Consider the following 144,179-nt stretch of genomic DNA (forward strand, 5'->3'; position numbering starts at 1 on the left):
ATCCAGGCCTTTGACACATGGTCTCTGGGCTGAATTTAACTTCTTATTCTTACTTTTGGTTTTGCCAAAATAGGCCCAATACTGAGAGACTAAAATACAAAATCCATAACATAAAAGAAAAGACGATCCATATATAATGGATCAATTGAAAAGGGGAAGGGTCGTTGGTACTTGTATTCCGATTTTGTGTTGGTCTTTAATTTTTACCCCTCGAGGACAAATAGCTTTTTTTGTGGACATACATTTATATTTTTGCATCAAAATATCCCACTCGGCATAAGTTCAATTTCTAGGGGTAAAATTTAAAGAGCAATCATTTGAAGGACAAATCGTGCAATTACTCAAAAGGGAACAATTAAACGAATGAAAAGGCCATATTATATGTTGCGTTAAATAGTGGGAAAATAAGGCTATTTCTGCAAGTGATGTCTATAATGTTGGGTTAATCAAACATGAATAAGCCCACTTCATTCCTAAAATGATTTGGGCCTTTTATTTGGGTTCAAAATTGGCCCAAGATTGGCCCAATTAGTTATTCAACATGATTTGTATTGGACTTTTAATCATGGGCACACATTTTATTTTGTATAAACCCGAAAGGAAAAACTACCTAACTACACATACATCACTACCATATATACTATATTTACCTCTAGTTTAAAACAATTACATATACTACCACTTTTAATATTTATACCACATATTTTAAAAGATTTAATTAGATACACAAATTCCTTAAATATGATATTGGATAATTATCTTAAATTTAATCTCCTTAATTAATGGTCCACATTAACAACCCAAATTTTTTATCACATAAATCACACCTGCCGTTCCCCACCCCACATCCACTAACCCTCATTCTTCCTCCATCTTCTCCCTTTTTCTTCCTTCATCCTCTCAATACATATTTACATGTTCAAATCAACATTATACATATATGTTTGTTTCTATTATTTTATTATTCTCATGTATCTTGGTTTTGTATCTGAGTTAAAGTTCATAATGTTCTGACATTCAATTTTAAAAAGTTCTATAAATTAGGTTTTATATTTTTTTATTTTGTTGTTTCTCAAATACTTTAATGGTTGGTCATTCTCAAAATCAGATGATTCTTGTTAAAGGTACTACACATTAACAATATTATACTAAATCAAACAACTTCTATTTGTCATTTTCACTCATGAGTTTTTCATTGTAGGGACTGACTCTTCATCCGTTAACATTCAAGCCGAGAATAGATCTAAGTATAGGAACGACTCAATCAAGAGGGAAGAGTTATGCCAAGCTTTACTTAACATAATAAATACACTATTAGATATGCAACAATGTTGGATACACATCAGATGTACATGTATCTAGTTAAGAGTTGATGTATCTAAGTTAAACTTATATGTATTTGTGAGAAAAAAAATCAGATGCTAAAAAAAAGGAAGAATTTTGAAATTTTTTACTTTTTTTTTTTGGATTAGTGATAAGGCAGATACTCTAACATCGTGAGTAGTTCCTAAATTCAATTGTTTCAATTACATTCCATATTTAGATACACATAATTTATGTATATGCTTACAACTTACTATGTATTCGAGATACACGTTTTTGAATATAATGTATGAAATTGATACTTGATACATCAAATTAACACTAGATACATATGAAAGATACATGAAATTAAAATTAGATCATATAAATAGATACATAAAATTAATAATAGACACATATAGCAAATACACAAAATTAATACTAGATACTTCTATTATACGTATGAATGTACTTGTATGATACTCATGTATCTAAGTGTTTAGTTTATAGGATACATGATACATCAAATTAATGAATTTATTATTTTAAGAGTAATAAAATGAAATTAATCAAATTACATGACCAAGATATACATGTTTTTGTTTTTTATTAATAATAATGTTAATGAATTTATTATTTCAAAGAATAATAAATGAAATTAATTAAACATAAATACACTCCTTGATTTGCCCTATATTAAGAGATTTGATTAATTTAATTTCCAGAATTAATTGCCCATATATTCTAAAAATCATCAATTACTCCTCTAATTAAGGAAATCAGTTACAATCAATTAATTTTAAAAAATAAAATACGTATCTCAATTTTAAAATTCGGCAGATACATGTATCTCACAAATTCAAACCCATGTATCCTAAGTATGAAATATGGTAGAGGAAGTAATATTTGAAACTATTGGGAATCTTAGTAATTAGGACCTAAACTAGTGGGATTTATGTAGTTTGCCCAAGTCAAAAATAGTAAAACTTTCACGAGGTACCTTATTTGAACATCGCTATTTAACTTGCATCTACTCGTTAAAAATTCTTACAAATTCAGGCATATATACACAAATTTCTGTCATATGAAAACTTCAAAATATTACATATTTAAAGTTATTTCGAATTGGATATGAAACCTTACAAATATGACTTAAATGGTGGTCTCGAAATTGAATATCTATACACTTCGTCCACAAAAAATCATTTGGAGCTAAGAGTCAAATGGCTTATTTCTTCTTTGTTAAGATTTTCTTGAATATGTTAATTTTTTTTATTGCTATAGAAGATTCAGTTGATTAAGAAAATTAAAAAGTGCATTTGATTTTTTCTTTTGACCATCGGGCAAATCGTAGTTATTATTTTTTGGATGCATTCTAGATAAATTTATTTTTGTATAATAACTCACAAATCATACATGAAAAGTATAGTACACTAAGCAAGTTTAATACGATGAGCTCGATTGAGAAGACGTTGATAAGGAAATCAATCTCTGACCACTCTTATGCATTATATATGGTACCACCTATTGTACCAATTCAATTATCGCACTGTAAAAATAAGCTAAACTTTAATTTGCTAAAAAGAAAAAAGACACCAGATTGATACCATGTTCAAATTCAACCCTATAATTAGACAATTTGATCCTATTACAATCCTCAAATAGTGACAGTATTAATATAAAATTTGACAGATAAATTAAAATATTTATTTTGAAACAATCAGATTTCTTCCTTAACACAAGAAACTTCCAAGTCTAAATATATTACTTACTATATATTTTTAATATTTCTGAAATGTCATGTCTAATAATATTTTAAAATTATCTTATCTTATAATATAATAGTCAATCTAAATCAATTGATAGCTGAATTTTAACGAGAATATATTGGACTCAATCTACCTAGTCTACTACGTGTTAACATCACATAGTTGAATTTGCACCCCAAACAAAAAAAAAAGTCATTATTAATTTTCTTCAGACCAACGTACCTATAGATTACGAGCTTGAGTCATGAAAACAATCACGAATGTTTGCATTAGGGTTATGATAGTCTATATCACAAATTCACAATCCTTGTGGTGCAGTCCTTCCATAAATTCTGCTAACGCGGGATGTTGTGTACACCGAATTACCCTATGTATAAAAGAAGGTTCAATTTGAAATTTCTTTGGGATTAACGTACAATTAAGTTATTTCAGTGTGATATATACATCACATATTCGAGCCATGAAAATAATCACTAATATTTGTATTAGAATTGACTATCTATCACAGTCCTTGAGGTGCGGCTATTCCCTAAATCCTGCTAACATAAAATATTGTGTGCACCGAGCTACATGGTACTTGTAAAAGAAGGTTCACTTTGAAGGTTCTCTTATTTTGATTTTTGTAGTTGGGAAATAAATAAAATAGGTTTTGAACTAGACTAATATGAAACCCTATGAATTTTCAAACTTGGAAAATGTGAAATTATTTTATGAAAAGTAAGATTTTGACAATAATGTTACCCATAGTTTTCAATTTCTTAATTAACGGTTAAGAAACATACAATATAATACTTTTTTTGTTTTTGATTTTTTTGTGATATATATGTATATAATATTATATTTGTGGAAAAAAATTAAATGTGGAATTATCTAGAATGAAAAACATGGATCTCCTCGTTGAGGGGGCTAGGAATTTTTATCGATCGTATTAAACCTAATTATGATAATTTCTCTAATATTTGCAAATAATATATAGTATGAATAAATATTTTAGAAATTACTTTTGAATGTCAAATTCATTAATAGCGATAATTTTTTTTACAGTATCTATATACAATCATAACAATAATATAATATAGCAGTGAGATCCGAGGAGGCCGGAGGCTGTCGGCAAACCTTACTCTCTTTGTTAGATGGAGAGAATATTGTTTTCGATGGAACAATGTATATAACTTAAATTCTCTGATATACTTTTTTTTTTACATGATTATGAGGTAATAATTATTTTCTTTTCCATTTTTTTTAATCATATAGATATAGTATATTATTATACTCAAACCATATTAACTTTTTTCTGACTTTTTTTTGCTTGCATGCATTTTCTACATTTGCTTATTCATGTTTCTTGTAACCTCCCTTTTTTCTCTTAGTAATTAATTCTTATGGATTTTATTCAAATATAAACAACCAGTTGTCGTCATATATAAAGGTCATATATATCCATTAGCTTGCACAAGAATTTGACTAATAAAAATTTCAAAATATTAGTATGTTTTAGTAATTAATAGTCAAAATTTTGGATAGCATTTATCTATGCCAAAGTCAATATATAGTAACTCAGATTTTTCCTTGGATTTTAAAACTTAGATTTAATACGTATGTATATTATTCTTGAAACAATACTGTATATTTAATTTATAATACTTTTGTATTTGCATAATACATCGATAAACTACTTGAATTGGCCTTAATCAACAATTAAACACTCTAACTTTGAAAATGTACATTTAGACACCTCATCAACTCTTCTCCGCTGTGTCTCTTGGATACCTGACGCTGACGTGATGCATAAATTTTAGAGGTGTCTGAATCGTTTTTTTTGTAAGTTGGAGTGTTCAATTAATACAACGGAAATAAGTTTTTTTTTGGAAACAAGTTAAGATGTGCATCCTCAAAATTGTTGAATTAATTAAGTGCTTATTTGTTCATTGGGTGGAATTAATTAAAAATTATAGTCTTTTTTTTTTTGTCAAATTTGTGACCATGCATTAGGACTTTGGGGGCATTTATTCATTTTGATTAATTTCTCTCTATTTTTCCATATTAAATTCTCACAAGCATGAATTTTTTTATATAAAAAAAAACACAGTGATGATACTTTCCAACGAAATATTAATCTTAATCTTTTAAATATTACATGCATGGATAGCCAAATCCATGCACGTATAATATATAATAAAAGTACCTCTTGCATGGTGAAGTTTCAACATTCAACTTATACGTAACTTATAAAAAATAATATGAAATAAATTTATTAACGTAAAGTCAACACTTTATTCAAATTCATAGAGATTGGTAAACTATTTTTTAATAATCATGACTTATTCAAAATCATAAGTAATAAACTTAACCAAACCACGAAATTGTCTGGCTGTAATTGGAGTCAAATGTCTATATATGAATGTTTTTTTTTTATCTTAATTAATTAATAGAGAAAGTGATTGGGTTATTAATTTAATGAATTTATTTTGATTTAATTAGTGCATGCATGAGTTTTTTCCAACAAATACATGTTGACAAATTAGTCGATATTCCAAAGTATATTAGATAGATAGATATATGGGCTGATCATAAATTATTAAGTTCAGGTGAATATGTAATCAACATAATAGATTCATCCCTACTTTGAGTTGATCTTGTGAAACCTTATCATCAAGAGATGTGAGATGAATGAATGGGTTTCTTCTACTTCGAATCAAATATCTAGCGTTTTTAATAAGAATTTTTTCTCTTAAATTTAAAACGAAACATGTAAATCTGAATTAGTCAGTCTAGCAAATGTATTTTGAATACATGTAGATGATGACACCTTGTTAAATATTTACGAGTCATTGACTTTCATCAAATTGACCAATTATATGAGTAGATGCATGTTAAGTAAATATATTTAATTATTATGGTATGATGTCTCTTATCCGAAAAAAACGACAACTTATTTTTTAACTAGATTTTGCCCCAAATCATGCTAATTATCATGATGAATGATAAATGGAGTGAAAAACACACATATCACTTGACTATAATTAATTAATAAGCAAACTTATATTATTAAAGAATATGTATATTATACATTCATTGATTTGATATATGAAATAGGCCCGTATAATATATGTATATATATATTTTCCATCTCGTATCATTACGAAAATAATGAAATGTCACGATTACTTTTATATTGATCATGCAAATGTAAAAAAAAAGATCATCTTAATATATAAAAAAACTAGTAACACATTTTACTAATATACACATATAATATACATACAATATACATCTAACCTCTCTACAGAAGAGAAGGGAAAAGGTTATCTGCCCATAATGATAATGACTAATTAGTGGCGACAAAACAAAAAAAAAAATCATTCGGTCTTTAATATTCATATTGGAGATCAAGTAAATTCAAATTCAAGCCAAAAATTTCACTCTAAAATCTAAAATGCTTCTTAATAAAGATGATTCCGTACCCGTAGGTGCATGTGAAAAGAATGTTTATTAACTTCTTCAAATAAGAAATCATATATGCCCCACACAAACCAAAAACCAATATGCATATTTAGGTTTTATTCGATGACTTTGAAAACTTTTGTTAAATCTTAGCTGTAATACAATATTCCTTAAAAAGAATCAAATATTTACACATTAGGTTTTCAAGATTGTACTCTTAAATAAAAAAAAATTAAACTAAGGAAAAACAAAATAATAAGACAAATTATAATGAATATATATTCTCAAGTCTCTGAACAAACCTTACAAATCTGTCCTATTTATTATATTGTTAGTGAAGTGACATAGTGAGAACCTTCTTGCATGATAATAATATATGGTTGACCCAAAAATATATTTTGACCAATTATTTTTAAAAGCGTGTGATATGATTTATTCTTAAATTTCGGCTAGATTTTGATAAAATAAAATAAAAATTTAATGAACTAAAAAATTTTGAATTTTTTTTCCTAGTAATAACTTTAATTAATTCGATTATTAACAATGTGCATTATGTTGTTTTTGAGTTTGTTTGCAAAGCGAATGAGGTTATAGTATAAGTCTCTAGAGGCTTGAGTTCGAGTCGATTGAATCGAGAGTGGTACAAAGATGGTTGACGAAAAAGTAAAAAATACTAAGATTGTTTTATTTTTATAGAATTAATTAAAACTAGTATAATTACATATGATGTAGATTTTCACTATTGGTTTGTTTTTTTGTGGTTGATAATATGATATGATAATTGATGTGATTTGGGGTACGAGGTTCAATGTATTTAATCTAATTTTGATATGATCAATTTGGACTAATTAATCTCACTTTTATTTTCTCCAAGAGTACTTTAGACTCTAGTCACTAATTCCGCATATGGTTGTTGATTAATTCAATTATCCATTTGATTTTTCTCTTGTTTGTCTAATGGAAATTAAACAAAAATGATGGTTTTTATGGCACATAGAATACTAATAATACTCAACACTAATATAGTTAGTCCAAGTCTTACTAATATGGATAGTGGTAAAATGGTTCACGATCACTTAATTTATTCTTAATCGGATATTTTGAATTTGAGTTACTAAGAAAGCAGAAAAAATCATGCTGAGCGAGATGCATCGAAATAGGTCAATAATTTAGTCAAATTTCAATACATTTATATCGAACGCCAGACAAAAAAAAAAAAACAGTCCAAGTCTTTGTTTCAACCAACTTGTTGGTGTAGCAGAAGAGCTAGCAGGAACATGCTGCGTACCTAATTAATTACTAACATATAGTACAATATTAAAATCATCTTCACATATATTCCATGATTAGTTTTGTCCAATAGGTAATTAATCATTAGGATTTCCTTTTGATACCAAATCAATATTTTCAAAGTACAAATGGTACATAAAATATAATAGCTTATTTTATTAATTATTAGGAGGCAATTAGCTAGGCAAATAATATTACATTGTTTCGTTGTATCCAACAACACTCTTCAAGTTGCTCTACCATCCTTTGTCTTTTCTTTTCTTTGAAATAATTAAGTTAATAAAAGTATATTCTCTTTAATAAAAGACCATTATGCAACATATATGTTGTATAAGAGTTGGCAGAAGTTCTCGAACTTAAATATCATGATTATCCATTATTATATATAAGAAAGAATTTCTACACACTTCATTTCCCATGAAAGCAATCAGACCTGCAAATGAGGAGATGTGTTATAATATAATCAAATAAATAAATAGAGTGTGTTTTCTTTTATCACTATCTACTACTATCTAGTCCTATTATATATGGACTATAAGATGAGTTATCTAAAAAAAAAAAAAGGTTATCTAGGCCAAGCTAGTTGCAAATATGTCATCATATCCAAGCCCATAACACATATTATTTGTTCTGACGCAATAGAACTATCTCTTGGACTATATATATTATTATTGAGCCCAAAAGCAGTATAAAAATAAGTAATGCCTTATAGAACTCTTCACTTTTCCCTCTCATTTCGATTGAGGATTTGCCTAATCAAGGTGTCATGTACAGACTTTCTTCAAAATTTTGTTAACCTAGAAATGTGCTAGTAATCTTAGACCCGCCATAACCAATCTACCCGCCCTCCGTCATTGGCATCACTAAATCTCTCTTTATTAATTTCATTACATTGACTAAGGTTCAATCTAAATTAATTTGTAGCTACATGTAAATGACATGTCTTTTGCTAAGTTTTTTTTCTTTTTTTTTGAAAAAAAAAGGTTAAAGTGCTATCAACATTACTGTTTATTAACAAAATATAAAAATTAAATATTTTATTTTTTGGTCAAAGAAATTTTGTCTATAATACAACAAGTAGTCAAGAAAACAAATGTGAAATCTTATAAGTAAACGTTTTATATACGTTTACTCAACGGTTCAATTTTTTTCTTTTTCCTATTCGAGTCAGCTAATTAAGTCATATATTTGCTGAGGTATGAGGGAACAACCATTTTTGTCACTACTACTTTGAAATATGTAAATTTAATAAAAGTACAAAAACAGTGTAAAAATACTTTGTGACACCCGTAACGGAAGGCAAGTCTCTGAAAAATGGGTGCACATTACACTTTAGGTGAACTTGAAGATATTGGAATGAGAGAGAAGAATTAATGATTTTAGAATTAACTGTTGAGGCACCTTTCGAGTTAAAACCGAAGAAGCAATTTATATATGTGTCTAAACGTAAAGCGGACAATACCTTAACAATTGGATCAAGGACCGTAGTTTTAATACTTTTATATGGTGAAGTTAAGTTACATGAGTTTTCTAAAGGGATAAGGACATAAAGATAAAGTAACATATTGTTTTTACTATAACATGTTAAGTTACAATATACTGATTTAAACGTATTATGGTTAAAATTTGGGAATCTACCATAACTTGCGTTTAATTTACTTAATTAGTTTAAAACACACACATTATATATTGTCATGCCCACGAAGGAGGCGGATCGAAGATCAAAAGGACTATAGACTTTTTGGCTGATAAGTTTCTAAAAAAGAATGCACATGTTACATCTGATAAGGTAAATCCCGCACATCAAAATGAGAGGAAAATGAAGAGTTTTATAAGTCATAATACAAGTGTTCATAACATGATACACACATTTTAGCTTGATAATGGCGTCGCTCAAAGAATAAATCTGCGAGGTTTGTTAGGCCAAAGCAAATACTACATGTCATGTACTTAAATCGTGACATATACAAGATACGAGCCAAAGAGTTGGAATACAAGGTGGATTTTATATTTCATGGAGTTAGTTAAAGTCTTATTATAAAATGTTTTGTATTATTAGCAAGTATATGACAAGTAGTAGTATTAATTAGGACTTGATTGTTAATTAGGGGTCATTAATAATCAAATTATCATTGTCGTTAATTAACCTCCATCCCACTTATTAAGGACCAAGAGGCCAACAAAGCTTAAACCCAAGTTTCATTTCTATCGCTGGACCAAGAGCCTACTTTAATATCAATTTTTAAATAATATTTCTTATTAATTGAATAAATTTTTCAATATAAATACAAAATCAACATAAAAGTTATTGAGTTCTCCGAAACCTGAACCCAATTACTAATATCCTTCCTTGATTCAAATATATAGGAGATAATATAAATTAGTTTATTGGAACTTCGTGTGCTCAAATAAGATAATAGGTTAGTTTAAATTATTTGTCATGATGGAAAATATATTTCATTTTCTCTACGTGAAAGTGACTCGTAAATATAAAGTATAAATGTAGATCCTAATTCTATGCTATTAAAAATAATAATCTTAGTATACATACCATGATAATTTTGCACGTCTATATAATAAATTTCATGGTAGTTGATATGCCAATTAGATGCTCAACCACTATTTTCCTTCTTATTTATAAACATAATAACTAAACTTCATTTTTTAATTGGTAAGATCTTAAAATCTACTTGGCATGTACATATTGCACAATAATTTATTTAATCCCCATATTAAATAAACATTTTCTTTAATACATGCATTCATTTTTTAAAAAGACCACAACAAGCTATGGAAAATACTAAACTTCATTTTTTAATTGGTCCCATCCGATGTACGAATACTCTTGATAGAAGCTCAATTAATCTAAATTTGTATTGTATAAACTATAAGGTACCTATTACGGTAGTACCTACCATAACTTATATCATGTTCAGGGCTCGAACTCGAAACATCTGGTTAACAATGAAGAGGGAGCTTGTGTATATATACTTTTGATGTCTTACACATAAATAGTTGGTCAGATTTACAATTTACTTTTTTTCTATAATAGATACAGAGTATACATATATTATATATCGATATGTGAATATTTTTAGTTTAAGCGATTGAATGAGTATATATTAAGGTTAATTCGTCTCTCTTTTTTTCCTATTTTTTTTTGTTAGATAAGTTGCTTATCAATTATTTTTTTCTCAAGAATTCTTGTACAAAAGAACAATAAATTTGTAGAAAAAAAAAGAATGAAGAAAGAAAGAACATAGGGATTGTTATATGGAAAAAGAGATATTGGGATTCAGATTTCAAACTTTTTTCAGATATATTCAAGAAATCTCACCACCAAATTAATTAGGTACTTTTGCACATATAAACTTATAATATAACATATATACTCACTTGGCGTGGAGCAAGAAGTTAATGTACAAATTCGACTGAACTCAGTAACTTCAGTTCAAATTTTGTATTTATATTTTAAAAAATGACTAAATATTATAAACTAAATTTAAAACCCAATCACTAATACCTGATATCAATATCCTAAAACTTAAAATTGATTAAATTCAAATCTTGACTTTGCCTTTGTATATATTCATATTTACTGTGAAAATGTGAATAGAAATTTTGAAATTTAATTGAAATCAAGAATCTTACTACCAACAAGTTGGGTAAATTTGCACGTACATTATTATTATTATTAACGCAGGTCAAGTCTTCTAGTAGACTTTACTATATTTTGCAATTGTTTTGTATATTACAATAATCTTGACCACCAGCTGGCAGATGAAATTTTCTTTGGTTTTAATCTAAGGATAAGATTTTTATTTTTTTATTTTTTTGCTTAATACATAAGATTGTGGGTCCATTTTGGAGTACTAAAAACGTAGACTATTGTTGTGTGTCAAATAATAATTTAATTAGTTCCTTAAATATCTCTTGAATTTATTCCTAAGGAAAGATCTATGTTGTTATATTTGAATTTAACTTTAAGAAAACAATTTCTCTCAATCTCATGCACAACCCAAATGTGAAATTTTAGTTCTCTTTATCATTTTTATTTTTTGCATTTACTCAAGAAAGGATAATAGTGAAAATTGAACTCATACTTAATATAAAAAAAATACTTAATTATCAGACATGATTAAAGTGTTACTAAAAGCACAACATTAAACAAGACACCCTTGCGCCAAAATATTCATGAATAAAATCACTAGTTAGGGTCGGTTTTATTAGAGGTTCATGTGACTTCAATAGTTTTTGTTTAAACGTATATATATGTAAAAAGAAATCAACTAAATATATTTATACGTATTTGATTATGAACTTAATTATTATTTTATTAAAATTTAAGGTCTCTACAGAAATCCATAAACATCAAATTTTCAAATTTATCTCTAAACCTGAATATAACGCGAGTATATTAATTGAGTTTTTAGAACGATTCTAGCATGAACACAAAATAAATTTCTATATACCATCAGATTAAATTCACTTACAACAACCATTAGTTCTCCATAATAAGTGATCTTGTAACATGGAAAATGGTGTAATTACATGTCGTAGTCAATTAACTTACACTATTAATATATATATAAGGAAAAATTACCATTCAATATTTTTGAGTGATTTAATTTATAAAATATAAACACACATATATTTATACATATACTATATATATTTATTATAACCATTTTTATATTATATATATATACTTTAATTATTTTTATATCTATTTTATAAATTAATTGATCGAACGATATCAACAAAGAGCTCAACCCAAGTCAAAGTTATCTAAAAATATACATTGATAAGTAAATTTAAAAGGGTCAACATTCAAACAAGTATACATAAAATATATCATATCCAAATAAATGTAAATTTTGTTGAATTAGCCCCTTTATCTCAAATGTGTATTCAAGAAAATTATACTTTATACTAAAATATCCAATTTATTTTTTTCTATGTTTGCTGAGGTGTGACAGAACTTAAGTGTTTTCTCCATACTTTTATTTTATGCTTCAAATTCAAGCAAAGAAAATAAGAGGGGTGTGTTGAGGTGGCGCTTTTTCAATGTGACAAATAACACGCACTTACACGCGCTGCATGACTGAATTACACGTGTGGGCGTAAATTTTTCAGAAAATAAATTTAGAAAAAAAAAGTGTGAGTGGGTGTTTGAACAAAAAATTGAAAAAAATATTGTATTTGTTTTAATTAAGTTGAAAATGATATTTGAATATTGAAGTCGTGTTTAGACATGAAGGTATATCATTGGAATTATTTTTTGATATTTTTATGAATATTCAGAGTGAAAGTAATCTTTTGGAGTTTCTCGAATTCTAGAAATTTTGGAATCCAAAAATCTTGAATCCATCTCTAATCGGTGTTATTTTCTTTTTTTATTCCTTTCTAGAATTTTATTTTTTATTTTTTTTTGCTTGTTTAATCACTTAAACACAATTTTCAAAATTTAAATCTTGAATTCATCTTTAATCAAATCTATTTTTACCCTTTTCTCAAAATTTTATCTTTTTGCTTCCTTAATAACTCGAATCACAACCTTAGATTTTTTTTTTTTAATTATCCATTCAATGTCTGATATTCATATTAAAATCAGACTTAATTTAAATTCATGTTGAAAAGTCTCATATTAAGAGATAAAATAATCTCAAATATAAACGAATCTATATGTCTATGAGTACTCCAATTCAAGACCTCTGATTGGAAAAGCAAAATACTTACCGATCCATCATTTGTACTAATATGTCTTAAACCCATTAAAGGGTTATGATGGATTTTTTTTTTATAATAATAATTGATTAATAAGCCGTGTTTTTTTTCTCTAGAGGTGTTAATGTGTGGTACCCCACTAGGTTAGTGGGGGTGGGGGATGTTTGGTTATCATTTTATATATAAGTAGGTGGCCTTTGTTGTTGTTCTATAGAGTTTGGGCCAACTCTTTATCTCTCTCTAAAAAACAAAATAATCCCAAAATCTCTTTCTTATATTTTGCTTCATCAAACAACAAAAACCTCAAAATTTTCTTGAACTTAGTTGTTATTTTCTTGAAAATTTTATTATCATGGGGAGACAACCTTGTTGTGACAAAGTTGGATTAAAGAAAGGTCCATGGACAGCTGAGGAAGACAAGAAACTCATTAACTTCATTCTCAATAATGGACAATGTTGTTGGAGAGCTGTCCCTAAATTAGCAGGTCTCTCTCATTTTTCATCTTTTATGATTCGTCAGATATAACCTGACGAATATTCAGACTAGACGTAGCAAGTTCTCTTCAGAACTTGTTGCGTCTACCTCATCAAATGATATGAGAAAATAGACACATGTTAATGAAATATGAAAATATTTTTCTTTCGTATCGAACACACTCTTCATCCAACTTTTGTCATTGAGAATAGGGAAAAGTGTATGACAATGGTGGTTAGTGCAAAGTTGGAAAATGAGAAAAGGGTGGTTCAATGATTGTTTATTTACTAGTATTTCTTGATTATAGTATATAGTAATATTAATATATATATTTTTCATTATGCAGGGCTATTGAGGTGTGGAAAGAGTTGTAGATTAAGATGGACAAATTATTTAAGACCAGATTTGAAGAGAGGACTTTTATCAGAATATGAAGAAAAAATGGTTATTGATCTTCATGCTCAACTTGGAAATAGGTAAATCATAATTACTTATTTTTGAAGTAAAAAAAAAAACATGTCAATTGTTTCTCATACTTTTCACTTTTTGACATTTGAATATTTCACAAAAAAAACATGAGTTGAAAGTGTAGTACTTATTAAATAAGTGCTATGTCCATTTGGAGCTCTTTGTGTGGATCATAAAGTTCTTTAAAACTTCAAGAAAAATAAATAAATAAATAAATTTCAAGTGGTAGACAAAAAACTTTAACTCAATTTCAGGCACCGATTCTTCATAGTGTACTTTTCAATGTGTCATTGTTGTCCATCAATAAATTTTCAATTTTCTTTACCAATTTATGACTCTTTTTACCTAAGTGGGAAAATGGGCCCCCCTACCAACATGACCAAAATTTACTCTCTTTGATCAATGGAGGGTAAATATGTCATTTTAAATGATCGATCTCACAATATATTCTGAGTTACTGATCAAATAAAGTTATTATTTGTAGGTGGTCAAAAATCGCCTCTCATTTACCTGGAAGAACAGATAATGAAATCAAGAACCATTGGAATACACACATCAAGAAGAAGTTGAAGAAAATGGGGATTGATCCAATCACTCACAAGCCACTCTCCACTATTACTATTGACCAAACAAACACATTAGAACAAGGAAATCGACCAATTGAAGAAGAAAAAAATCAAGACATATTATTGGCACAAATGGATATTGAAAGTAGTCCAATTGATCAATCAACTATTACAGAGATCAAATCAGAAGACGACGATAACAACATCAACAACAATAATAATAATAATAACACCATGGGGACGAATTGCGCGAATAATTTTGACTCAACCATAGTGGAAGTCAACAATAATGGCTTTTGTATTGATGAAGTTCCATTGATTGAACCTCATGAGATTTTAGTCCAAGAATCAACTCCATCGACATCATCATCTTCATTTACATCATCATCATCATCCAACATTCTTGAAGATTTAAAGTTTTTATCAAGCTTTGATGAATGGCCATTAATGGAAAATAATAATAACAATATGGGATTTGGATGGGAAATTAATAATGATTTTAGCAGCACATTGGATTTTTTGCTTGAGGATGATCATAGTGACATGATGAATAATGTTACATTTGATGAATCATGGAATTTTGAGCAACTCTTGTGAGATAGTACATAAATTTATTTGATACGCAAAGTTTAATTTAAAGTTTCTTTTTTTATTATTGGTAAGTACGTGTCACTTTTTGTTAATAGTAGTTTTAGTTGATAAAAAGGTGAAAAAAGGTATATGGGGAGAAAAATACAAAAATTCCCACACCAAATATTTGTTTCTACTTTTTATTGTAAAAAGCTCTTTTGTTCTAATGTACAAATCAGAATAAATTGCTGAATGAAAAGTTTTATATATTCTGATCATACAAGTTTCATTTTTATTTTTCTAACTTTACTTTAGTTTGCTAATTTGTTATTATTCCAACTTTATTATTGAACAAGATTCATGAAATAGTCAGAATGGAACTCACATTTGTTATTCTTTGGAAGAATCAATCAAACCTGAGAAACCTCATTTAGAAAATCACATGTTCAACCAACTCGGCAATCCTTATGAATTCTGTAAGGAACTATATTAATAAAACTTCAATTAGTTCGATTTTTGTTTTCAATATTTTATTTGTTAAATTCATCCAAAGAGCATCAATAAACAAAATGATACTTTAGATTTTGACATTTTCTTACATATGGCATAGATAAATTAATAAAGAAGAAATCAAATGATCAATTAACTTATATACTGTGTAACTATTAAAATATTCTCATTTTTCTAGAGTCAAGAGAAAAAGAATATATCAGTGTCAGATGTTCACGAGACAATAAAAATAAGCTTAAATATTATCTAGATCATGTACATTTTCAAAATTAAACATTTAAAATATTTATCTATATATTATGCCTTTAATAATTAATGAAAGGTCCTTCATATATTTTAGTGGAGATGCAGTGAGCACTTTGATACATAATGCTAGTACCTTTTTAACTATAATAATAATAATATCAGACAGTTAGTTAATTTACGATCATCTCAACTATCATACTTTTGTTGAAATACCTTCCAGCTAGCTACAAGCCTAAATCGATTTATAAATTACGTAAATGCTTTAATTCCTATATATCGCGCAAGGTGTCTATTTTTTTTTTTTGTAATTATATATTATTCTCATTATATTAGTACTAATTATATATTAAAAAAAGGGTGAAACGTGTGCTTATAACACTGATATTTACATGTTATTAGGTATTTTAACTAAAAAATAATGGATTAATTAATATCACATGTATAGTAAATACTTTTTTCCATGTGTAATATTTTATTGGAGCAGTTCTCATGTAACAATATAGTTTTGGTGTAGTGCATGGATTTATGAAATAATAAAGTAGATAATTAGTGTGTAATATTATTTAAATCTTTATTTTGATTAATAAATAAATAAATGTCAATCAACTGTGGAGGATTTTTCTTGTTTTTCTACTAAATACATATGACTAATTATAAATATAAAACTAGTTCAATAGTTTATAGTCAAAATTTGTACTTTGTCAATTGTCAATTGTCAAAGCAGTCTATTTCCTTTTTTTTTTTTTTTACGTAATTACCTAAGGTTGAATTGACTAGCTTACCACCATATAAAGATAATCTTAGATTATATGACAAATTAATTCTTTATTATTTTGAAACAAGTATGTCATCCCACTTGACATCATTAGTGACATTAAAATTATTTGAAAATAAATTTGTTAATTCCTTTTACATGTTTTACAATTTTATCGTAACGTTTATGGTGGAGGGTGGATCGATGAGGACGAGTCACATGGAAAGATTTTGAATAAGGGATGCATATAATATATTTATTAGATGAATCTACTTCAGAATAAAAGAAAAACATGAATTTTTTTATAAGATGTAATACATGTTCACATACGCTTGAGCGTTTGTTGATTGCGTAAACCTATTCAAAGCAACACATTACCTATCCTTGGATGGATTAAAAATATTATACCTAATAAATCATTTTTCTTAATGTCAAATGATAGTTTAAAGAATTGTTGCATGGGTTAATTATTTATAATGAGATAAAAGTCAAATTACTTTAACTTTTATCACTTAATTTATACAATTAAATCACAAGTTGGAGGTAGAGATGACAAACTCCCCAACCAAAACCTAAAAGACGAAAAATTAAATTAATTAATAAATAACCATGAAGATACCAAATCTCCTACTATTAGAGTATTAGTCAATGATTAGTGTGGAATTAGAGGGGTATGCTAATAAATCATTTAGTGCATCACAAAGAATAAGTAATTTTTTTTATAATTGTGGTGTCCGGATCAGTTTGCACTCCCATCAACACAACTATCGAGTCATTCTTTGTCCACCAAGATTCAAACAAATGAAAAAAAATCACCTGATATTAATTGTTGACGTATACAAATACAGTTTATTCATTCGAGAGTATGAGATATACCTTTAAAAATATATATTATTTATAAGAAAAAAATTAAGACAAAAATTAGAGTGCATCATTATTATCAAAGATGAAGTATGCAGCTACGTACTACGTACTTCACATGTGATGCAATGTATAGTTAATTAGTTGGAATAGTAGCATTAATTAGTTTTGAACTATTTTGAATTTTTTGCAATTTTTCTAGATACATACAAAATCAACAACATACCCGTTTTACCAAAATAAATAAATAACATTTTCAATGTCATTTTATGTGGAGTTTGGAATGATATAGTATACACTGATCTTATTTTTGCCTTATAGAGATAGATAAACTATTTAAAAAAAACCATAAATTCAAGTAACCCATATCAAAACCAGTAGAAAAATAGAAAAAGAAAAATACAAAATCAAAGATGAATACATTACATAACCTTCAGAAAAAAGGAACAATAACAATTTTCAAATAATGTGATAATCGAAGCACAAAAAATAAAAAATAGTTATAACATGAATGGAAAAAGACAAAAATTATACTTTAATTTTAAGTTAGGCAAAAGGTCACATTTGCTTGTGTAATACTCTATATTCGAATAAATGAAGCAATTTTACACTCCATTAAACTTGGATTAGTAAAAACTAAAAAGTCTTCGTTTAATTATTATTTTTTCCCCTATTAAAGCTTTAACTTGTTGGTAATATAATATATTTAATTATAAACCATAGTAAAAGGTTATCGCGTTGATTTTGACCATATTTCTCGAATAACTTGGATGAATGCAAGAGTCACCACCTATTTATAGATACAGTCTTTCTTGTTAATAATAAGGGCAAATTAAATACGAAACTATCTCCTAATGATAAAGGTAAATACCAAATGATTATTAGAATTGCTTAATTATTTTGATTAATCAAGCAATTAGATAACCTAATCCATAACGTCCAACCAAGAATTAATTAAAGATGCTGGAATATTACAGCAAGAAAAGTACTAATTCAAAGATGCTGTTGAAAATATTGTTCCAAATATATATTTGATTTTATTTTTGATTAATTTTAGTCGTTATTTACCTAGAAGTTTGTTAAAATTGATTAAACTCCAATCATATATGACTATTCGTCAATTTTGAAGAAATTTGCCAGAAAAAAAAATATTTATCTAGAAGGGAATGTTGAAAATTTGTATATGCATATTGTACATTATTTTAATGCCTTATTGAGGACCACAAAGTAACACCCTACGTCTCAAAATATTTATCACGTTTAACTTTTTGAGAATCAAATTATATGAACTTTAATCAAAATATTAAGATATTTTTTTTATCATATTAATACTTGTGGTAATTTTTATATAGTTCTCAAATATCTAAGTTTTAATTTTAAATTATTAAATTAATCTAATATTATTTAATTCTAAAAATTAGTCGAATTAACTCTTGAAAAACGAAATGGGACAATTGTTTTGGAAAGAAGGGAGTAATACTTTATATAATATTTCTCATTCAACAATAAAAAAATATAAACTTAAAGGACGACAAATAAACTTTTATTTATATTTTATTTACACGAGATGCATGCATTATAACCTTTCATCTTTAACTCAAAAAGATTTGTATTTTTTTTTCAAACTATAAAAAAGAAACTATCTATTTGGATACCTAAGATTCCTTGTTTTAGGTGGAGAATCTCAATTTCTTCTAAATAATTCTAGCAATTGCTTTCCCAAGTCTTTTACAAAATTACAAAAAAAAAAAAGGCTCTTCAAATTCGTTAAAATTGTTTTTAAATAACTTTAATTAGCAAATACTAAAAAAAATATCGAGAAAATATATAATAGAACTAAAATAAAAGGGGGGGGGGGGGAGGGGGGGATGAAATGCGGGAAATAAATAACAACAACATACACAATGAAATTCTTTAAATGAGGTTTGGACCGGAGAGGTTGTGTGCACGTAGACTTACTTCTATGTTTCTGAGATAGAGGGACGGTTTCCAAAAGATCCTCAGTAAGATGTGAGAAAGAAAACTAAAAGAACAAAAACAAGGACAAATATGTAAAAATGTTAATAAATATTTTTACCCTAATCATTAATTATAGTGTTGAAACTTAAAAACATTGAATTATGAAATATTATCGCATACATATTTAATACTAATTGTGGCATTATCATATCATTGCTCCAAAAATATTATTTAAATTTTAAGTCAAGCTGTTATTCAAAGGTAACGGTTTAACTGCTCTCTAACTTAATTTAATTATTAGTACAATATTCTGATTTTGATCTTGTCATATATATCTAATTATTCTTTAAAAGTTGTATAATGATTGATAAATATGTGAATCTATGAAGAGATGCAAGCATCACTTCAAATAATTGAAGGTCTAATGTGTTAAGTCAAATATTATTAGAAATAAAATGAAGATTTAGCAATAATAGATAGACCGAAAGTGTTATTTAATTACTATAGCTAATATATATTCATAATTAGTTTTTTTTTTTTTTTTGCTTAAAATTGATAAAAAGTTTTAAAGGAAAAAAATTCCACTTGAGATATATGGGATCCACATGAATAAACGCATGCTTATAATTAAGTCACTTGGCTACCAAACCAAAAAAAATTCTTGGTTTTGGTATGAATAAATTAAACAATTTGAATGATCAAACAATTCATTTTGTTTGTCATGTCTTCTTTATTTTCACAGTTTCTTTCGTAAATTATTTTTAAATGTTTTTCTTGAGTTGAGGATTATGTCGAAAATAGTATCTTTACCACTACAATAAAAGAATAAGATCTGATTATATCTTATTCTTTTCAAATCATTGGATATGTTATTGTTATCGTTGTATGTTCAAATAAAGAAAGGGAAAAAAGAAAAAAAAATATCCACTATTTTTTTGTTTATGTATATAATCATTTTAGATTACTAATATAATTGACCTAGTGGAAATGAATTCTAGCAATTAAACCTAACTTCTTGGTTATTCTATGATGGAGAAATTAATTGATTTAATCAATTGTAAAATCATTTAATGAGTCACCTGTCCTATAAGATTATATTAAAATGGGAAAATTAGAAGTCAAAATAATTCAAATCTTGGGTTAAAACTCCCCCAAAATAGAGTAATTTAAAAAAAAAATGTATGTATGCATTTCTAAATTTAAATACTTGTAATTATCTTTTGGATGTGTTCAATTTGACATAAAAATTACCATAATGGTGGGATTTCTTGTATGTGATCACACTCAAAAAGATAAATAACTACTCGTAATAATTAAATTAAACAACTTATCATAGTCATATATGCATGCATCGTAGAAGTTTTTTGATATTCGACTCAATCATACGAGGTTACAATTTACTTAACGTACATGAGTATTTAGAGTAAACATGATTAGTAACGTTATACACTTTGATTACTCACAAGTCGCAATCTTAGGGCCTAGGAGAAGTTCAGTACTACCTAATCGTTCACAGTACAAGTTGGACTGTGTCTGAACACTAGACTTTTTTAGGATAGATTTATTGACTTTTGGTAAATTATAAAGAAAATTATTATAAGGCTAAGTAAATTATCACTTTATTGCATTTGTGACATGTACTACTAGAAAGCATGAAATTAGCTACACACTTTATCGGAAATCCCCAGTTAATGTGTTGTTAAATAGCTCCTAGTTAATTGAATTTTTATATAATCCGTCTCTAATTCGTAGCTAAATAAGATTAGCATGAAATTTTTGTCGTTTAGCTATAAAAATTTTATTGTTATATAGGCGGGTTAACGAGCGTGAGTCAAAAAAAAAGATTGACAAATTTTTAGGTTGATGTTTGCTTTCGAAAAATGATGGATGTTATATCATTGGAGAAATTCAGAACATGATGAGAGTGGAAAGTGAAGAGCTTTATTAGATATACAAAAGTTCACATTTTTTTAGGTTCAATGATGTGAACTTTTTTTTAGGTTCAATGATGATGTAGGCGGGGGACAATCGTAAGGCATATTAGGCCAAAAGTAGATAGTACATGATATTGGTTTGGGTTGTGACAAATATAGTATTAGAGTCGGACATTTCCTCAAATCTCAATAAGGTGATGGGGCAAACCTTAACGGGGACTCTAAGTCCTTATAAGGTAGGATGTATGTGCTTATGACGACGGACGACGAACCGATGAGGGTAGATTGAAGAGAAGGATTGAAAGGCTTCTAGGCTGACAATTTCTTTAAAAAAGGGTGTATGTTAAACTTTAGGTAAAATCAACATCGGAATGTAACAGAAAAGTAAAAGTTTTAATACAAGTTCATATATATAGTATGTACGTACGTACGTACATGCGCTTTTGAGCTTAATAATAACGTAACCCAAAAAACAAATTTGTGGTCAACGAGATTGTAATTGTGACGTTTATTTCCTAATTATAACTTCATATTTTTTGACTTGTTTATTTTTTTAACATTATTTTTCATTTTAAACTTCCTCACCGTTCAAAATTATAAATATCTATGTATTTGCATGTGCGTTTTTCTAAACGTCATGGCTTATATTTAATTCTCTAAAGTTCTATAGTCAGTAGCTAATAGAAATTCTTGACCAAGATATAATGTGAACAAAGATAAAGAAATATCTTAATTCTCTTCATTTTTTCTTTCTCATGCAAGAAGACTAGCTTCAAAATTGCATTTTTCAAATTCATTTTGTCATATATTGATAAGAGATTAAGAGTAAAGCATTTCATGTAAGTAGTAACAGCTCAGTCCATTAGTGATATTATCTGTTCTGAATCTAGATTCACATGATTTTAAAACATTAATGGGTTCTAAGACTTACTTCTTTATATACCTAGCAATCTCGTTGAATTTTTTTTTAGTTTCCCATTCGGTGTCTAGATCCCGTATTGGAGCCCCTGACTAAATTTGGATTGCGCACTACAGGGTCAATTCGAGGGTGGCGCTCCCAACATGATTTTCTCCATACCCAAGGCTCAAATCCGAGACTCTAGTTAATGGTGGAGCAGTTCCATCACTGCACCACAATCCATATTGATTCCTCGTTGAGATTTTCCATATGTTATACCTCAAATTTTTGAACTAGTAACCTAAAGTATATTTTAGAGAGACTTTTTCCGATAAATTAAACAAGAAGTTTTCCTTAATCAAGGGAATTCAAAAATTAATTTATTCACACATGAGATTTTGTTGTCCATTATTTTTTTACGAATGGAATTCAATTGAATACTTATCTATAGAATCACACAACTCTGCCATATTCATGGAGGGACGTCATAGCTACTACCTATTGGGATTGAATATTATTCGTTGAAAAATCATAGTATACATATAAACATACAAATAAAAAATATTTTCTTATATATATTTGTACATTATTATAATTACTAGCTCTGCCCCCGTCCACGTGAACTTTTAAGTTGGTCAAATAACCAAAAATAGAGAAGCATAAAAGAAAGGATATAATGGATTTTGCATCAAAATAAATGTAAACAAGACATACAACTAAGTCCAAAAATATGACTATGAATATACGCGGTAACGACAGTTTATTTTTTTGACAAATAAATCATTAATGTCACACCAAAAAAAAATATAAAAAAAAAACTTGAAGACTCAAATAAAAGTTACTATACGTTGGTCCTCACATATATATAATACAATTTCAAGTCCAAATAACGCGGTATTCAAAATCAAACTTTACATGAATCATCAATGACTTTATCTACAAGTAAATCGTCATATGTGGAGCCAGAATTTTCATTAGCAGGTTCAATATAAATGTGATGGAGTTTCATAGCGGAGATGGATGATTGCATTGGATTCTTAATTAATATGATTTGGGCAATTCTCTCACCTTGATCTAGTATTTTTGGGTTGAGTTAGGTGTAAACATGGTAACGAATAAAGTATTTTGCAGCAAATTATTTTATAGTAATAATGTAATTATCGTTATATTAAATTAGCAATAATGTAATATGAGTATTTATAAGTTTATAACCAACAATTTATATAATTAATGTTGCTAAAGGCTTTAGCAATTAACTAATCTTGATGCAATAATATTTATTCAATTGCTGTTAAATATTTTTGTGGCAGTATTAAAAGAAAATCTATTTCCACTAAATGTATCTTTTGTTACAATATATTATCCATTTAATTATACAACATATATGTAATTACACACATGAAGGGGTTCAGATGAACTCTTTTCGCCTTTCTGATTCTGCCTTGGAGTTATAGTTATTTTTAATTCTATCGCTTGTTAATTGATTTCTAATTAATTTTCAGTACAATCAAGGACCAAACACTGAGAGCGGACCTAAAATTAAAACGATTTTTAGTTCAAGTTTAAAATTCTACTATAATACATTGGGAAAAGCGCTAAAAATATTCTTGGACGTATTGACTTAAAGATACTCTTATCGCTAATCAACTAACTCAAAAATGTCCTCTAAGTAGTCAAATAATTTTAAAATATCTTTCCTATTAACATTTACTCCAAATTAAATGGAAAAAGTCAATTTTCCCTTTAAATTAACGGTTACTCCAAAATAAGATAAAAGAAAAAATAGCTTACTATAAAGAAGAAAATATTTCTTAGTATCAAATGTGAATGAAGAATACTTATAAAGCCGCATATATTGGAATATATTGCATTCACATGGTCTGCTAGGGAATATATATTATTGCATTTGTCAACTAGAGCCTTCATAAAATAATTAGTTTATTTTAGTTATAGTACAAAAATAAAAAATAAAAAGGAAACGCAAGCACTTAGCCACACATTTTCTTTTCTACGCACAAAGAAGCTAGCTATTAATAAAAAAAAAATGATTAGAGATTTTGAGCTCGAGTTTGCTTTATGTTGTTTTATTTTTTGTAATGTTTGTGTATTTTGTAGAAACAATTGCAAATTACGATATATCATTAATTGATTCAATTTAGATCAGAATATTATTGTTTTGCTCAATGGGTCCTGAATACATTATGTATACATTTTTTATTTTATTTTTTACATAAACACAGGTTTTGAAGCCAAAACTACTATAAGTACTTCTTATGTCGAATCTATAACTTTAATATTAAATCCACCCCCACGTAGGCCAAGACATGTAATAAAAGTGAAGAAGATTTTATTCATCTTATCACAATCCTCGAAGACTGTTGTAGACATGTTGTCTCCTTTTATAACATTCCACTTAACTATACCCACCAAAAAGAAAAGGCAAAGGAGAAGACAAATTGGATTTGAAAAAATAAAAAGAAGAGAAGAAAAGCAAACGCGTTTCTTAGTGCTAAAAAAAGTTGGAAAAGGCCAAATACTTTTCCTTAAATAAAACAGATAAATACATACATAACAATAACAATAATAATATATTTATTTTACAACTGTGATGAGGTTTGAAGAGGGTGGTACGTATGCAACTTTACCCTTATCTTACTATTATCTTGTGAAAGCAGATAATTTGTTTTTGATATTATATACCATATATATATATATACACACTCGGTTCAAGTATAAAGATTAAAGCATATAAAAAAAAGAAGTATGTAAAGCAAATACAGTAGCGAATAAGTCATGCTGAAAACACTAAAGAAAAGAACAATAGCAACGATAAAATAATACGATAACTGAAGCAAATGAAATATCAGTTAATATATACAAAAATAAAAGAACAAGATAGTAGGAGAGTAATCTTGAAATGGAATAAAGTTAACGCTCATCCTACTAACCTTCTACCCCAACCCTCGACCTCCATATCTTCATATCTATAGTCACGTCTGTTAAATTAATTAATTAATTAATAAAAAGTCAAAATAAGGACTTGACTACCAATCATCACTCAGCATATATTTCTGTCAGTTATACTTTACCTACTCAATTACTGGCTCTTCAACTCTGACTTGGTAGTTATGGGCCCTACCTTAATGGGCCCACCTTCACTTTCTAATTTTGTAGTGGGCCCAGGCCCGTTTAGAGATTTGTCGCGCGTGGGCTTTTGTAGCGAGTGAAGCTACCAAACCCCATTAAGTGATTCTGTATAGTGGGCCCATTCTTTTAGATTTTTGTAAAGTTACTTTGGGCCTGTCTTTAATTTTTTGAAAACTTCAATTGGGATCATCATGACATCTTTGTGAACTTAGCCCAAGAAGTTCCGCAATAAAACGACAATAATATATTAAGTGTAATTTCACAAATGAAATTTGAAAAGAATGCTATTTACGAAGTCTTATCACTACCTTTGATAAGGCAGACATACAATAGACTCTCGAAGGAAGAAATTCCGCAATAAAAATCTATTTTTTATAGGATATTTTAGATTTAGACAAAAACGATTGAAATAATTTCAGTTATATGAAACTTCAGAAGCAACGAGGTACGCTTGCCAATCTTTAACTTCTAACACTTGTTTTGGAGTGATTAGAACTATAAATATTTTCAGAATGATTTTCTTGAACATGTAATGTGATTGAGGATTATTGATGAAAACATTGATTAACTATTGAAATCTAAAATAGTTTGTAATAATGATAGGCAAGAAAATGATGTCCTCTCAACTCCCAAATAGAAAAATAATAGTAGTACCAATTAAAATTAAGAAATTTTAACATTTTATGACATCATTGTGATGTCAATATTCTTGCACATGATGTCACTAGATGAATGGTCCCACTCAAGTAACTAAAACACTTTCGTGTCAAAGAGATATTGACTTGACATTGACAAATTTATTGTTCTTATTTCATGAAATTAGCACATGCCTTGTTTTCTTAGGTTGCATCAGTTTGCGTGTGGGTCGATTAATTTTATGTTATATTTGATTGTAACTTATCTCCTATTAGCATAGATATACATGGTTTTTGATTGTCTGTATTTTTTATTAGCAATAACTTTATTTGAAATGTGAACATATCACTCGATATTTTTTCTTCACAATTAATATATGCATGAGTTATGATAAAAAAATTTGTGTATTACTTCATCCAGAATAAAAGATAGAATAACAAATACCACATAACTAATAATTATATTACTAATATTTACATTATTTTAACCAGCATCTACGTCCAAATGATCCGTTAGTTTTAATGGATAATATATTTTAGGTTATCAAACACATAAAATTATTTTTGGAAATATGGAAATTATTCCGTAGATAAGGTTGCCATCATGATTAAACAATATTTGAGCTTACTTAATTAGTTGGATCATTAATCCCAATGGTTTAGTTGGCAAGAATAGAAAATTATAGAAATTATTAAACTACTTATTTTTAGCATTACCAAAAGTTTTTGATAAGTTTTTCATTAGGATGACAATGTCGATTATATATATATATAATATCATTGTTCACAAAGAAAAAGAAAAAAAACAAGACAATGTCGATTATATATTAAGCGAAAATAATTAATAAATCAAAACCATTCATTAATTTAAAGAATTTTGGCAGTTACACGATCTTTATTTGTTTTATTTATCTTACTATTTTATGGGTCGTTATTTTTCTCTTTATCCTGCTCCGATTATACTAGGGATAAGATTTGCGTAAATCTTACACTCTTCATACTTCACTTCTGAGATTAAACTTTCAGAAAATTGCTATTTTTTTAATGAAATTTAACATGTAAGATTGACTTATTATTTTTAAAACGAAAATTGATTTTTTTTTTTTTATGTATAGTTTATAATTACGTCACACTGAGCAAAGAACTAATCATTCTCTGTCAAAAAAATAGTAATCAATAAATTGAATTAGGTATTAATGAAGATAAGAAAGGATAAGGAAAAATGCACTTTTAAAGATTTCATGCATGCAATATCATTTGCAACATAAATATTTTTTCAATTATTTTATGCAGATAAAAAGGGTCTCTTTTTTTTTTTTACAATTATTTTAGCTAGGGTTTTAAAAAGGCTACAAATTAAATAATTTAAATATGTTTAAAAAGGAGCTAACTTGTCTCTTGGCTATCATTTCCTTTACCAATGCTACACAATCTTATGTCTATTAAAAAAGTTATTTTAAGAAAATTATGAAAAAAGAAAAGAATAGTGGAAGAGTGATATGGCTAGTGAGAAAACCAAAAGATATCATTATTTATATGAAAAATAATAAAATGAAAAAGACATGAGTTGGAAGTGTTTGGCAAATATACTATTCTCACAATTTTGGAAATGATAATGATGACAGATAGATCTATGATTCAAGAAGAATTTGGAAATTTTGGTTCTCCTTTGTTATTGATTTAGAATGTAGACGTTGTAAGTTTTGCCTAATAAAGCATTAAGTTCTATCGAATTTGTAGATCTGTTGTTATGCATCGTGCCAAAAAAAAAAAAAGTATGGAATATCATAATGTGTTGGGTGTGTGAATAAAGTCTCACGTTAACAACTGAATGGGAAAAAAAAGCTACTACTATATAAGACATATCATACCATATAATTAAATTATGTATCTTTGAGTTATTTATCCCAACAATTAATATCAAAATCAATGAGTTGATAAGACGAGTATGAATACTCGATTAATATAAATGGCACACATTCAATACTCAGATAAACCCTTGAGATGTGGACCTTAGCAGTTCGATGGAGAGCGAACAAAGTCTGACATTGATAACTAAATGTAGCAACATACATATAAAGTATAGTAATACGCCAAATGATGTAATAAGACCATGATATCTTTATTTTGTTTTAACCTAAAAGAACATTCAAAATACTTTAATTTGTGCAACTTTCCTATATTTCTTTTCTACATACATTTTATATAGCTACAAATTACATAACAACATTAATAATTATTTAAAAAATTATTTAACTTCTCAATAAAATATATATATATATATATATATATATTTTATTTTATTTTTTATTTTTTTTTATTTTTTATTTTTTATTTTTTATTTTTTTTTAAATTCAAAGGAATATAATTAGGCAAAAGGGCTAGACCCTTATGGGGCGGTTTGCCAAATTTTTAGGACCTGCCGCCCCACGCTCATTGGTTCATTTTAGTGGATATTGGGACCCAATTATGTTTCCTTTTAACATGATCTTTTTATTATTATTTTTATTATTAATATAAAAAAGCTAAATAGATAATATAAAATATATGACTGAAAATTGAAAGTAAAATACAATAATTGATTATGAACACTTAAATCTACACTTGAGTATCTACATGCAAGAGTAAAATATATTATATACTTCCTTTAGCGTATAAAAAGAGATGACAAAGTCAAAGAGCTAAAAATTATACATGTTGAACATTGATTTTTCTAGTCTTTTCAGGATAGTTCGGAATTTCTTCGTCCTCAATCATAGATCTAGAGTTTGAGATTTTGAAAATTAAAAAAAAAACTTATTGGGAGTGTTACTGTTATCTATGAAAGGTGATTGTTATGGAGAGACGTGACTGGATTAATTAAATTCAAGAATAATAGCACTAATATTTGTTATTTCTTTCAAATGAGTCAATCATCTCATGACAACATGCCAACATCCTAAAATAGCACTATCACCTTGATTTACTAAGAAAAAATTCAAAGGGTTTGTTGAGTCTAATTATGAGTTGTTTCCTTGGAATGAGCTAAGCAAACACGTAACAAAATTTGGACAATGTATACAACTTTACTGGGGTAGTTCTATGTGAATTGTTTTTAGGTTCATTTACTTGGCAGTGGTACAATGATCTGTGCGCGGTAGGATGATTAAGATTGCTTCGTCATTGATTAGAGGTCCTGAATTTGAGCTTTTGAAACTGCAAAAAAAAAAAAAAGAAATCAGATTTGAAGCGTCAATTTCATAAATAAGTCGTGCAATACATGAATTTGGATTTCGTACCTCAATACGAATAACAGACATCAAGTAAATTAAACGGATTATAAAAGAGTGTTTAATATATTTAGCCGCACACGAAAAATATACACACATTTATTTATTATTAATTATTTTAATGATAGATTATACAGTGTAAAAATTCCCTAATAAAATGTACTAGATGGTTACCCTTAGTATAATTCTTTTTTATTAAGTCTCCTATTACATGTGAGGTGAGTTTTATTCATTTAAAGAAAAGAAAAATGTGAGGAAAATGATGATGTAATGCTAACATAGAAACAAGGTGTGAGTAAACAATTTTAAGTTTTATTTCTTCACTTTGGTTGATACATGTAAGTTGTAATGAACCAATATGCTCTAGCATATGATTCTTTCTCTGATGGTCCCACAAAAGCAAGGTAGTGTTGATGTAGCGGTAAAAGTACTTATAATCGTATGATCAAAAGATCACGAATTTAAATCATGAAATTAATATTTTTACAAAAATAGATATATAATAGACTTACGATAGTCCAACCCTTCCTTAGACTATTATATATAGATTATGCGACTCTGTGCACCGAGCTGTTCGTTTTCTAATGCCTTCAGCTGCTCACTTCATAGACTTACATAATGGGGCACTTTCATGACAATATGAGTTGTTATAGTGTATCAATTCTGAAAGATAAGATTATCTATAAACGATTCAATATTGTTCGATCTTTTTTTAAAATCTCATATTTATATATAACAACAACAAAAATTATGAAACTCAATACTATATGTCACTAAATAGCTTATAATTAACTCTCTCTCTCTCCCTATATATATATATATATATATATAATTGATGATTTGTGGATCGAGCTGTCTTTTTCGCTCCATTTCTTGATTTTTTTTTTTCTCTCTTTAGGCACGCACACTCTTTTGGTCCACTTTCTGATCAATCACATCCATATTTACACGGTTTAAAGATTGGTCTAAAAGACTTTTGATTTTTTTATTTTTTTAAATTATAAGCCATTTAAAGGGACCCCAAAAAGAGTGGAACATATATATTGGTCTCAACATTCTTGAGTATATTTGTAAGAATGCTAGTTTGCCAACACATCATCACCAATAAATAAGAGGAAACAAACTATTAGAACCCCACCAAAAAAAAACTATAGCTAGTGTATCCAAATATCTACTATTATATATTATAGTCTATTTATCATCTTTATAATTATGTAATTTTATAATTTCTTGTAATAGCATGATGATAATGATGATGTGAGATGATGCTTTCTTCTTATTGATTGATGTGTGGGTCGTGAGTCATAGTGAGTGAGTAAGAGATTTAGTAAACTATTCATATATCACTAGATTTTTCAATTTAACTTCTGATAATATACCTTTCTGTTATACCATCAGATTAAGATTATACTTGGAATAACGGCTATCATTGTCTATTGTAATTTTAATTTGGTAACATAAAAGTCTAATAAATAACTTTTTATAACATATTAAGTACATTTTCTATATATTATAATCTTTTTATAAATATTATTTATATATATAAAGTTTATTTGTTAATATTTTATGTGAAGTCTTATCCTATGATACCACACTACATGTTTCTACATTGTTCTTTCTCATTTGATGCCAAAAGTGTACAAACCACTATGGGATTTGGGGACCTCATAAGTGAAATGTGGATTGGAAACACATTCAATATTCATGATTTTCATTGTGTATTCTATATATCATAAGCTACAATGCAACTGTCATTGTAACTATCTTGTTAGCTTTCAACCAAAAGCTAACAAGATTTTTAGTTACATATTTATTATTTAGTTAAATAATGAATATGTCATTTCTATATATATTTTTCTATTACTATATATAATAAGTGGGAATATCTACTACTTAGCACATGACAAGTGTTACATATGTTTAGATAGTGTTGTACATTCTTCTTTTATGGTTGTACCTTTAAAATTTATATTACTGGACAATTTAACACCATTAATCACAATAATTAATAAGTTAAAATATTTTTTTTAAAAATATGAAAATTTGGATGACTCTCCAAATTTTATTTGTGTCACATAAATTGAGACAGCAAAAATAACATATATTGGGTCCATTTTAATTTATTTGTCTTTTTTTTTGTGTTTTTTATATTTAAAAATTGTGTATAAATACTATAAATCATGATAATTGACAACATAAAATATGTTTTGAAAAAAATACAAAAAATTCCACTGATTCTTCACATGAATCTATCGTAAAAATATTATAAATCATGATAATTGACAACATAAAATATTTCAAAAATAAATACATATAAAAAAATTCGATTGATTCTTGAAATTAATCTATCGTTACAAATTATGTATAAAATATAATAAATCGTGATAATTGACAACTTAAAATATTTATTAAAAAAACACAAAAAAAAAATTGACTGATTCTTAAAATTAATCTATCAATGTCACATAAAATGAGACAAAAGTAGTAATATGTATTATTTAATGTGAAATTATTGAAAACTACGTAAAATGTATTGTAAATCTTAACAATTAACAACATTTGATTGACTGTTGAAATTTTATCTATGCTACATACATTGAGACAAACGGAGTAATATATATTAAGTATTTAAAATTACGTACAACCTTATTTCTTTCTGTATGCTTCGAATTATCGTGGCCATTTTTTAGGCTGATACAAGTTTTGTACATTTTCTATTTAATTTTTTTTAATATTATAAATCGCAATAATTAATAATTTAAAATATTTAAAAAAATATATTAAAAATTGAGTTGGTTTTGGGAATTTTATTTATACTATATAAAATGGGACAAAGGAAGCAACACATATCATTTACAAATGACTTAAAAAGCATTAAAAATTACAATAATTACCAAATTAAAATATTTAAAAGCTATACAATAAAATAGCTTCACTCTCAGAATTCTATCAGGCTCACATATATTGAGACAGAAAAAATAACACATATCATTTTAAAATTATCAAAAAAGTATTATAAATAATAATAATTAACAACTTAAAATATCTAAAAGACATTTTAAAAGGGTTAATTTTGTAATTTTATCCATATCACATAAATTAGGACAAAGTGACCAGTAATGTAGGTTATTTGAAAATTACATAAAAATATTATAAATCACAATAATTAATAACTTAAAATATATTTTTAAAAAATATGAAAATTTGGATGACTCTCCAAATTTTATTTGTGTCACATAAATTGAGACAACAAAAATAACATATATTGGGTCCATTTTAATTTATTTGTCTTATTTTTTTTTTGTGTTTTTTATTTTTAAAAATTGCCTAAAAATACTATAAATCATGATAATTGACAACATAAAATATGTTTTGAAAAAAATACAAAAAATTCCACTGATTCTTGAAGTGAATCTATCATAAAAATACTATAAATCATGATAATTGACAACATAAAATATTTCAAAAATATTGTATGTGGGTAGTCTTATTATGCCTTAAATAATGTCAAAGAAAGTACAGGTTTGTGATAAAAAAACTTATTCCTTTATCCACGCAAATAATCGCTTCAAAAACTCCGTTATTAGCCCCAAAACATACCATTTATATTATTAGGCCCGTGCATAGCACGGACACCATTATCTAGTTATATTATAAATGGTATCATTGATTGGTAACAATTAGACACATACACCTTCCATTTTTCATTATTAGTCTTTATGACCATAAATTTTGATTGGATAAATGGTTTACTTGTCTCAATCAATTTTTAACACATTGCTTTTGGGGTTTTGTTGCACTTTTTGTGGAGTTTGGTAGGATTATAACCTTGGATTTGTTATGATGTAGATTTAAGTGGCCATTCTCACATTATCTTCCTTCACATATTGTACAATTTAAGCTGGCCAAAGAAAGAAGAAGGCATATGTTAATTTTATCTATTTATTTATTTATTAAGGACTACTTATTTTTAAATAAAAGTACAAATATGGATAAAAAAAGGTGGATTCAAGATTTAAAATTTATGAATTTTTAAGATGATCTCGATCTAATAGTATATAATTATAATTAGATTTACAATAGTTTATTGGGATAAGGGTCTGAAAAATACCCCAACTTTGGTCGGATTTGTTGTTGCGATACTAAATTTTCATAAGGACCTATTGCCTCCCTAGACTATTTAATACCGTATTTTTTACCCCCTGAACTGTTTAATAGTGTATTTTAAAGGCATATATGTGCCCACGTGGACTCATTACTATTTATAATTTTGCATTATTTTATATGTCCACGTGGGCAAATATATATGTTTAAAATATTGTATTAAATAGTCTAAGGAGGTAATAGGTCCTCATGAAAGTTTAGTATCGCAACAACAAATTCGATCAAAGTTGGGGTATTTTTCAGACCATTATCCCTAGTTTATTTATAAACTTGATGAATATTTTTAATACATGTACAAAATGATAAAAGTTATTAGATTCACGTGTATATGTAACTTATATATAAACTAACTTCACCCTTGATTTAATGGAATAAATGATCGAGATCTCTCCCCTCTAACGTATCCATCATATTTTCGAATTAGTTACATCAACTATGCTTAAAAATAAAACCTTCAAGCATTAAGGGTGTGATTTAATGGTCGATAAAATGAGTTGAGAATCATAATATTTCATGTTTAAATTCTAGCAGATGCAAAATTAAACCAATAGGTGATTTTTTTCCATCTATTTTAACCTTGTTGAAAAGAGTTACATGATACTAATCGTGTTGGTGAAAATTAACAGATATCTTATATAATTAATTGAGGTCTGCACAGATTGAATCGGACAGCAAAATTATATATTTTTTAAAAAAAACAGGTGTCATTATCATTGAAGGAGTAAATGTAAGAAATACACTTTTTTCAATATCAAGTCCATTAGTTCCAACAACCAAAAAGGGAGTTTATTTTGTTAGTTACTTTTAGGTGGTGCACCTAGGATTGATCTCATTGAACACCATTTTGACAAAAACATAGTCTTTTACATCATCTTTTGATCCAAAAAATTCAAAAAGTAGATTCAAGAAAGTTCTCATCAATATGACTTGTCCCCCATATTTTTAATTTTTTTAATACTAAAAAGAACTTTTTGTTTAATTTCTTTGTCTATTGTATATGAGGAATAATAGAAAAGAATAAAGGAAACTATGTAAGACATGCATGTGACCTATGCATATCGCAATTTTTATTACATTAAACATTTTTTTTTTATTTTCAAGAACTCTATCGCGCTAAAAAAATAATTTATTTTGCCTCACTCGACATTTGATACCTACTTGGGACCTGATTAATTTGGGTTTACATCGTAAGATTTCATGTTAGGGGTAAAGTGCTATATTCACTCGGGGCAAATCTAGAAGCTGATATACGATTGTGATTGAATCTAGTAGCTTTAGTTTACATTTTATATTTGTATGAAGAAATTTCCTAGGCTCTATCTCTAATATTCATAGGACTTGAATCTAAGATTTTTCGTTAAGGACTAGGACAAATTACTTATCACTCAACCCAATTTTTATGGTAAAATATTAAACTCATCATCTTTACGAAAGTTTGAAAAAAGATACAAATGACACCAATGCAGCATAGTTCAAATAGTTAAATTGACCAAGCAAACTATTTTTAAGAAAAAAACGTAAATAGTGATTAAATTTACACGGAAAAAAATTAGAGTTTGTGAAAAATAGGATCGTGTTTGAATTTCTAACGTGTGAAACTTCATGACAATATCGTGAAAAGATGAAAATGTTGGTCTCCACATTAAGCATGGGATATTTTAATCCAAATTTTATTTCCGTACTAAAAAATAATTATTTTTAACGACTTCTCAATATGTGGCTATTTTTGCAATGAGTATAAGCTCCAAAATGGCTATTCCTCTAAACTTTGTAGCTAAGCCCAATTCAGACTTTGGGCTGAAGGCAGAAGTTGTGCCTGACGGGGCTGCCTAAGTTGAGGACTTTTAAGAAATAGTTGTGTTATGATTGAATGTTATTTCTCAATTAACACTTATGAATGATGAGGTTATATGTGAAAGGTTATTCTCATATATACACACTCATGAATGATTAATGAATGAAGTTTCTATGATTATATTAATGATGAAGTATTGATGGAAAAACTATTCTCAATTGTACTCTAAGGAATGATAATGACATGTTGTGAAAGGACTTTCTCACAACATGGGATTCTTAGTTGAAAGGCTATTCTCTTCTTTGAATCTATGAGCTATCTAATGAATGAATGTTGGGTTTGAGATGGATGCTCATTCGGGAATTAAGGCGGGGTATCTAGTAACAATCTCTTATTCCATAATGATGACTAAAGTAATGACTGTTAAGTACTCTGCGGGGAATAATGCTAAGCATCGAGTGGATATGAATTGAGATATATGCTCATCCGGGAGTTGAGGTGGGGTATCTAGTAAAAATCTCTTGAGATGGATGCACAATCGTAAGTTCAGGTGAGGTATCTAGTAGCAATCTCCCTATGTCTAAAAGGATACCCTTTACTTTTTATTTTATTTTATTTAAAATATGTCTAAAAGGATACCCTTTATTTTTTATTTTATTTTATTTAAAAAAATATGTCTTTTAAAAAGGAAAAAAGAATTAAGTTGAATTATTTATTGACGATGTGTTAAATATAAAGTTGGTCAAATATACTATGACTTCATCATCATTCTATATAAAATATGATCAAGTGAGGATTCATATCAATCGATCTCAACTTATTTGGAACGAAAATGTAACTATTATTATTATTCAGAATAATTTAATCAAGTAAATCTGTTTTTATGCACTATAAAACAAGGTTTAGTATATGCAAAAAGCTACTGGTAAAAAATTAATGTCACAATACCAAATTCAACACATTCATGAAATGCCCAAAACTATTTGATAACAACAATGTTATATCAAGTGAACTTTTATAAGTGGGGTCTAAAATGTAAGATGTACATGGATTTTACTCTTATCTTTATGAGTGTAGAAAGACTATTTTCAATAGACCATCAGGTCAAAAGTATTACACACAAAACATCAAATGGTACTCTAAAGTTTGAAAAGGATAAGGTTTCGCAAAAAATTTCATCCGCAAGTCATATCACAAAAATATGCATGAGCTAACACATTGGAAAAACTGAGAAAATCGTCCAATTCCTGCAAAATGGTCTCCTAAATGCCCAAAACTGACTCTAAAAATGGTGAGACGGTACATACTGCTCCCTCAACTCCCTATGGAGAGTTCCGTAAATATTTTGCAAAGAAATCGTCAAAAAGTCATATCACCAAAATATTTATAGGCTAACGCACATGAAAAAAATGAGAAAATTGTATAATTCCTATAAATTAGACCATAAATGCCCCAAAATGGACTATGAAAATGGGTGAGACTATACGTAGTACTTCCCCACCTCCCCACGAAAGGTTCTATAAATGTTTCGCAAAAAAATCGTCCGAAAGCCGTATCACGAAATATATTCATGGGCTAACGCACATGAAAAAACTATGAAAATCGTCTAATTCCTATAACTTGGCCCTTAAATGACCAAAATAGACTTTGAAAATGGTGAAATTGTATGTAATGCTCCCCCAAATCCCTACGAAGGGTCCATAAAGGTTCACAAAGAAATCATCCAGAAGCCATATCACCAAAATATTCATGGCTAACACACATGTAAAATTGAGAAAATCGTCTAAATCCTGTAAATTGTTCCCTAAAAGCCCAAAAATGACTCTAAAAATGGTAAGACAGTACGTACTGCTCCCCCAACTTCCTACGGAGGGTTTCGTAAATATGTATCAAATAAATCATCCAGTAGTCATATCATCAAAATATTCATGAGCTAACGCACAAGAGAAAATAAGAAAATCACATAATTCCTATAAATTAGCCTATAAATGCCCCAAAATGAACTATGAAAATGCTGAGACTATACGTAGTTCTCCCCCAATTCCTCACGGAGGGTTTTGTAAATGTTTCACAAAGAAATCGTACGTAAGTCGTATCAATAAAATATTTCTGGGCTAAAACACACGAAAAACTAAGAAAATCGTTTAATTCTTGCAATTGGCCTCTAAATGCCCAAAATATACTTTGAAAATGGTGAGACTGTACATAATGTTCCCCTAACTCCCAACGGAGGGTTCTGTAAATGAGTCATAAGGAAATCATCCATAAGTCATATTACCGAAATAATCATAGGCTAACACACACAAAAAAAATCGTGAAAATCATCTAATTCCTGTAAATTATCCCCTAAATGCCCAAAACTGACTCTAAAAATGGTGAGACAGTACGTACTGTTCCCCCAATTCCTTACAGATAGTTCCGTAAATATTTTGCAAATAAATCGTCCGGAAGTCATATCACCAAAATATTCATCGGTTAAGACACGAAAAAAAATGAGAAAATCGCATAATTCCTATAAATTAGACCATAAATGCCCCAAAATGGACTATGGAAATGATGAGACTATACGTAGTGCTCCCCCTAATTCCCACAGAGGGTTCTGTTAAGGTTTCACAAAGAAATCGTCCAGAAGCTGTATCACCAAAATATTCATGGACTAACACATAGGAGAAACTAAGAAAATAGCCTAATTTTTGTAAATTGACTCCTAAATGTCCAAAATAGACTTTGAAAATAGTGAAACCGTACGTAATGCTCCCCCAATTCCCTACGGAAGGTTCCATAGAGATTTCACAAAGAAATCATCTGGAAGCCATATTACTAATATATTCATGGGCTAACACACATGAAAAACTGAAAAAATCACCTAATTCCTGTAAGTTGACCCCTAAATGTCCAAAACTAACTCTAAAAATGTGAGACAATACATACTAGTCCCCCAACTTCCTATGGAGAGTTTCGTTCATATTTCGCAAAAAACCGTCTAGAAGTCATATCACCAAAATATTCATGGACTAACGCACACGAAAAAAAATATGAGAATCGCATAATTCCTATAAATTAGCCCAACAATGCCTCAAAATGGACTATGAAAATGATGAGACTATACATAGTGCTCCCCCAACTCCCCACGGAGGGTTCTGTAAAGGTTTCACAAAGAAATCATTTGAAAGTCGTATCACCAAAATATTCATGGGCTAACACACACGAAAAAACTAAGAAAATCGCACAATTCATGTAAATTGACCCCTGAAAACCCAAAATAGACTTTGAAAATGATGAGACTTTACGTAATGCTCCCCCAACTCCCTTCGGAGGGTTCCGTAAAGGTTTCACAAAAAAATCGTCTGGAAGCTATATCACCAAAATATTCATGGGTTAACACACACGAAAAACTAAGAAAATCACCTAATTCATGTAAATTGTCCCCTAAATGCCCAAAATTGACTCCAAAAATGGTGAAACATTACGTAATGCTCCCCAACTCCCTACTAAGGGTTCCGTAAATATTTCGTAAATAAACATCTGAAAGTCATATCACCAAAATATTCATGGACTAATGCACACCATTTATTTTTTTTGAGAAAATCGCATAATTCTTATAAATTAGCACATAAATGCCCAAAATGGATTATGAAAATAGTGAGACTATACGTAGTGCTCCTCAACTTCCCACGGAAGGTTCTATAATGGTTTAAAAAGAAATAGTTTGAAAGTCGTATCACCAAAATATTTATGGGCTAACACACATGTAAAACTAAGAAAATCACCTAAATCCTGTAAATTAACCCTAAATGGCCAAAATAGACTTTGAAAATGGTGAGACTGTACGTAATGTCCCCCAACTCGCTACGGAAGATTCCGTAAAGGTTTCAACAAGTAAAAGTCACACACTATAATAGGTAAAAGTTAGTGTGAAAACTCCTTACATTGGACGGTGCATAACTGTATATAAATTAAACCTCTTTCTAGTAGTAGTTTAGACATTATGAAAAAAAAAAAAAAAAGTTTCAACACTATGAAAGCATTTCAGCAAGTTTTTGGGAAAACATATCCTATATATTGGGTTAGCACAGCCATGAGCCAATATCAACGACATTACTTAGTATAATTCCACAAGTTGGGCCTGGAGAGGGTGATACATAGCTTTACTCCTACTTTATGAAGGTAAATCCTATAGACCCTAGACTCGAGAAATACTAACATACTCAGCATAATCCTACAAGCGGGGTCGAGAAGAGTGATGTGTATGCAACCTTACCTCTACCTTGGGTGAAGAAAAAGAGGTTATTTTTTATAGACCCTCAACTTGAGAAAAGAAATGGCTTCGCCCAGACTCAAAACGGGGACCTTGAAATAGTTTATCAATTTCAAAACCAAAGCAGTTTCAACAACATACCTCACGTAATTCCACAAAGTGAGGTCTAGAGAGGGTAAAGTGTAAGAAAACCTTACCCCTACCTTAGGGTAAAGAGATTATTTTTCCCGATAGACCCAACTCAAGGAAAGAACATTCCAAAACAATATAGAAAAAGAAATCATGGCAAAATATTATGGACAACCTAACAAATCATCCTAAATAGGAGTCATATAACAAGATAAAACAATAACTGAAGTAAAAAAAAACCCCAAATAATAACCACATGCAGTTTCATTAAAGGGTGATGCAATTGCCTCCTTTTTATAACACAAACTAAGTTTAGACAGCCAGCTAGTCAAAGTATGTACAAAAAAGCATTTTAGGCTAGTTTACAAAGGATGGACATTTACAAGATTTTTGACTAGTAAAGCTAGGTTTTACTCTAGTTCTAACTTGATTTCAGGGCCATTCTGAGCAACATTGTGGTCCACAGAGTTTTCAACTATCGAACCACCACTGTATCCAGCCACAAGCAACTTCTCAATTTTCGACTTCCACTCCGAGCCATCTTTCTCCGTTATCCTGTCATGAATAACTCTATCACAATACTTGAGCATCGTTCCCAGACCGGTGTTACGTATCCAACCATATGACATTAGTACCCTAGCTTCTCCTTCACTAAGATCTTTTCCTACCTGCGTGCATACAATGGAAGCATGAAAAAGTTTTCAAAGAGATAAGATTTGACATTGTAAGCAGAAAACAGGTAGGTAAAGTAAATGAATAATTTCGGACGTCGAGAGACCATTTGAGGACATTTCCACTTGCATTGTGAACATTTTTTTAATAGACTACACTCGTATAAATGTATATAATGACTTCCACAATGATTAAGACATGCATCAACTGAGATTTGAACATTACGAAAGGATCATAAGACAGGCCAGATCATAGGAATGTGGGAATCAGGGTACGGAAACAAAAAAGAGATCAACTTAAACATCACAGAAATTTGTTGTCTAAAGTCATCCGTGTTCAAGTGTTTCCTCAATAGATGGCGGTTTTCAGTCAATCTAGCAGCATATGCTCTAAAAAAACAATGTCCAAGTCAAGCAAATTTTACCTCATAATATGAGCCAGATCTGGAAAGCCAAAAGTTTTTCATATTTGCTTTACATGCAGTTACAGATAAAATATACAGATACAAGTTTATAACCGACAACAGATTTGTTACACCTACGACACATACAATAACCACCAAGGCAACAACTACTACTACGCCTCAATTCCAAGCAAAGCTTAAAACATGATCTCCTTTCATCTTGCTTCCAATCAACTAGATTATATGTTTTACCATAAACTAGGAGAGAGCATGACATTTTAGTTTAGGAGTAAACTTTGTCAGATTAAATTTTCATGCAAATCTTCCTATACAACAAACAACATACCCAGTGAAATCCCACAAGTGGGGTCTGGAGAGGGTGGTATGTACACAACATTACTGTACCTTACAAGGGTAGAGAGGTTGTTTCTGATAGACCCTCGGCTCAAGAAAAGCAAGAAGGAAAAGAGAATACAGTTCAGAATACTAGTAGCACCAACAAATAATAAGATAACTGAAGCAAAGGAAACAAATAATAAAAAAATTGAAGTATAAGAAATTAGGAGAAAAAAATACCAATACCATTGATAAGGGAAACTAGACAGTGCGACTACCTACTAACCTTCTACTCTGATCTTTGACCTTCATATCCTCCTATTAGGGTCGTGTCCTTGGTAAGCTACAAGTGTTTTAGGTCTTGTCTAATACTTTTTCGGCCTACCTCTACCTCTTATCAAACCCACCATAGCCAACCTCTCACATCTCCTCACTTGACATCTCCTCTTCACATGCCCGAGTCATCTCAGCCTCGCTTCCCTAATCTTGTATACCCACAATCAATGGAAGTCAAAAAAAGAATCTGAAGAGTGGAAAATGAAGTTGTACAACACCTGATTTGTTGTCCATGTCAGCGCAACTGATGTCCATGCTCATTTGGAGGTGTTCGATGTGCATTTTTGGCAAACATAGGTGCTTAATGAAACCTTCTACACCCTTATGGTGAAAAGAAAAAGCTTCCTACAAGATCCCATAAGAAGAATATACTGAATTCTTGTCTGTTTCCAAACCTAATCAAACCCCTCCCTGACTTTGCTTTCTAAATTTAGTTTTCCTCCCCATTTTCCTTCCATTCATTTCTTCTACTCCCATACTTCCAACAATAACTTCCTATCACGGTTAGGCAACTCAGCTGCAATTGATGCTTTTGCACTAAACATGCAAAAGATGGAACTTGTTTCTAAAAGATTTACTCGTTTCATCCTAAATTTCACTTTCAAAATCCCCTCACCTATTCAGAGCATTATCCTCCCTTTATCATTTCCGTTCTTCTTCCTTTTCTTAGGTCAACAAGAATTACCCCAAGCAAAAAATCATTTAGAAAGAGGTAGACCAGAGGTTGATCTTTTTTTCAATCAATAAAAAGGCAGACGGGCAACGAGAGACAAAATTGGCATTGAGCAGAAATATAGGAGAGATCAATCTGCTAGCTTCTTCTAACTTTCATCTTAGACAAACTTCAAAGAGAAGAACTTATTGTTACAGGATCATCAGCTAGTAATAAATCAGCTTAGATTTCCTTCTTGATTGTTCATCTTACCACATTAACCACTATGTAAGTTAGAAAATAGCATCTAGTTTAAATACTCATCATTATCAAACTTCAGCAAATAATAACATCTGTTTCAAGTTAATTAGTTGTCTTGTCCCCTCAATACAAAGCCCATCTTCAATTGAAGATTAACTGAAACCAAGTAGAAACAAGCAGAAGGGTCTCCAAAAGAGCCAAGGGAGTTTTATTAACATTGACGAGAGTAGAAACAAACAGAAGGGTCTCCACAAGAGCTAAGAGAGTTTTATTAACATTGACGAGAGTAGAAACAAGCAGAAGGGTTTCCACAAGAGCTAAGAGAGTTTTACTAACATTGACGAGGTGGACATAAATAGATATATATTGATCAATCGAACTCCTCTAACTATAAGGAGTTGGTCGAGAGATATTTTATGATATACATAAAACAATATGGTTTGAGTGATAGTTTATGATATATATAAAACAATATGGTTTGAGTAATTCTAGTAAAAGCAGACAAAGAACATGCAATGAGATAAAGCAGCTTTATGAAGTTCACCAAAGAATTAACATTAGCCAACCAGTGCCTACACCAGAGGCAAGAAATACTTCATTCTCAGCTACCTTTACATCTTCAGGTGATACAAGATCTCTAATGGCTGGAAAAACCAGTGAATCTTTATCATCTTAGACTTGTCTGGACTTACCCATATCTTAATGATCTTACCAATGTGAGGAAGTTCACCTTCCTTGTGCATGTATACAGAGTCATATAGAGCATATTCCACACCATCATAAATGCTTGATTCATAAAACTGCACCTCCCTTTTACCACCAATACATCTCTTTCTACCCCAGACAAATCCTACTTCCTCAACATTTTCTAGGACTGTCAAAGGTTCTACTTCAACTGCTATTACCTAGTCCATAATTTTCACCACCCACAGACCTGCTTCATCTTCCTATCGAGGTCTCTACTTTTACCACAGAGATTTAGACCTTGACAATCTATAACGACTGCTTACACTAAGATGATGGTGTTTAAGAGTTCCACCAATATGCTAAATCTTCTTCTAACTACAGGTTAAAAAGTTAGCTAGCTTGACAACTTCAAACACAACCCCTCCCTTTTCTCTCCTCTCTCTACTTTTTGGGTAAGTAGAAGTTAATGGTCGTTTTGGTTTAGACTATGGAAGTATGGAACTGTTCCCGTCGACTGTGACCACCTCATCTAAAAGTTCAAGCCGTTAGAGATAGAACATCTATGTTTATTATTTTAGGTTTGAAACTGCCCCGTCACAAGGAAAGTCTGGTTTTTTTCATATGCCAAGGACGTGGAAAAACTTTGTTAATGGTGGCAGTAACCTTTTGTCTACTCTAATACCATATTGAAACACTTCATCTAAAAGCTTAACTTGTTTAGAGATTTGAGCATATAATTATTTATTATTTTAGTTCTGCAACAGTTTCAAAAAGTTAATAACCAACATATAATGGTTACAGCTAAAACAGACGGCCTATTTTATCTAGTAACAAAATTCCAATCATGATAGCGGAAATGATTTAGCATGAATAAAGATTAAATCAACAAGTGATAACGAAAAACTTTGTTGAGGAGCAAGTCCAACAATCATCTACGCCCCCAACCTTTTTCACCTAAAATCCCAACCAAAAGGGGAACCAGGATTTCATATTAAAACTCATAAGAAAGAGAAGAAGAAAAAAAAAAGGACAAGGGACCATTATGGGGTAAAGTAAAAGCAACTATTTCTCACTTCAATTTGACGCCAAAGAAAGTTGGTAACAAGATTTTCCCTCCCCCAGGGGAAAAAGGGCCACAATAAATTTGGTCAAATCCACATCAGCAACATGAAAATGGGAACATTATTGCAACAAAGGTAAATACCGTCAGTGCTCTATTCTCGATTAGGTTGACTCTGCTATAGCTAGTGAGTTTCATAGCAGTTACCAATCGCCTGATTTGCCAATCAATGGTGGAGGAATCCACCAGTTCAAAGAAGTATGTTGCATAGCCATATTCAGGACGCTCCAGCACAATCCTACATGTATGTAAGTATAAATCTCGATGGATCCTGAAACACTACGAGAACTCTAGAACACAACGTGGCAGCCAACAACCGACCTGTTATGCCTTTCAAAGACAAAAATAAAAGACTGGAGATCTCGGCACCATCCCCATTCAGCAGGCCACTTCCGGAACTGTAGATATCGTGCCTAAAGTGCAATTTGAAAAAGATAAGGGCCAATACATATGAGATAAGATTGATACAAAGACATATTAAAATGAATATAGACAACTAGAGTTTGCACCAAATAAATGTCTATACCTGCTCAATGAGGGAAAACAGACAAGCTAAACAATAGCTAGCTTTTTCACCTTTTGTACGCTGGAGTGGAGCTAGCTTTATTAATGACTGCCGTTGGACGCAGAAAAGCTAAACAACAAGTTAACACAACATGAAATCAAATAAATGGATCAGTACCCTGATAAAAAGATAAAACCAGAAAAATTAATATATGTATTATTTTTTTTATTATTATAAAAGCACGAGAAACAATGTTGAAGGACCAAAACCACTTTAAAATATTGATCGACTTTTATACCATTTTAGCCTAATTCTACCCTATTTCAATTGATTGACTAATTTGGTGAGTAACAAAAAAAATCACATTGAACATAGAGTCTAAACAAATTCTACTACTAAATTTTAATTCCCAAACTACAACAATGAACAACAAACATAGTGTATGTGGTCCCACAAAGTGGGGTTTGGGGAGGGTAGAATGTACGCAGACCTTACCTCTACCTAAGTAGAATAGCGGTTGTTTCCAATAAACCCTCATTCAAGATAAAAAACATTCTAGAAAGAGAAGTACTGGAAATAAAAGTAACAACAGATTATACTAAACAACAAATAGTAGCAGAACAATACTACAACTATAATCAAACTACACGAAACAACAGATAATAACTGAAGTTGAAGAACAAGAAACAAGAGTAATACTACGACTTCTAGAATGGACAGCAAGACAGACAATACACTCCTACCTACTAGTATGGACACATTCCTACCTACTATCCTTCTACCCTAATTTGTGTCCTCCACACCTTCCTATCTAAGGTCATATCCTCTGTAACCTGCAACTGCAGCATGTCCTACTGTTAGACCTGTTATTACTAAGGTCTATATGTGTAGAAAGAAGGGTGAAAATAAGGCTTAAATGTAGTTGTTTTATTTATTAATTATTATGTAAATGTAATTCTAGTAGTTATCTAGCAATTAACTAGCAGTTTAGGTAGTTATTTGGGGATAAATAGTACTGGGAAGAAGGAAAAGGACAGGCAGTTTTTGGGTAAGGATTTCTCAGGCAGATTTGGAGGTTAAGGTTCCTCGAAATACCTTGAATGTTAGAAGTATTCTCTACTAACTATTTGTATAACATATTCTAACTATTTGTAGCAGTAAATATTAGTTGAAGTGTTGTTCCTACTTCTGTCTTGTGTTTGGAAGTTTACAGATTTATTGTTAGAGAGTTGTGGGTTCCTAACACCTACCCAATCACTTCTCCCCAATACTTCTTTGGTCTACTTCTATATTTCCTGAATCCATCCATAGCCAACCTCTCACACCTCTGCATCTGTGCATCTTCCTTGTCACATGCCCGGACCATCTCTACATCGCTTCCCGCATCTTGTCCCAAACCAATTAATTAAATAACCAAACCTTAACTATTCAGTCTAATGGAAAAACATTAAAATAAACATGCACTTCTACACCAACTTATCTTATTGATATGAACACCTACAAAAATATTTAAATAATTTCTTTACCATTTTCTTGTAATGTTATTTCAGTGGAGTTAAAATGAGAAACAAAAACTTAGTAAAATAAACTAATTTTGGGTAGCTGATTGTTTGAAAAATTTATGAATAAAAAATCTATGGCTATTAAATTAACACACACCAATTGATCCTAGATATTATCATGTTTATGACCAACAATTAATTTATATTAGATGTAATAGTGTATTTGTGATCATCATACCTTGGGGCTATCTATAATGGAAGTTAAATTGATTTGGTGTAAATATCCGGTGTAAAACTTTATCATTATTGTAAAATGAACTTGCATCCTATATATAAATTTTAATAAATGTAATCTGTTTCTTCTTCATAAACAATTAACTGAAGGTCTACGGCAAAGCACATTCATAGAAACTAGTAAGGACATAGGGCCGGTAATATGGCACTCTCTAAGGCCTAGACTACTATTTATCTTTTTTGTAGCTTTTTGCCTTTTTCCCTTAAAATTTCCCTTTCAACTAAATATACAAAAAAATGAAAGTCACGACTTAATATACAATCATTACTCTTACAAAAAAAAAATATTGTCGTTCCCTAATCCCTAAAATATTACAGTTGTTCCTCCTTGAAGAAACACAATTGTTCCTACAATTGACATGGTTTCAAAGGTCGGAGAAGTAGGCCTACTGCTTAGACTTTTAGCAGAAAATTGGTCACTCAAAAGAGCTAGTTTAGAGTTTTGCAAAATTTGGTAACCCAATGAGCCCGACCCATGATCAATTCATACAAAATGGGGGGGGGAGGGGGGCAAGTTGTTGAGAAATTTCTCTAGTTTCTTATCTCCGCAAAAGGAGCAAAGAGTCAACGCAGAGATAGAGCTAAAGCTTCTCAACTCCACCTTTAGCATATTTTGGTACATATGCTTTAGAGATTAATTCGTCAATGTTTTTGTATTGGTTGAAAATCTCTGGTTATTTTACTTAGTGTAACCATGTGCACGGCAGTTTGATTTTGTCTAATATGTAAACCACATCCAAAAGGGTCCATTAGTAGCAGGAGTGTTGTTAGCTGACATGGGTCTGGATTTGTTTCATTTTTTAACTATATTTCTTAGTTTCATGATGGAAGTGTAAATTTCATGAGTACGCCTAGAAAACTAAAATCATAAGAAGCTCATTAACAATTAATCTCAAAATACTAAAAAGTTAAAAAAGCTAACGGATACATGTTTACTGAATGGTTCTGAGTTTTTTCTTTTGCTTTAATCAGTGCAAAAGTGCCTTTGTCAAGATCTTCTACGGGTGGTAGCCAATGAGCATTTCTCAAATGGATAAAATAAATTTGAGAATGTTTCATACATAATAAAAAAAATTGCACAAAATTGATTTTGGTCTAGAAGTACGAATTGTAAGAACTCAAAACATTTACACTAAGCCTCCAACAAAATGCAACTGTGGCTGAAATGTGGACAGGCAAGGATGGAACTTACATCTTAGGAGGAACCTAAATGATTGGGAGATGGGAAACATAGTGGATTTCCATGATACAATGGCACAATTTAGTAATCTGACTAAGGGAGAAGACAAGGTTGTGTGGAAGATTGGCAGCAAAGGGGTCTTCAGTGTCAATTCAGCTTACAAAGACCTTAATCACTCAAATTCAAATGATAGGATGGAGCTCTAGCCATGGTAGATGATCTGGAGATCTAAAATCCCATACAAGGTATACTGCTTCACATGGTTAGTAGCAAAGGAAGCAATGCTGACACAAGAAAATATAAAGAAGACGAAGTTCCAATTGTGCTCAAGATGCTACTTATGTGAGGAACAGGCAGAGACAGTCAACCATCTCTTTTTGCATTGCAAATGGACAGATCAATTATGGAGAATATTCAACAGCCTTAGAAAGATCACTTGGGTGAAACCAAGAAACATAGTACAACTTCTAAACTGTTGGATCAATGTGGGCAATACTACAATAAAGGAGGAGAGATGGAAGATTGTCCCATCTTGCATATGGTGGACAGTGTGGAAAGAAAGGAATCAAAGATGTTTTGAGGGCAAGAAGAACAATCTGCAAAACTTTAAGATGAATTGTATAGTTCTTTATTATTTTTGGTGTAAACAGAAAGTTTTAGTACAGGCAGAAGAACTCTTTGATGTTTTAGACTATTTGTGACAAATAGCACAGATAGAGTCTATTAGTTTGTAATACTTTTGGAAGGGGGACTACGTTGATGTAGTATACTTGTGGATAAATAGATGAAAAAGTTACCATTCTCAAAACAAAAAAACATTTGGGAACTGATTATGAGAATTTTTCGGGACTACATTTCAATTTTGGCAACTGAAGTCACAATACGTAATGGTGTGGTTCATAAAGGTATGAGTTTGTTAGCGGGGATGGAGGATAGTAGTGGTAGTGAAATTAAGATGGACGGAGATGGTAGAATATGGTGGAGGCTGTCGTCATGGTGAAATAAAGAAGAAAAAACAGAAGTGGTGAAGAATGGAAATGGTTGTGGCGGAGGCAATGAAAAGAAAGAATACAAGAGTTATGGGTGAGGGGAAGAAAAATTGCTCGATAAAGAGTTTTTCATTTAAACGTTATTTCCACGTGTCATTTAATAATTTGTTGCTTTAGTGTGTGAGAATCATACTCATTATTTGTGAGGCAGATTGTCACTTTTGTTCTTAATTCATACACATCCAATAGTCTTCCCATGTTCAATAGGTAACACCTTTATATGAAGTGTCTAAATGAATTTTTTTGACATGTTTAGGGGGCCCTCGATTACCCTAACTTCTAATATCCCTCACTCAGATATCTACGTATAGTATTGGAAGATTTAGTTTGGCTCTATCGAAAGGACAAAATATGTATCAATTACTTTTCGTGATTTGAAATCCGAACTGTAAGTTTCTGACTATATAAGATCCTTTATTAATGGATTGATATAATCTTTTTTTCGCAATTGATTACTTCACATGACTGGGTTAGTTTCCTCACTTATTCTATCAAGATATTGAGTTTACGTATTTCTAAGTTGCTCGGACTTTTAACTTTTGGTGTCGCACCCGTGTCGACACGATATTGGTGTGGGTGTGGGATCCGTGTTCGATTTAGTCAACCGATTTTGGATACTTTGACCAAAATCGATGGGGAAAGTCTGGATAGTTTCAATGATTTTTGTAATCAATACAAAAACTAAGGTGAAATTGAAGAAATGGAATACCATTTATATAGAAATTTTTGTCACTCCTTATCCTTTAATCTCCTTCCAAGATCTCCTCAAGTTCTCCACATAATATCTCATAATTTAAGGTTTAATAACTCTATTTTTGGATATTTTAATTATTTTTAGGCGAATCCCCGCACCCGTATCCATACATGGATTCATATCCCCGAATCTTAAAAGTTAGATCATGAAGGATCCGACCTCTAGATCTGCACCCATATCGGGCACCTGCACCCAAGTCCGAGAAACTTAAGATGTATTTATAATGATTAATTTTGGTATTTACTTTGAATTTCGGTGAGGGGCATTGTGTTCATCGAGATGAAAATTTAACTTTTTGCAAAGTGTTGTGACCGATGGAGTGAGAGATTGATGTGGTATTTTGCTTGGGAGTTGTTTCAATAATTACAGCGGTTTCATTAACTCGACTCATATGGTTTTGCTATGGTTTGGTAATTATTTTGGTAAATTCAATATTACTTTGTCTCAACACAAATAAATTCTTACTATTTTGCGTTTTGACGAATCTTTATATTGGTTTTAATAGACCAACGTATATCTTTCTGACATTGAATCTTATTATTATATCTCATTTCCTTAAATCTTTTTCCTTTTATCTAAATTTCATTTCCTTCACATTCATAATTTAAATTCCCGTCAAATATGGTGAGATATATTCATAACATGTCTGCTCTTAATATCCATTAAATTCTATCACTTAATGTTGAGTTTGATCCAGACCTTAACCTTCTGTCAATAGTAGAATCTACCCATCTGTAAAGCTTTCAATGTCCCTGTGATGATTTTTTTTTTTAAAAAAACAATCCTTTCCCAGTGAACTTTCTAGATATCTTAGAATCATGTAGACCACTTCTTGGTGCGCTTCCTTGGAGAGTGCATAATTGACTGACTAAGCTTACAACAAAAGCAATATCAGCCTGAGTGTGTCAAGTAGATCAATTTCCCCTCTAGTCTCTGATATTGACTTTGGTCAACTGAATTTCCTTCTTTATTTTCAAATTTTATATTCGGATCAATAGGTGTTTCAAATGGACGACAACCTCTCATCCCTATCTCCTTTAGAAGATCTAGCACATACTTCTTTAGTGACAACATAATAAATTCTTTTGATATCGCTACTTCCATGCCAACAAAATATTTCAAATGACCCAAATCTTAGATCTCAAATTCTGAGACCAACTATTTTTTTTGAATTCTTCATTTCTGACAAGTCTCTTGTAAGTATGATATCATTGACATACACTATTTAGAATAGTTGTCTTCCCCTCAAGAGAATGTCAAATGACACGGTATGATCTGCTTTTCCTTGAGGATACCATTTGTTTTTTACACAACTGAGTAAACCTCTCATTTTCTTCCCTTTTTCATTGCTTTTATGATATCCTTGGGACACTCTCATTCATCATTATAACATTCATCTAATTCTTGTCATATGAAAACCATCTCATTATAGTAAATAGTAATACCTCTCCCCTTGCCTAGCTTTCCACAATTTATTTGTTAACTAAAAAATCTGAGAGACATTTTCTACATCAGAATAAGTCTCTCTAACAACCTCCCAAACATCCCAAGTAGAGGGAACAACCAAATATGGTTTACCTATGGCAGGTTCCATGGAGTTTAGTAGCCAAATGATTACCATCGAGTTTTCTGATCACCAGGCGATCATTTTTGGGTCTCGTAGTTCAGGCATTCTCGTTTCTCCAGTTAGGTGACTAAGTTTTCCTCAACCATCAATTGTCATACGGACAGATTGCACCCATTCCAAATAATCCTTGTCCTTCGGCTTGCGAGAGGTAAGTTGAATAGACAACTGAGAAGAATCGTCGCTTCAGTTTGTTGTTGTCTTGGTCGGAACTTTGTTAACGGAACTCTCGGAATGCCGCTGGGTGTCATAGCCGAAAATGTTGATTTAGTCATAAGCAACACATGAATAAAGCTGCTCTGATACCATATAAGTTTTGGTACCAAAATTGTACATTCATATTCATCGTACAAATTTATAGTAGAGAAACAAACAAACTAGCAATCTAATCCCTAGATTCTAAGTGATTTGAGAATCAAGGGATTATTTTATTTGATCTAATTTCCTAAAACAGTTAAATAACATATCAGATCTGATTTCATTGTTGTAGGGGGTAACGTCTGCGTACATTCTACCTTCTCAGACCCCCCTAGTTTATGGGACTTCAGTGGATATGTTGTTGTTGTTGTTCTTTTAATGACTGAATGAAGTGGGGGCAAGATCACTAGTAAAATAAAAAAGAAAGAACCAGCAATGAACTAAGTGCGTTCTAAGACAGTCCGGTGCAAAACTATTTCAAAATAGCCTATTGTAAATAGTACGAAGGGAATACATGGGGTTTCAAGTTAAACCTAGGTAGGGAAAAGAAAGTTAGGTAATTTTTCCCATTTGCCTAAGCTCAGAGTTACCCGGTACATATATTGGTGGGAGGTAGCAGCTACCCGGTGAAACAAGCGAGGTGTGTGCAAATTGGCTAAGGAACCACCGTCATAGTATGAAGGAAATAGGGGGAAAAAGTGTGATCCACTAAAAGTTGCAATAGCACATAAGGTAAAGAAGGGGAAGACATCAGCAACCAAACCCCAACTAGTGTCGCCCAGAACACACCCCAGTTCCGATGAGATCTACCCACGCGCCAGCGTGTGAGCATTGTTCCGGCCACCTTCCGGCAAGTTTCATTTTTCAAAATACACTCGCATGTTGATTCCAATACTATTGATCCAATTTCCACCTGATTCCAACCACTTCCTGTCATCAGATCTGATTTTCCAGGCGACTGATAATTTTTCCCACTTCTGGCGATCTGCCTTTTCTAGCAGGGTCGCCTTGTGATTCCAAGCAAATCTATACCTGCTACACTATTTTCTGACCACTTTTTGGCGAGGCTGACACTGCTCCGCCAATTGGGCAGGGTCGCCCTCTAATAGACAATCAAATTCTAGATATTGTGTTCTAGTCGGGGGGAAATTTGGTGTCTTGAAAAAGTAAGAAACAAAATGTGGTTGGTAGATCTAGTGCAGAAGCAGAATATTGGATTTTAGCAGTTGTGGCATGTGAACTCATATAGATCAAGCAACTATTGAAGGAGTTGGAATTCGGAGAGAAAAAAGAAATGGAACTTGTGTGCAATAGTGAAGGTGCACTTCACATTGCATCGAATCCAGAGTTTCGAAAGAGGACCAAGCACATATGAGATTGATTGTCATTTTTTAAGAGAGGAAGTACTCTCAACCTCTCAGTAGACATTATCACAAGGTTTGTGCGTCAAGTGATCAGCTTGCAAACATATTCACCAAGTCCCTAGCCGATCCCCGAACAAGTTATATCTATAGCAAGCTTGGTACATATAATTTGTATGCACCAGCTTGAAGGTATATAATAGGTAGCCTAATTTACTCTTATTGTAATTAGGTATTGATTTGCATAGATTTTCTTTCCTTTTTTAGGACATGTAAACTCGGTTATTTAAACCCCCAATAGCTTGAGGGAATAATTAAGCCGAGTTCCCTCTTATTTTCTCTTCCATTTCAGAATCCTAAAGTCTTGATGATCACTTCGACAGTTTCGTTAATTGACATGAATGACTTCAGTTCACAAAAGAAAACAAAAGGTTTACAGCTTAAAATCACTGCTTCACATTAAAATATATCAAAATGCATTTGATTCTTTCTCCATGTCTATCGCTTTATTTATCTAAAACACACCTCTCTCCATGTGATCCCAAGCTAACATTTGGCATAGCATATCATATGAAAATTGAAGCAGAAGTTGTAAACTAAAACCATAATTAAATTAGATTTCAAGAATAAGTCTATTACAATTGAGTACTAATGTCTGAAAGCCTCTAAACTGAATCATACGATTTGTGCAATAGACAAATAGTAACTTCAATTTCAAATTATTAACTCATAACTCCATGATTTCGACATTCCAATTGCAAAATATCAATCCATATCCTGAACCCACAATGATCAATAATCAACTGCCAATCATAAGCAAGCATGGCAGATAATCAATAATGGTAATTTCGACTAGTAAATTATTTGAGAAAGGACAATCATTGATATGTAAAAATATCACAGCTAAGAGACTCAAGAAGGGCCTAATTCCTGAACTAACCATCAGTAACATTTTCCGGATCATTGAATGACTAAAATCTATTGCATGCTTCAGCAGGAAACAGGTAATCCAGACAATTATGAATGTAGGCAGCTTTCCTCCTCAATTAGTGACAAGAAAGATCATGAGCACATGTATGGCATACCTTAGATATAACAGCTTGAAGCTCTGAGAAGTTGTCTTCAGAGGACAAGTCATCAAGAGGCTCATTACTCTCATTTTTCCCATAAAGCTTCATCTCATCGATGCTTACACCTTTTTCAAGTAATACCTGCAAAGATCGATACTATGAGCCATCTGATTTTTAACTAGGCAATTTGATGGGAAAATACCTGCAAGAGTCCAGGAGCATCTTCCTCCATTGCTGCTTGAACTGAATCTCTGCAGTTTGTAGGAAAAAGATATGGATTAAATGTGTACAGTATACGTAAATACATACACATACATGTGAGCATGTGTCTGTTATGGTTCCGGTGGCCATCCATAGTAAATGCAGCCATATACAAATTGATATATACATATATAGAGTAAATAGTCAGCAAAAAGAAATTTTACGTGGCAGTTTTCCTTTGTTTCCGTGGCGGGCAAACTTTAAGTGGTTTCACTGGCACAGCTGAAATGGGTGCGCAATCAGAGACAGAAGAAGCTATTTCGCTTGAGCACTCTACAACTCTACCTATCTTGAATGAAGGAGCCCTTCTCTTAGAGTACAGCTGCATCCGCTCTGATAACGCCATATTATCCAGTTCGTCTTCAGTAAACTCATAGGTAATTCCAACTCCACTTTTCACCCTAACCATGCTACTATTGGGCAAATTACCCATTTCATTCTTCACAGTAGTTTCAGCCATATTGTTACCCGCAGGTTCAACCTTGACACGTACAAGGTCCGATAAAGGAGAACTAACTTTCTTTTTCCCAGCACTATGAGAAATCTTGTCATCCATGCGTACGCTGGAAAAAATGGAAGGGTTATCCTGCACAACATACAGAAATTGGCAACTTCTTCAGTTGACTTATTAAAAAAGGAAATAACAAGATATGGGCAGGCAGTAACATAACTGGCATTAAATTCAACTTTTCCTTACTCTTCTGGGAGAATATTGTCCAACAAAAAAGCAGTTCAGTGTGGAAAGATACTGGTAAATAAGTATTTCCAGAACTATTAAAAAGACAATTTCCATAGCTTCTTCTCTCCGGACCAAACATCCATGAGAGATAAAGAGAAAGGGAGAACTATTAAGCTAATGGTGTTGTTTTCCTTCAAGGAATGCAGTAAATCAATTGAGCCAAATAATCACATAGGAAAATCGCATAGCAGACTAACATAGTTATGTAAAGATGTTCTGAAACAAATATAGGATTCAACCTGCTGGATTTGAACCAGCAACCAAGAGGGATGTTCCCCTGCTCTTCCCTGAGCTAAGGTCGAACATATACCAACTTTCATGGCCAAGTTTCAAGGAGAATTGCCTTAGTTGCAAGATGTAAAAACATGATTATGACAGTGGAAAAAAGAACTTACAGAATATTACTAATTACTTTTATTGCTTATAATCCAGCCCAAAAATTATTACCCCGAGAAGCTAAAAAAAAATATTCTCCGAGTACCTAAAAATTGTAGCATATTGTTCGCAAACCTATGTCAAGGCGGCTGAGCATAGATAAGTAGCAACAAGATTTAGCACAGCCGTGGTGTGGAAATATTTTGATTAAGCATAAGAACTTTGCAGTCACGCATGTTGAAAATACATATTTCTGGTTGAAGAATCAATTCAGAACACATTTTTTGAAGGTAATATTATATGAATCATCAGCATGAAGCCATATATACAGTTTGAAAAAGAGCAAAATCCCTCATTATTCGTCTTACAAGGATTTTGCAACTAGTATGGATTCAGCTTCATTTACATAGTTTTCTTTATCTTTTTCTTTTTCTTTTTAAAAGAAATTACATAGATTTCAGTAACAAGAGTGTGCTGGCCACTGGTTACAAGAGGGTTAGATTACAGAAAGTGTAATGAGCTAAGAAAGTCAATCATGGCATCCATGGCATCTACTATAGCCATGTTATACCAAAAAAATAAAAAAGATATACATATGTGTTCCATACTAATTAGAGATCCAGCTTTTCTCTAAGACCCTTGCATTAGTTTCTTTCCAATAACTCCACCATATCACTGCTGGCATGACCTCTGACTCTTGGATGCCAACATTGCAATAACTCTTTTGTTGTCCTTGGCATTGCCAAGTAAACTACCAAGACGCTAAAAATGGGGAAACTCCATATCCCTGAAGTAAACTGACAGTGGAGAAAGTGGTTCTTGATGTCCCCTACCTGCTTTTCACAAAGCAAACACCTACTGCATATATTAATTCCCTTTTCTAAAGATTATCTTGTGTAAGACAAGCTCCTTTTGCATCAACAAACAAAACATTACACCTTCATAGGAACTTTTATTTTCTGAAACGCATTTCCAAGGAAGGCCTAAATAATTATTAGGGAAAGAACCTACTGATGCACCTCAGTATACCAGCATTTCCAGTATGCTTCAGACATCATTAACCCAATAAAGAACACTCTTGGAATTATTGATATGGAGCAAGAGACTGCTTCAAAGATCAAAGGAATCGCATGCAAGTAAAAAATTTTCTCTCTATTAGGCTCACAGAAAACCAGAGAATCTGCACAAAAAAGGTGTGACGTGCACTTTCTCCCTGAACCTCAAACTTGGATTAATACATTTATTGCATCCTTGCATGCCGCTACTAACATTCTACTAAGCCTTCCATAACAAAGGCTTTAAAAAAAATAGAGAGAGGCTTTCCTTGTCTGGATAGCGAAGAAACCTTTGGGGGAACCATTGATGATAAAGGACAGCTTGACTATGGAAATGCAGATGGGAATCAGTTGATCCATTTTTTCCCAAAACCCATTGACATTTAAACATGTTGAAATTCCAGTGCACATTGTCAAACACTTCCTTAATAAATTTTTCTGGATAGCGAAGAAACCTTTGGGGGAAATATTGATAATAAAGAATAGCTAACTGTGGAAATGCAGATGGGAACCAGTTGATCCATTTTTTTCCCAAATCCCATTGGCATTTAAACATGTCGAAATTCCAGTGAACATTGTCAAACACTGGCTTAATACCTAATTCACACAAGATACCTGGTTTTTCCTCGGAGTCTAGAATCAAGGCACTCATTTGCAATGAATGATGCATATGTAATCTGCCTTACCCTCATAAGGCCAACGGGGTAGGTGACACTAGTTTACTTACTCATAATAATTTTAAGTTTATTAGCAAGAAGTTTGGACACAACTCTGTACAAAAAAAGGTGTGTTACGTTCATTTCTCCCTGATCCTCAGACTTGAAGTAAAACCTCATTTCATCCTTGCAACTCTGCGCAAACATTCTACTAAGGCCTTCCATAACCAAGGTGACATATATGAAAGAGAGGTTGTCCTTGTCTTAAACCTTCCTGGGTAATAAAGAAACCTTTAGGGGATCCATCGATGATGATGAACGGTTTTACTGTAGAAATGCAAAAGTGGATCCAATTGATCCATTTTATCCCAAAACCACTTGCCTTAACATGTTGATTAAGTGTCAAACGCCTTCTCAATATCCAATTTACACAAAATACCTAGTTTTTTCTGTCGAGGACTCGAGGTCTAGAATCAAGGCACTCATTCGCAATGAGTGATGCATCTGTAATCTACCTTCCTCTGGCAAAGGCTATCAAGGAAGGGCAGACCAGCTACTCACAACAATTTTAAGGTTGTTAGTTAAAAGTTTAGACACCGCTCTATAGAAGTTACCAATCAAACTTATAGACCTATAATCCTTCACCTCCTTTCCTCCAGCTCTTTTGGGGACTAACACAATATAAGAGGAATAGGAACTTCTTTCAAAAAACTCATGGAAGTGAAAAAATTTATTGCCCTAATTAGATCTTAACATTTATTGTAGAACCTATAAACCCATCTGGTCCCAGTGCTTTGTCCCCATTACATTCCCTGATCACCCACATAATATCCTCTTCATCAAATAGTATTTGCATTCACATACCTTCCTCCTCCGAGATTGCAGGCATGTTTTCTATAGACCACTCTGGTCTCCAATGGTTAGAGTTAGTGTAGAGTGCTTCATCAAAATTTAAAGTTGCATCTCTACCATCCAACCTCATTCTCCAAACAGTACTATTAGATTCTAAACTTTCAATAGTGTTGTGTCTCTGGTGAACATTGGTCATCTTAGGGAAGTAATTTGTACTCCTATCCCCTCATGTGTGCACAATAAATTAGTCAGTCAAGGAGGCCTTTACAAGAAGTCAGTCAATTTAAGGACTGATAAAGAAATGAATATTGGGATTAATACCTGTGAATCACATTCATCTTCCTTTTTCACAACGGTATCAACTGAAGACCTGCACATGTTACCACCAATGTTAAATGCAAAATGTACGCCACTTTTTTCAGAAAATTTTGTAAGGATTGATAAAGAAATGAATATTGGGTCAAACTCAACCCTAAAAATTAGTTCAAGAGGTGAGGATTGCCCAAGCCATATAAAGAGATCAAGTCCCCAATCCCTAGGCCGATGTGGGAGACTCGACACCCCCACCTGCCAACCAGAGCGTGAACAATACAAATGGGGACCCAACATCAGTGAAACAAAGAATTGGGATGGGTTCGACTCTAAAATCATGATAAAGAAAATGGACATTGGGCCTAACTCAACCCCAAAAGCTAACTCAAGAGATGAGGATTGCCCAATCCATATAAAATAGTGGAGTAGGTAAAAACCACGGATTACAAATATTATGCTTTAATTTTATTTCACTTACAAAATTGTGAACATAACACAATAAAACAGCTACAAAAACTCCCATTTTTTTTATCAAGTTCCATTTCTTGAACAGTATCTCTGCTTTCTCTTCCCTGAATTTATTTCCGTGTTGTTATATACCTCCAAAACTATGAATTGAACACTAAAAAACACTACAACAGTTCTTGTTTTTTTAATAAAAATCCATCTTTTCCAGCTGTACATCTTAATTTTCTTTTCCCTTTACTTTCTACTTCCAAAACTGCAAACTAAACACAATTAAATAGCCAAAAAAAAACCATCTTTTGCAGGAATCTTCTTTCACTATTATTTTTAAAACTGTAAACTAGCTCTATTTCATCAAAATTGATTCCCAAATAGAAAATTCAACGCATTAAACTTAATTAAACTGGAAAAACAAACTCACTTCAACACTTGTGCAGTCCCTTGAGTAGAACGGCCACTGGAAGAAGCTTTCGCACCGGGCTTGCTCTTGCCCATCAGTGAGTTCATTCGCTGTCCGAACGGCATCCGATCAATCTCTTCCTGCGCCCACTCTTCCTTTTCAGCCTTAGCGATCGCAGCATTCATTTTTGCATAACCATCCATAGCTCTTCTTTCTACATATATAAAAAAAAAAAAAAAAATCGTTGTTTTTCTAGGGTTTCAATGCACAAATGAATTTTCCATGTTTATACAATCAAATGCACAGGAAAAATGTGAAGAATTTTACCTTTTTGCAGAGCTTTTTTTTGGTTTTTTGTGAGAGAATTTTGTTGCAACAGAGATGAATGAGAGAGAAAATGGATTTTGCAAACGTTAAAGGTATTTGGCGCTATTTTTCTAATTTGGGCTTTAGTGGATCGAATTATTTTGGGCCTTTTTGTCCCGGGTCGATCGGTCAAATACGTAACTTATCTCGACAAAAAAAATTATGTTGTGTAGTTGTTTATCGAAATAATAGTTGATAAATGTATTGTTATTATTTTTTGTATATGTAATTTACTCAGACAAGGATGGTCTTGGAAAAAAATTAGAGTTTTGTGGATGGAAGTGAATTTTTTCTCAAAAATTGGTCTATAATTGGAAAAAAATTTAAGACAGATTTTTAAAATATATGGTCAAATAAATATTTAAAGATAGATTTTACAAATTTTGATTAAAAATTCACAAGGACAGTCTTGGAAAAAAATTAGAGTTTTGTGGGTGGAAGTGAATTTCTCTCAAAAGTTGGTCTATAATTGGAAAAAAAATTGAAGACAGATTTTCAAAATATATAGTCAAACAATTTAAAATATATGGTCAAACAAGTTAAATGTATGGTCAAGTAAATATTTAAAGATAGATTTAAAAAAATTGATTAAAAGTTCACAAGGACAGTCTTGGGAAAAAATTAGAGTTTTGTGGGTGGAAATGAAATTTCTTTCAAAAATTTGTCCATAATTGGAAAAAAAATTGAAGATAGATTTACAAAACATATGGTCAAACAATTTAACATATGGTCAAACAAGTTAAATATATGGTTAAACAAATATTTAAAGATAAATTTACAAAATTTGATTCAAAGGTCACAAGGATAGTCTTGGAAAAAAATTAGAAGTTTGTGGGTGGAAGTGAAATTTCTCTGAAAAATTGGTCCATAATTGGAAAAATATTGAAGACAAATTTTCAAAATATATTGTCAAACCATTTAAAACACGTGGTCAAACAAGTCAAATGTATAGTCAAATAAATATTTAAAGATAGATTTACAAAATTTGATTAAACTTTCACAAGGGCGGTCAAACAATTTAATTCACAATTCATTACCATTGGTTTGGAATTAAAGGAAATCAAGGGAAAAAGGAGGAAAAAATGAATGAGAAAGCTAAAGAAAAAAAGACTTTCTTTCACCTATTAAGATCTATAATATTTTCGATTTGAAATTCTATATAGTGTCAAGAATGGCATGAAGAGTGATTCACTCTGTTTATAGTGTGTGAAAGCTAGAAAATACGCCAAAATGATATTCATGGGACATTTTACATTATTTTTTATTTGTTATTGTCTAGTTCTTCTTTTCTTAATTATTTTTTCCTTTTTCAATTCTCTACATCTTTTGTTAATTAAAGTGTATTAATTGATTGAAACTTACAACCTTAAAATATTAATCATATTTTAATTTACTCATATTTGAAACTTGGTACTAAAATAAAACAGAATACTGTCATGCATTAGAAGAATTATGTTTGAGCATCAAGATATGATGCAAGTTGCAAGATGTCACAGAATACTCCACAAGTTGTCACTTTAATTAAAGAGAAAAAAAAAACAAAAAAGTTAAAATATACGAAATTGAATAAAAATGTCACTCCTGACAATACTTTGGTCCAAAAATACTCATGTTGTTAATACTATGGTCCAAAAAATGCTCACTTTATCAACATCTTCAGTCTCTTGGTCCTGCTTAGTTAATCGTGGCAACTGCCCCGGAAACTCCTCAGCAGCTGCACAGACCTGAAAACCCCACCAAAATTTTACTTCATGGAGGAAAAACTAGTTCTGTAGCTAATGCAGCACATAATCAGACGAAGAACTCAGACAATGTTTCCCTTACTAGAGGAATTAATGTTGATATAGAAGCAACTACAAATTAAGTTGAGAACTATACCATTTTTCGCCGCCTATAGGGGATTGATAGATGCTCAAATATCACACAACAAAGCCAAAGAGTTTTAGAAATATGTAAACAGAAGCACCATAAATGAACAAGTCGAAAACCAATTTTGAGTATAGCATAGAACTTAGAAGCAACATTTGTTTTCCGATACAATACGTGAAAATTCTTGGACGTGTAGAGCAGGAAGAAGAATTGACTGATGTAGAAAGTTTATTTGTTATCATCCACCACATAGTTTACATACTCAGACAGACCGACTCCAACACCTATAGTCAGAAGCCCTTATAGCAAGTGCTAGCTCTATTTATCTTTCTAACGAACATATTTTTAAATTGGAAAACTAACTACATGGTATCAATTGAGTATTCATCTTTTCATTTTAGAGTTAACTAATTTTCAAGTTCAAATTCTTGATTTACGACTACTTTAAGGTACGAATTGAATTCAGATCGTATGATCCTAGGATCTGATTTGAGCATCAAAAATTTAAGCTTGTTCACATCAGTTAACTCACCATGGCTCAGCAGAAGCAGAGAGACTAGAGCAGCAAAGATTGTGAAGAGACTGGTTGTTGCTGCAGATTCTCAAAGACAAATATTAGAGCTGTGACCTTTGTTTCTTAGAAGAAGAGCATCTGGCTTCATCATATTGACCCCTCCTTTTCACGACGCAGTGTTCTGTTGGTTCATCATTATTTTCCCTCATTTGAAACAAGGCCTTAAGCTTAGATTCATCTTTATACAGCAAACGAAGTCCAAACTCCTTCAACTCTTCCGAAAAAGATAACGCAATGTGCCTATAATCATTTGGTGTTTTTCCATTTGCCTTGGATATATCCCATAAGCCAGCAAGAGGTACCAAGAAAAAATGAATAGCAGATTCTGGAAATCCTTCTGAATGGTTGGATAAGGCAAGATACTGCGTGATACACGGCATCCTTTTATCACATAACAATTGAGCTGTGGTGTCTATTAAGCAGCCAGAGTAACATACAGCAAATCCCAAGAAGTTATCACATGCATACCAATTTTCAGGCAATGCGACTGATACACTTTTATCTTTTCCCTTATGGTGGAACCATCTTGGGATATTTTTCCACTCATTGGTAAACACTCTTAGTGACAAGGAATCTGAAGCACAGATGTCATGCTGGAATGACGAGATATTCTGAAACAACGAATTACAGATCGAATCATTGCTCCAATCGGCGTATATTGTGTCTAATTGTCGTGGAAATTCTGGCAGTTGCGTAAGCTTCTTGCAATCTAATAAGTCCAAGGATTGAAGAGCACAAAGTCGGGCTATGCTTTGAGGCAAATGCTCAAAATTATTTCCCCTGAGATTCAACACTTCCAAAGAGGATAAGCTTCCAATGTCTTCCGGAAGTCCTCCATTTTTTAGATTGCAGTAACTGAGATTCAAAGTTTCCAATGAGCATAATCCCTGATTCACCGGAGGGAAGACAAAGTGCACTTCATCTTCGAGGCCTACTTCTGATTTTTGTTTTTCAAAAGTCAATGATTTAAGCCTGTTCAAGCGGACGATGGAAGACGGAGGTTGTGTGATTGGAGTATAGCTGGCCTCAAGTTTCTCCAAGTTTTCTAAATCACCTATCTCTTCTGGCAAGCTTTTGAGTTTTGAGCAGTAGGACACTTTTAGCATCACCAAACTTTTCAACTCGCCAATGCTGCATGAAAGTGTTGCAAGGTTTTTCATGCCACTCAAATCTAGCTCTGTAAGACTAGACTGGTGCTGAATAATAGCTGATGGTAGTTTCCTTATCCCAGAACGTTGCACTTGAATCTTTATCTCCGGCATCAATTTTCCCCGGATCCTCGGAAATTTCTCTAAATTAGAGCAACCTTGTAGATGTAGACATTCAAGAGATTCCCAGCAAACATAGCTAAAACTCTCAAGGCTTTTACAGTCTCTCAAATTTAACTTAAAGAGTTTTTTGGAACATCTCAGGGAATGATGAACCTCTCTAAGTTTACTACACTCTTCTAGACCCAAATACTCCAAATTTGGCATATCCGTGAAATCTGGTGTTTGCATCAGGTTTGCACAGCGGCTGAGATCTAGCCTCCGTAGAAAAGGAAATTTCTGCTATTCAAAACAGAAAAAGAATGAGATAGGAAAACAAAAAATGTCAGGTAAAAGAATTATCATATAATTAGGGTGGATTTCAATTTGGCTAGTGGCTATCTGTGAATCTAGAAACTATTTTGTTTCATTTCTTTTTTTTTCCAAAAGCTACTTAGTTCACGTGAACTTGTAACTAAGCCTTTGGATCTGCCCCTGGCTAAAGATAAAAGTATTTGATTCTTTACAGAAGTCTAATCGGGATACTTTAGGTGTGTTTTTGACCATTAACTCATCAATAAAAGGTGTATCTATGGTCTAGTTAAGATGTCTTTATCTATGTACTTGATCAAAATACAAATAAAAATTGAATTCAGCTATTGCACCTTTGTTCCAGTCCATAAATGAAACAGTGAACTCTGCTGGAGATCAAGATGAACAAGCATGTCAGGATCAAATTTGGCTGGCAATGAATCCCAAGGATACTTACAACAGTCGAACCAACGCAAATTGCTGGGAAGGTACTGATCGTTGGGGCCATCATGTGTATGAAAACCTTTGATGTATAATATCCTAAGCTTTTCCACATCTTTCATGGCCTTTTTTCTAAAGCTTAGGTCTTGAATTTCTGGTATCCAGATTGCTTCGATTGCCTTGGTCCCCTGATAAAAGAATCATTAGTCTACAAAGTATAACTTCAAATATCTGCATAAATCAAATCCGCACTCAGTATGACTACTTTCTCACTCCTCGCAATGTCAAATTTCTCATGTTCTGTTTATTTACTATTGCACTTGAAGTTCTTGAATAACTGCCACTAGAAAAATCAAGGTACAATATTAGCTAAGTCTTTCTCAAGAAATATGTCGCTTAAGAGAAATACTTTGAGCAATTAATTTTGTAATTCTATTTTGTAGTAGTACAGTTTCTTGAGAAGTTCTTTAGAGTCGAGTCGAAAAGTTTTTCATGTTGTGATAGAAGGAAACTGTAATTTAAACAACACCAGTAATTGTCATCTTTTAAATAAAAAGTAATCGATGATCAAGTGCCTAACAGACTGAGGATTGGTAAGGTAAGTTTTGGCTCCACTTACTTGTATTTTTGCATTTGAGAATTTTTCGAAATCTTGAGTGAGCCATAGTCTGCTGAGTTCTCCCCTTTCCTTTTGCATTGTCACTATGTATTTTCCCATCTCTTGTATTAAGTCATGCATTTGAATCATATCATCTTCAGAGATGAACACAAGAGACTTGTCAATTAGCACCCTCAATCCGTCATCAGCTCCAAAATCACAGCTCTCAAGAATTTGCTTGATTTCGGTTTGTTTTCTCCCTCTTAAGAAGCATGCAATATCTAGAAATATCTCTTGATCTTCACGCTCCAACCCATCATAACTTACTTTGAGGTTTTCAACAACTTTTGAACTAGAGTTCCTCTTTATTCGATCAACAGCACTTCTCCACACATGTATATCCTTCTTATGTAAGGAAGAACCCCACACTTTCAGGGCTAAAGGAAGGCCTTCAGCATGACTTACTACCTCCAACGTTATCTCCTCGAAACACTTATCTGGAACTTCATTTTTGAAAGCATATTGGTTGAACAACTGAACAGCATCATGTTCAAGTAGTGTAGTCACGGGATATACAGCATCATTTTTCCGTATGAAATGCTTGTCTCTCGTTGTTGCAATAATTCTGCTGCCATTGCCAAACCAACCAAGATCCCCTGCTAGGTAATCCAATTGGTCTTCATGATCTATGTTATCAAGCACAACTAGAACTTTCTTCAAACGAAGTCTACGAGCCATCAGGTGCCTCCCGTCCTCCTTATCATGCACACCATTTTCTTTTTCCCCTACCAGTTTAGAGAGAAGGATACTTTGCAGAGAATGTATTTCATACTTGTTTTCTTTGTTGTCCGGAAGGAAACAAGCACCATCAAATTTAGATGAGAGTATATCAAAAATAGCTCTTGCTATTGTCGTTTTACCAACTCCCCCCATTCCCCAGATCCACACAATCCGAACATCATCGATTTTCATCTCTAGAAGGGAGTTGACTTTCTTTAAATGAGCATCTATTCCCACAACATCTGTCAAATAAGATAAAGAAGTCTCGCATAATTTGGGCGAAATTTCATTAACAAGTTCCCCAATACATTCTGATTCAATCCTACAAAAAATAACAACATTATTGATATATACAGATAAGAGAGACCAGAATAAGTAGAATTTCACATCCAAACTCACCTTTCACGGATATCATATCCTTTTAGATCTGCAGCTTCACTTAGAGCAGTCCTCCATCGTTGCACCTTCTGCATTCCTTCAACATCATCCTTATACCTCAATTCGTGTTTGGCAAAGGCTTCTGCAAAGCTCTTTGTTTGCTTCCGAACATCTGATGGATCCACATCATAGAAGACCGGTATGACTAATTGTCCATTTTCTTCCTTGCATTCCATAATCTTCACTACTTCATTCAAGCACCACCTCGACGTAGCATAATTCTTTGAGAAAATGATCACAACTACTTGAGACTCTTTTATAGCTTTCACTAGTTCTTTCGAGAGGGAATCACCATTCTCTAGCCTTTTATCATCTAGAAAGGTGAATATTCCCCTGTTATCCAAACGTTCGTACAAGTGACTCGTAAAATTTCTGCGAGTATCTTTGCCTCTAAAACTTAGAAACACATCGTACTTGTACTTCCGTTGAGGACATGAATACCGTGAATTACTCTCAGAAGACTTAGAAAATGATGCCATAATTCTTGGCAGATTTGGAAGGTAATGGGGAGGAATTCTTGTCTGGCAATGGAGATCAAAAGAGAGATAAGATGTTGTTGTTGACAAATGATTGGGTTTTGAGAATAAATATGAACCATTCATTATATTTTTGAGAGACAACATACTGGAGTGGAGCCAAAACCATTGAATTGAATTAAATTATTGCTATTGGACCAGTCAACTGGTAAATATTTTCATTGAATATTATATTATTCATAAAGTTATAGAGAAGGAACTTTCAGTGAAGCTTCTCAACTGTGAGCTCGCATGTTTGTTTGAAACGGTCAAGAGCACACTTCTTAATCCAACTATTTTTAGATTCATTTACTAGCAGTTTGAATATTGATTTATGGTTAAAACAAAGTGAATACGAGAAATAAAGTGCAGGAGTATATATCTGAACGTTTCACTGTGTTTGCAAACATATCAGCGAGCCCTAGTCTTAGCTCCGAGAGTATTCTCGTGTTAATGTGTTGGGCAAGAACTTAGACAAAGTAAGGAGTAGTAGACTGGGTATTTAAGTAAACAATGTATTGTTGCTGTATTGCTAAAATTTTCGGAATCCCTTTACAAATTTCTAAACTGAACTATTTATAGGTTACAATGGTGAGACCTTCCGCCAATAGAAATGCTTCAATTATCCCCTTTCATACAAAGACTAATGATAAAACGCCATGTGGCAGTACCATTGATAATGCCAACTAATATGCTCAAATTCATACGAGGCTCGTCAGCGCACCTGAATCTCCTGACACCTTGTCTCCCTTTGTTTCATTGTCCACATCATTGCCCTTCAGATTCATCTGTGCTATCTTCAGTTCATTCCCCGAGGATGTCTTCTCGAAGGCTCTTTTTCCTTGAAGCTGTGCACCCGGATGACCTGTTTTCCGAGCCTTCTCTTGTAACCTCCCTTGTTTTGTCTCCTTCCATGCCATGTGTACCTGGACGAGTTCAATACAGATAGATTGTGGTTGTTATAAAAGATAAAATTGATGATATTTGGTACAAAGTTTCTATGAAGATGGAACAACCCTTTGCCTTTTCTATGTGAACTTATGAGAAGTAATTCAAAGGAATCTTCAACATTTAACTTGATACAACTATGAAATGACCCCTGCAAAAGTGTATAGTTAAAGTTAGACTTAGAGCAGGATCATTACCTTAAACTGAGTCCTCACACCTTTTGACAAGGAAACTTCTGGTTTTTCCTCAACATCTTCAAACTCTTGCCCTTACTTTACCAACTGTTGATCAAACTGTGGGAACTACCACATAAACTCCTCAGCATATGCATTTGCCTGAAAACCCCCACCAAAAAATATTAGTTCATGGAGGAAAACTAGTACTATAACTAATGCAGCACATAGTTAAACTAAGCACTCACCTTAACAGTTCGGGCACAAAAAAGAATGAGTAACCTATCAAGTTCAAATTCACAATCTGCACTTGTTCATAGCCTTCAACTCACAATGTATAAATGATGGCTCAACACAAGAGGGAGAATCAATAAACAAAATTCATTGTTGATATGTACATCACCCATTAATGCGTTCCTGCCAATAGAGGAAAGAAAAAGGAAAATAAACGAATGAATGAGAAGAATTTTTTTATTGGTTTTGGAAGAAGACTTTTTTTTTTTTTTTTTGAGAAGGTAACATTTGTATTTCTATTTCCAAAAAATCAAAACCTGCCACAACATGTTACAGATTCCTAATTACAGATTAAAGAGAGTATAACAGAAGATCTTCAATCCTATGACAAAATTTACAAAAATTACAGGGATCCTAAGACAATCATAACTGATTCTAGATCTTCCATATACTCCTGTTTACACCAAAAATGAAACAACACAAGACAATTCATCTTCATCTTCTGAATAGTGTTGCTCTTGTTCTGATGACATCTAAGGTTCCTTTCTTTCCACGTTGACCACCAAATACAAGCTGGGATGATTTTCCATCTCTCCCTATGTCCTGAGATGTTGGCATAACTACTCCATATCTTCAGGGTTTGGGTTACTCTCCTTGGCATCACCCATTTCAGTTCTTTCTTATTGATGAAGAGGTCCCACAGTTGGTTGGTTATCCTACAGTGAAGAAACAGGTGAGTCACCGTCTCAGCCTTTTCCCCACATAGGAAACATCTAGGGCTCAATTGGATACCCCTCTTCATGAGATTTTCCTGAGTCAAAACAGCCTGTTTAGCAAGTAGCCAAGTAAAACAAGACACTTTGTAGGGAATTTTGGCTTTCCAAATCATTTTCCAGGGCCACCCATTAATCTGGGTATTGAAAGGGTTGAACTTTTTGTAAGCCCCCTTGACACTGAATCTTCCTTGCTTGTGATCCTTCCATTCCAGGCAGTCTTGGACAGTGTTTCCTCCTCTGAATTGTTCCAGAGTTCTGTAGAATTCTACTACTCTCTGGATCTCCCAATCATTGAAGGGTCTTCTAAAGCTCAGATTCCATCCTTGGTTTGACCAAACCTCTGCCACAGTAGCCCTCTGTTGTTGGTTGAGGATGAACACATCAGGGAAGAGTGTTTTTAAGGGACCTTGTTCCAACCAGCTATCTTCCCAAAATGAGACCTTCACACCATTTCCAATTTTGATTTTGCAATTCCCTCTAAGTTTTGGCCATAGGTTCCTTATGGTTCTCCAAAGGCTAGTTCCATAAGTGTTGGTCACCATGCTAGTTGACCAATGAGGTTTTGGAAGAAGACTTTGTAGCTGATAGAAGGAGAAAATTATATAAAAAGAGCACACAATATTAGAATGTGGCCTTTGTTTCTAATGTTATTAGAGTATTCGACAGCAACTGACTACATTGGTGACGGAGTCATGCTGTTCACAATTGTCATATCTGCTTGTCCTTGTCCCAATGGAGTGCTCTGCTGGCTCATCATTATTTTCCCATATTTGTAGCACGGCCAAAAGCTCAGCTTCATCTTTATACAACAAACGACATCTATACTCAAGTCATTTCTCCAGAGAAAGATAACCTAAAACGCCCAAAGCCATTTGGTGTTTTTCCATTTGACTTAGATGTCATAAGCCAGCAAGACGTACCAAGAAAAAATGCATAGTAGATTCTTGGTCATCCATGACATCCCATCATCACATAAAGGAATCAAGCGGTTTCAAATAAGTTGCCACAAGTAACATACAGAAAAACACAAGAAGTTATCCATTCCCTGATGGTGGAACCAACTTGGGATCTTCTTCTCAGGATGCTCAATAATGAACACACTCAGGATGCTCAATGATGAACACTCTTAGTGACAAGTTAAATGTGGAGGTTCAATTTAGGATAGAGGGATTAAAAGTGTTAAACTGAGTCATCCCATATAAAGCTTTTAAAGTTATGTAATGTTTAAGAAACTTCTGGTTTTTTCAAAATGAAAATTATTTCGCAAGTAACATGGTGAACATCAGTTTCCAATGAAGAGTACACAAGAGTTGGTTCTTTCGGATAAGATAGCCATCACAATAGTAAGCATCTGTATCATTCAAGTTTAGTTCTATAAATTAAAACCAGAGTGCTCACTTCGTCAACATCTTCAGTCTCTTGCTCCTGCTTAGTTCACTGTAGCAACTGCTGCATAAACTCCTCAGCAGCTGCACAGGCCTCAAAACCCAACCAAAATTTTACGTCATGGAGGAAAAACTAGTTCTGTAACTAATGCAGCACATAATTAAACAAAGAACTCAGAGAATGTTTCCCTTACTTGAGAAATTAATGCTGATATAGAAGTATCTACAAATTAAGCTGAGAACTATTTCAGTTTTTGCCGACTATAGGGGATTGATGCTCATACATCACACAGCAAAGCCAAAGAGGTTTTAGATAAACGTCCTTATCAAAAACTCCGATTGCCCAATTTGAACAAAGAAATAGCAATTGAAGAATTCATCTGCTAAGAAAAAAATGATGCTTCAAAACAAATATGATAATTGATTCCAAGGGGAAATCCTAGTCCTTCATTTTCACTGAAAATGGTGTGTGAAATAAATAAAGAAACCAAAAATACTTGATTTCAGAGAATCACTTTAGAGCCAATTAAATCGTAAAAAGAACCACGAATGAACAAGTTGAAAAACAAATTTGAGTATAACATAGAACTGAAGAGAAATTTGTTTCCAATACTCTGAGGGGTCGTTTGGTATGAGGGATAAGAGATAATAATACCAGGATAAAATACATGATTTTTTATTCTATGTTTGGTTAAGGGTATTAGTTAGTACCGGAATTATTTATCCACCATTTGTACTAAAACGATGGAATAAGTTATCCCATATAAATGGGGGTTAACTAATCCCTTGGGATATCCCAACCTATGAGATATCTTTGTCTGTCCCATTCCCATACCAAACGACCCTTTAAATGTTCACTAATTTCATGTTCAAATTCTTGATTTGTGAGTACCTATCTGGAAAAAAAATCTTCACTTGTGAGTACTTCAAGGTAAGAATTTACTGAAGATTGAATGATTCCAGGATCTGATTTGAGTATCGAAAAAATAAAGTTGTTCACATCCTTTAACTCACCATGGTTAATCATGGCTTAACACAAGATGGAGAATCAATCGACAAAACTCACTGTTGATATGTCCATCACCCATTGATGAGCTCCTGTCAATAGAGGAAAGAATAGAGAAAACAAAAAGGAAAAGAAGTGAAAAATTACTAAGAATTGGAAGAATACTTTGTAGCTAATAGGAGAGAATTGCATACAAAGAAATTTGAACAGAATTTCACTACCAAGTAGGGAAAAAAATTAATCATGAGGTATACCTAAATTTAAGCCAAAATTCTGCGCTTCGGGGAAAGAGCTGCAAAGTTTCTGAAGAGACTGGTTGTTGCTGCAGATTCTCAAAGACAGCTCCAATGAATATTAGAAATGTGACCTTTGTTTCTTAGAAGTGGAGCAGCTTGCATCATCATGGCGTTCACTATCGTCATATCTGGTCCTCTTTTTCCCAATGTAATGTTCTGTTGGTTCATCTTTATACAACAAACGAAATCCAAACTCCTTCATATCTCCGGAGAACGATAATGTAATAAGCCCATAGTCATTTGGTGTTTTTCCATTTGCCTTAGATGTTTCCCATAAGCCAGCAAGAGGTACCAAGAAAAAATGAATAGTAGGTTCAGTACCACATTCTAAACCGTCGGATGATTCTGAATCATAATTTGGAATGGTGGATAATTCTAGCTTCTGGGTCATCCCATCATCACACAAGGGAATCAAGTCAACTGAGATATCAATTAGGTTGCCAGAGTAACATACAGCAAATCCCAAGAAATTATCACTTACATACCAATTTTCAGGCAAATCGATCGACACACTTTCATCCATTCCCTGATGGTGGAACCAACTTGGGATCTTATTCCCACCATGCACAATGGTAAACACTCTTTGTGACAAGGAATCTGAAGCAGAGATGGCATTCGGCAAGGAAACGATACCCTGAGACAAGGAACGTGGAAGTGAAAGATACATGGAATTTAGATCCCTCATCACATTGTCTAACATGTGAATATCTGACTTCACTTTCATGCTTCCGAGGATTTCTGGAAAATTTTCTAAACTAGAGCACCTCTCTAGATTCAGATATTCAAGGGAATCGATGCACAGAACTGGAAACCTCTTGAGCCATTTACAATTAGTCAACTTTAATGTACAGAGTTTCTTGAGACATCCCAGGGAATGATGAACCTCTTCAAGATTCATACAATTTGACAGATTCAAAGTCTCCAAGTTTTGCATCCCCCCGAAACCTGGCAACTTTTTAAGCCTCTTGCAATCTGATAGGTCCAAAGAACGAAGTGCACCAAGTTGGGCTATGCTTGGAGGCAAATGCTCAAAATTATTTCCAGTGAGATATAACTCATTCAGAGAGGATAAGAATCCAATGTCTTCCGGAAGACCTCCATCTATTAGATTGCAATAACTGAGATTCAGAATCTCCAACAAGCGTAATCCATCAGACACCAGAGGGAAAACAAAGTACACTCTATCTTCAAGGCCTACTTCTGATTTTTGTTTAGCTAACTGCAAGAAATGAAGCTTGTTCAAACAGACAATGGAAGGCGGAGGTTGTGAAATTAGAGTATTTTTGGCATCAAGCCACTCCAAGTTCTCTAAATCCCCCATCTCTTTTGGTAAGCTTTCAAGTTTTGAGCATGCCGACACATTTAGCTCCACCAAATTTTTCAACTTACAAATACTGCTTGGAAGTGTTACAAGGTTTTCTAAACCTCTCAAATCTAGGCACCTTAACCCACTCTTTAACTTCAAATTCATGCTTCCGAGGATCTCTGGAAAAATTTCTAAACTAGAGCACCTCTCTAGATTCAGATATTCAAGGGAATCGATGCACAGAACTGGAAACCTCTTGAGCCGTTTACAATTAGTCAATTTTACTGAACAAAGCTTTTTGAGAAATTCCAGGGAATGATGAACCTCTTCAAGATTCATACAATTTGACATATTCAAAGTCTCCAAGTTTTGCATTCCCCTGAAACCTGGCAACTCTTTAAGCCTCTTGCAGTCTGATAAGTCCAAGGATCGAAGAGCACCAAGTTGGGCTATGCTTTGAGGCAAATGCTCAAAATTATTTCCACAGAGATACAACTCTTTCAAAGAGTGTAGGCATCCAATGTCTTCCGGAAGTCCTCTACCCATTAGATTGCAGTAACTGAGATCCAGATGTTCCAATGAGCATAACCCTTCGTTCACTTGAGGGAACACAAAGTACACTCCATCTACAAGACCTCCTCCTGAATTTTGTTTTGCAAAACTCAAAAATTTAAGCTTGTTCAGCTGGACAATGGAAGATGGAAGTTGTGAAATTAGAGTACCTCTAGCATCAAGATTTTCCAAGTTTTCTAGATCTCCTATTTCTTCTGGGAAGCTTTTAAGCTTAGAGCAATCCGACACATTTAGGCTGATTAAACTTTTCAACTTACAAATGCTGCTCGGAAGTGTTGCAAGGTTTTCAAAACCTCTAAAACCTAGAGCCCTTATTACACTGTCGAGCATGTGAATCTCTAACTCCACTTTCATGTTTCCGAGGATTTCTGGAATTTTCTCTAAACTAGAGCAATCCCGTAGACACAGATACTCAAGAGAATCAATGCACAGAGCTGGAAACCTCTTAAGCCGTTTACAATTAGTCAATTTTAATGTACAGAGCTTTTTGAGAAATCCCAGGGAATGATGAACCTCTTCAAGATTTATACAATTTGACAAATTCAAAGTCTCCAAGTTTTGCATTCCCATGAAGCTTGGCAACTCTTTAAGCCTCTTGCAATATGATAGGTCCAAGGATCGAAGAGCACCAAGTTGGTTTATGCTTTGAGGCAAATGCCCAATGTTAATTATACTGAGATTCAGCGTCATCAAGTTTGGCATCCCCATGAAGTCTGGCAACTCTTCAAGCCTCTTGCACTCTTTTAAGTCCAAGGATCGAAGAGCACCAAGTTGGGCTACGCTTCCAGGAAGATGCTCAAAATTATTTCCAGTGAAATTCAACTCTTTTAAAGAGGATAAGGATCCAATGTCTTCAGGAAGTCCTCCAACTTTTAAATTGCAGTAACTGAGATCCAGATCTTCCAATGAGCGTAACCCTTCATTCACTTGAGGGAACGCAAAGTACATTCCCTCTTCGAGGCTTACGTTATATCTTTGTTTCGCAAAACTCATGAATGTAAGCTTGTTCAAGCGGACGATGGAAGACGGAGGTCGTGAAATTAGAGTCCCTGATGCGTCAACCTTCTCCAAGTTTACTAAATCGCCTAGCTCTTCTGGCAAGCTTTCAAGTTTATAGCAATTTGACACATCAAGAATAACCAAACCTTTCAACATGCCAATGCTGCTCGGAAGAGCTACAAGATTATCCAAATGTCTCAGAGTTAGGCACTGAACAATGTATGATGGCAGTTCCCTTATCTCAGAGTCACACATCGTAATCTTTAAATTCGGCCTCGTTCTTCCGCAGATTTCTGGAAATTTCTCTAAACGGGAGCAGAACTTTAGATCCAGATATTCAAGAGATTCCACGTTAACACATGGAAACCTCTTAAGGCGTCTACAATATATCAAATTTAACCTCTTGAGTTTTGTGGGACATCCCAGGGAATGGTGAACCTCTTCAAGATTAATACAATTGCCCAAATCCAAATACTCCAAATTTGACATCTCCGTGAAATCTGGTGTTTGCATCAGGTCTCTAGAGCGGCTGAGATCTAGCGTCCGTAGATACAGAAAATGCTGCTATTCAGAACAGAAAAAGGATGAGAAAGAAAAACAAGAACAGACAGGTAAAAGAATATATACAAAAAAATTGGCTAAAGTTTCAGTACGTTTATCCAAATAAATAAATAAAATTAGCCAAGGAAGTAGAGTTCCAACAGTGTTTTCTTTTTATTTTGGAAAAATTACAGAAATCCCACCTTTTAGTTTACTTATTACCATTATCCCCTATAAGTATTACAAATCTCCAAAATCCCTCATTTTCGCGCATCAGATTAATGTATCAACGCTTATATTATTGTATCTCGCGCATCAGATTAATGTATCAGCGCTTATATTATTGTATCCGTTTGAGGGATTTCTGTAATTATAAACTTTTAAGGGATAAATTGTAATTTTGCCTTAATAGTATGTGATTTCTGTAATTTGCCCTATTTTCTCTTTAGATGCAATGATTATTTATTTCAACATTGTATTTTTCTATAATTACCCTTCATGTTTTAACAAGTATTCCTTCCGTCCCACTAGTGCACTACATGCAATCTTAGGATGAGATTCATATCTTGCTAGGGAAATGTTTGAACGACTTAGCTTCTTATAAGTTAATATTAAATTAGGAAGATTTGGGAGAAAAACGACAAAAAGAGCTTACAGTAATAGATATGAGAATAACCCAAAATTACTTAAAATATACTAATTTGAGTTTATGGATTTAACAACTTCTTTTCATTTAAAGACATGCATCATAATTTCAGAACAAGCCAAAATATAAAGTATATCAAATAAAACAGGCTGAAAGAAATAGTATTTGTGCATCACTAAAGGACAGATAGTTAGAGAGAAAATAAAATTAAACAAGAATTTAATTATTGTACCTTTATTCCCGTCCATAAATAGCGCAGTGAACTGAAGCGGAGTTGAAGATGAACAAGCCTTTTGGGTTCAAAATTGTCTGGCAATGACTCCCAAGGAAAGTGATTCCAGACAAACCAACGCAAGTTGTTGGGCAGGTACTGAATGGAGCCATCATGGCAAGGGGAGCAATCTTGGGACCATATGTATAATATCCTAAGTGTTTCCATATTTTCCATGGCCTCTTTGCTAAAGCATATTTTCTCATCATAACGAAACCAGATTGCTTCCATTGCCTTGGTCCCCTGGTAAAAAAGATCATTTCTTTACATAAGTATAACTTCAAATGTCGTATAAAATCCAATCACCAATATGATTACTTCCTCAATCCTCGCAGTGCCAAATTAGCGTACTATATTTGCTAGGTCTTTTAAACGAAACATGTTGCTTAAGAGAAATACTTTGTGCAATTAGTTCAACAATTCTATTTTCTAATGGAGTTATACATTTTCTGAGAAGTGCTTCTGAGTCAAGTCTGAGAGTTTTTTCATGCAGTGACATTATAAAATTGTAAAGTAGTAGTGCCAATAACTTGTAATTTCAACGGTAAAGTGAATACCTGATTGAGTTAGTATATATAAAATGTCATACAAAATTCAAGTTATTTCAAAAAAAGAAGTTGGCTTAAACAGAGTAAGTGGCAACTAAACTAAATCAAGGCTTAGTAACATAAGAAAAAACAAATTAGGCAGTGGTAATTAAAGTGGTTAGTTGATGAACTAGGCTGTGTTAGACAATTAATGTTACTTGCTTCTACTACTAAAGTAAAAAACTGATGTGACTTAAGTGCGGAAATATGAAGTAAGAAGAACAAATAATGGAATTGACCCTATATGTCTTTGGAATATGAAAACTAGAAATTGAAAACTATTGTATTGTTTAGCCTACTTACTGTATTGTTGACCATCACTTCTTCAAAATCTTCATGGTCCCATATTCTGCTACATTCGCCCGCATCCTTTTGAATTTTCACTATATATTTACCCATATCTTGTATTGAGTCATGCATTTCAATTGTATCATCTTCAGTTAAGAAGACAAGAGATTTTTCAATTAGGACATCCAATCCATATTCAGCTCCAAAATCACAGCTCTCAAGGATTTGCATGACTTTCTTTTTTTCATCTCCTCGGAAAAAACAAGCTATATCTAGAAATATCTCTTGTTCTTTGGGCTCCAACCCATCATAACTAATTTTGAGTTTTTCAACAATTTCTGAACTATAAGTTTCCTTTATTTTGTCTACAGTTCTTCTCCATTGAGTTAGGCCTTTCCTATGCAACAAAGAACCCCACACCTTGAGGGCTAAAGGAAGGCCTTTAGAATGATTTACTACCTCCAACGAGAAGTTTTTAAAACGCTCATCTGGAACTTCTTTTTTGAAAGCATACTGATTGAACAGTTGCATAGCTTCAAGATTAGGTAGTGTAGGCACTTCATATATTGCATCATCCTTCTCTATCAAATCTCTATTTCTAGTTGTTACAACAACTCTGCTGCCATTACCAAACCAATCAATATCACCTGCTAAATACTCCAAATGATCTCTTTCATCAATGTCATCAAGCACAATTAGCACCTTCATAGAAGAAAGTCTGTTCTGAATCATGCACTTCCCATCGTACTTATTATTGACGTAATCATCTGTTTTTCCTAACAGTTCAGAGAGAAGGGTATTTTGTAAAGAATGCAGTTGATTCTTTTTGGCATTTTCTTTAACATTCTCAAGAAAACAAGCAGCTTTAAATTGATAAGATAGAGTATGAAAGATGGCTTTTGCTATTGTCGTTTTACCGATTCCACCTGTTCCCCAGATCCCTACGATCCGAACATCATGGATTTCTATTTCAAGACGGGATTTTAGTTTCTCTAAATGAGCACTTATTCCCACAACATCTTGCAAAGAGGATGAAGAATAAGCACTATTGCACAATTTGACGATCTGCTGAATATTCTGAGATTCAATCCTACATAAATAAGAAGATTGATTGTGGAGAATGTGAGAAAGTCGAGTACTAGTAAATATTTCATATTGTTAAGGGTAATAGCAACAATCTATACGAAAGTTGCAAAACTTGAATAGTTTAAGAGGATTTCTATGTGTTCTCTCTGATTGAATTGATAAGACTATGCATTCTACCTTCTTACTGATAGAAACATATACAATCTACCATCATTCTTTTATGTGTTTTTAATTGATAGTACCATGCCTTCTTACTGATAAAACCGAACTCTTGAAGAACTAATTAAAACATTATCTACCTAACAATGTCATTGAGCAATAAAACTTATAGGAACTATGCCTTCTTACAAATATAATTATTCTATTTTTAGAAAATATGAAAAAATTAATTGAGAAACATATAATCATTCTGTTTGACTCAGTTTCGTAGGTAGTGAAGAGTCCAAATTTGAATGGAAATAATTCCGTTTCTTTTTTCATGGAAAGCAATTATGTATTTTTAACTCACTCGTCACGGATATCGTATCCTTCTAGATCTGCGGCAGCTGTTAGGGCATTCCTCCATCCTTTCACCTTCTGCATTCCTTCAGCATCATCCTTATACTTCGATTCGTGTTGGGCAAAGGCTTCTGCAAAGCTCTCCCTTTGGTTCCGAACATGTGATGGATCCACATCATAGAACACAGGTATGACAGTCTGTCCATTTTCTTCCTTGCATTCCATGATCTTCACTAGTTCATTCAAGCACCACCTCGATGTAGCATAATTCTTTGAGAAAACAATGAGGGCAACTTGAGATTCTTCGATAGCTTTCAAGAGTTCTTCTTGGATCGAATCGCCATGCTCTAGCCTTTTATCACCTTGAAAGGTGAATATTCCCCTGTTTCTCAAACCTTGGTACAAGTGACTCCTAAATGTTCTGCGGGTATCTTCACCTCTAAAACATAGAAAGACATTGTACTTCCATTGACGCAAATGTGACGATCCAGCAGAAGAAGAAGATGATGCCATGGATTCAGTATTTTCCCTTATTTGTAACAAGCCCTCAAGTTTTGGTTCGTCTTTATACAACAAACGAAATCCAAACTCCTTCATTTCTCCAGAGAAAGATAACCTAATAAGCCCATAGTCATTTGGTGTTTTTCCATTTGCCGTAGATGTATCCCATATGCCAGCCAAAGGTACCAAGAAAAAATGAATAACAGTTTCTGGAAATTCTTCTGAATGGTTGGATAAGGCAAGTTTCTGAGTCATCCACGACATCCCGTCATCACATAAGGGAATCAAGTCAACTCTGGTGTTACTTAAGTTTCCAAAGTAACATACAGCAAATCCCAAGAAGTTATCTGATACATACCAATTCTCAGGCAAATTGACTGATACACTTGTATCCATTCCCTGATGGTGGAACCAACTTGGGATATCCTCCCCCAAACTTGTAAACACTCTTAGTGACAAGGAATCTGAAGCACAGATGTCATGCTGCAATGATGGGATATTCTGAAACAACGAATTACAGATTGAATCATAGCTCCAATCAGCAGTTATTGTATCTAATTGCTGTGGAAATTCTGGCAGCTGTGTAAGCCTCTTGCAATGTAATAAGGTCAAGGATTGAAGAGAGCCAAGTTGGGCTATGCTTTGAGGCAAAAGCTCAAAATTATTTCCTTCGAGATTCAACTCCTTCAAAGAGGATAAGGATCCAATGTCTTCCGGAAGTCCTCCGTCTTTTAAATTGCAGTAACTGAGATCCAGTTTTTCCAATGAGAGTAACCCTTCATTCACCTGAGGGAACACAAAGCGCACTCTATCTTCTAATTGATTTTTTGCAAAAGTCAAGAATTTAAGCTTGTTCAAGCGGACAATGGAAGACGGAGGTCGTGAAATTAGAGTCCCTGTGGCATGAAGCTCCTCCAAGTTTTCTAAATCACCTATCTCTTCTGGCAATCTTCCAAGCTTTGAGCAGGAGGACACTTTTAGCTTCACCAAACCTTTCAACTCGAGAATGCTGCGTGGAAGTGTTGCAAGGTTTTTCATGCCACTCAAATCTAGCTCTGTAGGAATAGATTGGTGCTGAATAACAGCTGATGGTACTTTCCTTAACCCAGAGCGTTCCACGTGAATCTTTATCTCCGGCTTCATTTTCCCCCGGATACTTGGAAATTTCTCTAAACTACAGCAACCATCTAGGTGCAGACATTTAATAGATTTCACATTAACACATGGAAACCTCTTTAGGCTTCCACAACTCTGCAAATTTAACTCAATGAGTTCTCTGCAACAACCTAGGGAATGGTGAACCTCTTCAAGACTCGAACATTCCTCCATATTCAAATACAGCAAATTAGGCATCCCTGTGAAATCTGGTGTTTGCTTTAGGCTTTTGGAGTAGCTGAGATCTAGCTTTCGTAGAGACGGCAAATGCTGCAATATATTCAGAATACATAAAGAAAGATATATAGGAAAACAACAACAGTAGCTGCCCCGCATTTAGATTTAGCTAGTGGGCTTATCTATGAATCAAATGACCTGTGTTTAATTGAAAAATTAGCTTCTAAGTGAGATATTTTTCACAAATCTCATCTTGCTTCTTCTTTTTTAGAATGCACATTTTAACCCAAATTTGTATACATTTTTTTATTCTTTAGATGTAATGGCTATTTGCTTTATTTGTGTATTTTTTTCTTATTTGTGACCAAATCTATAGCAAAATTACTTGGCTAGAATTCCATTGTTTTAGCCGAACAGAAAAGTTATGCCAAAATGATACAGTTCCAACTGCATATTTCTTTTTTGTTTCGTCTTTAGATGCAGTGACTATTTATTTCAAGTATGTATTTTTTATTTTTTTTATTTTTTGGGGGGGGGGGATATTTATATAAAAGAATTTGGTTGCAATTCCATTATTTTCAGCCAAAAAAGAAAAATGTTTTAGCCAAAATAATGGATTGTGTAATTTTTTTATTTCTTCTTTAGATGCCATGACTATTTATTGTACTTGTGGTGTTGTTTTTTCCGGACCAAATCTGTAAAAACAGTTGGTTGAAATTTCATTTTGATTATCCACATAAAAGAAGATTTAGCCAAGGTAGTAGAGTTCCAGCTGTGTTTTCTTTTTATTTCCTCTTTAGATGCAATGACTATTTATTTCAGTATTGTATTTTTCTTTTTCAGGCCAAGCCTGTGGAAAAAAACTGATTGAAACTCCATTACTTTTACTAAAATGAAAAATTTTAGCCCAAGTAGTGGAGTTCCAAGCATGTATTTTAAAATTTTGGTCCAAAACTAAAATAAGGTAAAAGAGTGTGAGTGTGTGTGTATATATATTTATACATATTATTTCAAAAAATGTCATGTGGCAGTGTGGAGACCTGAGACTCGTTAGGAGGATAAATGATAAGTGTGAGTGTGTGTGTATATATATTTATACATATTATTTCAAAAAATGTCATGTGGCAGTGTGGAGACCTGAGACTCGTTAGGAGGATAAATGATAACAAAGAGAGTAACGAAACAACACAAGTATTTAAATTGAGCTTCTTAGTTAAAATTATGATGCAAAGATTTGAAAGAAAAAGACATAAAGATATTATAATAACCTATTTCATTTAAAACACAAGTATCATAGTACAAAAGAAAATAGATAGTATCTCAAATAAAACAGTACCTTTGTTTCCATCCATAAATGCCACAGCGAACTCCCCCGGAGATCAAGATGAACAAGGCTTTTGGGTTCAAAATTTTCTGGCAATGACTCCCAAGGAAAGTGCTTCCAAACAAACCAACGCAAGTTGTTGGGCAGGTACCCATTGGAGCCCCAGGGAACACTTCCCAAACTAATCAAAGAGGGATCTGAAGAGAAGGAAGTCAACCTATCATCACATATGTATAGTATCCTAAGCCTTTGCATATTTTTCATTGCCTTTTCATTAAAAAATCGTCGTTCAAAACAAGTAAGCCAGATTGCTTCCACTTCCTCGGTCCCCTGGTAAAAAGATCATAAGTCAACAAATCATAACTCCCGATGCCAGGTACAATCCACTAATTACCAATATCACTATTTTCTTACTATACTCCTCACATGCAAATTTTTGTCATGTTTAGTATTATTTATAATTGCACTTGAAGTTCTTGAAGAAACATAGGGTACAAATATTAGTTAGGTCTTTCTTAAGAAATATGCCACTTAAGAGAAATGCTTTGTGCAATTAATTATATTTTCTAATGATGCATTTTTTGAGAAGTGTTTTAGAGTCGAGTCAAAAGGTTTTCCATGCTCTGATAAAACGAAATTGTAGTTGAAGCAGTACCAATAATTGTCATCTTTTAAATTAAAAAAAGTAATCAATGATCAAGGGAATTTCGGGCTGAGGATTCGTACCAAGTTAAGTTATGGCCCTCAGTTGTATTTTCTTCGTTTGAGGATTTTTATTAATAGAAAGTTACTCAGGGTAAATATCTGGGTGATATTAGCTTAAAAAAATAGAATTACTGATTGAGTTAGTATGTACAGAATGTCATACAAATTACAAGCTAATCCAAAGAATGAAATTGGATAAAACATATTAAGTAGCCACTATACTAAGTCATGGCATAATAACATGAGATAGACGAATTAACTATGCGAGGCAATTATTGTTACTTTTGCTTCTTCTGTTAAAATTAACGATAAAAATGACGTAGCCGCAAGAATATGAAGCAATAGAACACATAATTGGAATTGACTGCCCTATATGTTTTTAGAATATGCAAACTAGAAATTGATTATTATTGCATTGTCTAGCCTACTTACTGTGTTGTTGATAATCACTTCTTCGCAATCTCCAGCGTCCCATATTCTGCTACGTTTGCCCGGATCCTTTTGCATTTTCACTATATATCTACCCATCTCTTGTATTAAGTCATGCATTTGAATTGTATCATATTCAGAGATGAACACAAGAGATTTGTCAATTAGGACCTTCAATCCGATATCAACTCCAAAACCACAGCTCTCAAGAATTTGCAGGATCTCTTTTTTTTTTCTCCCTCTTAAGAAGCATGCGATATCTAGAAATATCTCTTTCTCTTCATGATCCAACCCATCATAACTTATTTTGAGGTTTTCAACAAAATTTGAATTAGTGTTTCTCTTTATTTGGTTTACAACAGTTCTCCACACAATCATGTCCTTCTTATGTAAGAAAGAACCCAATACTTTTAGGACTAAAGGAAGGCCTTTCGCATGAATTACTACCTCCAATGCTAGCTTCACAAAAAACTCACCTAGTACTTTTCCCCTGAAAGCATATTGATTAAACAGTTGAATAGCTTCATGGTCAACTAATGTAGTCACTTCATACACTACATTATCCTTCCCCATAATTTGCTTGTCTCTGGTTGTTGCAATGATTCTGCTTCCATTGCCAAACCAACGAAGATCCCCTACTAGGTAATCCAAATGGTCTTTGTGATCTATGTCATCAAGCACAACTAAAACCTTCTTAAAACGAAGTCTGTGAGCAATCAGGTGCTTTCCGTCCTCCTTACTGTTCACGTAATTAGTTTTTTCCCTTAATAGTTCAGAGAGAAGGATATTTTGCAGAGAGTGCATTCCATGTTTGTTCTCTTTAATGTCGGCAAGGAAACAAGCACCATCAAATTGAGATGATAGTCTATCAAAAACAGCTTTTGCGATTGTCGTTTTACCGACTCCCCCAACTCCCCATATACCCACAATCCGAACATCATCAATTTCCATCTCTAGCAGGGATCCTACTTCCTTCAAATGAGTTTCTATTCCCACAACATTTGAGAAATAAGTTAAAGAAGCCTCCAATAATTTGGATGAAATTTGATCAATAAGATCTGGAATACATTTCGATATGGTCCTACATAAAGTAAAAAGATTGTTGATACATATACAGGTCAGAAAGTCAACAAGAAAATAATTCACATTGTTGAGTAGTGCATAATTATGATAAAGGGACAAAGCACATAAATCAAACTCAAAATTTTAGGTACAGATTCTTTGTTCAATGGATAAATTCTTATCTACATTTCAGTTAACGTGTTGTTTTAATTTAACTCACCTATCATGGATAACACAACCGCTGAGATTGGCCACTTGAGTTAAAGTGCTCCTCCATCTTTTCACCTCGTCCATTTCTTCATCAGACTTCCACCACTTTTCGTGTTTGGCAAATGCTTCTGCAAACCTCCCCCTTTGCTTCTGAACATCTGCTTGATCCACACCATAGAAGATCGGTATGACTGTTAGTTCCTTTTTCTGGTTGCATTCCATGATTTTCACTAAATGATCCCAGCACCGTCTTGATGTCGCATAATTCTTTGAGAAAACAACTAGGGCAACTTGAAACTCTTCCATAGCTTGCGGGATTCGTTGAAAATACGATCGGGTATTCCTTAGAATTAAAGCATCATCATCATCATCATCATCATCATCATGATAATAATAATCATAATAAACATCATCGTCATCTAGAAAACTGAAAATTCCCCTCTTTCTCAAACCCTCGTACAAACGTAAAAAATTTGTAGGCATATCTTTGCCTTTAAAGCTTAGATACACATCATACGGCCATGAAGTTCTTAAGGAAGATGATGATGCCATGGTTTCAGTCAGTTAATTGATGCTCCAAAAATGAAAGTTTCTAATGAATATGGGCTAATACACAAGTCAACTGCTATGTTCTATACTTATCTACGGTATGTGGTTGGAAATTCACCCCAAAACGAGAAAAAGGCAAAATACCCTCTTATCTTCAAGAAGACTCAAACTCCTCCTTAAATTTTCATTGTACAAGAATAATGTAAAATATGATGCATTAATAATGTTTGCATTACTAGAGCTTATATTAGTCTTACATTAATTATGCAAATATTACTTTTTATACACCGTTTGGTCTGATATACTAGAGAAAATTGAAGGAAAGGTATCCTTTAAGTTTTGAATTAGTTATTGGTGACTATATTGACCAACAAAAGGTCAAACATACTTAAACACTAAATTAAGTTAATTGTGGACTCAATTAACATTTTCAAAACTTATAATCTTTTTAAAAATACAAAACAATCCTCCTACTAAATAAACAAATTTTCCACTCCCTTCCCCTCTATCAAATCTCACGTTTCTCTTCACTCTACTGCAGAAAGATTTCATACTTCCCAAAAATAAAAAATTGCTTTGATTGGAACAATCAATTTCTCCGGCAACTTTCAACTTCCGACGGCCGTACTTTGAACTTTCGATTCTTCTATTCTAACCATCCAAAGGAACAACAATTTGCAGGTAAAGCTTTATTTTTTTGAAAAAAATTAGGGCTTTTTAGGTTGTTTTTTTTTTAATAGCTTTACAATTTGTATATACTCTTCCCTCAAGAGCTGCCTAGGTTTTGTGCGATTCATGTTAAGACAATGAAGTTTTTGCTTGTTTATGCTTTAGGAAGTGGACCAACTGATTGTTCTAGGAAGAGCAAATCGACTAACCCCACCCTATGCTTTAGGACAATTTTTGGCAAGATTTGATTTTTATTTGTTTTTTTTTGTTTTTTGGGATACTTGGAGAGGATTAGTGGGGTTAGTTGATAATTTAGGTGAGATGGGGAAGAAAAGGGGTTTGCCCAATTGGGTTTCTGATGGGTGGAAGGTGGAGGTTAGAACACTCGAGAAAGGAAAGAAAGAAAGGGTGTCCCTGCTTTCTTGTTCATTCCTCTTTTCTTAAACTTACATTTGTTTTTGTTGTATTTTGCTTTTGAGATGATAAAGATTGATTATTTTTGTTCTATTCATTTCTGATCTTTCATTGCAAATGTTATTTTTGGCTTAATTTATACTAATATGATACAAAATCATAACTTTGTTTCCCATAACTATTTACCTGATTGTGTAACTAAGGGCTACTACTTTGTGTCTTCCTCTTGTTGGATAAATTAGCAAGTTTGATGTCATGCTTCATTTGTATAGACAAACCAGGCAAAGTAATTGAACTTAGTAATGAATACTTTGTTGAAATGCATGCAAGTTGATCTAAACATCACTATTAGAAAAAAAAGAAAAAAAGTGCAAGTTTTGGGAGTTAGTCTTCTTGCTCTAAACAAGGTTTTAATTGAAGAGATGCTAGTTTGCTTTTATTGCTGAAGTAGGTAAAGAATTCAACATGCACTTTTTTGTTGAACCTTGTAATGCCTAGACAATATAAGTATATGAATGTCCTAGTTCTGGTAAAAAGTTGGTCTTATATTTATCTTTTGAAATTAACTACATTAGGGCCTCCCCTGTTGCAATAGATGGCCTATTTGTTACAACAGATAGGTTATTTGTTGCAACAAGTGGATTATCTATAGAATATTATATTATATTGAATTTATTAAATTTATTGCTATCTTTTTTTAATGATGCACAATTGATTGTAAATTTTTTCATTTTTTCTATTTGTAGAAAAATGGCTTCCAAAAGAAAAACAAGTGAATCAGTCTCTGATAAATCAAGTAAAGTAGCTAAAGTACAAACACCATTGAAAGAACGTGTTGTACAGAAACAAAATGAAAATATGAAAATTGTAGAGGAGGTAGATAAAAATAAAAATAAAGAAGAAAAGGAAATAAATGATGAAGATGGAGATGATGAAGAAACTGAAAATGATAAAGAAAATAAGGAGGAAGGTGAAAAAGAAAGTGAGGAAGGAGATGAAGAGGATGGAGATGAAAATGAAAGTGATGAAGGAGATGATACTGAAAGTGAGAAAGGAGATGAAGAGGATGGAGATGAAAATGAAAGTGATGAAGGAGATGATACTGAAAGTGAGGAAGGAGATGAAGATGTTGTCAAAAATTTTAATATTGACAAGTTTCAGGTAGAGATGCCTATAGATGACCCTACAAATTTGACAGGTGATTTTGTTGTAAAATCAGCCATGGGTGCCAAATTTGATGCTTTTAGAACGATGTTAATGAATGAAAAGTTGGAGGATTTCTTTAAGTCTAGCTGTTTTGGATACTTTCTTGATCTGCCGGAGGCTAACAATGCACGTTTTCAAATGAGCATGGTGTATGATCTTCTCAAGCGCAGGATCAAGTATAAGGGAGATGATGATGATGCTTTGGAGAATAAGAATAAGAAAATGGATGAGATTTGGATAAACTACTGTGGCATGCCAGTTTGTTTTGGCATGAAAGAATTTGTCATAGTGACTGGACTGAGATGTCATCCTCCTTCTGAACCTCTTCCTAAAGTTGCACGCTTAAGAAAGCCAAGAGAAAAAAAGATATCTAAATCAGTCAAGGTTGGCAAGAAAGGTAAAAAGCCAGTCAACACAAAAACCAACAAAGGCAAAGAAAAACTAAATAATGAAAATGAGTTGTTGGCTATTATTGGACCTAGTTATAAAGCCAAAGATTTGATAGAAGACCTCCAAAGCAAAAAGGTTTTGAAGAAGCACAAAGAGCGATTGTGCTTAGTTTGGTTTGTGCATGCCATTTTATGGGCTAAAGACATCAACAATGTCATAGATCTTAGTTTGTTTGTGCTTGCTCAAGATTTGGATGCATTCAACAATTACCCATGGGGTAATAATAGTTATTTCTTGACTATCGAGTATTTGATGTCAAAGTTATCACCGAAGACAACCAATTTATATGGCTTTCCTTGGGCTTTCATGGTAAACTTCACCTCTAATTTTAGTATTTTATTTATCTGTGTTATTGAATAATTAATTTAAATGTTTACTTTCATCATCTTTATATTTTTAGGCTTGGGCATTTGAAGCAATACCTTACCTCAGGAAGCAATTCAATGATTATTCGAAAAAAATTTCTCAGCCAAGGATTCTTAGGTGGTTGTCTGTCAAGAACAACCCAAAAATAAATTCTGTTGATCTCTTCGATCCTCCTCATGATATAGTAAGTCTTCTATAGAATAATATTTATTTAAATTAACTGATTATTTGTTTTGCTTTCATTTAGTTTTCTTCCAATATATGACTCATCTATAATCATCTATTGCAATAGATGAGTCATCTGTTGGAAGAAAACATAAGAGTTTGCTACTGTTTTGATTTTGCCCAACAAATGACTAATATGTTGCAATAGATGTGTCATTTATTTGGATGAAAACTTTATCATTTGTTGCTGTTTTATTTAGGTTCAACAGATGACCTATTTGTTGCAACAAATAGGTCATATATTGAACAAAATTTAAATCTTTTTTTTGTTGTTTTGCTTTCGTCCAACAGCATACCTATTTGTTGCAATAGATAGGTCATATATTGGACAAAATCTCAATCTTTTTTTACTGTTTTGCTTTCGTCCAACAACTTACCGATCTGTTGCTATAGATGAGTCATCTATTGGACGAAATCTCAATAGCTTACTGCTGTTTTGCTTACTTCCAACAGATGGCATATCTGCTGCAACATATGAGTCATCTGTTGTAAAAAAATGATCATTTGCTACTGTTTTGTTTTTTTCCAATAGATGGCCCATCTGTTGCAACATATGGGCCATCTGTTAGAGAAAAAATATATAATTAATATTACAATAAATATTTTATCTATTATAACTTATAGATTTGTTTTAATATAAGTTATTTTTGTTTATAGATTGTACATTCATGGCTTGTTCCCACAGAGCAAGAGTTGCAAATGTCATTCTTTTTAACTCTAGAAATTATTGACACCAAATCAGACCCTATAGTGGATCTAATAAAAAAAGAATTGGTTGGAGCAACAACGATCAAAAGGGAAGCACCTATTGTTTCTGGTGATGCTGATGATGTTGCATTAGATGTTGATGTTGATGTTAATATTGGTGTTGATATTGGTGATGCTGGTGCTAAAAGTGGTGGTGAGCATGTTGATGATGTTAGTGGTATATATGGTGGATTCGCCCCTTTCAGTGGACATACCACATCTTTTGCTTCTTCTTCTAGCTCATGTTCTGCATGTAAATATGAAGAATGCAAGAACAAAGAGGCTCAGTTAATATCTACTGGTGAAGACGTGAAGAAGTCTCTTGATGCTCTTACTAGTGCTGTTAAGGAATTGATATCTAAGAGAGGTGTTATTCCATCAAGAAAAATTTCGGAGTCATTCACACCATTGAAGATTAAGAGGAGAAGAAAATCAATTTCCAAGATATTATCAAATATGAAAAAAAGACAACAAATTGCAACTACTCCCCTTCCTTGCAATGTTGAGTCATCTTCAGGAGCTATAGAAGAGCAGCAGAAGTTGTAGAGGATATGGATTGCTGAAGTCATATTTTGTAAGGTGAAGAACCTGATATTTTGTAATTGCTGATGACAATATCTTATATTTAATAGATGTCCAGTTATTTTATCATGAATTCTATTTTGTAAGCTGGAAAATTTTATATGAATTGTAATTCATGAACACTTAACATATTTAGTTAATCATATTTTGTAATTGCCGATGACAATATTTTATGTTATATAGATGTTCAGTTATTTTATCATGAATTCTATTTTATTTTTAGATTTGTAAAAAGTTAAATTATACTATTGAAACATATGTTGCAACAGGTTATAATATGTTGTAACTCATTTATTGTAACTGATGAATCATCCATTGCAACAAATGAACATATATGTTTGATTATTTTCAACGGATGGGTCATCTATTGCAACAGATAATACATATTAGACATTTATTGTAACTCATGAATCATCCATTGCAACAAATGATCATATTTATTTGATTATTTTCAACAGATGTGTTATTTATTGCAACAGATAGGTTATCTATTGTAATTGAACTTATAATTGACTTCATTTATCACTAATTATGGGTTAAAGAAGCATTTCATATCAAAATAATCAATTGATCATTTTATTTAAACGAACACAGTTAGCTGATCATATAATTAATCTATAATGCATTGAGATTATAATTAAACTTATAACTGAAATATAATTATAATTGAATAACTTTATTTATCACTAATTATGGGCTAATGAAGCATTTTCATGTAAAAATAATCAATTGATCACTTTATTTAAGACGAATACAGTTAGCTGATCATCTAATTACTTTATAATGCATTGAAAATGTAATTGAACTTATTAATTGAAAGTTAATTATAATTAAATAAATTTATTTATCACTAATTATGTGTTAATGAAGCATTTCATATCAAAATAATCAATTGATCATTTTATTTAAGACGAACACAGTTAGCTGATCATGTAATTAATCTATAATGCATTGAGATTATAATTAAACTTATAACTGAAATATAATTATAATTGAATAACTTTATTTATCACTAATTATGGGCTAATGAAGCATTTTCATGTAAAAATAATCAATTGATCACTTTATTTAAGACGAATACAGTTAGTTGATCATGTAATTACTCTATAATGCATTGAGATTATAATTAAACTTATAACTGAAATGTAATTATAATTAAATAACTTTATTTATCACTAATTATGGGCTAATGAAGCATTTTCATGTAAAAATAATCAATTGATCACTTTATTTAAGACGAATACAATTAGCTGATCATGTAATTACTCTATAATGCATTGAAAATGTAATTGAACTTAATAATTGAAAGGTAATTATAATTAAATAACTTTATTTATCACTAATTATGGGTTAATGAAGCATTTCATATCAAAATAATCAATTGATCACTTTAATTAAGACGAATACAGTTAGTTGATCATGTAATTACTCTATAATGTAATTGAACTTATTAATTAAAAGATAATTATAATTAAAAAACTTTATTTATCACTAATTATGGGCTAATAAAGCATTTCATATCAAAATAATATAGAGTCGATTGAAAATGATCAAACATATATGCTCATCTGTTGCAACTGATGCTCATATATTGCAACAAATGAAACATCCATTGCAACAGATGAGTATATATACTTGATTATTTCCATTGGATGAGTCATCTATTGCAACAGATAATACATATTAGATATTTGTTGTAACTGATTCCAATAATTGTTGCAACAGATAATCATATTTATTTGATTATTTTCAACAGATGGATTATCTATTGCAATAAATAATGCATCTAATGCAAAATATGCAAAGGTTGTTGCAACGAATGAGCATAACTAATATATTGTATATTATAAGTATGAACATACAAAATTAACCAAAATGAATTACAATTATCAAATTCATAACTAAGTACAAAATAGCTATTTCACTATTACAATAATTATAGAGCATTTCGAACCGGGCATGTTGTTCTCTTGTGTCCAATATTTTTACATATTGAACACTTATTTTTTCTTGTTGGAAATGATTCCCCGACTCCACGCCTCCTTTTCGTTCGCCTTCTTCCCGGTTTGCTTGGGTCAACATATGGAGGAGATATTTCTCTCTCCAATATCTCCAAAGGAACAATCCAAGAATCTTCAGGAGGCACCGGATTAATTTCCTCACAATATGCAATTATGTATTTTTCCACCGAATAATATGAAGACGAGTACTCATAGATCTGATTTCCAAAATGTGCACCATATTGGGATCGAAGCGCTGCCATAGCATGTGGACAAGGTATTTTGTCCAAGTCAAAAACTCTACATGTGCACATTCTTCTTTGAAGATCGACCGTGGCAACATCACCATGACCGTTGATACTAAACCTGTAATTGGCTATTTGATGGGCCAATAACTTATTTCCCAAATTGATATTCTTTGATATTTGTTTTTCCATTGAAGGAACAAATATGTTTGGTGAGTTGACCAACTCCATACGTCTTTCGTGAAATAATTTTGCAAATCTCATATTTATTTCGTCAAACAAAGCTACGATAGGAAATTCTCTTTCAACTTCAAACATTGCATTTACGGATTCAACAATGTTTGAGGTCATAATATTATACCTATAAAAAAAATAACTTAATAAGATATATAATTATATTAAACTTAAACAAGATACTCAATATATAATATTGTACCTATTTCCCGGGCAAAATGCCCTGCTTCATCTATGAAATCCCACTGATTCGAGATGTTCGGCTGCTTTGGGTACCATATCCCTTATCTGATTGAAATGGTCATAGAACTCAACTTTATTGTACGCTTTCGCTGCATTATAAAAATGAGATACGACCTTTGCATTGTGAAAATTGTTTCGAATATTTTCTCCAAGGTGCCTCATGCAACAACCATAATGAGCTGATGGATACACAATTGAAACCATCTTTCGAATACTTGAATGCCTATCAGAAATTATGCACAGCTCATCGGTATCATCTACATAACTTCTCATTTGTTCAAAAAAATATTGATATGAGGAATCACATTCTTTATCCACTACACAAAAAGCCACTGGAAAAATATGATTCTCTGCATCTTGCGCCATCGCCGATAGTAAAACTCCTTCATACTTGCTCTTCAAGAATGTCCCATCAACGGCTATGACTTTTCTCAATTGTTGAAAACCTTGAATCCAAGCCGCATAGGCTACAAAAAAGTACTTGAACTTTCCATTTTCATCAACCTGCAATGCCGTCTTACTTCCTGGATTTGCGGACTCAAGCATATAGCGGTATGCATCAAGCACTCCATACCCGTGCTCATGTGTTCCCCTAACCAAAGACTTTGCAATCTCCCTACCCTTATATATCTTCCAATAACTCACCTTACAACCCAATTCTGTACGGAGTTTATTGGTCATATCTCTTGTAGATGGACCTTTACCATTAGGAAAGCTATTTTTGAAGTATTTACCAAGGACTTTTGCTGTGGCATGTGGATTATGACTCGTAATATGCTCTGAACCACATGTGTGATACTTTTTATAAATTTTAATACAAAATCTGTCAGAACTTTTGAATTTCACAGCCCTCAACCACCACTTGCACTCTGGATATGCGCATTTAAAACAATACACACTACGCGAATTAATCACCTTTGCAAGTCTGAAATCTTTTTTCAAGCAAGCAATATGCAATGAAGTGACTAGTTCGTCTTTGTTCTTGAATGTCATTCCTATGTAAAAACCTGTCTCATCATCTTGAAGATTGTTCAACTGTTTTAACTGAGAACTGTCCCTTACATCAACAATAAGTGTAGGTGTTTGGTCCTCCTCCACATCATGTCCAATCTCATCATCTAGAATATTCATGTTCATCTCATTCAATTCATCATTTAACAGATTTTGTTGGTCTTGTCCTACATTTTCATTCTCTATCGGTTTTTCAACAACGTACACCCTTAAAACAGATAGAGTTGCATCACTCAAATAAGCACTCAAACGAAGTTGATTGCTTATCTTAAAAGGCAGGACCCTCTGATTTTCAAAAGACTTGTGCATGTAACTGATGACAAGATCATTTGGTTGACAATTTAGTCCACAATAGCTAATGATTGAGTTCACAAAATCATTATACAAAATATCCCTTTGGACGGTCATCAATACTGACTCTGACATGTCACCAACTTCCAACGCCAAATAAATCGATTGTTTTTCTCAATCCATTCACCATAACAATCAACAGCTATTGTTATTGATTCTTCCATTAATGGTACCTAAAGGAATTTATTAAAAATATTTAATAATGATTGTATAGTAAAGTTGAGTGGCTATATACAGTTAAAAATCATATGCACAATTATTGTCCCAACAAATCAATCATCTATTGCAACAAGTAGGTCATCCGTTGCAGCAGATGATTCACTTGTTACAACTGATAATTCACTTGTTGGATATATGTCCAGAACCAGAACTTTATTCAACATGTAAGTCAATTGTTGTAACAGATGAGTCATTTGTTGCAACAAGTAATTGATTTGTTGGAACATATAATTGATATGTTGCAATATATGACTTACCTGTTTGGATAAATTTCTGATTTTGTCCTAGTTTGGCCTAGTACTGTAACATGTATTCAACGGGTAAGCTATTTGTTGCAACAGATGAGTCGTCTGGTGCAGCAAATGACTCATATGTTACAATAAATGGCTCATCTATTGTGACAAGCTTCTAGTTCTTTCCGAGCTTAGTCTGATATTATAATATGTATCCAACAAGTAAGCCCTCTGTTGCAGCAGATGACGCATCAGTTGCAATAAATGACTTATTTGTTGGGAGAAGCTTCTGGTTCAGTCCCAGCTTGACATGATACTGTAATATGTATCCAACAGATAATCTATCTGTTGCAATAGATGACTTACCTGTTGGGTACGCGACTGTAAAATTTTGAAGAAACACTCAAACTATCAAAATGAAAAATTAGAGTAAAAAATCATTAGTTTACTTACCAAAATCACCTATGATGTAATGTCCAATGATATATGAATGAAAATTCGTCTGAAAGTAGCAGTACAATGTGATTATCAACTGAAGAAGAAAAAAGTGATGAACAACCAGAAGAAGATGGTGATGAACAAGAAGAAGAAGAAGAATGATGATGGAGAAGAAGAATGAAGAAGAAGAGCAGCAACAATGGTCCCCAACAATGGAAGAATAAGCAAGAGAGAAAAAAGGAAAAACTGAACCGTTGGTACACTTTTTTTCCCTCCATTTCTTATTATTTAGTATTTTATATAAGATGGACTAAAGTTTAAATAAAAAAACTTAGGGATAAAAAATGCAACCCCTTAATTCTTAATTTAAAAACTGTCACCCCTACTCAATAATTAAAACTTGAGTCACCAATCCCTAATTTTGAAACTTTTCTATAACCCTTAATTCATTGTCCCGATATACTAGAAATAATAAATTTTGTATAATTATTTTAAAATATATGTTTACAAAAATATCCTTCACATTTTATTTATTTTTACATTTCCTTTGCAACAAAGTTTTTTGCTAAAACATCTTTAACTCCTTCTGCTCCTCCTCTTCTTCTTCTTCTTCTTCTTCTTTTTTTTTTTTTTTCAAAAGTAATATTAAATAGTTGTACTATTTAAGTCAAAATATTTTTTTGAAAAGTTGGCAAAGAATTTTTTTAATCAAATTTATCGCCATAATAGTAAAAACAAAATTATTAAACTATGTTGAAATTAGATTTTTTTTTTAAAAAAGATACCTTTTTTTTTGTTTCCCATTCGATGTCCGGAGCCCCAATGAGCCCACATTGGAGCTCCGACTAAATCCGGATCGCGGTCTGCAAGGCCCATTTGGGGGTGGCGCTCCCAACAGGATTTTCTCCATACCCAGGGCTCGAACCCGAAACCTCTAGTTAAGGGTGAAGCACTCCCACCAATGCACCATAACTTATGTTGGTAAAAAAAGGATACTATAAGAGGCCAACAAATTAAAAGACATTGAAAAACAAATAAAAATAAAAACATATGACAAGAAAGAAAATGAAAAGAGGAGAAAATATTAGGAAATGTTTTTAAAAGGCTTTGAGGTTAGTTTTGTAATTATTTAATCTAATACGGGTGTTAAAATGCTATGTATTACTAATACCTAGAATTACTTGGCATTAGTAATATACAACTTAATACACAATAGAGTGTATAACTAGTGCAACATTAGTTATACATGGCAAGAAGAAGTGTATCAAACAAGTTACTACTAATACACACACCTAATGCATGCATTATATTTCCTAATAATCTCTCATATTCGTAAACTTTTAATCCTCCCTGAATTTTTTTGTCTATTTTTAACATTGATTGTCCAATCGTCTTTTAATATATTTAATAGACATAATAATTTCATGTGAGAGAAGATGAGAAGAAAAATACCTTGACATATAACGTTGTAAGAAAAGGAAATTTTGTGTTACTGCACATGAAATCGACGTGGTGAATCTCTCGATTTTAGTTGCAATAATATCTCTACTGAACAGAGCGAGGTGTTCTTCTTCTCACCTTCTCTCACATGGAGTTATTATTTCTACTAAGTATATAAAAAGACTATTGAATATTACATATATAAAATTGTGGACAAAATCAATATTAAAAAATAGGCAAAAAATTGGGAAAGGACCAAAAGTGCACTAATATTGCAAACCATGATGGACTATTAGGCGTCCTTTGGTAGGGAGTATTAACATAAATAGTCCATGTATAATATATTATTTAATACTATGCTTGGTAGGAATTTTGGATCTATGTATAACTAATCCATGGATTAGCTATACACCCTACTTGATATTATGAATATATTACTAATACCTTCCATTTAGTGGTATTAGACCATTAGTAATACATAGGATTTAATATCATTAGATAATTTATGAAAAGACAAAAATATCCATCAAATCATTTTAATGATTTGTTTATTTTCTTAATTTTGTGTTATATTTGTGCTAATAAAATTATTTAAATAAATTAACTTACAAATTATTTAGAGAAAAAGTTATTTATTGCTAAATAAATCCAATACAAATCAATACAATATTTAAAATGTGAGTTATTTTACATTTATTAATTAGAAAGGTAAATATATCAGTACTTGCAATTTACCAAACAAAATGGGTGAAATTTATATAATGTTGCTAGGAGTAAACTTTGTTATGTTCTCATTATTAATAGGAGTATTTAATATTTCTAATACTCATTGAAATGTATTTTGAAATATCCATTATTTTCGTTATAATTATTCAAGAGAACAATGGATGTAACTCATTGTGTCCATACTCCGCACGAGTGTGTAATGTCATCATTTGCAAACAAAGACATCCAAGTGAACTATAGAAATGAAGATGAATTTGTTGAACTATGAATCAACACTTAAAAGTTTAAGTAGAGGTAATTTTAGAGTTCATTTTCATTGAGTAACAGAGCATTCCCTTCGTTCTTGGATTACAAGATAATCACCATTACACCTTTCAGTCGTCAAGTAAAGTCATTGAAGGTATCACTTTCAATCAAGAGGCACTTCAAAACTCAATTGGCCCTGAAAAAGGAGTACCATTTTATCCAATTCAAATCAGAAGTAACCGCATACAATAACACATATATATATATATATATATATATATACACACACATCTGTAAATGAGAAACAACTATTTACTTGAATGCATAAAATCACGTTTTGAAATAATGTATTAGTCATGTGGAGTATCACTTGACACTCTTTTTAAAAAACTAAAATAGAACATGTACTAGCACAAGTAGGTAATTATCGTAGTTTATTTTAGTACAAAGGAAATAATAGTTTATGTAGATAAATTGAATAATAAATAGTTGAGATATGATTTCACGAAAAATGAGAGTTTAAGTATATATTTGACCATTAACTCAAGAAAATAGTATGTGCTAACCTATAATTTATTTAATTATTTTAATGATCAAATGTTATTATTGGAAAATAAGTATTAATAATCAATTACTTCCAACATCCCCAATAGCAAGTGTAAAATTGGGATAAATAATTTGTCTTGATTTTTTAAAGCAACATATAATTTTATTTTATTTTTGGAATAAAACAATAATTAAAATGAAACAAAGAGAGAAGATCAATTGCCTCCAATGTCTCGCCTAGTCCTCTACAACTTGCTTTTCGAGTATGAAAAATATATGTAAATTTAACTCTCGTATCAAAATGTGAGTTTATTAATTGAGTTAATTATCAACAACATACTTGAAAGTCACTTCTTTTTTTCCCTGAGTTTCACATCCACTAACAATTAATCTATTTTTCTATTTAAATTATCACTATCATTATATTAAAACACAATTTAAGGTGTGCTTTAATACATAAATAATAATAGTTCTTATATAAGGGGGGAAAATGAGTTGGAACAGAAAACTAAGTTGATAATTACAATTAATGTTATTGTAGGGGCCAGGGTAGGTTGGTTTAAAAAGTGTTATTGTTGCTTCATTTGGTATGTGTATCTTATTATTGTGATATCGACTAATTTTATTATATATATGTGATATGTCACTTAGCTATTAAAAAAATTGTATACTTCTAATTAAACGATCCTTTGTTGGAGGTAATTTAGTGTGTTAGTTTCTAACGTAAGATTTTTTTTAATAATTATTTTTTTCATATATGTTATTTCGAAATTGTTATCACTTTACCTATCACTCAGTATTTCAAATTCTCATTACTTGACCATCTCACCTCCCGTCACCTTAGAAGTGTCAAATGAAGTGGAAATATCTCTTGAGATTTTAATATGGTGGTCGTAGGGTTTTGACACACATTACTAGTTAGATTTTGGATGTTTACGTAATGGTATTTAATACTCCCTTCTTTTAATGTAACAAGTTAGAGTGAATCGAGAGTCTATTGAATACAATCTAACATCACTAACAATTACAAGGTAATAACAAAAAATTTCAGTAAATCTCAAAAGCCAAGTTAAATTTTACTAACAACAATAAATTCAATATAGTCTCAAAAGCGGAGTTTGAAAAAGATAAAATATACGAAAATCTTATCACTATCTTAAAAAGGTAAAAAATTATTTTGATAGACCCTCGAGTAAATTCTTCAAATTCTAAATTTGTTTCTAATAAATAAATTTCCCATGAAAAGTTCTGACCCCTAGTCCCCTACACCTCGAAGAAGTTAACATTAGTTACATCCTACGAGAAAAAATGGGAAAAAAAATGCAGTTAACCTATGTAATTGTCTTAAATTATTTTATTTAAAAGATTAAATAAATATGACCGTTGGGAACCAGCTGTATATTTTAATATTAATTTATAGTATTTTCTACAAAGTACAATTTTTTAATTTATTTTTACTTTGCACTGTTGATGTCTGTTTTTGGTCTTAAAGAAGTCTGATGTACTAGGACATTTACATGTCAAAAATAAATTAAAAAATGCATTGATAAACACAGACAAACAAACATGCACAACATGATAAATTTACTAGCTAGTTGTAACGGCTACCTACAAAGTGTTTTTGTTTGTTTCTATGCAAACATTTTTTTATTCATGTATATCTCTCGTTTGGTGGTTGGTTTGGAGATGAGTTATATCGATATTAAATTTTGTATAAGTGATATTACGTTTAGTAATTTTGTTAGAAGAAAAACTCTTCATGTATAAAATTAAGGGAAAATGCTCAAATTTACCATCGAATATTGAGAAAAGATTCATCTATGACATCTATTAAAGTTTGACTCATCCATGCTATTTTTGTTAGAGAAAAGGCTCATTCATGCCATAATTTGTTAACTAACTAAAATAACATAAATGAACCAAACTTTTAACGAATGACATAGATGAACCTTTTCTTGATGTTCGATGACATATATGAACATTTTCCCTTTTTAAAAATGATATAATTAATGACGTGGTCTAATCATAATTGACCATGTGTTAAAATTGATTTTGCAAAATCAAAAATATTTTTAGTTGAGAAACAATGACATGGATGAGCCTTTTCTCAAACGATGATAACATAGATGGACCAAATCTTTAACGAATGAGATAAATGAATCTTTTTTCATAATTTAATGACATAAATTAAACATATTTAATCATACTAAATATAATTTGATATAAATATTGGACGCAAGTAGGCTCTAACCTTGCATTATCTTAAAAAGAATATAATCACTTAGAATATACATAAATAATTTACTTAGAAACTAGTTAGCTATTATGTCCTTTTCCTTTTTAAGCTATGCTTGTATTTAAAACCTTAATTTTTAAAAATTGTTTTGTTATTTGACTGGTAGGTCACACTGATTTGCCATTTTCATATTGTTCCTGGAATAATAATTCTCTATGTTAATTAATAATAATAATAATAATAATAATAATAACATGACTTAATAGTAACTTACAAAATTTCGTTTTCAATATTCTCATATGATAAAAAAAAATAATCTTGAAGTACTGATTGTTTTGTACAGTTAATAAATTATCAATTGTACTACAGTAAAGTACTACAACATTCAATTAATGAATCTATCTAACTCCAATTCAAACTTAAAAGCATAGTAAAATAAAATAAAAACAAAAGCAAAAACAAAAACAAAGATACAGTAATATGAAGTGATTATATGTTAGATTCCGTGGGTCATGGTGAAATATATAAGATATCCCCGTTCTTAAGTAAAGATTTTGTATTTAAATTTTGAGTACGAAAAGATTTATATTAAAGAACATTTTTTTCTTAAATGAATTATAAGAAAAGTAGATTTTTAACGTAATTCATCTCCAAAAATTAACTTACAAACGAAAGATTGTTCAAATCCATAAAAAGAAAACACTTGTATTTCACTTTATCTGTTATGAGATTCTTCAATACCCCATCTTATATTCACGACTTGACATGAAATCCAATATCGATACACAATCGGGAGAGTTCTACCTTGATATTACGTAAAGAAATGGAGTTTAAGCTTAATTCTCAATACTCAAAAATTAGCTCAAGAGATGAGTATCATTCAAATTTGTATAACGAGATCAGTTATTTCTTTTTCATCTAGAGACTTTACAAAATAAACTTTACACGTGAATTTGAATTAATCGAGATATAAAACAGATAAATATTTTTAAAAAAAAAAACAAAAAAGGAATGATATTTCAATTTCTGAAAAGACATCCATGTGATTGATACAAAAAAAAAATACTGTATACAAGAAAAATATACTATCTTCTTCTTCTTCTTCTCTATATCTTTCTACTACAAATTAAATATCTTTTCACCTCACTCTTGCTCCACTCTCTGTTTTCCTCTTTTTTTTCTCACTCTGGAGATTCTGTTTTACATTTCAATATTCTCTTCTTTCCACTATCTACACTTTAACTTCTTGCCCTTTGTTCCTAGATAGCATCTTTTTTCTTTCTTCTTATCTAATCTCTTCATTTTTCTCACTTTTTTCCATTTTCTCAAGTGGGGTTCAATGGAAACTAACAAACCTTTGCTTTTCTTGCTGTTTTTAGCAGTTTCTGCAGTTCTTGCTGATGAAGGTGAGCTGTTTTTATAGTTTTTGAAATGGAAAGTGTTGTTTTGGTTTGTTTTAGTTGGTTATGTCTTTATTTTAATATGATAAGATATAAAAACTTGTTCTTTATTGTGCATGTGTTGGACCCTTCTTAAAACTTCAAGATTTTGTTCATTTCTTTCATTTTAAGAGGGGTTAGGTAAGTATTATAGTTTTTAATGGGATTTTTTAATGTTGTGTATGTAAGAGATGGAGTATGAAGTAGGGATTCTTGAGAAGAGATATGGTGAGAAGGAAGAAGTTTAAAGAGTAAAGTTTCCAACTTTCCTATTCCTTTTGTCTTTTTCTGTATGTAGTTTAGTTGCTTGGTCATTTATGTGAATGACTTGACAATCTTTTTTGGGAGGTGGGGTTTTGGCCTAAAACACAAAATCATGTACAAACTATAGAGCTGAATGTACAACTTTTTAATTTGGGTGTGTCACCTGATCTAGTGGTCAATGAGGTGGGTGAAAAATATGGGTGAGGTTCAATTCTCCATAGAGAAAGGAGTTAAGGTGACTAGGTGAATTCTTCCCATTTGCCTTAGTATTGATGGACAGAGTTATCCGGTACCGCTTTTGGTGCACGGTAGCTAGTTTGGCCACCTGCCATCAAAAGAGGGGAAAAAAGAGAAACTTTTACTACGGTGTGTCATCCGATGTAGTGGTGGTTAATGAAGTGGTTGAAAACTATGTGAGGCATCCGAATTTCCATAGACAATAAGGTGTTGGTTGAGTTCTTCCCATTTATCTAAGCGTTGGTCATCAGAGTCATCTCGTACTTGTGTTGGTGGAGATAGAAAGTAGAAATAAAAAGAATTTTACTAAGGGGTAGGGGTAAGGTCCGTGTATATCTTACCCTCTTCCGACCTCACTTGTGTTAAAGTTTTGCTTTTTCTCAAGTAAAGAGTAAATATATGTGTTAGGCAACCAAAACCAGATCTTTGAGATTTATAATCATGCATGAGACAAAGAACAAAGAATAGAACACATCTCAGATGTAAAGAAAAAGCAGGAAGAACCTGATGTACAACTAATTTCATGTGCTTTTTTATACTAGTCCACATTGGCATGCTCCCAAATTACCAACAAGTTGGCCAAGTACATGGTCCCAGCTTTCCATTCTCAAGTTATTTTCTCTTGGTTATGATTCTGATGTGGAATATTCTGCTTCTAGTCCTCAATAATTGATGCACAAACAGCACTCGAGGTGTGGCTTAGAGGTCAATAAAATGTGTTAAAACCAAGACAAAAAGCTCTAGGTGATTTCTTCTAATTTACCTACTTTGGTGACCAGTTATTTGGTGTCGACGCTAATGGGAGGTATTAGGTATACGGATTAGTCGAGAGGTGTGCACAAGTTCGTCTGGCCACAACAGTCATAAATTATATAATATTGATGTATATTTAAATAAGTTGCTTTATTTATACCAAAAAAATATGTTCATTTGGATGCTAGTAACAGAGAAAACAATTGTTATAATTAAGCTCAAAGCAACATTTTTCAAGTATTGCTGTCCAAGCTCATTTCTCTGTTTCTTGTTAAACTATCATGTGGAAATATAGAATGCGCTTCTTGAATCTGAGCATATTGATGAATTAAATTGATTGTTGATTATTAGATGTAGATATGACCTTTTACTGGAACTTGGATATAGTGAGGGGAGAACAATATTTAGTTCAATTATTCCATCTTCCATGCAGATGTCTTTATTGGAGTAAACATTGGAACGGAGCTCTCGGACATGCCACATCCAACTCAAGTAGTTGCACTTCTTAAAGCACAGCAAAAGTGGTGGTGCAAAAGATGTTACTATAGTTATACGTGATGGCATAAATGGTAAGGTAAATACTACTACTAGTGTTTACTCATCATCATCAACTAGCTATGTTGAGAATAATAAATGTGGTATCTGCAAAAAGGCGGTTATGTTGGAGTCCGTTTCCGCGAACGATGGTATCCGTGCTAATGGTGATGGTGGTGGTGGTGACAGAGTTGATGCAACCGGTGGTGCTAGCCACAGGGCCGACTCAACAACATTGGGGGCCTAAAGCGAAACTTAAGAGAGGGGCCCTAATTTTTTTCATCATATATACTTTTATTTAATATCTACTTTTCTAGCTATTTTAGATGTGAAGTCATTAGGTACTGTATTATAATCAATTTGTTCTAATAATTTCTTTTCAAATGATGATATAGCTAATTCATTCAATCTCTCTTTAGACATTGTTGATCTTAAAGAAGATTTAATCAATTTTAATTTCACAAAAAATTCTTTCGGCTGAGGCAATAGTTACATGAACTGTTAACATTATTCTATAAGCAATATGAGTATTTGGAAAAGAATCAAGTCTTTTTATTTGATTGAGAATTTTTATTAGATCATGATCTTCTACTTGTATTATTTCCCTTAACACTTTTAATTCAAAAAATGAATCTAAACCATCAATATCATAATAACTATCACATGATAAAGAAAGTTCAACGTTAAGACAATTTTTTTTTAATTCTCATCATCTAGTGATCTCAATATTTTACCACTAAATAAGAAATCAAAAATATTTCCATATGTTTCAGTTGGTTCAAATCTATTTTGAAGTGAAAAAATAGTTTGATCTACTCTACATATATAAAACAATCAATTCTACAAGGTTCTTCAAGGGACTTTGTGATTTCGCTATCCACATTTTCATTAAATTGTTTCTTACGAAATTCAGTTTATTTTCATCTCATATGCAATTTCCTTAATAGAAATCATAACACTCATAGTACATATAATTATTATTTTTTAAATAACATATATAAGTAATTGTTTTTAAAAATGGGGCCCCCAAAATATATGGGGCCCCAAGCGATGGCTTTAGTGGCCTAGGGGTTAAGACGGCCCTGGCTAGCCATGCGACATTTCACATTATTTTTTACTTGTTATTGTCCGTTTCTGCAATTTGCAATATCACAATATACCACAAGGTGTCACTTCAATTAAAGAAAAAAAACCCATAAAAGTTCAAAAATGTCCTTAAACTATGCGAAATTGAATAAAAACATCACTCATGACAATATTTTGATCCAAAAATTCTCATGCCGTTAATACTATGGTCCAAAAAGGCTCACTTTATCACATCTCTCTTGCCCCCCCCCCCCTTAGTTAACTCCTCAGCAGCTGCACAGACCTGAAAACCCCACCAAAGTTTTACTTCATGGAGGAAAAACTAGTTCTATAGCTAATGCAACACATAATCAGACGAAGAACACAGACAATGTTTCCCTTACTTGAGGAATTAATGTTGATATAGAAGCAACTACAAAGTAAGTTGAGAACTATACCATTTTTCGCCGCCTATAGGAGATTGATAGATGCTCAAATATCACACAACAAAGCCAAAGAGTTTTAGAAATATGTAAACAGAAGCACCATAAATGAACAAGTTGAAAACCAATTTTGAGTATAGCATAGAACTTAGAAGCAACATTTGTTTTCCGATACACTACGTGAAAATTCTTGGACGGGTAAAGCAGGAAGAAGAATTGACTGATGTAGAAGGTTTATTTGTTATCATCCACCACATAGTTTACATACTCAGACAGACTGACTCCAACGCCTATAGTCAGAAGCCCTTATAGCAAGTGCTAGCTCTATACTGACATCTTTTCAAATTGAAAAAACTAACTATATGGCATCAATTGAAGTGTTCACCTTTTCATTTTAAGAGTTCACTAATTTTCAAGTTCAAATTCTTGATTTACGACTACTTTAAGGTACGAATTGAATTAAGATCGTATGATCCTAGGATCTGATTTGAGCATCAAAAATTTAAGCTTGTTCACATCAGTTAACTCACCATGGCTCAGCAGAAGTGGAGACAAGAGCTGCAAAGTTTGTGAAGAGACTGGTTGTTGCTGCAGATTCTCAAAGACAAATATTAGAGCTGTGACCTTCGTTTCTTTAGAAGAAGAGCATATGGCTTCATCATATTGACCCTCCTTTTCACGACGCAATGTTCTGTTGGTTCATCATTATTTTCTGTCATTTTAAACAAGGCCTTAAGCTTAGATTCATCTTTTATACAACAAACGAAGTCCAAACTCCTTCAATTCTTCTGAAAAAGATAACATAATGTGCCTATAATCATTTGGTGTTTTTCCGTTTGCCTTGGATGTATCCAATAAGCCAGCAGAAGGTACCAAGAAAAAATGAATAGCAGATTCTGGAAATTCTTCTGAATGGTTGGATAAGGCAAGATTCTGCGTGATACACGGCATCCTTTTATCACATAACAATTGAGCTCTGGTTTCTATTAAGCAGTCAGAGTAACATACAGCAAATCCCAAGAAGTTATCACATGCATACCAATTTTCAGGCAATGCAACTGATACACTTTTATCTTTTCCCTGATGGTGGAACCATCTTGGGATATTTTTCCACTCATTGGTAAACACTCTTAGTAACAAGGAATCTGAAGCACAGATATCATGCTGGAATGATGAGCAGGGACGGACCTGGGTGGAGCCTAGGGGTTTCACCCGAACCCTTTCGTCAAAAAGCTACACTATATATATAACGTCAAATTCTGATTTTATGTGTGTATATATTAAAATGAACCCCTGAAAACAAAGGACTGACTTGTCTCAGTGGATGAGTGGTTTATGGAATGCCCCTGGAAAATGAAACTTTTGGGCTTAGACCTTCTTCTTTTTCATTTTTTTTACCTTACATTCCATTTCTTCTTTTTAATTTGTTTTTTGTTTAAATTTATTAGACACATTCTTTTTTATTTTTATATTTTATTCTCTTTATATCTATTATTCATTTTGTTTCAACGTAACTCTTTTTTCATATACGCTTGAATTTTATTTTTTTTAAATGATGGATTATATTTAACTTGAAATTGAGATAGAAATATAATTTATTTTTTAAAAAAATGTAAATTAGATGTAATTGAATGAAGAAACTTAAATATCGTCAGCATGCTTTTAAAAATATTAATTTAATAGAATTCATGAAATTTCTTTTATATTTTTAATTCTATTTTAGAGAGATGGAAACTAAACTTATTTGATTTATTTGTTATTTGTTTTTGTTTTTTTTTTACAAATTATGACTAACCTAGTAAATTGAATTATATGAATTAAAAAAATTGTTGATGCTATTTATTTATCTTCTAAATATGCATTATAATATTAGTAACTCTATTCTTACACACTTTTAGAGAATCTCGACGATTTTCATAGTAATATTTGATTGAATAGATACTAATTTAAAAATTTTAAAAAGTGAAATATAAAGTAACACATTACAAAATAAAAGTATAAAAAGCACAAGAAATTTTAAGAATGCTCGATGGAGCATGATAAAAGTAAAAAGAAATGTTTAATACGCTATAATAAAGTGAGTTAAATTTAGCATGATAAGGTAAATATCTTTCTTCCCCGTCTCGCTCCCTTTTTCATCATTTAATTTTCACGTGTTTTAGGAATTAACTTATGCAATACAGTCAACCCACTAAAATTCTTATCAATGCATCTTTGTTCTCGATAACTTTTATTAGTTTAGTCTTTACTTTTATGAATCAACTAGTCATGGACACGTGCGCTGCATGTGTGAGCCATGTTAAGTTGCATCATTCTTGTTGCTGCCCCAATCATTATGTGCTACCGGCTTCACTGCCTAAGAGTTATAATTAGTAAAATGAAATCTTTTAGTAGTTATTCCTACTACAACCCATAAAATAGGATAAGAGGAGAAGTATAACCAAATTACATGTTTGAGTTCTCTCTTTCATTTGATTTCGTGTAGTTTTTCTTGAACAATTCTATTCGGGTCTATTACGAAAGCAAAAAAAAGGTTACGCTAGCGTTTGGCCATAGATTTCCAAATATTCTTGGTAAATATTATTTGGGTGAAAGTTTGGATGAAATTTCACCATGTGTTTGGCCATAGTATTTGGGAAATATATTTCATTTTTTTAGAAAAATATGATTTATACCCATAAGTTTTAACAACTATCAAAACTAACCATAAGTTTGTATTACAAGTCAATTGGATTTTCGTTGCAATAAATAACAAGTAGTGTCCATGACACTAGAGCAATGTGGTAGTTTGGAGTGAGGTCAACAAGCATCATTCCATACATCGTGAAGTAGACAAAGCACATGACTTTGTTACCCTGAGCCGATTGTTCATCATTTTCATCAACAACCATATCATCACTTTCATATTCACTGAATATTTCATCACTACTTTGGTGTTCACGTAAAAAATTATATAATACAACGCAAACACTACTATCGAGGGTGTTTTTTGTAAAAAATTATATAATACAACGCAAACACTACTAGTATTTGGGAATTTGGAATTTTGCCAAAAATATTTGCCAAATAATGGCAAATTGTATGGACAAACATATTTTCCAAATTTTTTCCCAAATATTATTTGGAAAATCTATGGCCAAACGGGCCCTACATGTTTTTAAATTTAAAAAGAAAGAGAATTATTGAGATATTCAAAACCATAAAAGTTGTAAGAGACATGCACAAACATCATTAGACCACAAAGTAACATGGTGAATATAATATTAAGCCAACTATTATTAAATATTAATAATAAAGTAGAAATAAAGCAATTCATGTTATATTAGAGTAGTAAAGCAATGTACTATAAAGGAAAAAAGTAATTAACCATTACATTATTCGTAATCTCACAAGTATAAGTTTCAAAATGGTAGGGAATTAGCAGAAAATATAGGGAAAAATAACCTGAGCGTTGTAGTTGTCGTTGAGAGTTGACAGAGAGAAAAAGAAAAAACTGATAAAAAGATGGAAGTGATTTAACATTATGCCACTTTGGTGTCGACTTTTATTAAGTATTATATAATATATGTAAATGATATGCGTAGTTAATATAATTAAGAACTTCTTGACCACATTTTCTACTCTATAGAAAAATAACAGAGAATAGAAAAATGCTTGTAACACACTATTATCATTGCAGCAACAAAAATAACTTTCAAGTGAAAATCGTAGACGAACTATAAAGTAATAATGAATCTATTAGATAAAAACTTACCAAATATCTCCATCAACTCGTGGAATTAAATAGAAAGAGAACTATAATATCATCATCATCGTTGGTAATTACTCTAATCTAATTCCAACATGTGATACATAATTCTCTGAAGTTGAAAAAGGATTTAAAAACTACCACAATGTAATTGGAATGAACTCAGAGACCACTACATATAGTTAGATTAAAAGTTGAGTGGTCAAGTAGAGAGTTGGAAAGGACAAAAATAAATAGCAAATTAGATATAATTTATACTTATAATGGTACTAGTTTTTTGACACGTGTGTTGCACGTGATTACCAATTCAAAAAATATATGTTATAGTAAATAGTATTGTTTATTTAAGCGAAGATTTGAATAATAGTTTAACAAAAAATAATATTGCAGATATTTTTGTGAATGTTCAATTTGGATCCCCATATATATCTCTTATTCACGCAAACCTATGAAGATGGTCAATGAAATATTTTATTAGTTAAATGCAATAATGTATATATTTATTTCAATTTGATGAGGTTCAATCATGTAATTAGTATTATCTCACTAATATTACCTTATAGACAATATTTGTTTTGTATTTTTCTTGTCATCTAACCAGATGTGATTTGCATGTATATTCTACGTTAAATTGTTTAGATGTCATATGAAAATGTGGAGAACAACTAAATTTTATATATTCACAGATTTTCACATTTGTTGTGAATTTTTTATTTTAAAAAAAGAACTCCGAACATTTTAAAATAATATATTTGTTAAGCATAAGTACCAACACTAGTTGATCCTATTGATGACAAAATTGATTTTCTTACAAGATCGATTTGTGTCCATCTAGTGTTGACACTTACCTTTAAATTTAGAAATAATATATTTGTTAAGCATAAGTACCAACACTAGTTGATCCTATTGATGAAAAAATTGATTTTCTTGCAAGATCGATTTGTGTCCATCTAGTGTTGACACTTAGCTTTAAATTTAGAAATAATATATTTGTTAAGCATAAGTACCAACGCTAGTTGATCCTATTAATTTAGTTAATTGGTGGATTTAGTTAAAGTTGTTTAAATAAGTTAAAATAAATAATGTGGTTAAGTAAATACTAAACTAGTTTTAGGACTACTACTAGTAAAATTATTATTAAATTTTATTTATAATATAATTAAATATCTATATTTTTGTAGATGGATCATCGTTTGTGGATGTATAATATGCATTATGAAACTGGTGCTTGTTTGAAACCTGAGTTTATTGACGGTGTTAGAAATTTTATTGAACTTACAATGACACTTGACATTTTCAAGAATAATGGATTGGTTAGGTGTCTTTATAGTGCATGTAAGTGCTTAAATTTTTTTGAACCAGATAGAGTTATGGTTCATTTGTACCGTAATGGATTTAATCCTAGATATTTTGTATGGATTGATCATGGAGAAAGTGATGGATTGGATGGTATGTTTTATAATTCGATCCATGTGGATGTATATAATATGGTTGCACCACATGGCCAAATTAGGGTTGAACAGGTTAGGGTTGAAATAAATAATTAGTTTATTCATATATATCGTTATAAATTTCAGTTTTTATTTGTAGGAAAAAAAAATTGGGACGCACTCCCATTGAACCAGAGGTTTTCAAGAAGACTCATGTCAGGAAGAAAGAAAATGAGTCGGATCCGGATGTGTGGGTGGAGGAAAGGGCCGAACGAACTTTTGTAAGTTATTTAATATGAATAATATTTATTAATAGTGAATATATTTATGATATGTATATATATTGATGTCAATTTTTATATTTAATATGCAGAATGACTTTCATCAGTACGTCGCTGAGAATCTAGATAGTTCGGTCCAATTGGCACCTGAACTGTCCACCCAGATTTGGAAAGAAAAAGTGTTAGGGGGGACACACAAGGGTAGATGTTATGGTCTAGGCTCTCGAAAAGATGTTGGACGACTCCAGTCAAGCCGAGGCACTTGACGGTGTTTAGATTGCTGCTATGTCGGATCAAATAGCTAAACTTACAGCGGCACTAGCAGAGTCGGAGCGGAGAAGAGTAGCTGAACAAGAAAGAATGAGTGAGACCGTTCAACAAATCAAAGAACAAGTAATGAACCTCACTCGTCGACCTACTACTTCGGCTCCGGATGACACCACGACGAGAGTGATGAGGATGATTATGTAGATCTCACTCCCTAGTTTAGATCTCTGGACATTTATGAACTTTTTGAATTTTTGAAAGACTTTATAAGTCTTTAATTTATGATTTAGATACTTTTGAATGTTATTTTAAGTTTGTTGTTTTATGTTTTGTTTAAATTGTGTTTATTTGATTGGGCTGAATAATGTAGAATTGAATTGAATTGCATTTGCAGGTAGGCAGCAGAAACTGCCAGTTGCTGCTGTCAAAAATATTGTAGAAAAAGAGACGAATAGCGTGGTTTAGTCCATCACTTTTCTGGGTTTTAATTTTTTTTAAAACCCAGAAAAGCGACGGACAACATGGTTTAGTCCGTCGCTTTTCTGGGATTTTCAAAAATAAAATTTCCAGAAAAGCGACGGGCTGCGTCGCTTTTTAGAAATAAAAAAAATTTAAAATTAAAATAAAGCAACAGAGTCCGTCGCTTTTGTTAAAAAATTAAAAAAAAAATAGTAGTAAAAAAGCGACGCAGTCCGTCGCTTTTTGAAAAGCGTCGGGTTAAAAAGCGACGGAGGTGACTGCATTGCTTTTGACCAAAAAAGCGACGCAGTCCGTTGCTTTTGGCCATCGTTTTTTGATAATTTTTTATTCGTGAAAAATAACTTTCAAATGAAAATCGTAGACGAACTATAAAGTAATAATGAATCTATTAGATAAAAACTTACCAAATATCTCCATCAACTCGTGGAATTAAATAGAAAGAGAACTTTAATATCATCATCATCGTTGGTAATTACTCTAATTTAATTTCAGCATGTGATACAGAATTCTCTGAATATGAAAAAAGATTTAAAAACTACCACAATGTAATTGGAATGAACTCAAAGACCACTATATATAGTTAGATTAAAAGTTGAGTGGTCAAGTAGAGAGTTGGAAAGGACAAAAATAAATAGCAAATTAGATATAATTTATAATTATAATGGTACTAGTTTTTTGACATGTGTGTTGCACGTGATTACCAATTCAAAAAATATATGTTATAGTAAATAGTATTGTTTATTTAAGCGAAGATTTGAATAATAAGTTTAGCAAAAAATAATATTGTAGATATTTTTATGAATGTTCAATTTGGATCTCCATATATATCTCTTATTCACGCAAACCTATGAAGATGATCAATGAAATATTTTATTAGTTAAATGCAATAATGTATATATTTATTTCAATTTGATGAGGTTCAATCATGTAATTAGTATTATCTCACTAATATTACCTTATAGGCAATATTTGTTTTGTATTTTTCTTGTCATCTAACCAGATGTGATTTGCATGTATATTCTACGTTAAATTGTTTAGATGTCATATGAAAATGTGGAGAACAACTAAATTTTATATATTCACATATTTTCACATTTGTTGTGAGTTTTTTATTTTAAAAAAAGAACTCGAAACATTTTAAAATAATATATTTTGAAGTTAGAAGATCTTGTTAACTTGATAATACATTTGTGACATATATAATACTTTAATTTAAATACTAATATCTACCCAAATATAAATATATATTCATTAATGAAAATATTTATCTCATAAAATTTTCTATTAAATAAATTATAAAAATTAAACTAATAGTAAGAAATAGTAAATAAGTAAAACAAAATGGCAATGTTCACATAAGTAACATTGATAAATAAAGTCATTCTTTTGTCTTGAGCATCAACAACAAATCGTGATAATTTTCTAAATTTTGAAAAAAGATATTCAGAAGCATATATCTACATCACAAGAGAATTGTTAACAAAACAAATGAATTTAGATTACATCATGTTTACTTCATATATTGGAACATTACATACAAATTTATAAATTAAGCAAAAAATAATTATTATATCATCAAAATTATTTTTCTCAAGTATTCGAGGTTATGGAATATACCCTCTTAGGATACAACAACTTACTTCTTCGAAATAGTGGTACCTCATATTCGAACCCACTCAACAACAATAAATCACACCAAAAAATTTAAAATGCAAGAAAGAAGAAGAGTAGAAGATTAAAAAAAATTGTGGTTGAAAAATGAGAGGAAGTCCCTCTATTTATAATCAATAAAGGGTAGTATAAACAAATATTTTTTGTGTCTTATCTGAAAAGTCATGACTTTTCCGAGAAATCACAACTTATTGAAAAACTCACAACTCTTTGGAAAAGTCACAAGTTATTGAAAAAGTCACAACTCTTTGGAAAAGTCACAACTCATCGAAAAATCACAATCCTTTGAAAAGAGTCACAACATATCGGAAACGTTACAACTCATCAAAAAGTCACAACCTAAGTTAGGGATATATATATATATATATATATATATATATATATATATATATATATATATGACGTTATTACAAGTAATTTGAGTTTTTCTTCGTCTAAAATACTGAAATATTAAGACATAGTATATAAGTAAAACAAAAGGGCAATGTTTATATAGTAGTAACTATTCTGAAGCAAACTTCCTAACATTCTAAATCACATAAGTAGAATTGATAACTAAAGTCATTCTTTTGTGTTGGGCATCAAAAAAACAAATTATGACAATTCTCTAGGTCTTGAGAAGTTTAATAATTTTGGTAAAAGATGTTTAAAAGCATATATTTACATCACAAGATAAATTGTTAACAAAAACAAATAAATTTAGACTTCATTATGTTAACTTCATGTATTGGAATAGTACATATACTAATGTATATATTAAGCAAAAAAATAATTATTATATCATAAAAATTATTTTCCTCAAGTATTCGAGGTTATGGAATATACCATCTTAGGATAAAACGATTTACTTCATCAGAATAGTGGTACCTCATATTGCTAAACTTTGAACTCACTCAACAACAATAAATCACACGAAATAATTTAAAATGCAAGAAGAAGAATAGTAGAAGATTAAAAAAATTGTGGTGAAAAATTAGAGGAAGTCCCTCTATTTATAGTCAACAAAAGGTAGTATGAGCAAGTGTTTTTGTGTCTTATCAGAAAAGTCTTTTCGAGAAGTCACAACCCTTTGGAAAAGTCATAACTTATTGAAAAAGTCACAACTCTTCGGAAAAGTCACAACTTATTGTAAAAGTCACAACTCATCGAAAAATTACAACCCTTCAATAAAAGTCACAACTTATCGGAAAAGTCACAATTCATCAAAAAGGAAAGAACCTAAGTTAGGAATATTATAGTAATTTAACATTCAAGTTAGGAGTTCGTGTTTTTAAGGTAATATAGATATAGATATGTACTTGAGATCTCATTGAATTTGTGAAGAAAAATGAGGAGGGGGGCCAGGGAGGAGTTACCAGAGAAACCGTTTTTTATTTATTCAATGCTAAGCTTCCTTACCAGCTTTATTCTATATCTTTTCTTCTTTGAGTCATTAAAGTTGTTTACTCTATCCAATTAAATTGAATCTCTTCCTCTCCTTATTTAAGATATAATTATTGTATATAGTGAAAGATGTAATTCAATTCCAAAATCTCCTCCTCTTCCCTTATTTAAGGCTCATAAATCATACTGTAATCATTTTGATTACGAAAATCATTTCGAAAATTGAGATTTTATTGAAATACGGATGAAAGTTAAAAAAATTGGGAAAAAAGAAAATAAAAATATATATAGATGCTGAGCTTTGGAGGTGTGAAATCACCATTTTCATTTTCCAACTAGATTTTCTAAACTAAATTTCGAGTAAAATTAGAATTGCACGGTTAGTAATTTTTTTTTCTAAAACAAATAAATAGAATCAAGTTGAAGCAAAGAGATCTAGAGCCGTTAATTAGTTTTTAATGAAATGATAATGATGAGAAAAGTTTTTGGGTATAAATGAATTAATGATGTGACAAACTATATTTATAATTTTTTAGTTTATAAAGAGTAAAAATACACTTACCAGTTTCATTATTATTATTATTATTATTATTATTATTATATGATTACTATTTAATGTTTATATATATTAATCTAAGAAAATTCAAAAGTCATTACTGTTTTAATTTAACTTATTATAACATTTTAATTTATAGGATGGTGAAATCGCAATTCAACTTTTGACTTGAGTTCTTTCCACTTGTAATATAACTAGTATCTATCCCTTATTATTTTTATTTAAAAAAATTATATTTATAAAGTTCAATTATAAAATAAGAAATGCAGAAATTAACAATTTTAATTTTGATTTAGTCTCTAATGATATGGATATGTCGATGAATAGCTATTTTTTTTCCAGATCAAACAACTCAGTTATTGAAGTAGTTTACAATGAATTTCTACTCGAAAAAATAATAAATACATGTAAAAGTCTTTGCCAAAAGTAGCAAAGACATGAAGAAGAAATAAATTTAATTCTAGTTATTGCTGAAATCACAAATATAAATAATATTTTTCATTTTTTTGGTGCTTATATGAATTGCATTCTTCTTTTTTTTATATACAGAACTATTCTTTAAATGAAAAAGGGAAAAAAATTAACGAACATTATTCTCGGTGGTTAGTATTTTCGAATATCTTTTGACCACTCTATTTGATCTTTGTTTCCATAAGATGCAAATTAATTATATGAACCAAAAGATTAACTTAAGAAATTGGGATAAATAGTTCTAATTTAAAGATAATTATTCTTTTTTCATATCAAGCACTGTACCGCTAAACATACTAAGATTGAGGCTTAAACCACACATACATATATAAAAACAAAAGATATACCTAGAAACAAAAGAATCTCTAGCAGAATGAAAATGACTGGAAGATGAGAGAAAGAAAACTTATTGTATACCTTTATAGAGTTTTGTAATGTAAAGAATATGAAAGGGTTGTGGGAGAAAATTATTAATGAAGAAAATTATATAAACATTGATCAACAATAACTATGAAAAATATGATTAGAAACGTTTTTGGATTGTAATCAACGAGATTATGACTGTCCATCTTCAATCTTTAAGTATTGAATTTAGTGTGAAGCATTAAGTGCTGTTGGAATGAGTTTAACTTGAGAAACTAAAAGGATCAATAATTAAAGCTCAACAAAAAATAGAATTTTTTTTAGCATTTTCTAATTTAAAAAATTAGTGAAGGGCATTTTAGTAATCCAACTTTGAACTCAAACCCTTCCCACTTTTAATATAATATATATATGATATATGATATATATGATGAAATATCTATATGGTTCTTGTACAAAGAACATGCCGAGGGGCTACTACGCTCACCACGCACTTACATTACCACCTTAACTTCTTATTTATGCCTCAAACTCCTGAGCAAAATTCTTGATCCTGCCGCTGATGATGAGGTATGATGAAACAACGAATTATAGATCGAATCATTGCTCGAACCGTATTCTGTATCTAATTGCTGTTGAAATGTTGGCAGCTGTGTAAGACTCTTGCAATCTAATAAGTTCAAGGACTGAAGAGAACCAAGTTGGGTCATGCTTTGAGGCAAATGCTCAAAATTATTTCCCCTCAGATTCAACTTTTTCAAAGAGGATAAGGATCCAATGTTATCCAGAAGTCCTCCATCTATTATATTGCAGTAGCTGAGATTCAACTCTTTCAAAGAGGATAAGGATCCAATGTCTTCTGGTAGCTGTGTAAGTCTCTTGCAATCTGATAAGTTCAAGTATTCAAGAGCACCAAGCTGGGCTATGCTACGAGGCAAATACTCAAAATTATTTCCACTGAGATTCAACTCTTTCAAAGAGGATAAGGATCCAATGTCTTCCGGAAGTCCTCCATCTTTTAAATTGCAGTAACTGAGATCCAGTTTTTCCAATGAGCATAACCCTTCACTCACTGGAGGGAACACGAAGTTCACTCCATATTCTGATTTATCTTTTTCAAAAGTCAATGATTTAAGCTTGTTCAAGCGGACGATGGAAGACGGAGGTTTTGAGATTAGAGTATATCTAGCCTCAAGTATCTCCAAGTTTTCTAAATCACCTATCTCTTTTGGCAACCTACTGAGTTTTGAGCAGTAGGACACTTTTAGCATCACCAAATGTTTCAACGTGCCAATGCTGCATGAAAGTTCTGCAAGGTTTTTCATGCCACTCAAATCTAGCTCTGTAAGACTAGATTGGTGCTTAAACATATCTGATGGTAGTCTACTTAACCCAGAGCATTGCACATGAATCCTTTTCTCCCGCTTCCCTTTTTTCTTGATCCTTGGAAATTTCTCTAACCTAGAGCAACCTTGTATATATAGATATTCAAGAGATTCCCCGCTGACACATTCAAATGTCACAAGCCTTTTACAATCTCTCAAATTTAACTTCCTGAGTTTTTTGGAATTTTCTAGGGAATGGTGAACCTTCGTAAGTTTACTACACCCTTCCAGACTCAAATACACTAACTTTGGCATATTCGTGAAATCTGGTGTTTCCTCGAGGTTTTCACAGCCGCTGAGATCTAGCCTCCGTAGGAAAGGAAATTTCTGCCATTCAGAACAGAAAAGGAATGAGATAGGAAAACAAGAAATGTCAGGTGAAAGAATTATCATAAAATTAAGGTAGATTTTGATTTGACATTCTAAAATTAAGGTAGATTTTTGATTTGGCTAGTTAAAGAATGAAACTCAAAAAATTGGGATACTTTAGGCGTGTTTTTACCATTAACTCATCAACAAAAGGTGTATGAATGGACTAGTTAAGATGTCTATCCGAAAGTTATCGTCAACTTGGATGTACTAGATCTGGGTACGTGCATTGCACGTTTATCCCAAAATTTGTATTGCAAATGACATTTTATCCCCTTCAAATCTTTGATATTTACGGGGAAAAAATCATCATTGTTTCGAAAGGAACTACATATATCTTCCTAATAAAAAGAATATACCTTTAACTAAAAAATTGACTAAAAGTGCATTAAAGTAAAAATAACTAACTATTGCAAAAATTCAATATTCAAATGAGGATACTAAAATACCACATGCTAGACTAATGTATACAAAACAACAAACCACGGTAAATTCTCAATAATAATAACAGCACAACAACAGAAAGTTGTACAATAACAACAAATAAAAAACATAAATATTAAACTAAACAGATAAAAAGAGACAAGAGAAGAGAGCATAGAGATTTTCTGATTTTTTTTCCAATTGGTTTAAGTGTACATGTTATTGTGTCAAATATCACTATTTATAGGATAGCATTGAGAAACACAAAGAGTTGTTATAAATATGATATTAATCCATTTAAAATTATCGATGAGAGATGAGAGTTAAAAACATAATGAATAGTGAGAATTAAATACATTTACTTAATGAAGAGATAGTGGTAATTTATGAATACCAATGTGATGATTTACTATTTACTATTTAATATTTAATTTATTACATAATTTATAACATTTAAATGTAATGTAGAAATAAAACTATAATCATAAAATATGTAAAAGAATTCAAATATATTAAATGTTTAATGGAAAATCATTTTGACTAATTATTAAAGATTTTATAGTAACTATGATTATGAAAAATCATCATTATTATTACTACATGGAAAATGTAAAGATTGTTGATTTTTTCTTGCTAATAATAACTTACAATTTAATAATAAGTATTAAATTGTAAGTCTAGCTGGAAATAGGAGTGTTAATTACCACAATACGAACAATCAAAATTCATTGAATCCCAAAATAAATATTAAATGAAAAAAAAAAATTAAATAATTTAAAGAAAATAAATTACCCCCACTTATCTTACAGATTAAGATTGAAGGTTATTAGACTCTTCATTACCCACATTTAATTAGCACGTGAATATATGATTGCATTAAGATCTTGTTTGATGCATTAATTTAAATATAATTATTACTTAATATTTAATTAATTAAATAGATAGATATTACTATTTAATTCATTTTAGGGATAAGATAAGGACAAAATGGTAATCCAACTTTAAGGTTAGGAGGACAAAATGGTAATCCAACTTTAGAGTTAGGAGCTTTCCACTTATAATAATATATTAGATCTGGGAACGTGCGTTGCACGTTTTTCCCAAAATACTTCATATAAATTTTGTATTGCAAATGACATATTTTATCCCCTTCAAATCTTTCGTATCTATGGGGAAAAACTCCATTATTTCGATAGGAACTAAAATTTTTTTTAATAAAAAAGTGGGTCAAGCCCATTTATTCAAAATGAAAATGAAACAACACATTCGAAAGGAACTACATATAGAGTCCTAATAAAAAGATTATACCTTTAACTATTAAATTGACCAAAAGTGCATAAAGTAGAAATAACTAACTATCGCACATCTAGGCTAATATATACAAAACGACAAACCATGGTAAATTCTCAATAATAATAACAACACAACAATAAAAAGTTGTACAATAACAACAAACAAGAAACATAAATGTTAAACTAACAAAATAAAAAGAGACAAGAAGAAAAGAGAGCATAGAGATTTTCTCTTGTTTTTTTTTTTCCAATTCGTTTAAACGTGTACATTAGTGTCAAATGTCACTATTTATAGGATAGCATAGAGGAACACAAAGAGTTGTCATAAATATGATATTAATCCATTTGAGATTATCGTTGAGAGATGAGAGTAAAAAACATAATGAATATAATTAGTGGGAGTTAAATACATTTACATAATGAAGAGTTAGTGGTAATTTATGTATACTAATATCATGATTTACTATTTAATATTTAATATTTAATTTATTAAACAATTTATAACATTTAAATGTAATATAGAAAAAAACTGTAATTTAAGGATAAAAAATATGTAAAAGAATTCAAATATATTAAATGTGTAATGGAAAATCATTATGACTAATTATTAAAAAATTCATAGTAACTATGATTATGAAAAATCACCACTATTACTACGTGGAAGATGTAAAGATTGATGGTTTTTTCTTGCTAATAATAATATGTATTGAATTGTAAGTCTACCTGAAAATAGGAGTGTTAATTACAACAGTCAAAATTCATTGAATCCAAAAATAAATATTAAATGAAAAAATAATATTTTAAATAATTTCAAGAAAATAAATCAATAGTTAAAGGGTATTAGCAGTGTTAATTACCATAATATGATCAATCAAATTTCATTAAATCTCAAAATAAATATTAAATGAAAAAAATATTTTAAATAATTTCAAGAAAATAAATTAATAGTTAAAGGGTAACAATCAAAATTCATTGAATCCCAAAATAAATATTAAATGAAAAAATAATATTTTAAATAATTTCAAGAAAATAAATTAATAGTTAAAGGGTATTAGGAGTGTTAATTAGAACAATACGAACAATCAAAAGAATACCCCTTTTAACTATAAAATGACTAAAAGTGCATAAAGTAAAAATAACTAACTATTGCACAAATTCAATATTCAAATGAGGATACTAAAATACCACATGCTAGGCTAATGTATACAAAGCAACAAACCATGGTAAGTTCTCAATAATAATAACAACACAACAATAGAAAGTTGTATAATAACAACAAACAAAAAACATAAATATTAAACTAAACAAATAAAAAAAGACAAGAAAAGAAAGCATAGAGATTTTCTCATGTTTTTTTCCAATTGGTTCAAGTGTGTACATTATTGTGTCAAATGTCACTATTTATATGATAGCATTGAGAAACACAAAGAGTTGTCATAAATATGATATTAATCCATTTGAGATTATTGATGAGAGATGAGAGCTAAAAACATAATGAATATAATTAGTGAGAATTAAATACATTTACATAATGAAGAGTTAGTGGTAATTTATGTATACTAATGTAGTGATTTACTATTTAATATTTAATTTATTAAATAATTTATAACATTTAAATGTAATGTAGAAATAAAACTATAATCTAAGGATAAAATAAGTAAAATAATTCAAATACATTAAATGTTTAATGGAAAATCATTTTGACTAATTATTACAAAACTCATAGTAACTATGATTATGAAAAATCATCACTATTACTACGTGGAAGATGTAAAGATTGTTGGTTTTTTCTTGCTAATAATAACTTAGGGGCCGTTTGGTTACTAGTTAGAGTTATGCATGTATTAGTTATGTAGGGTTTAGTTATGCAGGTATTAGTTATGCATGGTTTAGTTATGCAGGGTTTAGTTATGCAGGGTTTAATTATGTAGGTATTAGTTATGCAGGTATTAGTTATGTGGAGTTATGCAGGGTTTAGTTATGCATATATTATTTAATTATGTAGAGATCACAATGCATAAATTATTAACTAATAAATATTGAATTTGTTGTAAATTAATATATATTACTTACAAATAAATAAGTAAGCAAATAGTATAAATTCTCCCTCTTTTTGAATAAAAAGTAAAGAAAAAAAATTCTCCCTCTATACTAAATTGGGACTGCTATTTTTTCATTTTGTTATTTTTTTATGTTTATAACTTATAAAAATAAAATGCGATTAATATATTTCAAGAACATTACAATATCCTATTTTATATAATGTAAATATTCTATCAATATGTTGTATATATTGTTTATATAGTTTTAATATACCAAATATATGAATTATGTATAAATTCACATCCTAAACAAAATAAAAATACATGTTAATTACAGAAGTGGAAAATATTTAATAATATATAACGCTATATACAATTCAATTTGTAATATTAATAAAATATTACATTTGGATTTCAAATAAAAACAGAAAAAAAAAAGTTGTTCGTGTATTAAAAAGAAGTTAGGAAAATAGCATAGTTGGATAACATTTTCAATGAAAATAATTAAAAATAAATTAATAAGGGTAAATGTGTAATTTACTATTTTAATACATGTATAACTAATACCTGCATAACTTATTCCACCTTCTACCCTGCATAACTTATACATAGATTTCCTCATAATTTATGTTGGTATTAATTAGGCATAATACATAAAGAGGACCTTTAACTTGACATCAATTTACAACTATGACCCTAAACTTTACCAGTGCATAAGTAGGCACTTTAACTATCACAAATTTAAACAATTAAACACTCGTCTATCCCGGACAAAGCGCGTGATATGCAAATACTTCTACGTGGCTGCCAACTAATTAAAATAAATACACGGGGATTTTTCAATTGAAAAACTAAAACTAAAAATAAAATAAATATCAATTAACAACTCTGACCCTATGCTTAGAACAAAGAACAACATTTTCCTCTTTCTTTTCTACAGAATCCTAACCCTAAGTTCCTACATTTCATCCTTCGAATCAAAGGTAAATTGTTCAAGAAATTGTGAAGAAAGAGAGGAAAATGGCAAAAAGTTGTTGAAGAAATTAGAAAAAAGAGAGTAAAGTGAGATTTTGATTTTAAAAAGGGAAATATATATATATATATATATATATATATATATATGAAAGAGACTCATTAAGGGTAGAAGTGTCATTTAAGCATTTTTTTACTGTTGGGGGCCTTTATTTTTACCACTGACGCGCCTAATTGAAGTGTGATTCATGCACTTTGCCATGTAGGATTAGAGTGTTTAATTGTTAAATTTTTGGATAGTTGAACTGCCTACTTGTGCACTAGCAAAGTTTAAGGTCATAGTTGTAAATTGATGCCAAGTTAAAGGTCCTTTTTATGTATTATTGTAGGACTACAAAAAAACACAACCAAACATTGTATAAAATTAATACATTAATAACTTTTATACAACATTTAGAATTCTACCAACCAAACATGGTATAAGTTATGTTGACTTTTCCACCTAATACAAAATTTCTACCAAACATGGTAAAAGTAATGCAACCTTTTATACATGGATAAAATACAACTTATACAGTAACCAAACGGCCCCTTACAATTTAATAATAAGTATTGAATTGTAAGTCTAGCTGGAAATAAGAGTGTTAATTACCACAATACGAACAGTCAAAATTCATTGAATCCCAAAATAAATATTAAATGAAAAAAATAATATTTTAAATAATTTGAAGAAAATAAATTAATAGTTACCCCCACTTATCTTACAAATTAAGATTGAAGGTTATTAGACTCTGCATTACCCAGATTTAATTAGTATGTGAATATATGATTGCATTAAAATCTTTTGATGCATGAATTTAAATATAACTATTACTCACTATTCAATATTTAATTAATTAAATAGATATTAATATTTAATTTATTTTAGGGATAAGATAAGGACAAAATGGTAATCCAACTTTGAGGTTAGGAGTATGATATGATGATGATTTGATCAAAAGAAAAATAAAATTGAATTCAGCTATAGTACCTTTGTTCCAGTCCATAAATGAAGCAGTGAACTCTGCTGGAGACCAAGATGAACAAGCTCGTCAGGATCAAATTTTGCTGGCAATGATTTCCAAGGATATTTACAACAGTCAAACCAACGCAAGTTGCTGGGAAGGTACTGATCATTGGAACCATCATGTGTATGAAAACCATTGATGTATAATATCCTAAGCTTTTCCACATCTTTCATGGCCTTTTCGCTAAAGCTTATTAGGTCTTGAATTTCTGGTATCCAGATTGCTTCGATTGCCTTGGTCCCCTGGTAAAAGAATCATTAGTCTACAAAGTATAACTTCAAATATCTGCATAAATAAAATCCGCACTCAGTATGACTACTTTCTCGCAATGCCAAATTTCTCATGTTCCGTTTATTTACTATTGCACTTGAAGTTCTTGAATAACTCGTGCCACTAGAAAAATCAAGGTATAGTATTAGTTAGGTCTTTCTCAAGAAATATGTAACTTAAGAGAAATACTTTGAGCAATTAATTTTGTAATTCTATTTTGTAGTAGTACATTTTCTTGAGAAGTTCTTTACAGTCGAATCGAAAAGTTTTTCATGTTGTGATAGAAGGAAATTGTAATTTAAACAACACCAGTAATTGTCATCTTTAAAATAAAAAGTAATTGATGATCAAGTGCCTAACAGATCGAGGATCGGTAAGGTCAGTTTTGGCCCCACTTACTTGTATTTTTGCTTTTGAGAATTTTTCGAAATCTTGAGTGCGCCATAGTCTGCTGAGTTCTCCCCTTTCCTTTTGCATTGTCACTATGTATTTTCCCATCTCTTGTATTAAGTCATGCATTTGAATCATATCATCTTCAGAGATGAACACAAGAGACTTGTCAATTAGCACCCTCAATCCGGCCTCAGCTCCAAAACCACAGCTCTCAAGAATTTGCTTGATTTCGGTTTGTTTTTTCCCTCTTAAGAAGCATGCAATATCTAGAAATATCTTTTGATCTTCACGCTCCAACCCATCATAACTTACTTTGAGGCTTTCAACAACTTTTGAACTAGAGTTCCTCTTTATTCGATCAACAACACTTCTCCACTCATGTATATCCTTCTCATGTAAGGAAGAACCCCACACTTCCAGGGCTAAAGGAAGGCCTTGAGCCTGACGTACTACCTCCAACGTCATCTCCTCGAAACACTCATCTGGAACTTTATCTTTGAAGGCAAATTGGTTGAACAACTTAATTGCATCATGTTCAAATAGTGTAGTCATACGATATACGGCATCATTTTTCCATATGAAATGCTTGTCTCTTGTTGTTGCAATAATTCTGCTGCCTTTGCCAAACCAACCAAGATCCCCTGCAAGGTATTTCAGTTGGTCGTCATGATCTATGTTATCTAGCACAACTAGAACTTTCTTCAACTGAAGTCTACAACTCATCCGGTGCTTCCCGTCCTCCTTATCAAGCACACAATTTTCTTTTCCCCCTACCAGTTTAGAGAGAAGAATACTTTGAAGAGAATGTATTTCATTACTGACGGGAAGGAAACAAGCACCATCAAATTTAAATCTAGATGAGAGTAAATCAAAAATAGCTCTTGCTATTCTCGTTTTACCAACTCCCACCATTCCCCAGATCCACACCCTCCGGACATCATTGCTTGTCATATCTAGAAGGTAGTTGACTTCCTCTAAATGAGCATCTATTCCCACAATATCTGTCAAATAAGATAAAGAAGTCGTGCATAATTTGGGCGAAATTTCATTAACAAGATCCTCAATACAGTGTGCTTCATTCCTACAAAAAATAACAACATTATTGATATATACAGATAAGAGAGACGAGGATGAGTAGAATTTCACATCCAAACTTACTTATCACGGATATCACGTCCTTTTATATTTGCAGCAGCAGTTAAAGCAGATCTCCATCCTTCGACCTTCTTCATTCCTTCTACATCATCCTTATACCTCGATTCGTGTTTGGCAAAGGCTTCTGCAAAGCTCTCACTTTGGTATCGAACATGTGATGGATCCACATCATAGAAGACTGGTATGACTAATTGTTTTTTTTCTTCCTTGCATTCCATAATCTTCACTAGTTCATCCAAGCACCACCTCGACGTAGCATAATTTTTTGAGAAAATGATTACAGCAACTTGAGACTCTTCCATAGCTTTCACTAGTTCTATCCAGATGGGTCCACCACTCTCTAGACTTTCATCATCTAGAAAGGTGGATATTCCCCTGTTTTCCAAAGCTTTGTGCAAGTGACTTGTAAAATTATTGCGAGTATCTAAGCCTCTAAAACTTAGAAAGACATCGTACTTGCACTTCTGTTGGGAACATGAATACTGTGAATTACTCTCATCAGAAGAAGAAGATGATGATGCCATCAATTCTTGGAAGGTAATGGGGGTGGAATTCTTGTCTGGCAATGGAGATCAAAAGAGAAAAAACATGTTATTGTTGACCAATGATTGGGTTTTTAGAGAGTAAATATGAACAATTCATTATATTTTGGAGAGATGACATACAGGAGTGGGGAGGAGCCAAAAACATTGAATTGAATTAAATTATTGCTATTGGACTAGTCAACTGGTAAGTATTTCCACATACTAGCGGTAATACAGAATGAACTTTCTGTCCTTAAAAAAAAAAAAAACTTTCTGTGAAGCTTCCCAACTGTGTGCATGTTAGTTGAAACGATCAATCCAAACACCCACTTAATTCAACTATATTTAGATTCATTTACTAGCGGTTTGAATATTGATTTAGGGTTAAAACGAAGTGAACAAGATAAATAAAATGCAGGAGTATAGATCTGAATGTTTGCTAGTGTATCCGGGACCCCTTAACCAGATTGTAAAGTTTCTGTGAAGATGGGGTCTACTCCAATTGAATTAGTCAACTTGTATCAATGCTGTAAAGTGGTAAGTAGTAGGAAATTTCTGTGATAGAATTAGACCTACCTACCCTAAAGTGGCTCCATAATTGATGATATTTTGTAATGTTTTTATGAAGATGGGGTCTACTAGTCAACTTGTATAAATGCTGTAAAGAGGTAAGTAGTAGGAAATTTCTGTGATAGAATTAGACCTACCTACCCTAAAGTGGCTCCATACTCTACAGAAAACTGTACACAATGTACAACTAAAAGTACAAGCTGATGAAGAAGCAAAGAGAAAGAAGGGTAATTTCTTTGTCACCGACAGCTCAGCTAGACTTCACTCGTGTTCTTCTTGTTTGACAACTGTTTTTTTTTGGGTAGAAAAGATGATATATTAAACACACTAGCTATTACACGGAGTGGCTACATAGCAGGGTTGAACATTTTTTATTGCATAGTAGCATTAGATAAAGCAGTGGGAGTAAAATAAGCAGCATGAGCACTAGGAGGATTATTTACAGCCCCAGAAGGGTGGAAAAACTACGCTGACTATTACAAAGGTGCTTTAAACGCGGGTAAACAGTGCCTGCTTTGTCAGCCCAATGCATTGGTAATGCAATCTGGAGTTTGGTCGAAAACTTGCCGTGAAAACCCTGATGGTTGTGGAGATTGCAAAAAATATACCTCCAATACTTTTATTTTATTTTTTGGTTGTTCCCTTGACACTGGATTGGATTGACCAGTTTCAGTGTTTAGTTCCTATCCACCAACTATTTCTACCACATGTAGATTTGATTTGATAGTGGATCGATGTCAATAAACTCTACGCTTGCTTGATAGTGTCAGGGTATTTGAGCTCTGCATCCAAAGGAAGAATAGTTGCTCAACCACCAAGCTACATTCGATTCCTGGAAATAGTTTCCGTTTGCTTTGTGATGTGAGGCGACTTACTGATAGTTCCATGGCTTCTTTCATCCACCCGTTTTGGTGAAGTTTTCTTGCTTCTCACACATTCATCTGCAATAGGATTTTGGACAGGCTACTCATCAGTAAATGTGAAGGTGTGATTTTAGTTCATAATTAAATGCAGCATTCTGGTCTACGAGAGGTGTGGTGTGACCATTAATAATCAACAACAACATACCCAGTGAATCCCACAAGTGGGGTCTAGGAGGGTAATGTGTACGCAGGCCTTACCACAAGTTCACAACCCTGTGAGGATAGAGAGGCTGTTTCCAAAAGACCCTCAGCTCAAGTGCAATAAATCCAAGTAAAAGAAGAAGACATGACCTTTAATAATAATACCAGGATATAAAGATTTCGTGAATCTCTTTCTCAGGCCCAGACACTAGTTGTTCTGTTACAAACAGAGGAAGCATGTGCTCTTCATAGGCCGTGTCACCGGTGTTGTTCTCTAAGTAATCCAAGACACTAGTTGTTCTGTAACAAACAGAGGAAATATGTGCCCCTTCATAGGCAATGTTACCGGTGTTGTTCTCAAAGCAATCATGGTCCCACTTTGCACTGCAAACGTGAACCAAAACCAAAAGAGTGAAACTTGTCAAAACTACTTATAAGTAATCAAAACATAGATGCTACTTATTACTTTTATAGAGATCAAAGTTAACAAGCCAGACAACAGACAATTGGTGCATTCAATCTTGGCTTAATAAGAGATGGAAGGTCATATAGCCATTAACTCTATCACAGCTATAATTCTCAAATTTATCTGATGTTTTGGCAAATGGTAACATATTTTGTCTGTTGTAATTAAAAGTTAACACAAAGACTAGGTTTCTTATGTTTCACATTTTCCTTCAAAAGAAGCATAAGAAAACTGAAGGAGATCATGAGCAAGGTCGAACCTCAGCTGCATCTCTTGCTCCACCGTCTCACATTGTGCTGCATCTTTGATTGAACCTCCCTGCTATAACAAGAGATATATTTATATTTAAAACAGAGATTTCTGCTAATATAACTGTTATACCTGTACTCAAATTATATACTGGAACACTTTGTCAAAAAAAAATTATATACTGGAACAAAATAACAACATATTAATGAATCGGCGGTAGTAGCTAGCTAAACCAACAAAGCTCCTTACCTCTGAAACATTAGTAGGCCTTACCCAACTCTTCACTGCTTCAATCTTAGAGGGATCCACCATCACTCCATCCTTAGAAACCACGTGCCCCAAGAAGGACACTGAATCGAGCCAAAACTCACACTTGGAGAATTTGGCATAAAGCTTTTTCTCCCTCAACAACCCCAATACAATTCTCAAATGCTCCTCGTGTTCCCTCCTGCTCTTCGAGTATATCAGGATATCATCAATGAATACAATAACAAAGAGGTCTAAATATGGCTTAAAAATTCCGTTCATTAGGCTCATGAAAGCAGCAGGGGCATTCGTAAGCCCAACGGACATTACTAAGAATTCATAATGCCCATACCTGGTTCGAAAAGCAGTCTTTGGCACGTCCGTTGCCCGCATTTTCAATTGATGATAACCGGACCTCAAATCAATTTTAGAGAAGACGCAAGCACCCTGTAACTGATCGAACAAGTCATCAATGCGAGGAATGGGGTACTTGTTCTTAATAGTTACCTTATTCAACTGCCTGTAGTCTATGCACATCCGAAAACTACCATCTTTCTTCTTCACAAATAAAACTGGAGCACCCCAAGGAGATGTACTCGGTCTAATAAAACCTTTACCTAACTATTCCTGAAGTTGGGCCTTTAACTCCCTTAACTCAGCTGGGGCCATTCGATAAGGTGGAATGGAAATAGGGCGAGTCCCCGGCTCCAAGTCGATACAAAAATCAATATCTCTATCTAGTGGCATACCAGGTAGGTCGGAAGGAAAAACATCTGTAAACTCACGGACTATCGAAACAGACTCGATTGAAGGCACTTTGGAAGTATCATCCCTGAGATGTGCCAAAAAGGCTAAGCAACCCTTACTCACCAACCTCTTAGCATGAAGACAAGAGATAATACGAACTGGGGCGGGAATATAGTCACCCTCCCACACTAGTGGATCTATCCCAGGCTTGGCCAAGGTCACAGTCTTAGCATTACAATCTAAGATAGCAAAATTTGGAGAAAGCCAAGTCATACCCAAAATTACATCAAAATCAACCATCTCTAGAATAATCAGATCTACATAAGTCTCACCCCCCACAAAAGTCACAAGGCAAGACCTATACACTTTTTCCACTATCACAGACTCACCAACAGGAGTAGAGACACGAATAGGCATGTCAAGCAAATCACAATGCAAATCAAGACCAGTAGCGAACGAGGACGATACATAAGAAAATGTGGATCCAGGATCAAACAATATAGAAGCCATGCGATCGCAGACCAGAAGAGTACCTGTGATAACAGCATCAGATGTCTCTGCCTCTGACCTCCCGGGGAAAGCATAACAATGGGCCCTATCACCTGTCTGTCCATTGCCTCTGCCGGGCTGCGCTCCAGTAGTTCCAACCTGCCCGCCACCCCGGTTGAACTGGTGACCACCATTACCTTGGCCACCACGTCCTCCAGAATGACGGCCTCTACCATGACCACCTCTACCTCTAACTGCTGGGGATCTATAACTCTGATCGTACCGAGCCTGACTCTGCTTTGGACAATATTTCTTGATATGTCCGGCCTCTCCACATCCATAACAAGTCCTAGAGTCGAGGGTAGGTCTCTGTGAAGACGAAGAAGACTGGAGGTAACCCCCAAACTCAGAAAAAGGTTGACTGGTCCGCAACGGACCCTCAACTGAAGCCTGCAATGAAGACTGAATAGCACGGGGTGGATAGCCCCCTGAACTCTGCCCTCTGGAGTACGAACCGCTAAACTCACCTCCCTTACGAAACTTTTTAAATGTTGACACCTTGGTGAAGTCATCTGGCTTCACCCCCTCTACCTCTATCACAAAATCAGTCACTTCCTGAAAAGATTTTGCAGAAGCAGCTACCTGTAAAGCTGGGATCTGCAAATCTGACCTCAATCCCTTTACAAAGCGGCGAATCCGCTCTTGCAGACTGAAGCAAAGCTGAGTGGCATACCTGGATAACGCACGAAATTTAGCCTCATAAGCTGCAACAGACATCCTTCCTTGCTCTATGTTCAGGAACTCATCTCTCCTTCTGTCCCTCAAAGTCCGGGGTATGTACTTCTCCATAAATAAGCTAGAAAATGATGTCCAAGTCATAGGTGGTGCCTTTGCTGGTCGACACTCCACATGAGACCGCCACCACATTTTGGCATCCCCTTGAAATTGGTAGGTCACAAACTCAACACCGAATCGCTCCACTATGTCCATCTTATGTAACAACTCATGACAATCAACCAGGAAATCATAAGCATCTTCAGATTCAGTACCCTTGAAAAATGGAGGTTTCAACTTTAAGAACTTAATAAAAAGATCATGTTGGTCACTAGTCATTATAGGCCCTGTAGTCAATCGGGGAAACGTGCCTGTTTCCAAGGACGCATCCATGCGAGGAGCCACATCGGCTGCATGTTGTACTCCCTGAACTTGAGGTGCTAGTGAAGAAAATACTGGGGGTGCCTGTCCCTGATCAGATAACCCGCTAAGATAAGTGAGAACCTGATTAATCATCTCTGGAGTAGGCTGGGGTGGTACTTCCTTCTCTTGAATCTGCTCATCTTCCCCTTCGTCACTCTCTCTCACTACCTCGTCAGTCGGTGGATGAGTCACCACTCTATCCCTAGCTGGACCAGGTGTTTGTCCTCTGCCTCTAGTGGGCCTTCTCCCGCGACCTCTACCACGACCTCTTGCCACTGCTCCCCTTCGAGCTGCATCCCCAACGGTTGGCTCAGGCGTACCCTGTCTTACCGGTGTTGGTGTTGTCACACCTGTTGCTCTAGTTCTGACCATCTGCGAGATAGAGTGAAGAAGGTCAGATACCAATTTGTATCAACCAGATACCAATTGGATTTAAGTAATAGCAGAAAGAAAGAAAAATGTGAGTTTTCCTAAAGTCCTATAGCCTCTTGAAGAAAAGTAAAGGCGTCCCCGTACCGTTCCGCAAGACTCTACTAGACCTGTCCTTGTGTGATGAGATCATCGAACCTGGCTCTGATACCAAGTTTGTCACGACCCAAATTGAGTCGTGAGTGGCACCCACACTTAACCTCCTAAGTGGGCGGACCAAGGAATCTAAACCCCAACATATTCCAATAATTCAACTACGAATAACAACAATAACGCGGAAACTCCAAAACTTATTAAAGTAACCAATCAAATAAACCTCTAAAGTCTATTACATATTATCCCCAAAATCTGAAAGTCATCACATCAAGGACATCTGTTCTTAACATATCAAGTCTAAAAGTATTAGAGACCCTAAAATAAGTAAATACGTTGGTCCATGTCCGAAAACCAAGGACATCACACCATAACTGAGAGAATCCAGCACGAGCTAGAAGGAATAGCTCACCCTGAAATCTGATGTGCGGGAGACTGGCTAGAGCTGAGGGCGAGTCGAAGTCGATGGTACACTTGCTGCACTCCACAAAAGAAAAACGCAGAAAACACAAGTAGGAGTCAGTACAAGGAACACGTACTGAGTAGGTATCATCGGCCAACCCAAAATAGAAACTAATATACAATGAGTAATAGTATAAAGTCAACTATAGCACTTAGCAGGTGATAAGAAACCACAACATGAACAAGTAACAGTTGAAGCAAGTACGTAATCAATCACAATATCAAGCACACACACGAGGACTCATGCCTCTACATCACACCCGTTTGGGAAATGCGTTCATTGAGATTGAGTACATTAAGTTAATTCAATATCTTTTTCCTTTAAGGTTACCGTGTCGGAACGTGACACTCCGATCCAAAAATACCGTGTCGGAACGTGACACTCCGATCCAATAATATTATTAATTTATCATTTATTATCACTACTTTTCAGTTCATTAATAATATTACATCAAGCCTTCTTTATTCAAGGCATAACTTCAATAGAGAGGTGTTCAGATTATAAATCCCACGGTCTCAGGATTTTAGACCAATCACAACCACACAATCAAGCCACACAATCACACAGTCAAGTACATAGAGAACTTCACAATATCAGTCAATGCATATCAATCGCTATTAAGAGTTTATCTATCAAATAGAACAAACCATAACCTACCTCCACCGAAGAACCGAAGTCAAGCAAACTACTTCTCCAATGCTTTTCCCTTCCTCAATGCCTCCGAACCTTTCCAATCTATCAAATATATATGCATAATTTGTAAGTTAACAAGCCTATAAACACTCATATTATTCTATGTCCCTCCTATATCCAAAAACTCACCTAATTCTATAATCAATTTCCTAAAGTTCAAACCTATGTGTAAGTCTTAATTCCTCCCATTAGCATATCTCTAATGGAATTTAAATAATTCGATGCACCTAATATTTAATAATATCTATCTCAATATATCTAAATTTAAATTATAATGTGACAATAATAAGAACAATTGAAAATCGGAAACTCACTGGTTTGCGAAACCAGTAGCATACTACGGAAATAAATCATAGAACTACCCTTCCAATCTATGTGTGTTATCACACCATGATCATTATCCAATGATTATATCATGGATACTTTTGAGCATATATTCCCCAAATTCACAAGGATCACAAGTAGCCGTAAGAAAATTATTGAATTTAACATCACAATTTCTAATTCTCTTCTTTAATTCTTTCCACTCAACTTTAATACTATAATAATGTCTTTTATCCCTAATTTCCTATGCACAACCATAATATAATAATAATATTAATATTAATCTGCAACAACTACATCTACAACCCAAAGCCGCCACCACTCAACTTGCACTACATTTTATCCCTATATATTTGATATTGCACCACATGCAAACGCCTAATGGTAACTCTAAACCATCAAATATAAATTAAGGCAATTGAAGAATGAAGTTACCTGGGTGTCGGTTTTCACTGGTAGACGCCGCAGATAAGGTTTTCCTCTACCGTAAATCTTCTTGTCTAGTCTTTTAATTATTTAGGGTAAATAATTATCAACTAATAATTAAATAATTACTAAACCCTCTAATTTATTCTTATTCATGGGCCATAATTTAATTAACTAAATTATGGACTTGGTCCATTAACTACCACAAATAAAAACAATGAAAACCACCCCACTAAATTTATAATAGTAGTTACGAATAGTCTAAAATACCCATTTAAAATCTATCGAAAAGTCTTTTACGAAATAAAAAGCTCTAGTACTCAAAACGAGCAAATGGATCGTTACATTAGATACCAATTTACCCATCGTTCGTCCTCGAACGATCAATAGAAGGTGAGGGTAAGAAAGAGTACCTGAATCAACAAAAAGATGTGGATATCTTTCTTGCATATCCACCTCACTCTCCCAAGTGGACTCTTCAACTGGCCGATTTTTCCACTGAACCTTGATAGATGCAATCTCCTTTGACCTCAACTTGCGGACCTCCCTATTTAGTATAGCTACAGGCTCCTCCTCATAAGACAGATTCTCATCAAGCAATACCGAATCCCAACGAATAATGTAGTTTCCATCATCATGGTATTTTTTCAGCATGGACACATGAAATACCGGGTGCACTCCTGACAACCCTGGAGGCAAGGCCAATTCATAGGCCACCTCCCCCACGCTCTTAAGAACTTCAAATGGCCCAATGTACCTCGGACTAAGCTTACCTCGCTTACCAAACCACATCACACCCTTCATGGGTGAAACCTTTAGCAAGACCTGTTCACCCTCCATAAATTCCAAGTCCCTGACCTTCCGATCTGCATACTCCTTCTGCCTGTTCTGAGCTGCTAAAAGCTTCTCCTGAATGGATTTCACTTTCTCTAATGATTCTCTCAAGAGATCGGTACCCCATGGCCTCACCTCAAATGAATCAAACCAGCCAATGGGAGACCTACATCTTCTCCCATACAATGCCTCAAATGGGGCCATATCAATACTCGAGTGGCAGCTATTGTTGTACGAAAACTCTGCTAAAGGTAAGAATTGATCCCAATGACCACCAAAATCTATCACGCACGCACGAACCATATCCTCCAACACTTGAATTGTTCGCTCAGACTGTCCATCGGTCTGAGGGTGAAATGCGGTACTAAGATCCAATCTAGTACCTAATTCAGCATGCAAAGTCCTCCAAAACTTAGAAGTAAATTGCGTACCTCTATCTGATATGATGGAAATTGGAACTCCATGCAATCGAACAATCTCACGGATATAGAGTTTGGCTAACTTCTCTGCATTGTAAGTCATCTTGACCGGAACGAAGTGAGCAGACTTAGTTAACCTGTCAACAATTACCCAAATAGAATCAAACTTACCCAATGTCTTTGGAAGACCAACCACAAAATCCATTGCAATTCTTTCCCACTTCCATTCCGGAATGGGCATTCTCTGAAGTGTCCCTCCAGGCCTCTGATGTTCATACTTTACCTGCTGACAGTTTGGACATTGGGCAACAAAATCAACAATGTCACGTTTCATTCTACTCCACCAATAATGTTGTCTCAGATCACGATACATCTTGGTTGCACCAGGATGTATAGAATACCTCGAACTATGAGCCTCTGCAAGAATAGTATGAGTCAAGTCACCAACACGGGGCACACACACTCGTCCCTTAATTCTCAAGACACCTTCCTCATCAATCACAGCCTCCTTAGCCTCTCCCCGCAACACCATATCTCGAATTCGACTCAGCTTCTCATCCTCAAACTGCTTTCCCTTAATCTTGTCAAGAAAAGAAGATCTTGCCTCCACACAGGCCAAAAATCCCCCTTTTTCAAGTATTTCCAGCCTCATAAAGTCATTAGCCAAAGTTTGCACCTCTCTAGCCAATGGGCGTCTAGAAACCTGTAAGTGGGCTAAACTACCCATGCTCCCTGCTTTTCGACTTAGGGCATCTGCCACAACATTAGCCTTTCCCGGGTGATATAAAATAGTAATATCATAGTCTTTCAATAACTCCATCCACCTCCTCTGCCTCAAATTCAAATCCTTCTGGGTGAACACATATTGTAAACTGCGATGATCTGTATACACTTCACACTTGACCCCATATAGATAATGCCTCCACTGCTTCAATACGAATACAACTGCAGCCAACTCCAAATCATGGGTTGGATAGTTACGTTCATGCACTTTCAATTGCCTTGAAGCATAGGCAATTACATTCCTCTCCTGCATTAGCACTGCACCCAAACCAGAATAAGATGCATCACAATAAACAATGAAATTCTTACCTTCCACGGGCAAGGCAAGAATCGGTGCAGTAGTCAACAATGTCTTGAGTTTCAGAAAGCTTTCTTCACACTCATTCGACCATACAAATGGAACATTTTGCTTGGTCAAATTGGTCAACTGGGAAGCAATGGAAGAGAATCCCTGTACGAATCGGCGGTAGTAGCTAGCTAAACCAACAAAGCTCCTTACCTCTGAAACATTAGTAGGCCTTACCCAACTCTTCACTGCTTCAATCTTAGAGGGATCCACCATCACTCCATCCTTAGAAACCACGTGCCCCAAGAAGGACACTGAATCGAGCCAAAACTCACACTTGGAGAATTTGGCATAAAGCTTTTTCTCCCTCAACAACCCCAATACAATTCTCAAATGCTCCTCGTGTTCCCTCCTGCTCTTCGAGTATATCAGGATATCATCAATGAATACAATAACAAAGAGGTCTAAATATGGCTTAAAAATTCCGTTCATTAGGCTCATGAAAGCAGCAGGGGCATTCGTAAGCCCAACGGACATTACTAAGAATTCATAATGCCCATACCTGGTTCGAAAAGCAGTCTTTGGCACGTCCGTTGCCCGCATTTTCAATTGATGATAACCGGACCTCAAATCAATTTTAGAGAAGACGCAAGCACCCTGTAACTGATCGAACAAGTCATCAATGCGAGAAATGGGGTACTTGTTCTTAATAGTTACCTTATTCAACTGCCTGTAGTCTATGCACATCCGAAAACTACCATCTTTCTTCTTCACAAATAAAACTGGAGCACCCCAAGGAGATGTACTCGGTCTAATAAAACCTTTACCTAACTATTCCTGAAGTTGGGCCTTTAACTCCCTTAACTCAGCTGGGGCCATTCGATAAGGTGGAATGGAAATAGGGCGAGTCCCCGGCTCCAAGTCGATACAAAAATCAATATTTCTATCTAGTGGCATACCAGGTAGGTCGGAAGGAAAAACATCTGTAAACTCACGGACTATCGAAACAGACTCGATTGAAGGCACTTTGGAAGTATCATCCCTGAGATGTGCCAAAAAGGCTAAGCAACCCTTACTCACCAACCTCTTAGCATGAAGACAAGAGATAATACGAACTGGGGCGGGAATATAGTCACCCTCCCACACTAGTGGATCTATCCCAGGCTTGGCCAAGGTCACAGTCTTAGCATTACAATCTAAGATAGCAAAATTTGGAGAAAGCCAAGTCATACCCAAAATTACATCAAAATCAACCATCTCTAGAATAATCAGATCTACACAAGTCTCACCCCCCACAAAAGTCACAAGGCAAGACCTATACACTTTTTCCACTATCACAGACTCACCAACAGGAGTAGAGACACGAATAGGCATGTCAAGCAAATCACAATGCAAATCAAGACCAGTAGCGAACGAGGACGATACATAAGAAAATGTGGATCCAGGATCAAACAATATAGAAGCCATGCGATCGCAGACCAGAAGAGTACCTGTGATAACAGCATCAGATGTCTCTGCCTCTGACCTCCCGGGGAAAGCATAACAATGGGCCCTATCACCTGTCTGTCCATTGCCTCTGCCGGGCTGCGCTCCAGTAGTTCCAACCTGCCCGCCACCCCGGTTGAACTGGTGACCACCATTACCTTGGCCACCACGTCCTCCAGAATGACGGCCTCTACCATGACCACCTCTACCTCTAACTGCTGGGGATCTATAACTCTGATCGTACCGAGCCTGACTCTGCTTTGGACAATATTTCTTGATATGTCCGGCCTCTCCACATCCATAACAAGTCCTAGAGTCGAGGGTAGGTCTCTGTGAAGACGAAGAAGACTGGAGGTAACCCCCAAACTCAGAAAAAGGTTGACTGGTCCGCAACGGACCCTCAACTGAAGCCTGCAATGAAGACTGAATAGCACGGGGTGGATAGCCCCCTGAACTCTGCCCTCTGGAGTACGAACCGCTAAACTCACCTCCCTTACGAAACTTTTTAAATGTTGACACCTTGGTGAAGTCATCTGGCTTCACCCCCTCTACCTCTATCACAAAATCAGTCACTTCCTGAAAAGATTTTGCAGAAGCAGCTACCTGTAAAGCTGGGATCTGCAAATCTGACCTCAATCCCTTTACAAAGCGGCGAATCCGCTCTTGCAGACTGAAGCAAAGCTGAGTGGCATACCTGGATAACGCACGAAATTTAGCCTCATAAGCTGCAACAGACATCCTTCCTTGCTCTATGTTCAGGAACTCATCTCTCCTTCTGTCCCTCAAAGTCCGGGGTATGTACTTCTCCATAAATAAGCTAGAAAATGATGTCCAAGTCATAGGTGGTGCCTTTGCTGGTCGACACTCCACATGAGACCGCCACCACATTTTGGCATCCCCTTGAAATTGGTAGGTCACAAACTCAACACCGAATCGCTCCACTATGTCCATCTTATGTAACAACTCATGACAATCAACCAGGAAATCATAAGCATCTTCAGATTCAGTACCCTTGAAAAATGGAGGTTTCAACTTTAAGAACTTAATAAAAAGATCATGTTGGTCACTAGTCATTATAGGCCCTGTAGTCAATCGGGGAAACGTGCCTGTTTCCAAGGACGCATCCATGCGAGGAGCCACATCGGCTGCATGTTGTACTCCCTGAACTTGAGGTGCTAGTGAAGAAAATACTGGGGGTGCCTGTCCCTGATCAGATAACCCGCTAAGATAAGTGAGAACCTGATTAATCATCTCTGGAGTAGGCTGGGGTGGTACTTCCTTCTCTTGAATCTGCTCATCTTCCCCTTCGTCACTCTCTCTCACTACCTCGTCAGTCGGTGGATGAGTCACCACTCTATCCCTAGCTGGACCAGGTGTTTGTCCTCTGCCTCTAGTGGGCCTTCTCCCGCGACCTCTACCACGACCTCTTGCCACTGCTCCCCTTCGAGCTGCATCCCCAACGGTTGGCTCAGGCGTACCCTGTCTTACCGGTGTTGGTGTTGTCACACCTGTTGCTCTAGTTCTGACCATCTGCGAGATAGAGTGAAGAAGGTCAGATACCAATTTGTATCAACCAGATACCAATTGGATTTAAGTAATAGCAGAAAGAAAGAAAAATGTGAGTTTTCCTAAAGTCCTATAGCCTCTTGAAGAAAAGTAAAGGCGTCCCCGTACCGTTCCGCAAGACTCTACTAGACCTGTCCTTGTGTGATGAGATCATCGAACCTGGCTCTGATACCAAGTTTGTCACGACCCAAATTGAGTCGTGAGTGGCACCCACACTTAACCTCCTAAGTGGGCGGACCAAGGAATCTAAACCCCAACATATTCCAATATTCAACTACGAATAACAACAATAACGCGGAAACTCCAAAACTTATTAAAGTAACCAATCAAATAAACCTCTAAAGTCTATTACATATTATCCCCAAAATCTGAAAGTCATCACATCAAGGACATCTGTTCTTAACATATCAAGTCTAAAAGTATTAGAGACCCTAAAATAAGTAAATACGTTGGTCCATGTCCGAAAACCAAGGACATCACACCATAACTGAGAGAATCCAGCACGAGCTAGAAGGAATAGCTCACCCTGAAATCTGATGTGCGGGAGACTGGCTAGAGCTGAGGGCGAGTCGAAGTCGATGGTACACTTGCTGCACTCCACAAAAGAAAAACGCAGAAAACACAAGTAGGAGTCAGTACAAGGAACACGTACTGAGTAGGTATCATCGGCCAACCCAAAATAGAAACTAATATACAATGAGTAATAGTATAAAGTCAACTATAGCACTTAGCAGGTGATAAGAAACCACAACATGAACAAGTAACAGTTGAAGCAAGTACGTAATCAATCACAATATCAAGCACACACACGAGGACTCATGCCTCTACATCACACCCGTTTGGGAAATGCGTTCATTGAGATTGAGTACATTAAGTTAATTCAATATCTTTTTCCTTTAAGGTTACCGTGTCGGAACGTGACACTCCGATCCAATTACACCGTGTCGGAACGTGACACTCCGATCCAAAAATACCGTGTCGGAACGTGACACTCCGATCCAAAAATACCGTGTCGGAACGTGACACTCCGATCCAATAATATTATTAATTTATCATTTATTATCACTACTTTTCAGTTCATTAATAATATTACATCAAGCCTTCTTTATTCAAGGCATAACTTCAATAGAGAGGTGTTCAGATTATAAATCCCACGGTCTCAGGATTTTAGACCAATCACAACCACACAATCAAGCCACACAATCACACAGTCAAGTACATAGAGAACTTCACAATATCAGTCAATGCATATCAATCGCTATTAAGAGTTTATCTATCAAATAGAACAAACCATAACCTACCTCCACCGAAGAACCGAAGTCAAGCAAACTACTTCTCCAATGCTTTTCCCTTCCTCAATGCCTCCGAACCTTTCCAATCTATCAAATATATATGCATAATTTGTAAGTTAACAAGCCTATAAACACTCATATTATTCTATGTCCCTCCTATATCCAAAAACTCACCTAATTCTATAATCAATTTCCTAAAGTTCAAACCTATGTGTAAGTCTTAATTCCTCCCATTAGCATATCTCTAATGGAATTTAAATAATTCGATGCACCTAATATTTAATAATATCTATCTCAATATATCTAAATTTAAATTATAATGTGACAATAATAAGAACAATTGAAAATCGGAAACTCACTGGTTTGCGAAACCAGTAGCATACTACGGAAATAAATCATAGAACTACCCTTCCAATCTATGTGTGTTATCACACCATGATCATTATCCAATGATTATATCATGGATACTTTTGAGCATATATTCCCCAAATTCACAAGGATCACAAGTAGCCGTAAGAAAATTATTGAATTTAACATCACAATTTCTAATTCTCTTCTTTAATTCTTTCCACTCAACTTTAATACTATAATAATGTCTTTTATCCCTAATTTCCTATGCACAACCATAATATAATAATAATATTAATATTAATCTGCAACAACTACATCTACAACCCAAAGCCGCCACCACTCAACTTGCACTACATTTTATCCCTATATATTTGATATTGCACCACATGCAAACGCCTAATGGTAACTCTAAACCATCAAATATAAATTAAGGCAATTGAAGAATGAAGTTACCTGGGTGTCGGTTTCACTGGTAGACGCCGCAGATAAGGTTTTCCTCTACCGTAAATCTTCTTGTCTAGTCTTTTAATTATTTAGGGTAAATAATTATCAACTAATAATTAAATAATTACTAAACCCTCTAATTTATTCTTATTCATGGGCCATAATTTAATTAACTAAATTATGGACTTGGTCCATTAACTACCACAAATAAAAACAATGAAAACCACCCCACTAAATTTATAATAGTAGTTACGAATAGTCTAAATACCCATTTAAAATCTATCGAAAAGTCTTTTACGAAATAAAAAGCTCTAGTACTCAAAACGAGCAAATGGGTCGTTACATTAGATACCAATTTACCCATCGTTCGTCCTCGAACGATCAATAGAAGGTGAGGGTAAGAAAGAGTACCTGAATCAACAAAAAGATGTGGATATCTTTCTTGCATATCCACCTCACTCTCCCAAGTGGACTCTTCAACTGGCCGATTTTCCACTGAACCTTGATAGATGCAATCTCCTTTGACCTCAACTTGCGGACCTCCCTATTTAGTATAGCTACAGGCTCCTCCTCATAAGACAGATTCTCATCAAGCAATACCGAATCCCAACGAATAATGTAGTTTCCATCATCATGGTATTTTTTCAGCATGGACACATGAAATACCGGGTGCACCCCTGACAACCCTGGAGGCAAGGCCAATTCATAGGCCACCTCCCCCACGCGCTTAAGAACTTCAAATGGCCCAATGTACCTCGGACTAAGCTTACCTCGCTTACCAAACCGCATCACACCCTTCATGGGTGAAACCTTTAGCAAGACCTGCTCACCCTCCATAAACTCCAAGTCCCTGACCTTCCGATCTGCATACTCCTTCTGCCTGTTCTGAGCTGCTAAAAGCTTTTCCTGAATGAATTTCACTTTCTCTAATGATTCCCTCAAGAGATCGGTACCCCAAGGCCTCACCTCAAATGAATCAAACCAGCCAATGGGAGACCTACATCTCCTCCCATACAATGCCTCAAATGGGGCCATATCAATACTCGAGTGGTAGCTATTGTTGTACGAAAACTCTGCTAAAGGTAAGAATTGATCCCAATGACCACCAAAATCTATCACGCACGCACGAAGCATATCCTCCAACACTTGAATTGTTCGCTCAGACTGTCCATCGGTCTGAGGGTGAAATGCGGTACTAAGATCCAATCTAGTACCTAATTCAGCATGTAAAGTCCTCCAAAAGTTAGAAGTAAATTGCGTACCTCTATCTGATATGATGGAAATTGGAACTCCATGCAATCGAACAATCTCACGGATATAGAGTTTGGTTAACTTCTCTGCATTGTAAGTCATCTTGACCGGAACGAAGTGAGCAGACTTAGTTAACCTGTCAACAATTACCCAAATAGAATCAAACTTACCCAATGTCTTTGGAAGACCAACCACAAAATCCATTGCAATTCTTTCCCACTTCCATTCCGGAATGGGCATTCTCTGAAGTGTCCCTCCAGGCCTCTGATGTTCATACTTTACCTGCTGACAGTTTGGACATTGGGCAACAAAATCAACAATGTCACGTTTCATTCTACTCCACCAATAATGTTGTCTCAGATCACGATACATCTTGGTTGCACCAGGATGTATAGAATACCTCGAACTATGAGCCTCTGCAAGAATAGTATGAGTCAAGTCACCAACACGGGGCACACACACTCGTCCCTTAATTCTCAAGACACCTTCCTCATCAATCACAGCCTCCTTAGCCTCTCCCCGCAACACCATATCTCGAATTCGACTCAGCTTCTCATCCTCAAACTGTTTTCCTTAATCTTGTCAAGAAAAGAAGATCTTGCCTCCACACAGGCCAAAAATCCCCCTTTTTCAAGTATTTCCAGCCTCATAAAGTCATTAGCCAAAGTTTGCACCTCTTTAGCCAATGGGCGTCTAGAAGCCTGTAAGTGGGCTAAACTACCCATGCTCCCTGCTTTTCTACTTAGGGCATCTGCCACAACATTAGCCTTTCCCGGGTGATATAAAATAGTAATATCATAGTCTTTCAATAACTCCATCCACCTTCTCTGCCTCAAATTCAAATCCTTCTGGGTGAACACATATTGTAAACTGCGATGATCTGTATACACTTCACACTTGACCCCATATAGATAATGCCTCCACTGCTTCAATGCAAACACAACTGCAGCCAACTCCAAATCATGGGTTGGGTAGTTACGTTCATGCACTTTCAATTGCCTTGAAGCATAGGCAATTACATTCCTATCCTGCATTAGCACTGCACCCAAACCAGAATAAGATGCATCACAATAAACAATGAAATTCTTACCTTCCACGGGCAAGGCAAGAATCGGTGCAGTAGTCAACAAGGTCTTGAGTTTCAGGAAGCTTTCTTCACACTCATTCGACCATATAAATGGAACATTCTGCTTGGTCAAATTGGTCAACTGGGAAGCAATGGAAGAGAATCCCTGTACGAATCGACGGTAGTAGCTAGCTAAACCAACAAAGCTCCTTACCTCTGAAACATTAATAGGCCTTACCCAACCCTTCACTGCTTCAATCTTAGAGGGATCCACCATCACTCCATCCTTAGAAACCACGTGCCCCAAGAAGGACACTGAATCGAGCCAAAACTCACACTTGGAGAATTTGGCATAAAGCTTTTTCTCCCTCAACAACCCCAATACAATTCTCAAATGCTCCTCATGTTCCCTCCTGCTCTTCGAGTATATCAGGATATCATCAATGAATACAATAACAAAGAGGTCTAAATATGGCTTAAAAATTCCGTTCATTAAGCTCATGAAAGCAGCAGGGGCATTCGTAAGCCCAAAGGACATTACTAAGAATTCATAATGCCCATACCTGGTTCGAAAAGCAGTCTTTGGCACGTCCGTTGCCCGCATTTTCAATTGATGATAACCGGACCTCAAATCAATTTTAGAGAAGACGCAAGCACCCTGTAACTGATCGAACAAGTCATCAATGCGAGGAATGGGGTACTTGTTCTTAATAGTTACCTTATTCAGCTGCCTGTAGTCTATGCACATCCGAAAACTACCATCTTTCTTCTTCACAAATAAAACTGGAGCACCCCAAGGAGATGTACTCGGTCTAATAAAACCTTTACCTAACAATTCCTGAAGTTGGGCCTTTAACTCTCTTAACTCAGCTGGGGCCATTCTATAAGGTGGAATGGAAATGGGGCGAGTCCCCGGCTCCAAGTCGATACAAAAATCAATATCTCTATCTGGTGGCATACCAGGTAGGTCGGAAGGAAAAACATCTGTAAACTCACGGACTATCGAAACAGACTCGATTGAAGGCACTTTGGAAGTATCATCCCTGAGATGTGCCAAGAAGGCTAAGCAACCCTTACTCACCAACCTCTTAGCATGAAGACAAGAGATAATACGAACTGGGGCGGGAATATAGTCACCCTCCCACACTAGTGGATCTATCCCAGGCTTGGCCAAGGTCACAGTCTTAGCATTACAATCTAAGATAGCAAAATTTGGAGAAAGCCAAGTCATACCCAAAATTACATCAAAATCAACCATCTCTAGAATAATCAGATCTACATAAGTCTCACCCCCCACAAAAGTCACAAGGCAAGACCTATACACTTTTTCCACTATCACAGACTCACCAACAGGAGTAGAGACACGAATAGGCATGTCAAGCAAATCACAATGCAAATCAAGACTAGTAGCGAACGAGGACGATACATAAGAAAATGTGGATCCAGGATCAAACAATATAGAAGCCATGCGATTGCAGACCAGAAGAGTACCTGTGATAACAGCATCAGATGTCTCTGCCTCTGACCTCCCAGGGAAAGCATAACAATGGGCCCTATCACCTGTCTGTCCATTGCCTCTGCCGGGCTGCGCTCCAGTAGTTCCAACCTGCCCGCCACCCCGGTTGAACTGGTGACCACCATTACCTTGGCCACCACGTCCTCCAGAATGACGGCCTCTACCATGACCACCTCTACCTCTAACTGCTGGGGATCTATAACTCTGATCGTACCGAGCCTGACTCTGCTTTGGACAATATTTCTTGATATGTCCGGCCTCTCCACATCCATAACAAGTCCTAGAGTCGAGGGTAGGTCTCTGTGAAGACGAAGAAGACTGGAGGTAACCCCCAAACTCAGAAAAAGGTTGACTGGTCCGCAACAGACCCTCAACTGAAGCCTGCAATGAAGACTGAATAGCACGGGGTGGATAGCCCCCTGAGCTCTGCCCTCTGGAGTACAAACCGCTAAACTCACCTCCCTTACGAAACTTTTTAAATGTTGACACCTTGGTGAAGTCATCCGGCTTCACCCCCTCTACCTCTATCACAAAATCAATCACTTCCTGAAAAGATTTTGCAGAAGCAGCTACCTGTAAAGCTGGGATCTGCAAATCTGACCTCAATCCCTTTACAAAGCGGCGAATCCGCTCTTGCGGACTGAAGCAAAGCTGAGTGGCATACCTGGATAACGCACGAAATTTAGCCTCATAAGCTGCAACAGACATCCTTCCTTGCTCTATGTTCAGGAACTCATCTCTCCTTCTGTCCCTCAAAGTCCGGGGTATGTACTTCTCCATAAATAAGCTAGAAAATGATGTCCAAGTCATAGGTGGTGCCTTTGCTGGTCGACACTCCACATGAGACTGCCACCACATTTTGGCATCCCCTTGAAACTGGTAAGTCACAAACTCAACACCGAATCGCTCCACTATGTCCATCTTATGTAACAACTCATGACAATCAACCAGGAAATCATAAGCATCTTCAGATTCAGTACCCTTGAAAAATGGAGGTTTCAACTTTAAGAACTTAATAAAAAGATCATGTTGGTCACTAGTCATTATAGGCCCTGTAGTCAATCGGGGAAACGTGCCTGTTTCCAAGGACGCATCCATGCGAGGAGCCACATCGGCTGCATGTTGTACTCCCTGAACTTGAGGTGCTAGTGAAGAAAATACTGGAGGTGCCTG

General features: G+C 33.0%; 6 protein-coding genes and 2 long non-coding RNA genes across 8 annotated transcripts; 1 reads left to right on the top strand and 7 right to left on the bottom strand.

Annotated features, from left to right (window-relative positions):
• The first annotated feature begins 13,741 nt into the window (after positions 1-13,741).
• Positions 13,742-15,930, top strand: LOC125837144 (transcription factor MYB20-like). Its single transcript, XM_049516287.1, has 3 exons — positions 13,742-14,017; positions 14,354-14,483; positions 14,960-15,930. The coding sequence occupies exons 1-3, from the start codon at positions 13,885-13,887 to the stop codon at positions 15,636-15,638; spliced, it is 942 nt and encodes a 313-aa protein (XP_049372244.1). The 5' UTR covers positions 13,742-13,884; the 3' UTR covers positions 15,639-15,930.
• A 24,486-nt stretch (positions 15,931-40,416) lies between these two features.
• LOC125837133 (uncharacterized) lies at positions 40,417-59,497 on the bottom strand. The gene is made up of 9 exons (XM_049516276.1): positions 59,311-59,497; positions 58,434-58,482; positions 54,600-55,021; positions 54,377-54,425; positions 54,190-54,315; positions 45,164-45,271; positions 44,959-45,050; positions 44,722-44,875; positions 40,417-40,838 (listed from the first exon to the last, which is right to left on the bottom strand). Exons 1-9 carry the CDS (start codon positions 59,490-59,492, stop codon positions 40,581-40,583), a joined length of 1,440 nt encoding a protein of 479 aa, XP_049372233.1. The 5' UTR covers positions 59,493-59,497; the 3' UTR covers positions 40,417-40,580.
• Positions 59,498-62,048: 2,551 nt separating this feature from the next.
• LOC125837001 (uncharacterized) lies at positions 62,049-84,156 on the bottom strand. The gene is made up of 18 exons (XM_049516135.1): positions 83,615-84,156; positions 82,336-83,413; positions 81,211-81,528; positions 78,052-79,967; positions 76,473-77,547; positions 75,544-75,825; positions 73,569-74,686; positions 71,319-72,806; positions 71,206-71,273; positions 71,012-71,043; positions 69,959-70,029; positions 69,235-69,379; positions 68,434-69,141; positions 67,168-67,355; positions 65,876-66,538; positions 64,718-65,798; positions 64,011-64,286; positions 62,049-63,645 (listed from the first exon to the last, which is right to left on the bottom strand). Exons 1-18 carry the CDS (start codon positions 84,154-84,156, stop codon positions 62,140-62,142), a joined length of 12,555 nt encoding a protein of 4,184 aa, XP_049372092.1. The 3' UTR covers positions 62,049-62,139.
• LOC125837152 (uncharacterized) lies at positions 66,929-67,717 on the bottom strand. The gene is made up of 2 exons (XR_007443501.1): positions 67,575-67,717; positions 66,929-67,355 (listed from the first exon to the last, which is right to left on the bottom strand). It is a non-coding gene; the product is annotated as an uncharacterized LOC125837152 (long non-coding RNA).
• Positions 84,157-91,519: 7,363 nt separating the features above from the next.
• LOC125837002 (uncharacterized) lies at positions 91,520-92,971 on the bottom strand. The gene has a single exon (XM_049516136.1). The coding sequence runs from the start codon at positions 92,969-92,971 to the stop codon at positions 91,520-91,522; it is 1,452 nt and encodes a 483-aa protein (XP_049372093.1).
• Positions 92,972-114,880: 21,909 nt separating this feature from the next.
• On the bottom strand, positions 114,881-124,257 carry LOC125837003 (TMV resistance protein N-like). Its single transcript, XM_049516137.1, has 4 exons — positions 123,737-124,257; positions 122,585-123,659; positions 121,879-122,157; positions 114,881-116,077 (listed from the first exon to the last, which is right to left on the bottom strand). Exons 1-4 carry the CDS (start codon positions 124,255-124,257, stop codon positions 114,881-114,883), a joined length of 3,072 nt encoding a protein of 1,023 aa, XP_049372094.1.
• Positions 124,258-125,670: 1,413 nt separating this feature from the next.
• Positions 125,671-126,685, bottom strand: LOC125837153 (uncharacterized). Its single transcript, XR_007443502.1, has 3 exons — positions 126,617-126,685; positions 126,042-126,275; positions 125,671-125,768 (listed from the first exon to the last, which is right to left on the bottom strand). It is a non-coding gene; the product is annotated as an uncharacterized LOC125837153 (long non-coding RNA).
• Positions 126,686-127,473: 788 nt separating this feature from the next.
• On the bottom strand, positions 127,474-129,657 carry LOC125837004 (uncharacterized). The gene has a single exon (XM_049516139.1). It carries the CDS (start codon positions 129,655-129,657, stop codon positions 127,474-127,476), a length of 2,184 nt encoding a protein of 727 aa, XP_049372096.1.
• Positions 129,658-144,179: the final 14,522 nt, after the last annotated feature.

This window comes from Solanum verrucosum, unplaced genomic scaffold (genome assembly GCF_900185275.1).
Source record: "Solanum verrucosum unplaced genomic scaffold, falcon-dt-bn FXZP01000165.1, whole genome shotgun sequence".
NCBI classification, from domain to species: Eukaryota; Viridiplantae; Streptophyta; class Magnoliopsida; order Solanales; family Solanaceae; genus Solanum; species Solanum verrucosum.

What these genes read in the sequence shown, in the direction of transcription:
- LOC125837144 (XM_049516287.1), top strand. Translation starts at nt 13,885, where the DNA reads ATGGGGAGACAACCTTGTTGTGACAAAGTTGGATTAAAGAAAGGTCCA. An exon ending in AGCTGTCCCTAAATTAGCAG is followed by an intron (nt 14,018 to 14,353) that starts GTCTCTCTCATT and finishes TTCATTATGCAG; the next exon opens with GGCTATTGAGGTGTGGAAAG. An exon ending in CATGCTCAACTTGGAAATAG is followed by an intron (nt 14,484 to 14,959) that starts GTAAATCATAAT and finishes TATTATTTGTAG; the next exon opens with GTGGTCAAAAATCGCCTCTC.
- LOC125837133 (XM_049516276.1), bottom strand. Translation starts at nt 59,492, where the DNA reads ATGGATGGTTATGCAAAAATGAATGCTGCGATCGCTAAGGCTGAAAAG. An exon ending in GGGACTGCACAAGTGTTGAA is followed by an intron (nt 58,483 to 59,310) that starts GTGAGTTTGTTT and finishes TAACATGTGCAG; the next exon opens with GTCTTCAGTTGATACCGTTG. An exon ending in AAACAAAGGAAAACTGCCAC is followed by an intron (nt 54,426 to 54,599) that starts GTAAAATTTCTT and finishes TACAAACTGCAG; the next exon opens with AGATTCAGTTCAAGCAGCAA.
- LOC125837001 (XM_049516135.1), bottom strand. Translation starts at nt 84,156, where the DNA reads ATGGCATCATCATCTTCCTTAAGAACTTCATGGCCGTATGATGTGTAT. An exon ending in AAGTGATTATCAACAACACA is followed by an intron (nt 81,529 to 82,335) that starts GTAAGTAGGCTA and finishes TCTTTTTACCAG; the next exon opens with GGGACCGAGGAAGTGGAAGC. An exon ending in AGACTGAAGATGTTGACGAA is followed by an intron (nt 69,380 to 69,958) that starts GTGAGCACTCTG and finishes ACTTGAGTATAG; the next exon opens with ATGTCGTTTGTTGTATAAAG.
- LOC125837002 (XM_049516136.1), bottom strand. Translation starts at nt 92,971, where the DNA reads ATGTCAGAGTCAGTATTGATGACCGTCCAAAGGGATATTTTGTATAAT.
- LOC125837003 (XM_049516137.1), bottom strand. Translation starts at nt 124,257, where the DNA reads ATGGCATCATCATCTTCTTCTTCTGATGAGAGTAATTCACAGTATTCA. An exon ending in GGACGTGATATCCGTGATAA is followed by an intron (nt 123,660 to 123,736) that starts GTAAGTTTGGAT and finishes TATTTTTTGTAG; the next exon opens with GAATGAAGCACACTGTATTG. An exon ending in TCTCAAAAGCAAAAATACAA is followed by an intron (nt 122,158 to 122,584) that starts GTAAGTGGGGCC and finishes TTCTTTTACCAG; the next exon opens with GGGACCAAGGCAATCGAAGC.
- LOC125837004 (XM_049516139.1), bottom strand. Translation starts at nt 129,657, where the DNA reads ATGGTCAGAACTAGAGCAACAGGTGTGACAACACCAACACCGGTAAGA.